A 144,179-nucleotide genomic window follows, 5' to 3' on the forward strand; every position below is an offset into this window, starting at 1 on the left:
TAAAGTTTGGAGTTTTACATTTCAGTCTTCAGTCCATTAGAGCTGATTTTTTTGGTACGATGAGAGATGAGTCTAGTTTCATTCTTCTGCGTATGGATATCCATTCTTCCCAGAACCCAGACTGTCCTTTCCCCAATATGTGTTCCTGGTACCTTTGTCAAAAATCAGTTGGCTGTAGATGCTTGGATTTATTTCTGAGTTCTCTACTCCGTTCCATTGGTCTATGTGTCTATTTGTATGCCAGTACCATGCTGGTTTGGTTATTACAGCTTTGTAGTGTATTTTGCAGTCAGGTGGTCTGAGGCTTCCAGCTTGCTCTTTAGCTCAAGATTGCTTGGCTCTCTGGGGTCTTTTCTATTCCCATATGAATTTTAAGATTTTTTTTTTCTTTTTCTGTGAAAAATGTTATTCGTATTTTGATAGGGATTACATTGAATCTGTAGATTGCTTTTCGTAGCATTTAACTAACTTAAACCTGGACATTTTAACAATATTGATTATTCCAATCCATGAATACAGGATATCTTGCCATTTATTTGTGTCCTATTCAATTTCTTTCATCCTTGTTTTATAGTTTTCATTGTAGGGATCTTTCACCTCCTTGATTAAGTTTATTGCTCGATAGTTTAATTTTCGTAGCTATTGTGAATAGGATTGCTTTCTTGATTTCTTTTTCAGATACTAGTATGCTATTAGCATATAGAAATGCTACTGGTTTTTGTTTGATTTTATATCCTGAGGCTTTACTACATTTATTTATTAGTTCTAAATTTTTTCCACTAAACTTTTTAAAAATAGCATTTCTAATGAATCCATGGTTTCCATGTGAAGGATATGTAAAATTTATCTTTTTTATTCCTTGTTTTTATAAGATTAGATGTTCTCCTCGCCAATTTTTGCTTTTAGGAAAAGTACTATTAAAAAATTATTATATACATACAGATTTCTATGTATTTGAAACTGCTACTTTTGAAATTCAAATGATTCCTAGAAGTTAAATTGTTAAATCAAAAAAGTAGGAGCACTTTTTTAAAAATTAGTTTACATTTTTAAATTGTTTTGAAGGGAAAATGAATTTCTAGCTCTCTACAACCCTAGTTTTAAAATTATTATTATAAAATTTAAATCTAATTACATTAGATTTATTAATTTTAACATTTATTAAATTTAAGAAAATTTAATATTAAAGTTTTAAATATTATTTTACTTTGTTAATTTGAAAGATTCTAATGTGTAAATCTGTATTTCTTAAATTAATGGAATTTAGTATCTTCTCTAGTTTATAAGCTTTTTATGTTTCATGCCTTGCCTGTTATGATTACATGGTAAAGACATTAATTCCTTGCAGCACTACACATGATAAATAACACTGTGTCTTTAAACTGTATTTGTAATGTTTTATGCCATTCAGAAGTTTTAAATGTTTACTTAATCTAATCTGTCCGTTGTCCTTGTGATTTTTTTTCACCCACTGCTTTTAAATTTAATGATTTTGAGTTTAAAAAAATCATCACCTAGACTCAGGGTAAAAACATATTCACTTCAATTTTCTTACCGGTTTCAAAACATGTATTTAACTATCTGAACCTAAGATTTTATTAAGATATGAAGCATGATTCCTGAAGTACCCTTTTTATCCCCTGTTCATTAGTTGGTTTATTTTATAAATATTTAGTTGGTGCCAGGCTCTAGATGGAGCTCTTAGGGTGTCAGTGTACAAAACAATGTTGCCCCAAAGGAACCTACATTCTAGCCGGGGGGGGGGGGGGGGGGGGGGGACAGAGATGCACATACACACCCACGACACCCCCAATTGTTCTGAATGTTTAAATGCTCTCAGTAAAGTAAGAAACAAAATCAGCTACTGTTAGATGAGGGGAGGTGGGCGGGGGCTTTGGGGGGAGAGGAGAAGATACAACACTGTCATGTAGGAGGGTGGCAGGGTCCAGGCACTAAGGACGTGCACTGTGATTTCCTCGCAGCCTGGGGGACCCAGTTGAGCTGAGTGATCGTGCGTGTAAAGCACAAACATTCAGCACGAGCCTGTGTTTTTCTCCAGTCACATTCAGCTGCACAGGTTTAGGTGTGAAGTGGGCGGAGTTGAATTTATTCAGGCGTGTGTTTTTCCCGAGTGGGTACAAGGAAGCCGGACAGGGGCAAGGCAGTGGTGTGTACCCAAGGGAACGGTTAGGATGACGCTCCGTGGAATTAAAGATGGTCACAAAGAGTGTGGCAGGAGCACACAGGGGCGAGGGGTAACGAAGTTAGTAGACATAATCCACTGGTGGAGGGGAAGAATGATCGGAGTAGGAGCACCTGAAGATTTGAGCTGAAAAGACGGGACACTGAGGGGAACAATGATTGGAGTAGGAGCACCTGAAGATTTGAGCTGGAAAGACGGGACATTGAGGGGACCAATGATCGGAGTAGGAGCACCTGAAGATATGAGCAAAAAGACGGGACATTGAGGTTGTCACGCATTGCAATAATTAGTAATGAAAAGACGCCGGTGTGTCCCTGAGGGCGAACGCCTCCTTAAATTTCCTACGTGCCTCATCCCAGTCCCCAGCCCTGCTGTCCACATGAATACTGACATGGTCTAAAATAAGAAGGCAGTATTACTGGATAGGATAACAACAAACTAGGAGATAAACCAGTTGAAATACGAGAAAGAGTGTCCTGGGGAGCAGCAGATGACAGCAAAAAGGAGAGGAAGAAGATGACATTCTGTGACAGCAAACCGGACACTTCAAGGCAGGAGAGAGGGAGATTTGTCTGCAAGCAGCAAAGAGCACGAACTCGGCCTCCAGGCCGGGTGGGACAATCCCGGGGAACAGAGGTACGGACCACAGAGAAGCAGTCATGATGCTAAATGTTCGTGAGACTGGAAACTGGTCCTTGAGCTCCCATACCTCCATCTGTCTCAGCCTGATCTCTTTTTGTCTCAGCAATCTGCTGCCTGCTCTAGATTTCCCAGTTTGGCAAACCAACCGTTCAGTTTCCCTGGCTCTCCACAGTTTCTCTCCACCCCCCCGTAAGATGGCTTAATTTTCTCTCTGGCTGACCACATGTTTTTGAAAATGCTTCTGGTAACTGACCTCTTTGTCTCGACTGAGACCTGGTTTGTGGACCTGCGTCCGCAGTGGGCCCTGTGGGGTGTGAGCAGGAATCGTGGGAGGGACACCCCTCCCTCGTTGCCTAAACATTTATCATCACAAAGCAAGCTAATGGGCTGATTTTAAGAAAATGATCCTGATTTCAATCATAGTAGAAAGTTACATAACTTGATCTTTCTTAACTGCCCATTTGGCTTCGTGGAGATTTATAGTGAGAATTAAAAGTAGCAACAAAATACATTTCTTCATCGGTTTCTCAAAAACAAAAATCACCAAGGATCCTGATTCTCAATGGCTCTCTTTATAGATTCCGGCTAAAATTATACCTCTTCGACCTACAGCCAAAGAAAGCCTTCAAAATCCCATTTGTTGTGAAATAGATATTTGTTGAAAATAAGATTTCAGCATCTGGTTAATGGGCTACTGGTGTTTTTTTAATCACTTTAGACTTTGGAAAGTCTCACATTGTATACCATCAAGGTATACGATATATAGTTCATTGTAATTTTTTTTTTTTTTTTACTATTGGACCCTTAATAAGAAATACATCTTCTCTGTCATGTACATTTCAATGTATAGATTTTTTTTTTTCCAGGATTAGGACCCTGCTCTATTGTTTGTTTGCTTTAGTAAAAATGAGATTTTTTAGAGTAGAATGTCAAGCCACCGCTACTTACCCAACCCACTGGTAACCAATGTTTAATTCCCCTTCAAAACACATTGAATAACGCGGTCACCCACCCAAAACTCTCAGGGCTGTCACCATCTGCAGTCTCGAGCACTCCTGTGCCCACTGATGAAATGGCAGGTTTGCCAAGAGTCGTTTGGGTTTGCTCTCAAAGTTATTTTGTTCAGTTCTACTTATAGTTATTTTAAATTTAAATAAATATTCTGTACACTATTTAAGTACGTATGGAAGAAACAAATAAGAAATAACAATTTATTTCCAGGAAAATCCAATTGAATGGTTTGAAAAGTCTTGATAAAGTGAAAGCAGAAATTGTAGCTGAATTAAGTATGGGTAAAAAAAAAAATCTGTAAAAATTTGAAAATGATTTTTGTTTTCTAAGAGCGTTAAATTTGAACTCTGTTTTACAGAACTCACTAATGGAAATTGTAGATGATGCATTGGGAGTGTAATTTTTTAAAAAAAGACAATGAACAACTAAGTAAAGGCTTGTCCTATATGAGCTTGATGAATAAACGTGACTTTATAGGTTTTAAGTTAGAATAAACTTTTAGAATCTGTGGTATACTTCATGATTACCCATTTAAATCTATTTTAGATTAACAGATCAGCTAAAGTTTCCGATAACATTGGTTAGAATGGCATCTACTGTATGTTCTCCTCGATACTAGAGTCTTCCTTGAAACCCAACTCGAAATGCTGGTTCATCTGTCTCCGAATTCTTTGCTTTTTACCAACATGGTGACATTATTCAATTCTTGCTTAACTTTTCACACCTTAAAACAAGCACGCAATGAACAACAATAAAAACCTTTATTTTTATGTTACCCTATGTTACTCTAGCCAAACCTCAATTTTCCTTTCTTTCAGGGCTAAGTTTCTCAAAAGAACGGACTACGATTTCTTCCCCATCTGTTCTTCAAGTTGCTGCAGCCAAGAGTCTGGCAAATAAATAGGTCTGGCCCAGGTCTGGCCCCGCTGTTGAAAAGTCCGTCCACGACTCTCTCCATTAGACTTTCACACTGGGCTCTCTGCATCCTGTTGTTCTCAGAGTGGTAGTTGAGGCTGTTGGCTGCTGGTTCTCCAGATTGTTTCCTTTCTTTTTCCCCAATCTCTTACAGGCCTGCCCTTCCTACGGTTTACTTTTCACAGGACTCATCAATGGCTCTCTTATACCTCTTTCTTTATTTCATTTTCCTGATTGTAAAAGTAAAATGTGGCCATTATAGAATATTAGAAATTAAACATTATCTTGACACCAACACAACATTTAAAATCATGCATAATCATGTCACCTACCAATGACTGCTGTCATGGTGCTGATATTTTCCCTGAACGTTTATTCCTGATATTATTTAACGGAAATGAAATGATGCTCATATTTAGTTTTGTTTTCTAATTTTTTCACTAAATATTATTTTATAAAGTATCCACTGTTATTAAACCTACTTTGAAGATGAGATCTTTATAGCTGGATAACATTAAATCATATGGATTTGTGATGGTTTATTTAAGCATTCTGCCTCCCTTAATGGTATATAACTTGCTTTCACATATAAATAATTATTTTTCACTCAAAAAAAGAATTTTACTTTTTCGGCCATTGATTCATTCATATTTGTTACCATGTAATTACCAATGTAATTTTCTTCTTTATTTTTCCAATAAAGGTAATAGAGCGGTTATTTCAAGCACACCCTAGAGAATATATTCCTACTTTCCTCACAGACAGTTAGCTACTTGGCTTGGTATAGACTTCGTAAGTCATATTTTTGCCGTATAAAAATTTGATCTATCAGATTATGTTCTGACATGTAGTGTCATGAAGCTGAATTACCCTGTCACCACCTTTTTATTTTTTATAGGTATCTTTTTTTTTTTATTCCTGTATGTTTGCTTATAAGAATTTTTCTTCATCCATAAACCTAACGATTTTTACTAGGCTATGTCTAGGACTGATGGTTAACTTTGGTAGGTAACTTTACCAAGGGCCAACAGTGATAAAGTTACTTTATTAATAAGTAATCAGACATTAGCATTGTTTTCTAAAGTCATAAAACCAAGATTTTCCTAGTGTAGACCTGCTGACCACAAAATAGTAGTAGTATTAAATGCGTAGATGCTGCTAAACATTCTTGAGACTTATTTGGAACCATAAAGCTATAGAGACTTTGGCAAGTATTGAAACACGTACATCATTCAATTTTGGCCCAAGAGCTATTTGCTCAAGGTTATGTTTCCTAGTTATACATTTGTATATAACTTTATGATTCACAAGTGTATTCGGGCACATCATTTAGTATGATCCTTATCACAACTGCGAGAGGCAAGTTTGGTCATTATTTCCCTATTTTATGAACAAGGGAAAAGATCCTTAGAGCAATTCAGCGACTTTCCCAAGTTTATCCAACTACTAAGTCTTAGAGTGAGATTTGCAGCCCAGTCTTTTGGTTACAAAAATTGCTTGTCACACCCACCCTCTTGACTTGTTTTTTTCCATCACTTCTGTGACCATGAGCCTGACAGGCAGCGAAGTAGCCCCTGTGGCCTGCGGTAACACTGGCGTGAGTCTCAACACGAGCTGGTAGGTTTCTTCCTGGATTGACTAAACAGGCTCTTCAATAATTATCTTTTTCAGAAAGCCCATCTAAAACACAAAACTTCCCTGGAAAATTCACACCTTATTTTTCCTTACGGAAAAAGCTTGAGCGTGTATTAGTAAGTATAGAAGAAAAGAATAACAATTATTACGAGAAACATGTGTTGACCAAGGAAAAAAGGGAAGAGGTGCTAACTAAAAGAGAACAGGCTAACGTACTTTATTTCGTTGTAATGCAGAGTATCTCTTCTGCTTGAAGGTACTGCAATATCCTAAATATACTGTAACTCACATGTTTCGAATTGCCACTTGATGTGAAGTGGAGCTTTCATCACTTAAATACAACATATTTTAAAAGTGATAGTCACTATAATATAAAACCCCAAAATACCCATTTTTAGCAGATCTTTATATTAAATATTTTATAGCGGTGCTAAAATTAGAACATTTTCTATATATCTGTAGAATACACATTTTTTAAACTTTCAAGTGTTAAAAAATTAGATCACGTTATATTGTAACAAGCGTGTACATTTTATACCACAAGAAAGTGGATAAACTTCCATTTGATTACTGGAAGGTGCCCATTCTGATTAAGTAGTTTTATAGTAAAAGGTATCTTTATTTTAGGGTACTTGCATTTCTCGCTCTTTCTTTTGCTGGTTCCTTGAGCCCCATTTTCCACAGAGTGTTGCTAAGGAAGCCAGTGACAACTTCACACCCAACGTTACGTTACAGAAAAGGAGCCCTGAACTTGGAGACCCTGAATCCTTTCTGCTGGGCAGATATCATGCACGAACTTTGCTCTGCAGGAAGACACTATGTTCCAAGCATATTTGCTGCACAAAAACCTTTAGACAGTATCTCAGAACAAAGGGTGGCTAGTTCTTCACTCCTAAGAAGTGGAGAATTGTCTGTGAATAATCCTTTGCAACACGGTTAGTGCTTTGTGACAATTACTGAGTATATAAAATAAATGCTGAGCTACATACTCACATTCACATTATTGGGATATGTGACCTTTCCTTTCTACTACAGCTTCAGTATGTTATGAATGGTGATAAGGCCGGTGTTTCCAGATTGAGAACCTATTCTTCAGCTTCTCGGATCACAAAGTAAATAACGATAGGATGTATGAATTCGTTCTGGACATTATTAGAGCAAACTTGTACCTTTGTTTTTATCTTGATCCTGACTGGTAAAAAAGTAGTTCAATGTTTTTAACTGATTAATCGACAAATCAATTTGTCAAGCATATATCTCAGTCAAAATGCAAAAAACAAAAGTCACCAGAAAACATCACTTGGAAGATTTAGTATTATGTTCACCGAATGTATATTTTTAAAAATTTGAAATTCACTTATTCTCATTAATATATGAAAACTTAGATAAAATTATTTTACGCTAACTTATGAAAAACATGGAGAATATTTGTTAAGCAAAATTAAAATTGATATGTATTAAGACATTTGTAACTGATACACATACATACACACATATATTTAAGTAGACATTATTACTGAGAATGTTTACATCTCCCCAAAAGAAAAATCACTCTAGTATTCTACTATAATACCAATGTGGGCCATCAACATGCTTTTTAATATAGACTGTATATATTATGTACATAGTACAGTGTATACATGTACATATGCATGTATAATATATACTATATAATATATGCAGTATTTATAGTATATGGATTACATATGTCAATATTAGACAACTTATTTTTTAATATTATCTTAGTTTCTCACATTTTAGTAAGATGTATAATTATCTAGCATATATTTAATTAAAAATTCCTGCTTTTCATTCTAGTTTTAGAAATCCTTCAATATCCTCCTGCTCCTTTAAAATGAAAACAATTGGGGGTGGCAGGGAGAGCCGGAGACAAAAGAGGCTGGCCAATACTTCTTCAAAAACAAATAGATGCATCCACTATTCAGGAATGAGTCAAACATTCATTATCGCTCAAATAACCGCCAAGCCATTGAAATCCCTCTAATTGCAAGTGCCCTGAATGTGGCTTTTTGCCTTCCTTTGCCGTCTCCTGACTTCTCTGGGTCATTTCATTCACACCTCTCTCTGCAGCCAGCTGGGATTCCCGGTATGGCAGGGCTTGAATGCCGGACACCTGGCCTGACAGTGTTTGCTGCTCCCTTCACCTGCCAGCTCTTTGTTCCTCCCCAAGATTGAACGGGCACCGTGCGTTTTGTCAAGCGTGCACACACGGCAGCTTTTCTTGCATTCGGTCTCAGACGGGTCCTTAAGTCTGGTAAATCCTTTCATTATTTTGCCTTACCCGTATAGCTGTTCCATCTACTGTGTGATCTCTAGAAGCTAAAGAGCCACATGAGAATTATGTCTAGAGAAGTGTGATGCCTCTAGAACACCAGAGGAGAAGGGAGGAAAAGCGTAGCTGAAACAAACAAACAAATGAACAAAACAATCACATAAAAACTCCCTGCTCTTGCTAGAAAAATAGTTATAAATCATCCGGGTTTGCACTCAGATTTAAAAATTCAGAAGATCGGGGACTTGAATACATGTGTAATTGGCACTTAGAGAAAGATCACATAGCTCTTCCACAAAGCAGACCACCCCCCGTACCACCCGAGACTTGATTTCTCATCCTTTGTCTGGTCCCTCCCGGGATTTGTATCCCAGCTTTTCGGCTCCTCCCACACACAAAGCTCCTTCTACATTTCCAAAAATAATTTATGATCTGACGTCCCAGTGATATTGAGTCTATACCTCGACTTCCATCTGTTTCCCACTCTCGAGTTCTATAGACTGCACCACGAAGAACATGGTGCTTGGCTTGGCATTCATTCCTCTTAATTATTCCCAAGTCTTTCCAAACTTTAGCCTTTTTCAAGCTTCTCCTTTCAGTCCATACAGACAACTTTCCTAGTTTGGCGCAACCACAATTATATTCCTCGGAGGAGTCTGTTAGAATGATGTCACTCCAGTGCTCCAGAAAATAAATCCAAAAAAGTATTTGCCATTCTAATTATATATATAAAAAAAAATAAAAAATAATCACAACAGGCCGAGCGCGGTGGCTCTCGCCTGTCATCCTAGCCCTCTGGGAGGCCGAGGCGGGTGGATCGCTCAAGGTCAGGAGTTCGAGACCAGCCTGAGCAAGACCCCGTCTCTACTAAAATTAGAAATAAAAATTATCTAGACAACTAAAAACATATATAGAAAAAATTAGCCGGGCATGGTGGCGCATGCCTGTCGTCTCAGCTATTCGGGAGGCTGAGGCAGGAGGATCGCTTGAGCCCAGGAGTTGGAGGTTGCTGTGCGCAAGGCTGACGCCACGGCACTCTAGCCCGGGTGACAGAGTGAGACTCTGTCTCAAAAAAAAATAAAAATAAAAATAAAAATAAAAAAATAATCACAACAAAAAAATCTTGTAAGTTTTACTGATTAAGAAGAACAAGGAAGCGAAGGAGCTGAAATGTGAAGGAATCTTACGTCAATCCTTCAGTCAAATTAGATACTTCAATAGAGAACTATGAAGAAGCCAGCTTTGGGGATGAGGGAAGGGGAGTGATTGTAAATTTTGTTGAAATCACGTGGATAAGGGTCTTATTAGAGAGGGTTTCAGCACTAATTAGGTGAGACTTAGTTTTTGACAACTCACACTGGAAAAGCCAGTTCCAGGGAAATTTCTGCACAGAGTAAGGACGGGGTCAAGAGAATCGCGACTCAGCCCGGTGACAATGGATAAATTTTAAGGACTGAGTCTCTCCTACTTCCTGCCCTACACACCTGCCACACCTCCTGTTCCATGTCCAATTGCCTGCCAGAAATCCAACCCATTTTCATAGTTGAGCAAGGAATCAGAATTAATTAATCTATTAAGAATAAAGTCTGAAGACTCAGGTCACAAATTTTAAAATGGTAAGAGAAGAGAGAAATTCCAATCTGAGAGTTGAGGAAGAAAGGGAAAAGTTTCCAGATATAATTTCTACATGTACTATTGGACCCGTCTGATAAAACACAGGGGAGGGACTATCGGTGGTGAAGGTGATGTAATTTTGGGGAAAATGTACTGGGGATGATATGAGAAACAAAACTTGCAGCCTTATGTATACCTGTCTGATATATAGAGTAAAGTTACTTGACTTGAGATTTTAAACTAGGAAAGTAAATGAGCCCTTCCAACAGAAATGCATTTTTGTGTGGCCATTTGTAAAGAAGTGGAAGTAAAATGACTGTTGGTTTAAAAGACAAAGATGAGGGAGAAAAGCAGAGTAGACCAGAAGGTCACGGAGCTCCGTAACTGTGGAGAAGCCCATGGCGGGACGGTGGGGGTTTCAGTGAAGGACAAAGGAGACGTAGATGTGTCATATCACTCACCAAGTTCGACTAAGAAAATTCCAGAGAGCAAAACAAAGCGTTGAAACAAGGAATGTAAAGATGTTTTAACTGGTGACCGGAAATGTCTGGGGAGAGGATTGCAGCGGCATGTTTCAATAATCCTTTTGTTGTCTCTGCTCTGATGGACATTTTACCAGTGCCTTGGATGAAACCGCGGATGACAAGTCAATAGATCTGCAGTGAGGACACGGTGGGCAGGAATCCCAATAACCAGGTTATCAATTTCCAGTTCTTCGGCTGGTCTCTTAGTCTTCTCCCAGTCCTGCTCTCAATTCTCCTTTGTGCACTGACTCTTCCTGCTCCTTCCCACGGAGAGATTCCTGACGGTTCTGTTATACCCAGGACGATGTTTCCTGGGCAATATTCATGTCTCAGACGACTCGGTATTAGCTGCCGTGACCCTCCCACCAAAACTGTCCTTGCTGATGTCCTCATGATGGTGACCCAGTTCTCAAATTGGATGGACTCGTCTCAGACCTCATCCTTCTAGCCTCTCATGTAGTGACCTTCTTTGACAAATTCATCCTTGTGACAGTCTCAGTTACCTCCTCTGGGTCCTTCTCTAATCCTTTTAAAACTACTTGCAGTTCCACGTGTCTCCTTACTCTCTGTGGCCTCAGGCCCACATACTCCACGATTCCAACAGACATCTGCTGCCGTCCTCTGACCCCGAGCCTCAGACCAAGTATCTCCTCCCGAATGTTCTGGATGACACTCAACAAAACTAACATGATTTCCTTGTACTCCTAACATAACCTTCGTCCCCAGAAGGCATGGGGAGGAAACAGAACCAGAAAACACGCAGTCATCCGTGCTAGATTATAAATTCCTTCCCAACCTCATGCTCTGTGTTCGGTGATGTGTTGGGAATTAGTTGACTGTGGTTAACCGGCTACAGTATGTATCAACGAGGAAGGCAATTTCATTGCAGGTCCTCATTAAAATGAAGTCCTCATTAAGATATTATCGTTATAAAAAAAAACATTAAAAGGCCCATTTCAAATTCCGAGTGTTCATTTCTCGTTGAATTACTACCTTTACATTGCATTATTCTTGCCTTCATCATGTCAAAAAGTTTACAGACTGACCTATCCTCACTCCATCATTCTTATTCTAAGGATAGAAGATTTGTGTTCTGTAAAGCACATCTTCCTACATTAGGAAATAACTGACTATTTCTGTGTATAAACTTGTAGGCTTAGCCTTTCAATGAAAACAATGCATCTTAATTTTTAAAAAGGTGCTCTTAACATGATATATTTTATTCTTTGCACTGACATTTGGATGATATAAACATACATGCATTATTATTATTATTTGATTATCATTGAGGGGACCATAAAAGTTCATCTACAACTGTGTAAAACTTCCTTTTCCCTCTTAAGTTGCAAGCTTTCTAAAGAAGGAAGAGAAGAAGCTGGTTTGCCAGGTTCCAAACACACATGAAAACCATTGCACCTAAATTTAGCATTTTTAAAAATCTTTTCCATATTCCAATTTGGCTTTGATAAAATCTGAATTCTGAGCTGCACTTTAAAAGTTATTCTTTTTTTTTTTTTATTCTCCGTCTAGGCTTAGGAGCATGGTAACACTCTTCATAAAGCACTTTATATCATTATTTGTGTTAAGTCTAATTCTGCAGAGGAAGTGGGCTGTTAGGTATGTTCGTTGGATTTGGCGTAAGGATTAGAATGGTAGAATGAGGAGGAGAATGATTATTTTATCCCATTCATGAATGACATAAACGAAATAGTCTCTCCTGCGTATCTTTTTGGCTGCTACCATGAGCTTAGAAACTTAGATATGAGATGACCGGGAATAAGTTGTTGACCACAAATGAACAGTGATTCTTATTTCTGCTGTTCCAGTCCTAGCTTTTCCCACTCAAAAATATGCGTGAGTTCAGTTACCTTGGAAGATCTTTCCCCTCGTATCATTTAGCTATTTCTGTGTAACAGCCCTCCTCATCTGCCCTCTCCCCTTCAGAACTCTCAGTGGATGAAAACAATAAGCGTTTGTTATTTCTCAGGATTCTGCAAGTCATCCGAGTGCCTTTTCTAGGCTTAGTTGGGCTCATTCACGCACACACCTGTGGTCACCCGCAGGGACTTCCGGTGATTCAGGCAGGGCTCTCTCGCGTGACTGATTCGCGATAGTAAGCCTTGGTCGCTAATCTTTCATCAGTGCAGCCCAAGCTGTCCGTGTGGTTTCCCTGCCACGTTGTATGGTGGCCATGAGGCAGCCAGAGTCCCTGTGTGGCGGGTAGTTCAGGGCTCTAAGCCCAGGACTCCAAGGCAGAAGCCTCACTGCCTTTCGTGACAGGGCCCTGGAAGTCACACAGCATCAATCCCACCACACTTAATTAGCTGAGGCAATCGCCAGCTCGTTCGGATTCAAGGAGGGGGGAATCGGCCTCCATGTCTTCATGGGAGAATGCCAGGACCACACTGCGGACGATTTTGTGGGGCAGCAGATACTGCTGCATTCATCCTAGAAAAAAATACCATCTGCTATGAGCTACATTTTAGCCACATCCATTCACACGTCTCCTACATGCAGAGGATGCTCACCCTCTTCCCCCCAAAACCTCTGTCAGGACAGCAGCCTGAAGTCCTGTTAGTTCGTATCTAAACCAGGTCTGGGTGTGGCCGAGGCTCTCTGAGTGCAGCTCCTGAAGTTGCTCCAGTTCTGACTCTGAGGACCTGTGAATTTAAAAGCCTCCCTGTCGGGCCTCTAGGGAGCAATGCCCCGAAGAGTCTTAGGAGCCCTGATTTTTAAGAGCAGAGGTTTGGAACACATGGGCTTGATTCCTTACAAAGATTTTCCTCTGTTAGAAAGGGTCTACGGAGTTCCACTGTTAATCTGAGGTCTCAGCAAAGGGTTCTATTATCAGAACCTTGGTTTTATCTTGACCCTATTTCTTAAAAATAGTTATGAGCCCATTCTACTTTTGGATGGGGTGAGGGGGGGAGGGTCGTGGTGGAAACATTATATCATAAGAGAGCAGACAGGTGCTACTGTCTTTGGAAAACACAACGTGCCACAGAGTGATACCAAGAGGCTGTCGACTGCCTAGGTTATCTATGGAATTAACTACTCTACCTTCTTGCAATGTTGTTGACCCACTTTTGGGCAAATATTTATAGAGCGTCTTCTGGGTTCCAAGTACAGACCTAAGCACTAGACATGAAGCAATGGACGAAACAGACGAATGTCCTACTCTGACAGCGCTTTACATCCTCATCGGGGTCAGAGGGAAGAGGCCTCCAGGTAGAAAGTGTCAAGGGTGCAAACTCGTACTGAAAGAGCAGCAGCGGAGCGAGCGAGCTCGTGGCAGCACACGAGCTTGCAGGGGTAACGAGAGGCTGGTCGTGGAGGGAGCTGCGGGCCGTTGTAAGTAATTAGGCTTTTCCTCTAAATGGAGTGAGAAGCAATTAGTGGTTTTTTAGTTTATGAATGAAATACACTCTCAGAGTTTTAGGAGAATTCTGGCTCTTTTGTCGAGGATAGACTAGAAGAGGCAAGGGCAGAGCAAGGAAGCTGGCTGGGAAATTATCGAATTATAGAGATTAAACAGGCCAAGGTGGTAGCAGAGATGTTGACGAGCAGTGGTCTGACTCTGCGTGTGTTTTAACGGTGGGAACAACAGAACCTACTGATGTACTGAATGTGGATTATAAGGGGAAAAAGTCAAGAAGAATGCCAACAGTTTTGGCTTGAACACCTGGATAGATTTTCTAGAAAGATAAATTAGGAAAGGTATGGAGACAGGAGAACAACTAAGTGCCTGAATATGCTGCTGTGGTTTTAAGAGGAACATCCGACTGGCAAATTGAGTCTTTGGGAGAACGAGAATGCCTGTGGGCTTGCTGGTGGCAGTCATAAGCAAATTTTACCCAGTGAAAAATAGGCAACCCCAGGAAAAGCCCTTAAAAACTCCTCAGTCTGTCCAATAAACTAGCTTCTTCCCTTATGCTAAGATCATTGAGTCCAAGATTACTCAGGCAAACGACCTTTAGGCCCCGGTGTGCAAAACGATGTCAAAATAAGGCTATTGAAGTTTTTCTGGAAGCAAAAAATAAACGCAAACCCTCTCGCTTCTTGCTTGGCCTCCTTTCGGGATGGTTTTAGGGTCTGTCTGGTGGTGACTCACGGGGTCCGGGAGTGGCAGCTCAGGGCACACACACTCGCGCTTGCTGGACTTTGGGGATGGGGCCGTTCCCTTTGATCCTCGCTCAGATTCTCTCTTGGCTCGAGGCTCATTTCGAGCCCTTTCTCCTCCGTGAAGAGTTCTCTTACCGCCCCAGCCAACGCTTATTTTTATGACCACCATTTTTTAGTCTCTCGTTTCCTATGTGTTGGGTTTCCCTTCTCAGTTAGATATAAACCCATTTGGGGGAGGCAAGCGTATCTCCTACAGAGAAGGAAGCTAACACATGCTCCGATGCCTTTGAGATTTGATAACACTAGAACCGCACTTTTGGTCAAAAGGCATGGGTTTGAAACAGCTTAAACATCACTGGCTATTAATCAAGCAATGATGAACAATGTACTCAACCTCTCCTAGCCTCAGTCTTCTCGTTTGTACCAACGGTGAAATACGTTCTATTTTCCGGCATTGCCAGGAAGGCTGGACGAAGCGCTTTGCCAATGTTAGACATATTCCACTGAGCATGCGGCTGTGTTGTGTGCCAGACCTGAGTCTCCGTCGTCCTTGGCCACCCGGGGCCATGTCAAGCAGGACTGCCCGGAAGTGAGGCGGGCAGCTGGCCTCTCTCCAACAGTTCCTTGTGAAGAGCCTCCACACAGCTAAAATCTCCACGTAGGTTCTCATCCATTGTATCTTGAATATTTTCAGCTTCCAAAAAGCTACGGTTCTTATGATGTCCAAAAGCTCTCTGGGTGAGCAGAGCATTGTCCTACATGGGGCAATCTGAGACATAAACGCTGAAAGGGACAACTCCTCTTTGGGTGTATTGATTACTCTCAGCTGCCACGCAGGCAGAACTTACTGACCCGCTAACTGGTCCCAAAGTACACTTGCCCTAGACAAAAGCAAAGGTGAAATGCAAGAGTCCCAGCTAACATAGCCATTCATCAACCATTTTTCTCAGGAGTTTCTAATTATGTATTGACACTTTAATATTAACAATACATGAATTGAGCACCTACCAAGTGTTGAGATTCCAAAAATGGTATGAAACCCAGCCACCACTGTTGTGTGGCTTATAATTCATTAAAACACGCACAATTGTTATAGATTTGTACATTTGCTCAAGGTCCTAGTGTGTACCTAACTGTACTAAGGGGAGAGAGGAAAATCCAGAGGCAAAAGAGGACCAACAGAAGAAGAAAAAGCAATTCCCTAGGTCTACGTGTAGAATGTGTTTGCTTCAAGGCTTCCAAGTGATGTTTTGATGAAGTCAGTTAATGAGATCCAATTCTACCAATAAGAACTTTCTTTTCTCAAAATGAGCTGCTGCTCATGCCTCTATAAAAGGATTAATTTTTTTAGGATTACTTTTTTATCTTATATTGTAAGTATTTGTAATCATCACAATCTTTTTTTCTTTTTTTAATCTGATAAATTTAGGGGTACGAGTGGTTTTTGGTCGCATGGATGACTTGCACAGTGGTAATGTCTGGGGTTTTTAGGGCACCCATCACCTGAATAGTGTATATTGCACTAAGGGGTGAATTTTGATATGCACAGAGACATTATTCTCTAATGGCAGAAACAAGCTTACAGTGATATAAGCAGTAGAAAGAACCAGAATGAAAGCACCATGATGGTAAAGACTGTGACAGTTTTGAAATTCCAGGTTCAGGAGAGAGATTGAGACACAGTAGGTCTGCAATAACTATTTCCTGAAAAGACCGATGGGTGGGTGGAGATGGGAATAGATTGAATGAGGGCATTCAAAACTGCAGTTGTTAAATCCAGGGCCAAAAATCTCCATTGGGATATGGCAAATGGAAACTTTTAATTATTATAGTGACAGAACTCTGAATCTTGCTCTCTGGTTCACAATTTCCTCATCTCTTTAAGAAGATAATTAGATATTTAAGGTCATTTCTAGGTCTAAAATAAGGTACTTTGATCGTAGGATGACTTAGTTTCTTGAGTCTTATCTTCAGCCATGATTCGTCTCTGAACCGGTAATTTGGGAATCTATTTTTAACAATAATAACAATATTAATACTAATGTGATTCGTGCATTAATGAGCTACACGTTCAAAATAACATTTCCACAAGGTGAGATTCATTATGTGTGTCTTTATACAGACGAGGAAACTGAAGCTTACGCAGGTAAGTAACTTGCCCAAGGGCACAGAGCTGGGCATGGGCGAGCGGGGACTCCCAGTCACATCTGTCTGACTCTGAGTCCACGCCTGGAAATGTCATCTATCATTCTACGCAGGTGCTTTTATGATAACTGTGCGTGTGTGTGTGTGCGTGTGAAAGGTCTATAACTTAACAAGAGGTAGGAATTTGCTTCCTTAAAGCTATGCTGGTCCCCAGTGCTGTCGGGCTGGACAGAGGTTTAGGATCAGGAAATCCCATCAAGCATGAAACAAGACAAAGAAAAATATCCCACGTCAGTGTGTTCAGGAGCCAGCCACGGGCAAGAGGACAGGTAACAGGGCAGAAGGGACTAGGAGTGTGGGGCAGTGTGGACGGAGGGAGGGTGAAGGCAGCGTGGAATTCTAGACAGAAGCCAGGAATCAGCGCATGTTTTATACCAGAACCGAAAGGGTCAGAACAACAGCAAGGGAGAGATCAGAGCACATCAAAGTGTCCGTCGACCTTAATCACGGAAGCAGGTCCCTCCTCGTGGGATTTTCTGCCACTGCATGTAGCAGAAGCCGATTTCAGACTGCGGGTCCAGGCACAGCACGAAGCAGCAGAATTGCCGGCCCAAGGCTAAGGGGGCAGGGGATCACAGCAGCTGCTGGTGAGCAACTCCGACACCTTAGCAGGCCTTCCGAGCTCCTGAGAGTTTCGCTATCTGCTCAGGCCCTTTTGCAAGGGGACATATCGCAGCTCCCCACCCGCAGGGGTGCAATTACGGCTTGCTGGAGCCCACCACGGCTGATGGGTTTTTCTCTTTTTCCCCTGTCAGGCAATAGTGACTCATAGCAACCACATAGACACGACTCTCCCTCCCTCCTGCCTGTCCACACCCCTCAACACACTGACTCACCGTTAGCACAAATCTACTTTTGCCATTCTACACAGCAAGGTGCTGGTATTTGCAGGACACTGGGCCAGGTGGAGGAGCTGGAAAGATGAAGGAGCTAGGGTTTCCTGGTCTAGAGGAGAGAGAGGTGCCTGAACCAGTAACCATACATAGCTAGCAGGCACGGAGTGCTCATGACAAGGCAGGCTCTATTCTATTCATACTTATTATATTATTAACTCATTTAATCCTCAAAACCCCACCTTAGGAGGTAGGAGTTTTAACCCCACTTTGCAGATGGAAGGGCTTGATCAATCACTCAGGTTCACTCGGCCGATCAGAGTCAGAATCAAAGGACTGAAAAGCCAACACTGTGGCCCCGAGCCTGGTTTCCAAAGCCGATGATGACAAGCTGCTTTCTCATCAACAAAAATTATGGAGCGTAATTATCCCGGCAAGAACTGAGACGTACAGAAGAGGCGAGATGATCGTGTAAAAAGAGTGAAGCTTTGCAGTGAGTAGAGTTAGTGGGGTTGTGTCAACTGTCCTCTGACTCTGAACACTATTCTCAATCTGTCTGGGCCCCGAGTTATTCACGGAGACAACACCACCTACTTCCAGGTGACCCTGTAAGGATAATGAAGACTGTCTAGAACATTCCCACCACAGTGCCTGGCACATTTTAGGTGCCTGATAAATGATGCTTGCAGTTATCACGAAAGCCTTGCACGTCATTGAATTTAGCCCTGAAGGCATAAAATAAGAAAGGTGATGTGTAACCAGCTCAGCAGTTTTCTGGATCCTTCTAAACCAGTTTTTTTTTTTAAGGGAGTGTTTCCTTTTCTTCCTTCTAAATATTTTAAAACACAGTGACACTGCTTTATAACACAGAGATACATTGTTCAACGGCTGGCCGTACTTAGTTACATTTTACCCTCATCTGTATACAGCTCAGGAGCAAAGCAGCTAGGGTTAGGGATGGACCATGAAGAATAAGTGTGCCAGAAATAGCCCCTTTAATGACCTCTTGGAACTGTCACCTCTACTAGTCACCTTACTTTTGACTCTGACATAAAATGTCAAAGCTGCATCGCCCCAAATTGAACCCATTTTTCGATGGTCGGTGAAATCAATTCTACCTGTGCAGAATAATGAGCAGCACATACACACACACACACACACACACGCACACGCACACACACGCACACACACGCACACACACAAGATTCTTGTTCACACTGTTGCACAGACTCGTCTGAAGTTGTTCGATGTCGCTAGTCCCCAGAATGAAAATAAAAGGTGAGCATACCAAAAAATAAATACTTCACCAATAAGCTGTAACTTCTTGAAACGGTTACTAACTAGAACAAGCATACAAGGTTTCTGAAGAATGAAGGAGTGGATAAAGCAGTTGCTATTGTTGTCTTTGGCCGTTAGCTAGAGGGGTAATCCCACTGCGGTGGTTTTGTGGCCTTCCCTACACACCCGTCAGGAGACCTCCACCTGCCCTCGTCCCCAAGGCAGCATTGTCAAGACTCCTTCGGACAAGTCTTGGCTCTTCAGCAGTTATTGCTACAGGAGCTGCTTTCCCCATCACTTTCTTTCTCTCACATGGCCTCCAGAATATTCTACATGATTACATAGTAGACAATCGAATGCAACTGTTTAGTTACCGTGCCATCAGAAATATCATTATCATATTGTTTTAATGAATGTTAGTAAATAATCTTAATCTGGAGTATTCAAAGGCATGCCTTGCACTTTGAATAAATGGAGTTTTACTGTGCTGTTCCTTAGTGAAGAAAGTTACTACTAACCGTCCTATGTGCTTCCTTTGCTTCGGTTTGCAGACAACAAGATTAATTATTTTAATCTTTTCTTAGAAGTTCATCAGGCCGTATCCTTAATCATTTTTATTGCCCATCTCCTCTCAGATATATTTAATCCCATTTTTCTATATTTGGGAACATTGATAAATATAAAATTGCTTTCAGCATTCAAATATTGGTCTCATCAGAATTATATAGAGAAATAGTGTTTTCCTCTTATCGTAAAGGACAGAAGTAACATTATCTAGTCCTCACACCCTATATTAGTTTTTGACTCAGTCACATTTAAAGTTAAAATCTGCTTTAAATGGATGTTTAAATTTTTTATATATATCATTTATTTCTTGCTTTTCCTTTTATTGAGTGATTTTTAAAAAATTATTTATACCCCTTGTATAAGCATGATTTATTAAGTTAAAGGTCAATTTCCCTTACATATACTTCTTCACACTCATTTATCTATCTTGTCATCATGCATGCTAACAGCACCCTCCAATTCTGTATCATCTGCAAATTTCATTAACATATTGCTTACTCTTATTTTCAAGTGATTAATGTAGATATTAAACATGACTATACCTAACATCAATTCCTTCAGGACTAGGTTGGATATTTCTTCAAAATAAAATAGCATTTTCATCATTACTCCTGATTTGTCGTTCTTCTTTCAATTTTATTTTCTAATGGCACGAGAATGCTCAATGCAACTTAATTTTAACTTTTAAGAGTCTATCTCAGATTACTAAAATCAAATGTGTCCCGCCTCCTGCATTTCTCACATTCATTAATGCTAATTCTGTAAAAATTGTGGGCAACCTCATTGACCTGTAAAATTAATTTATAAATCCAAGTTATCTTTGAAACATGACACAGTCATCTTAGGAAGGTTTAAAGGTCTACAAAGTTTTTCTAGGGCTTCATAATATTGCTGATCTTCTTAAACTAAGACTGAGGAGCTCCATTTATAGTTCACATGCAAATGCTAATTGCTAGGCAACTAAGATACACTTGCTTTTTCCTAACATGAGTATGAACACACCTCTATAGAATTCAATTGTTTTTTTATTCCATTCTAATCTTACTTGCCTTCTACTTTGGATGATTTGTGAAGTATTTCTTCTAGTTGATGTAAATTAAGAGGGACATGTGTGTGACTTACAGAGCTTTTTGGTTTGTTTTTTCAAGTTGGCCTCCATTTTTATTGACGACCTTAGAAATAGGCAATGGGTAAATACTTTTTTCTCTCTCTCCTGCAGTCCAGAGATTCAAACCATCTCATCCTTGATCATTTCAAAGAATTTAAACGGAAATGTCTCCTATGGAGCTGCCCACAAGCTTCCAGCACGTAACTAGCATCACAAGATTACGAAGTAATTCCCGTAATAACAAAATATATTTCACTTAACCAAAGCCTCTGGTTTCCTGGGAAGTTTTTACCATCACAGATGAGGAAGTCTGGCACTGTGTAGTTATTTTGCTGTGTCTCATTCCCCTTCTCCCAACAGATGAGGCTAAATAGTCACGCTAATGCTACCTCCAGGGCAATGTGGGCCAACTGGAGTGCAGGTGAGATTGGTCGAGCATCCCTGGAAAGATTCTCCTTCTCAAGAATTCAGAATCTCCTCTCTCTGCTTCCTGACCTCTTCTCACCCCTCCTCACACCTTCACCAAAGCCAGGTGAATAGGCACAAGGCCCACATGGCCCCTGGCAGCAAACCGGCCACTCTGAGGGGAGCTGCCCCAGAAGGAAGCCTGAGTGTGGGGGCACCCAGGAGATGGAAAGAGTCTGTCTTTGGGACCTCACGGAGCCCAAAGAACCACCCGGAACCTCCCTGACGCACAGCGTACCTCTGGCCTTGCTCACTCACAACACCAATATGGAACCTTTTACATCTCTAAATATTCTCTGTGTGTTCTCTAAAAGTATGTGTTCTCTTAGAGTGTTTTACATCTCTCAGCGTCTGTCTGTCTGTCTGTGTGGCAAGGACGTACATGTTGGAAGGAATTATTGGTAGATCCTGAACCGGAATCTAAATTTTTCTTTAAAATACGTTCTAGCCAAACTTTTTCATACGATTGTGTTTGGTCTTATTACGGAAGGTTCTTGGCCAAACCATTTATCTGTTTGCTATTGTACATAAAGCCAACGAGTTGTGTTGTGCAGTCGTATCACTCTGACATCTAAACAAGAAGGCAGGTAGGTGGTTATCGGGCATTCAGGATAAGAATGCTCAGAATGCCACAGGAAGAAAAAAATAAGATTAATCTGAGGAGCAGAATGAATAACAGAAATAACCAAACGGTTTCTGAAATAGTCTAGCTGACCCGGGATGGAATTCTGTCCCGCCTCCGTCAGCCCTGTTACCCTGGAAATTTCCCTAACCTCCCTGGGATTCAGATTTCTCTTAAACAAATTGAGGAGAATAACACTGACTTTGCGATACAGTTGCTATAATGAGCCACACAACGCAGGGCTGCTGCTCGGTGGATGTTTAGTGGACGACGGCCGTTAGTGTCGTATGCATTATTAGTTACCGATGTAACTCCTAAGGTTAGGGAAAGTATGTGCATGCTATATAAAAATGCAGCTTAAAATATGAAACTAAATAAAGTAGAATCATCAATCCTAGCTCACTGGAATATGAAAGAAAAAAAGAAGTGAGATGGTTGCTACTCCTCTGGAAAAAAAAAAAAAAACAAAACTGAAAGGTTTGCTCCCTGCTCTACGGCGGGGACCAGGCAGACAATACAATGACAGAGCAGAAAAGCATCCAGGTTGTGGGCTTGTTTGCCTCCACGTGTCCGTCTCCTCCCTCCCTTGCTGTGCTCTGTGTCACAGGCCTCCCCCACACAGGTGTCCCCCAGGCTCCCGGGTCAGCTGCCCCCAGCAGGGTGGAGCAGGGCGCCGGCAGGGGACGGGGGGGGGGGGAGGGCAGAAGCCCGGCTGGTGGGGGACGCTGTTAGCTCTGCTCCCCCCTCCCCTGGCACCGTCGGACCGGCTGCTGCTCCGGTGGGGTCCAGTCCCCTTCAGGTCACCGCGGCCCTGGGCCCCACAACACTCTCCCCTCCTGGTTCTCTGCAGACGAGTGTCGGCAGTAGCTTCTTGCTGTGTCAGTAACCGGTTTATGTCACCGTGTCCTGTGATTCCCTCCTTCCCTCCGTCGCCTGTGTGACTAGTTCCCTGTATTGCACTACTGATTTCCGTATTCCCGGTTAGGTTCTGACAGATAGAACTGATAAAGTTAGAGACAGGTATAACTGCCAGGATCCCAGGACGTCGAGGGAAGGGGGGGACCCTGATCACCGGGTACCCACCTGTGGCAGTTGGTGCATTGTAGGCACACGGCTACGGTGCGATCACATCCTCCGAATTGTCAAGAAATGCTCAATATTTATATTTTTATGTGATTTTTTTTTTTTAAAACATTGGCAGTTAGCATGTTTAACGATTGCAGGCCCAGATTAAATACTTTGTGCCCCCGTGTATAACGGCTGAAAATGTATAAGGAAGCCTTACGTGAGGAAGACTTGGTAACCACTTTACGAAGCTGTTTGCTTTATGGTATTAGCTGGGTTAATGCTACGTGCTTGTTGGGGCTCAGAAAACAATACACACCCCAAAATGAAGCCCTCAGCAGCAGCCTCAGAAGCAAACGTTTTTCTCTGACCTTCTCCAGCCTCCCTGCCTCTCAGTCCCACTCTCCCCTGAGGCTACTCATAGAAGCTAGAATCCCTCTGCCCCAAGCAGCTCATAGAAATCAGAACCCCTTTTCTCAAAAGCCAGTCATAAAACCTAAAAATATTCCCTGTAGAAGCTGGCCATAAAGAGATCACCTGATCTATTTCGTTTGACTGTGGGTCCCAGGACCCCCATTCCAGAAAGAGTCCCACCCCACACCTGGAAGGAAGGAAGGACGCTGCTCAGAGAGGCCGCGGAGAATCTAGACAGACAAGCCTTGCTGGGTTCCCCTCTCAGTCTGCCGGATCATATCCTTTTTGTCCAATCATCCTTCTATACCCTGTACAGACTCTGTTGAACCTAAGCATAAAAATAGACTATTTCCCCTGGGTCTCTGGGTCTTCGTTTTGAAGGCTCCTGTGTACACACACGAAATAAATGAGTATGCCTTTTCTCCAATTAATCTTTCTTTTGTGAGTTGATTTGTTTCAGTGAAACTTCAGGGGGGCCAAGGGCCTCATCCCCTACTTGCTCTAACAAACTCCCAAATTTTGGTGGCTTAACACAATAGACATTTCTTTCTTATTCATGTAGTAGTTTGGTGCAGTTGCTTCTTTTTGGTCAGAACCCACCTATCTACAAGAACGGGGAGCCTCACATAAGAAGAAATCCAAACTGATAAATATTTTGACTACTGAAACAGTGGTAATAAGGGCAAGTAAGATGTCTTCGATATGGAGATATATTGAATAAAAACAAATGGCCAGGAAAAGGGTGAGGCAGACACCTCCATCTCGTTCTAGCACGGTTTAGCATTATCTTTTCTATCAGACCAACGGGAAATCCGAGGACCAGAAGTCTTTTAAATAACTGGTCCAAAGAATCAAACCCAGTGTGTTCAGTCCGGCATATGCTCTTTTGTAATCCCCTCAAAAATTGTTTTTAGATGAGGTTAATTTTATTATTGCCTTCCATGGGGACAAACAAAACAGAATAGGTAAAATATCTGGGGAAGAGGTGAAGAATATAGTTAGAATTTCTTGTCTCGTATGGTTGGGTCCCTTAGCTGAATTAACCCAGAAAGGAGTCGGGCATTCTCGGTGAACTGTGAAGTGACCTGCCCCAATTGTCACAATTTTCTAGGAGGAGGTGGGGACAGCCTCGACTGACTTGGCGGTTTGCTACTGAACGCTCTGGGTCCTGGAATTAGTCAACCCTGAGAAGGGAGCCCTCCCATGTTCCCAAATGTAAACGTCGTTATTTCCAGAAACACTTTCAAGTGCCTACGTGGTATTGCTCACCAAGGTCAATGCCAAGAATACAAGAAAGAAAAATAGGAACTGCTATTAGTTGAATGTATACTTTCAGCCAAGCGCTTTTACCGACATAATCAAATATCAACTTTACTATGATGCTTCACGGAAAGTGATACTATCCACGAGTTTTGTTTTACTTCCACTTCTTGAAAGCTGAGACTCAGAGGTATCGGTGAAATTTTCCAAGTTCGTTTAGCTGGTTTGAAGGGCATCTCGCTGAAAGCCACAGCTGTGGGACTCTAAAACTTGTGTCCTTTCTCCTGTGACATCCCCACTCTTCCGGGCTTGTGGAAATTGGAAAATGCTTATGACGAAATAAGTTACTTGTTAGCAGGGAGATGAATGACTATAAAGCAATGAAGAAAATGTTTTCGTGGCATAGATATTTTACTGTTTCACTCCCTGTGTTTATACAATAGCTGACTCGATAGTCACAGCTTTACACACAGTTTTCTTTCCTGGTCATGCCCCAAGCCACGTTTTATAATTTGCAGAATGCATGTGTTCAGGAAAACATTTAACAAAATAGTTGTATACCATGGGTGAAGGAAGGATAATGAGATCATCTCTGATACTTGCAGCTAAAGTAAATTTGAAGAAATTATAAACATTTATGTTAATCGCTCTCTTCAAATCTGTAGCAATAGTTAGCAGATAAGTTATCTGTGAACAAAAGACCCAGACAAAAAAACAATGAAAACTGAGCTTTACTTTCTAGTCCTTGAAACTAAAAATTACTATATTTTAGTAATGCATTTTATACCATCGTTACATTCAGCTTTTATTCTCTTTTGAAACGTCTGCTCTATTGGGAGACATTAAGAAAGGAACTCAGTAACTAACACCTATGTAGTTCTTGCCACGTGTAAGGCATTCTTCCTGCTCTTACATGCAGGGCCTCATTTCAAACACCAGCTCTCCCAGGAAGCTAATATGAGCCGTCCCAGTTTACAGAGGAAGTAACTGAGGGGAAAAGAGGCTAAATAACCTGTGTTAGGTCACGCGGATTCTAAGCTGCAGAGCTGCAATTCAAACCGAGGTGCCGGGTGCCATGCCTGGCCCCCTCTGCTTCCTCATCGAAGGCCAAAAGCGCTTACTGTATGCACAGCCCTGTGGGCGCTACGCCGCTCTCCTGAGTGGCTTGGAGTCTGATTGGACAGCCATTACGTGTCACCATTTAAATTGATATCAGTGCTGAATCAGTTTTGAGGAAGTATTGTATAGTAGCCATTGAATCATTACTGTTGACTGAATAAGAAAGATCAGAGAATGGGAAAGTGGACCAATTAATATTTACTGCAGTATATACCAAACACAAAATATATTTTGATTCCTAGAAACTGCATGACAGTCCAGTGAAACAGACAGTGCTGCCATCCTTACTTTATAGACAGAGACTGAGAAACACGCCCACGCCCATGTGGCCAGGAGGTTGTGCTCAAAGTGTGTTCCGCGGACGGGTTGCATTACCACCACCTGAGAGTTTTGTCAGAAATGCACACTATGAGGCCCAACTCCACCTATTGAATCAGATCTCTGGGACCAGAGCCCATATATGTGTATTTCAATCAGCTTTCCAGGTGGTTCCTGTGCACACCTAAGTTTGAGAAATATCTAGTTAAGGGATGAATTTCGCAGTAACTGTGAGGTCTGTGTAATTAACGTCAAACTCTGTATTCTCGCCACCGCACCATGCTGTGACCTGGGCTAGTTGGGAAAGTTCCAGAAAGGAAGTAAAGATAAGAGCTGTTCTTTGAAGAACTGGTAAAATACGGGTCCCGTAGGGAAAACAATGGAGACGTCCCAGGGAGAGCCATTTACCAGACACGTAACGCATGAAGCTGCCGTGTTCGTCTCCCTGTTTGAGTCGTGACTGCCTCCTCTGAAACCCTTGCTTGGGGTTCCTCACCGGACTAAGCAAAGCTGCCCCCTCCGAGATCCAGTCAGCAATTCACGGGGAGGCTTTGCAGGACGTGATCTGCCGATGATTAATACTGATAACTAACTAAGCTGACTGTTTGGACGTGGGCAATGGACTAGGGAGGGGCATTATCAGTGGCCGGTGGCAAGAGCATGATGGAGCAGACATAGAGGAAAAGGCAAATACAATACAAGAAAAACCAAAAGACAAGCTTTTTTTCTAGACCTCTTCTTATCCATTTTCCTGTTTGGTCAGTCCTTGCTTCTATTTATGAGCATTCTCAAACTCCTCCTTTACGGAACCCTACGTGAGACTGTAAGACTTAACCACAATCCTTTACGGAGCGTGATGAAAAAGGCGAAGAGACTTAAAGCAGCAAGACATTTGGAGGGACAGCTACAGGGCTCCACATGAATGGCCAATGGGTCTTTTTGCCGAGAAATACCAGGAGGCAGGGCTGGGGAGAAGGGAGTTCGGCGGAGGGTAAAGAGATTCTCAGGCCGGTGAGCCACTGCCCTGCTTCTTCTCCCTGACACCCACTTCTCCGTGTGGGATTCTCCATCTCCTCCCAGCACCAAGCTATGAACATTAACACCCTCTAGTGCCAACTTTTTTCTGGCAAGTTAATTATCCCTGGTAGCAAAAGCACTTCCTCTGAAGGGGCCAACTTGTCCCGAGAAATTCAAACACACGCTTCTCCTGCTCTTCCGAGATGCCAAGAAGTTGGCTCCTTTGCCCACACAGACCAGCCCTTCCCTAGACTTCAGACTGCTTTGCAAAGCCTGTCTCTGCCCCTGCTTACCTTGGCCATATTCCTTTTCCACATCTTCCCCTCACTGCACCATCATTAAACAGGGCAGTAATGATATTCATGCTAAATATCACCTTTCTGCAAGGTTGTTTAGAGGATGCAATGAGATTATGCGCATAAACACAATTTGGAAGCTGTTAGAGTAGACCTAAATTTTAGTGGTTGTAATAATATTATTTTTATTTACAGTTCCATTAGGGTTGCGAGTTGCACTGGATTTGAATACTTAGTAAAAAAAAAGTTTGGGTTTTAGTCTCTGGCAGTCTTAAGGATTTAGAGCAAGGTAGTGACAGGTTGAAAGCTGGGTTTTACTAATAATCTAATAATGATATAGGGAGTGGAGAGAGGAAATACCAGGATTATAGGATTAATTTAAGCATTTATTACCCAGTACTCAGGTGCTTGGCCAAAAGGCTAAGTAGTGATCGTGGAAGTGGATAGGAAGGGGCTGTTAGATGCCACTTCTAGGCTGCTAAAATCAATAGTTCTTGATGACCAGTTGAATATAAATGGCAACAAAGAAAAATAGTCAGAGGTCACTCTGTGCCTTGGAGTCTCTGACATTGGGAACCTGAATTACCCTGAATTTTGCCCTCATGTCTAAGCTAACCTGGTAGGTTTGCTGCATGAATAGGCAACCTCCCACACGATCTTTAAAATATTCTTTTGTCACTTTGTAACGTGTACTCTAGGGTCTTGGTGTACTTTTTATCACAGCATGGCCCTTGGTTTCAATAATCTGGATCCAAATCTCTTTTCCAGGATGAGGTCCTGATACAATCCTAACACACAGGCGTCTTATTTTGTCCACGGGGTCTGGCTGGAAGAGTGACATCTCTAAGTCAAACTGTGCAGGCACTGTGGGAAAGAGAATAAAAATCAGCTCACCGTCTCCTGTCACGGGTTCCAGTGTTGCACGGCTGCCATTCCCTTCCGTCTTAGCTCACTGAGATTAGTGTTTGACTTGCCCCCAAACACGTAATAACAGCTACAGAGCCCCAACGGTAGTCCAGGCCTCTGAAATAAATTTAACCAAATATTTCAATGGGAAAAACAGAGTGATTTATGTCTTGCAAAGACATAATTACTGTGCTTGCTTGTGTGTGTGTGTGTGAGAGAGAGAGAGAGAGAGAGAGACCATAGTTTATTCAATATAAACATTTTGGCTTCTTTTCTTCTCCACAGAAAGCATGAAGAGTTTCTCTAAGGGCGGTAGTCATCGGTTAATCTTAAAATGATACTATATTTTCTACGAACATTTTTCCTCTCTGAAGTTGTCAGTTTGGTTTCATTCTGCTTTACCTTTCCTTTAGGGAAAGGAAAGTGTTAAAGTGCAATCGAATTAAATGTGGGATTTCATGCTGAGGTCTCTACCTCCGTGAATTTACATTTTGTAAGAATACCCTAAGGGAATTTCAACTTCTTCCCTTAGAAAGTTAGGTGGATCCATTTCAGTCGTACACGTCCAGTTTCTTGCTCTGACATGGCCACGGCTTCAATTTAAGGTCCAGGTTTCTGGTGATAATACACATCTACATTCCTCCAGCGCCGGCCAAGAATGGGACTCTTCAAAGAATCTGACTTGAATTACTAATCTCGAAAAACTTAAACGTCCGAAACCAAACAGGTGGATAAATTCCACTAATGTTTTAATGTATTTAATAATTTCCAAACCAATACATACGTCCAAGATAAAATGACTTTCTACATAAGAAATATTTCAGTTCTGTGCTTAAAAAGAAAAATCGCCACTGAAGGTCAAAAATCAAAGCATGCAGACTATCACAAATAAAAATACTAGTTACCTAAAACATATAGCTGAATTTTTTGTATAATTTAAAATGAATGACAAAAACTAAATGTGCCTGATTTTTACAAAACTGTTACCACTATTAGAGTTTTATATATCGTAAACTAAAAGTTGAGATAGCAAATATTTCTCGGTAATAGTTATGTTCCATCGGTATGTGCATAAATGCTGAGCAGTCACAATTTTTAAAAGATGGGTTTTCTTTATACGCTATTGTTTTCTTATTATTTCAGATGAGATTGACTGGCCGCAATTTATATTCTGTGGATCTGATTATTTGTTGTCTCCATCAAGGTTACAGCATCTTAAATCAAGAGACCATAATGGAAAGGGCAGAGGAAAATTACAAGTCAAAGTATGGTCCCTGAGACCAAGAGGGGAGATGTCACCCTGCTGGAACCTGAGCCGAAGTGGCCCTTATTCTAATCCAGGGAGAAAATGTCCTGTGGGGATCACTGCCTAGAGAGAAGCAGTGATTCACTTAGGGAAACAGCTGGCCCATGGTGACCCTAAAGAGAAGGATCCAGGAGGTCTAGGAGAACAGACACCCTGACATCTGTCTGCTGCCCCCCTCTTCCCAGGGCTCCTATTGGCAAAGCACCACCCGAGCCAGAGAGTCACGGGTCCCACGGACCAGTCCCCATAGGCCAGTCTTCTGGGGGCCGTGAGCAAGTGGGAAAGGGGTGGAGAGTTAAGTTGCACGGCCAAATTAAAAAAAAAAAAAAAAAGATATACTTCACAGTGTGGCCAAAATAAAGTAATTCTACCTACATAATGCCTCATTTAAGAATACTTTGCAAATCACAGTGAAAAAACATCTGCCATCGCCATTGGTTCAGAATGCTTCCTGGAAGAAAAGCAGTGTCGTCTGCCCTGGGAGACTTTGCTGGTGGCCTTCGTGGCAGATCTCTGTACCGCAGGACACTACTCTCACAGTCACCTGAGTATGACGAAGGATTTAGCAGGGTCGGGACCAACGAGGACAAGAGTCAGCAACTACAAGGGGCAGCCTAGCCGGGCAAGTGGCGGCTGCACCAGCAGATACATTGTTTCCAGCTGGGCTACCTTTGCTCCTGTCGCTTTCTGAATACGGCTACTCTGAATCAGTTACACATTGCCACAGCGACGCTGTTTAACAAACCACCCCAAGGCTCGGTGGCTTGGAGCTGCCTGGGCTTGGCCCACTCAGCCCATTTGGCTGAAAGGAAGGCAGGGGAGCTCTGGAGACGGCACAGATACAGAGGGGGCAAGTGGAAAAATACTAATGTCACTTAAGGTCCAGGTGCAGAACACGCACAGTCACTGCGGTCCACGTGGAATTGGACAATGCAGGACACAGGGCTAAGGTCAAAATAAGGGGACAGGAACAAACAGTATGCTTCAGATGAGGTCATGGCAAGGATAGGGATGCCGAAAGGAATGAAAATTGGAAACGAAGTTTCAATCTGTTCCCATCTATACTCCTGCCACAGTTACTCATTTGCAAGCCTTTCCCCCATGCAAAACCAAAGGAAACCAACATGAACAAAAAACACTCGCCCTCATCCTAAAACCTTTCAAAGCCTCCTGTCACATGAATTAGGCTCAAAGGTCCAATATCTTATAATTTATATCAGTCCAGATGAGGCACATTTGATCTGGAAACCCATAAACTCAAGTAGCAAGTCACGTCACCCAAACACAACACGCGCTGCCTGGGACAGAGAAAGAATGACGGCGACAATCGCTCGCTGGAAGAGCTGGAGAGGAAGGGAGGGACGCAGGCAGGCAGTGGGCATTGGCTGGTAGCAATTCTGACATCTCATTTGGAAAATGTTGCCAGATCCCGTTCTTCTAGGGCTGGGGAATGGTCCTTGATAAAGTCCCAGTTCTGCTCCCAGGAAATGGTTTCCAGGCTTGCTCCACACTTTCGGGTGTCTTTTGGTCCTACGGATCCTCCTCAGCCATTTCTGAAAAGGACTTTGTGTAAAATGTTCTTTAGAGAAGCTGAGCAATTTCCTCAGATTGTTTCCCACTTGGAGACATCTGAGACGTCTTCCCACATTCCCAGCGGGTCCAGTCCCTTTTAGCCCTGGCTCCTAGGACATTTGGCCAATCAAATTCCTCAAAAATATTGTGTGCCTTCTATGTATCTTTTTTGCAAAGATGCGAATCAACCTAAGTGCCCATCGGTTCATGAGTGGGTCATGAAAAGGTGGTAAATACATACACATACCCTCAGCCGTGAAAAGGAATACAATAATGTCTTTTGCAACAACTTGGATGGAACTGGAGACCATTATCCTAAGTGAAGTATCTCAGGGATGGAAAACCAAACACCACGTGTTCTCACTAATAATTGGGAGCTAATCGATGGGCAGAAAGAGATGTAAAGGTCACTGGGAATCAAGAAGGGGGGAGGGGTAGGAAGGGAGGGGCAAAAACCTACCTATTGGGTATAATGAACACTATTCGGGTGGACGGCACAATAAAGCCCTGACTTAAGCACTATAAAAGGTGTGCATGTAACAAAAACACTTTGACCCCCTTAATATTTTGAAACAAAGAAAGAGACAGAGAGAGAGAGAGGAAGGAAGGAAAGAAGGAAGGAAGGAAGGAAGGAAGGAAGGAAGGAAGGAAGGAAGGAAGGAAGGAAGGAAGGAAGGAAGGAGGGAGGGAGGGAGGGAGGGAGGGAAGGAAGGAAGGAGGGAAGGAAGGAAGGAAATAGAATAGCTCCTTTCTCTCTGGTTTGTTTTGATTGTGATTTTAGACTTTTCAAATTAACTTCCAAAATTTTATTCATTTACTTATGTAATCATTCATTTAGAAGATATTTATTGAATACCTACCATACAGGAGGTACTGGGCTAGATATCAGAAAATGAAAGATTCATTTGACCACCTAGACTTCAGGAAGAGAGCATTAAAACCTTTCCTGATTTATACTACAGTTATCACACTTTTACATACTGGCATTTGTTGTATTAGAACAAATCTGTCATTTGATACTTCCTCTTTCTTTGCGACATCTGGTTTCTATATGCAATTTTCATAAATTCATGCGCAGATTCTTTGTTATGCTCACTGCAGATGTTTCCACGTGGATCAAGACTTAGCCACCAAATATTGAGTTATCAGCAAATTATTTATATAAAGAACATTTTCAAAATTACGGGACCAATTCAGACCTCTTTTTCTCAATATATCTCAAGCACTTTGATTTGTTATCAGGTACTAATAATTTTTTTATTTTCTGTTCAAGCAAAATGTGGCAGTCAGCTTTTATAAAATGATTATGAACAGTTTGTGCAGGCAAAGAGGCATCTGTGACTATTTTATATTATTTTCACCTCTTTAATCATTTTTTTCACCTTCTATTATATGCATAAATATTAAACCAAGTGACTGCTATATACCACCGACTTCACAAATGCTGATTAACATTGCCCTCCTTGTTTTAATAGCTTTCTGGGAATTTTCCTAGGTCCATATTAAGGATGAACTAGATCTGTATGTACATGATTTCTTCTCACTGTTCATTCTGTAATACTAGCACACAAATTTCCAGTCCCCCCATCAAAGTTATAAACACAAAAATACAAATAGTTGTACAAGGTTTATAACAACAAAAACAAACAAGAAAACAGTCTCCAAATTTCCTAAAAGCAACTTTTTTCAATTATTTTAACTATCTGGGGGGGGTGTTTTCTCCCATATGCCTATATACGTTCAGAAATCTCATGATTTTTCAGTTTTAGATATTATCTGCGGACTTGTTACACTGGAAGATGACAGTTTATCTCTTTTATATGGCCTCTAACTCTTCTTTATCTGCACATACACACACACACACACACACATTTCCCCCATCAACCTATCACATACTAGTTTTTGGTTAGATTAGTATTCAATTTTGACATTATGAAAACTAAATAAATAGCATGAAAGCTCAGTCGTATAATGATGACATTTCCTGTCTTATTGTTGTTTTTGTTTTGTGGGGGTTGTTTTATTTTGTTTTGGGGCAGTGATCATTTTTCTTTCTCCAGTTACTACTCTCCTGTTAAAGACTCCTGGTTTCTTGGGCCCCAGATTGATTTATGTCCTTCTGTTGCAAACACAGATTCCAGTAATTCCCTGAGGCAGAGTAAACGGGAGGCAAACTCCTCCAGACCTAGAGATTTCAACTGGGCTACAGGAATTCTGTGTATTCCCTCAGAGTGAGTTCACTCAGGATTTGGAAGGCATTTCTGTATTTTTGTAGTTCCCAGGGCTAGTTTTGAGAAGTCTGATGCTGTTTGGATTCCCACTTCTTTTAATGAGACCTATTTTTTGTTTTTAGACAAAAAGATTGTTTTCATGAAATTTTAAAATCATCTGTTGGGGCCAGGGTCATGCTGTGCCCCTTTTTAATCGTGCCTTTTAACCTGAAAACTCTCTCCTTAAATTCTGAAAAATGTTTGTAAATAATTTATTTGATCATTTTCTATCCTTCGTTCTCTTCTTTCTATTTTCTCTTTTAAAATCTCCTATTTTTTTATTTTTTTAAATGTTAACCTCCTACAGTGATCTCCTAATTTTATCTTTCTGTTTTCTATTTTTTTCTCACTTTGGGGAGGATTTCCTCAATCTTGTAATTTAATCCCTTAGATGAATGCTTTTTCCTGCCTGTATTTTCAAAAGCATATTTCAGTTATTTTTCCTACAGTCTCCTCTTTTTATTTCAAGGTTGCGACAGATTCTCTATTTATCTGAAGCTACTATAAAATCTTAAATTTTTTTTCTTCTGCTCCCTGCATTTTTTAATGTTTCTACAAAGTTCTTTAACCGTTGGTTCATTTTTGCTCCGCTTTCCATGTCCTGGCTGTTTTTTTTTCTTCCCTATCTCTGGGGTCCTTGGATATCTATTCATATTTAAATGTGTGGGTGCTCCGTGTCCATGGGCTGGGCTTGTTTACTGGCTCTTTGCAGTGTAAGGTTTCAGGCTGCTCCATTTTATGAGAGGACCTGAAAATCTCATACCTCTGGGACATTCTCTACCAAAAGGGATGCTCTCCTCTTCTACCTGGACCTGGTTACCACGGTTCTCAGGCTCAAGTAGGAAAGGGAGCCAGGAGTCTCACCACTCAGAATGCAGATTTTTCGCTTACTCCCAGTTTTCAGCATAGCATAGTCCCTTCAGCTGTATGTTTCTTCATTAGAGATTAAACCTTTGATTTTCAATCAGTCTAGGGGATATTATCATGTGGTTTGGCTTCTAGGGAGGGAAATGTAAAATGTGTTATAACCCTTGTATCAGAAACACTGCCCACATCGGAGCAAGGTCTTTTTGAGCAGAATTACAACCGACTCAGCCTACCAACTGTGAAAATAATCTTCAGGAACAGTTCAGCATGGCCCACCTGCAAGTTCTCACACCACAATACGCTAGAAAGTTACTACATTAACGTAAAATAGTATTAGCAATACAGGACTCTACAGTGCAGTTGAGATCAAGTTACGAAAATGCCAAATTCTTCCAAAATTATCTTAAATAATTAGTACGATTTCCTTCTAATTCTGTTTCCGTGATCTCTGTGGATGCACAAAGATCTATGCACTCAATCCCTATAACTCCATTTGTTTCAGATCTTCACACTTGCTTTTTTGCTGCTGAGTCCTTTGATGTTCCTTCTAGATATTATTTTTCCTTAATCTTCTCAGCAACGCCAACTCTTCCCCTCTCTCATTATTTCCATCTCAACGAGGAAGTGCTTATTTGCTCTCTTTTGTTACCATACTTACTAGTACGCTTAAAACAGAAAAATCTACCAGGACTCTTAGAAACTGAGGGCAAAAATGCCTCTCAGCTTCAAGACACGATGACATTTAACCCAGGTTCTCTGCAGCATCCTTTCCTGGTGAGGCTAGGTATGTTTTGTAATCACCTAACTTGCTATTCCTTAGAGAAATAGAACAGAGAAAGTTGGAGAGAAAGGACTCTAAGGGATGGTCTAGTCCGACATCCCATTAAGTGGAGAAATAAATTTCTTAGAAGGTCTTCAAGCAGAGGGGTGGGTCTAACCTTCACCCACCCCTCTGCCTGAAGTCTCTACCGTTAGGTTAGATTCCTGATCCGGCTAAAGGTCCAGAGCACGTGAGGCAGATCACTGCCGACATACGCCATGGTTTCTGGTATTCTTTCAGCCCATCTCAAGTGTTCCTTAAGAAATAAAGAGTTCAAGTCCTGCACAGAGATACATAACTCACGAATATGTTCAAGAGGACTGACTGGGGAAGAAAACAGGAAGAGCAATCTCTCTCTCTCTCTCTCACACACACACAGAGATGCACACACATACACACCTGCTTTTGGCAGTTAAAAATTATGCCTTGATGCTTCTCTGTAGCTCCCAGTTGCCATGAGAGTGTAAAAGAAGACAGATGATCTCTAAGGTAACCAGGGGCCCAAGTCAAATAAGGTCTTAAGAGATTAAAGTGAATACTTTTAAATTAAAATGAAACGGTGTCCAGGATGGGCCCTGGGGTCCAGGTGCTCCACACTCTGAGCATCGGCCTTAACCCAACAAGCTGTCTGTAAAGCGTCACAGTTCAGAGCTTCCAGCCGACTCTCGCTTGCTTCTGCCTGCTGGAGCTTTTGCCTGCAATCGTGTAAGTGAATGTTTGACGTCTCAGAGAAATCGAGATCGAAATGACCCAGGGACGTCTGCTTAGACCCGGGCTGGTGGCCATCGGTCCTGGTGCCAGACCCCTCAGGGATGGCAGGGTTTGTGGCGGTTTCCCTTTGGCAGCGTGCCTGCTTGTGACGCAGGGTACAAATATAAATAACTTATTATTCGCTGCATTTATTTTCTCCTTTCTCTTTCTCATGCCCTTCACAGGTTCTCTCCTTTTCAATCTCCCCTCTGTCCACTGCCCCGTCTCTTAAGGCAGAAGCAGCAGCCGTGGGAAGAAAAGCACGTGATTTAAAATCAGAACACCTGTGATCCTCAACTCCATCACTTAACACCTAGGAAAATCGGGACAGTCATCCACACTTAGGAGCCCAACTCTGACTCTAGAGCGGAGATCACCCCCACACTATTCTAGGGGTTGGGTTGGAGATCAAACGTAATCATATTCATCTTGTACTAAGCAGATGTCAGATATGAATAGTCTTTGGAGAATCTGAAGGGAACAAGGATTCATAAGCATGTATGAATGGCAAATTTGCCAACCTGAGCTCATTCAGGAACATAAACATGTCTACGTTTAAGATAAATTTATTAGCATAATTTTTAGGTTGGATTCTCTTCTTCTCATTTTATAGATACAATTTGGGACATGTCTGATCCGATGGTATTAAATACTAACCAAATCTTGTTGGTGATGTAACTATGATAGCAAAGAGCATGAAAAAGAATTTTAATTACCAATTTTTTTCTTTAAGTTATCAAGAAGATATTAATTATACTATGTACCATTTTCTCAAGTGCTTACTATATTCCGAGCTGTACTGTAGGTGATTTATGATTATTATCTCATTAAATCATTAAACTAGCTCTACGAGGTATTACGTCCACTTTGCTAATAAAGAAATGGAAGGAAAGCAACAGAGCCAGGATTAGAACACAAGCATCAGGCCCCAGAGCCTGGATTCATAATAAATGGACAAGGATTCCTCTCCATTTGACTATGCACTGGGTACTGCGCACAGTTAATCAGAGAAAGTTGGAGAGAAAAGACTCTAAGAGCTGATCTGGCCCGACCTCCCATCAAGTGGAGAAATAAAGACCCCCTACAATATCCCTGAAAGGCCGTCCCTCAGCCTTTGCTGAGCTGGCGTGTTTGAAATCTAGCTGCGATTCTAGCTGGTCAGTCTGAGCAAGCTCCGGGTAGCGTCAGAACAAGGTGTAAGAGGTTTCCTGGCAACTGCAACAGTAACCTTGGCTTAACAGCCCCGTCCTCAAATTGTCTTTCCCTCAATTCCCTGATACGGGTCTTTCCTTCCTTTTGCAAATATCCTCCTCTTGCTTTACACAAGATAAAAGACAAATTAAAGCTTGTTTCTTAAGGTCAGAAATCAGTTACCTTTAGCAATTGGCATTCTGTTATCTTATTGTTCCGTTAAATGTCTACCCCTCCGTTTCTTAAACGGACGACGGTAGGATGCTTTTGGAAGGTAAATTTAAATCATGGTCTTTTCTATCTGCTCATCATTTTGGAAAATGGAAGCATCGGCTTTTGATAAAAACTGATTTTGTAAAACGAGGGGTCAAGGGTCCCTATTCTAAGTTCAACCCTCAGCGAGAGCAGCAGGAACCCACCTCACTGGCTGCTCCAAAGCGGCCGACGGTTGGTGACAATGAACTCAAGCATCAAGGACAAGAGGGGCAGCTTATGCCTGATGCTGTTTTTCTCACAGGTAAAGTGAGAAATCAAATCCGCTCCTCTGCCTGCAGTACTGTCCTCTCTGAACATGACATTAACTTCCACACAAGAGCCTGGTGGTAGAGGGGTGATTAGCCGGATGGGCCTTAGGAGATTGGCGGGTGGAGGGGGCTGGGTCTGCAGCTCTATCAGCAGCAGCAGCAGCAGCAGCAGCAGCAGATGAAAAGCTCCTGGAGGTGGGGGCAGGGGAGAGCCCAGACTGTAAACATCGCTTGCCTGTTGCCTAGAAGCAGTGGCAGCAAACAATCCAAAGCCTGCTCCGAGATTTTCAGAATTTCCTTTCTACCCAGGGCTCTGTTTCCTTTTAAAACATGCGGCCATTTTATAAGGTCACCAGCACACACACACACGACGTGGGCGTGTGTCTTCATAATTTCCCAGACACGCGTGTAATGGCTTACGTCAAGCGGCCAGTTATTGTTTCACAGAACCTTGTTCATGTTCGCACATTAATCCTGGGGCTTTTATACACCTTTTAATGACTGCTCTGTCTTAGGCGCTCATATGTGTAGGCATCGACAGGAATGAAAAAGGATGCTGCTTTGTTTACGGGGCAGATTTGATAATTCTTGAACGACAGGTTTCTGAGATAAGCTAGAGTGAAGGATAGGAGTTATGTATTGTAAATTGGTGGAAAAGCTGGTAATAGTAATGTTAAAGGCTGTCTTGGCAGAAATGAACTATGAAATCTCTCTCTCTCTCTCTCTCACACACACATACACACACACACACACACACACACACACACGCGTGTGCGAACGCAGCAAGGAAAGGGCAGGGTGTTAATAGTGGTAGATTTTAATTACCTGGCCATAGGACAGGATTACATCAAGTGGAGGAAGTGAGGATGGATCTGGTGCAGAGGAGATTTCTAATTTAATGTGCAAATCACCCAAAAAGGGAGGAAAGAATGCCAGGTTGAGAATTAAATAATATTTAGGACTCAAAGGAAAGAGAGACTGTAGGAAGCAGTGATTAACTCTCATTAAGCGTATGATTTAATCCCAAATAAAAGCTAGACGTGTTTAGAGACAACACGGAAATTTAGGAAGACGGAAAACAAAATATAGCCTGTAATTGTGAATTCGGAAAAAGACAAGCCACTGAAGTAAGGCCAGGGTAAAGAGCAGGAGAGTGGGTTTTTTAAAACCACACCATCACCCAGAATGCCAGTCCCACTAATAAATGGTAAATTTGTTTAGCATTTTACAAGATCAAAGTGGAAAAGGAAAGCTTCTAGAATGATGCAGCAAAGAAAAGGCTCCCCACCCCCCTTTCTTTTTTGGGATCCAGAATTTTTAAAGGAATAGAAAATCAAATCCTCTATACTTGAAAGGGAACTCTAAAAAGGACCCAGGGGAGAAAAAGAGGCAAAGAAATTACCAAATTGGAGGGCAAACTTCTTTCGTGACATTAAAAGCACACAAGCCAGCCAGGCACCCACGGGGCCACCAAGGGGACGAGTGGGAAGCCGGTGACAGATGAGGCTGCCGGAGCTGAGAGCCTGGATGAATTCCCTGCCTGCGTATTTACCAAAGAAGCTGAAGGTCACGTCCCGGAAACCGGGATACATTTTCTTGAGGGGAAAAGTGGAATGTTAAAAGGATTTTATGATCACACAAGAGCAGATAGTTGAGCAATTAGAACTATTAAAAGTTGACAGGCCACAAGACCCAGATTAAGCACGTCACAGACATCTGAAAGGAGTGCGGAGGAAACAGGAAATGCCTTCAGCAGCTTTTCTTGACAGCTTGCTCGAAAGGAGGCTGAAGAGTCAGGGCTGGCAGCTCTTCTAGGATTAGGTATTTGCAAGAAACACCTTGGAATCTTCAGAAATCCAGACACCAATAATCGGAGCCGTGGTTGAGAAGCAGATAGTGCTGTTCCTCGTTTTGCATTTTATAGAGACACAAAATCTGGTGAAATGTTAACATTGGCCTGATAACTCAGAAATAATTGACATTTTCACTGAAATTGAGCATTGATAAACTATCTGACATAGGTGAAACCAGAAGTCACCGGCTTCTAAATTTCCTAAGTTATTTATAACAGAGATTTCAGAAATTACTGTCCTCGTTGCTACTTTTATCATCATTATTATTATCAAGTTGCGATTATTAAACGCACAGTGGGTGCAACACCGTAGCGAGGGAGGGGGCTGGTGGAGGAGTTGCCCTGTCCCCTCTCAGGGTCTGGATTTCACTCTGATTCATCTCAGGCCTTTTCATCGTTGTCTCGCCAACCATCATGTCGCCATATTATTTTAAAAACGCTTGAAGTTCTGACTCGGGGGGGGGGGGCGGGAGGGCGGGGATGGGTGTATACCTACATGATGAGTGCGATGTGCACTGTCTGGGGAATGGACACGCTTGAAGCTCAGACTCGGGGGGGGATGGGGGGGCATGGGCAATATATATAACCTGAACTTTTGTACCCCCATAATAAGCTGAAATAAAAAAAATAATAAAAAATAAAAATAAAATATTATTTCATTCTTAAAAAAAAAAAAAAAGAAAAGAAATAAAAATGCTTCCCTTGGTGAGGATCTGCTTAGGATAAGCAACTGCTCCATGTGCCAGCTGCCAGCTATGTTTCTACGAACCAAAAAAGGTAACGTAGTCGCAAAACTGTCCAGTTAAAATCTGGAAGACAAAGGGCATTGCTTAATGTTCAATTAATCACTTAAAAACTGCATTTTCTTTTCTTCCTGCCACGCTTTCCTCCCTCCCTTCCTTCCTTCTTGCAAATGCTCATTGAATTTCCCAGACCAGACTAAGAGTTGACTGTAAGAATGTGCACACGTTATCACTGCCCTCAAGCGGTCCCCCATCTAGTGGCAATAGTGTGACAGCGGCTAGACCAGCGGGAAGCCCGGGGTGTCCTGCCGAAGGGAGGACAAACAGCACAACCGTGCTCGGGGGGAGGGGGGTGGGGTCTGGAAGGAAACAGACGTTAACCAAGCGAAGGAGAAGCGAGGACGGGTATTTCAGACATAAAGAGTTCATGCCAAGGCTCAGAGGTGAGACAAGGCCGGGAACCTCAAAGTGACACGACCAGATTATTGCTCTCACTTGTATTTTCCTATTTCTTTTCTACCAAACCCTACCGCACTACCTGTATTTATCATTGAATTTAATTTCTGATATGTTCTTAAAAATAAAAGAGAAAGGTGTGCGTTTTTGTTTAAACTTTTAATGAATGACCTGGAGCGGTATAATTCAAAAGTGAAATTTCTGTTGCTTAGAAAAAAATAAAATGAAATAAATAAGGGTGGGGAAGAGAGGTGGCTACCGGGACATAATTGGATATATTCATTAGGCTCTGTGGGCCCAGATGTAATTCATGCAAGAAAGTGGGAAATCATACAGCTACGGCGAGTTGTAATCATAAGGAATAAAAGAGAGAGCACAGTAGGTCACATGAACCAGAGCACTCCCGAGGGGTGGGGGGTGTCATTATGTGAAGGTCACCATGAAAACAATACTTTCTAATTTTTCTTATCAAGACATCTCATTAGAAACCACTGAGATCATTCTTGTAGAGGTCCTGAAAATCACGCTGATCAGCTCTTATTCTAAAGCCATGTTGAGATTCGGGACTTGAACACACATCCGTCGTTCCTCCTCCTCTGCCTACTGCAAAGTCCCGTCCAAGAAGCGGGGTTTGCACAGAGCAGCTTTAACTTCACCCGAATCCCTAACGGGAGTCACTGCGCTAACTCACGCTCCTCAGTTTCAGTGAGCATCACCAAGCAGGACTCCCGGGAAATGAGAAGCTTTTCTTTAATATCCCTTCCCGAATCTCTCCGTATTTTTCCCTCCTTTACATTTTTGCTTAGTATTTCTCTAGAGTCCCTCCTACAGTGTATCAAACCCTGCTATTTGGAGAAAGACCTCGAATAATCATTTACACACGGCATATGGTATGAAAAATCTACCTGGGTTATTGCCTATCGTGCCATCACTAATTATAGAAGAAAAACAATCTTTATCCTAAAAGAGAGAAATTTTAGAAACAAGCTGACCAGATAAGGGAGATTTGCCTAAAAGGAGGCAGGAACAAGGCAGGCTATGCTATGGGATCTATCCATGGCTCTGATTAAATATGTTATCAGAAACATCAAACATCTGTACGTTATTGACCATGATGCTGGAGTACGGTCTGGGGCCAGTGTTTAGTTCCTGGATCATAGAACGTCCACGTTTGTTAATTACAATACATAAAAGTGATTTATTTCATCTAAAGGAGCTATCACCTACGTTATTTCTCTACTCACTTGTGTAATTGCAAAGCCAGAAGTGGGTTAAACCAAAAAGATACTGAATTTTATGAAATGATATTTATTGAATGACGAGTTGACCACTTGCAAATAAAAATAAAGTCTATGTGTTGCTTTAATTCTCAAAGAGGCGGAGGAATATAAATATCAACGGATCGATACGCGTATGTGATTAGGAACACAGAGCTGATTTCAGCACATCCGAGCTATCAACCAAGAACTGCCTCTGACCCGCTTTCCGACCTTTGACAAACTGATTAAAATTCATCTCTCCTAGCTTGCCACACTTCCAAAAAGAGAAATAAAAAGAATCCCTCTCTCCCGGAACCATTGCTGAAATGTAAGAGATGAGCCTTGAAAATAACTTTGGGATAAGTACCGCACGGACAGTATTACTTTAAAGCAGTGACGTATATAAATCATTATGAAACAAATGAAAATTTCTGGAAACAATACAGGAACCCCCCACTGCCCACGGTTTCACTTTCCAGTTCAGCTACCCATGGGCAACACCATGGTCCGAAACTAAGTGAGTGCAGTAAAGATATTTTGAGAGAGATCAAAGTCACATAACCTTATGGCATATGGATGTGTGTGAAAAAACGCAGCACACGGGGTTCCATACTGTCTGGGGTTTCCGGATCTCCACTGGAGACCTTGGAACATCCCCACATCCTCTACAGATGGGGGTGACCGCTGTACTTTAATAAATTAATAAAGAGTCTTTCCTGGAAGGAATGGAAACTTAAATTCAAACTACTAGTGTGAAAATATCTGAGATATGGACACATATCTTGGCATGGTTTCTGAAAGGAAAATTTCCATGAGGAGGGAAAATGTTTCACTTATTGTCAACATCTCTCTCTTTTACCTCATCCTTGTTTACAACCCTGGCTATGACTGCTTCCGATACGACACAGTCCAGAATGATGTCTCAGTATTTACATGTTGGTTTCTTTAAAATGTGGTTTTGAAGCACAAGCTTTGGTCATCCCAATACCTATTTCTGATTTAATACACACGTCCTTTCTACAGATAGCTACTGGATACGTTTTTCTCTGATCTTATCAAGGAATAATAATTTATTTTTGGATCTTGAGTGATATTTGTACATTACAAAAAAGAAGTGATTTGTTCAAAGACTAAATAGAATTAAATCAAATATACCTTATAAATATTTCAAAAGTATTTTCCAAAACCTTTTTATTTGGAGATGCATATGTTTAAAGCAATTATAAATTCTTCATAATTTTAAGCAGCTATTTACATACATATATATATATAGAGAGAGAGAGAGAGAGAGAAATCATGTCCAACCTACATCTCTGAATGTCAATGGTGTTTATGAAAATTCTTATACAATTAACAGATATTTCTGAGAATTCACAGGAAAATAATTCATCCATACTCTTAAAAAATAGCAAGGGATGGTCTAAGAGAGATAGTCTCAAACGTTCAGAATTGAGGTTAAATCCACTAATGTGGATAAAAGTTGATTTTAAAGTCTATTTACACACACACACACCCCCCCCACACACAAAGGTCATTTGAGTTGTGTGCTATACTATTTTAAACATGATTTTAATTTGTAAGTGATATTGTTGTAGGACAAGCTTTGGAACTAACCAAAGCATATGCTGCTAATGTAGTCTAGTTAAATACATCTTGAACATGCACTCAGGCAACTGGGTTCAGGTAAAATACCCACGGATACTCCGCAAGGCTCTGCAGCACTAACTTTGTAAACTCTACATCTAAACAGTTACATCAAATTTTTCAGACTATGTAATTCTTTTACATTCTTCGATAGTGTCCAAAGTTCTTAACAATATACTTTCAGGTGGGATGTTAAATTTTTACATTTTCCCAGTCTTAGAAAGACCCCAGTGTAAGGAAGGTCAAGGAAGAAGCTAACGTAGTGTCCTAGTTCCTTCACACTGCTGTGCCAAAGTACCATAATCTGGGGAGTTCCTAAACTACAGAAATGTATTTCTCACAGCTGTGAAGACTGGCAAGGACAAAATCGCATTGCCGAGAGACGTGGCATCTGGCGAGGACTCTTCCTGGTTCATGCAGCTGCACCTTCCTGCTTCCTGCTCTGTGGACGTGTCTTCCAGCTGCGTCCCCACATGGCAGAAGGGGCGAAAGAGCTTATCTCAGGCCTTGTTTATAAGGACACCCCACTAATCCCACTCACGAGGGTTCTGTGCTCGTAACCGAATCACCCCCCAAAGGCCCCAGGTTCTATAGTAATACCATCAGCCTCAATGTTAGAATTTCAACACATGAATTTTTGGGGGACACAGGTAGCAGGTAAGCTGCATGTCAGGGGACCCCTCTTTGTGGTCTCTGTCCGTGTCTCTACTGTACTGAACGGATCGGAGCTCTCTTAGATTGTCTGGACCTACAAGAAGGGCAGCATAATGCACAATCTTGAAATCGAGGTAGAGGATGCCGTTACATAAGATTTATTCATATGAGAAGACATTTACAATGTACTGTAAACCCACACATACCCTTACAACTGTACATGGAGCTCATTTTGATAACGAATGATAGTCATTACGATAATGTATTTTAGTTTATGTTTTGTGTGAGCAATAATTAAAACATTTATCACATTTAGGAAGACATAGGTGAAGGAGCTCTGGAGTCTCAAACACACGGAGCATCAACCCCCCTGTCAACATTTGGACTAAATGTCTAAGAGTCAACAGGGTCCCACAAGTACCAGGTGCAGCTCGCCCGGGTGCCGGGGCTGACCGGGAGCGCTGGCCCCTGTCCCACCCGCTCCAGCCTCTGGAGAAGCTTCCCTGGACTCCCCGAGTCTGAGTTAGGCAGTGAGACGTTTTTCTTACAAAGAGTTTTCATAAATTCATAATTGAGGGCACGCAAACAAGGCATTGAAGTTGCTTTTTGACCTGTCGATTTTTTCAGCCATACGGTACAAGTTATCTGAGGGCAGAGACTGTGCTCCCCACTCCTCCCCAGCACCCAGCACCGTCTTGGCAACACAGTAACCACTTAAAGATACAAGAGGAAAGAAAAAAAGAGGAGAGGAAAGAAGGGAATGGGAGGGGGAGGCGGGGGAGAGAAAGGAGAGAGGAAAGAAAGAAAAAGGTTACTTTTAGTTTTTGCCTCCCAGAAGAGAGTCCTGAAAGAGTAACACAGTCACTGTAACATCATCGAAACTCGTTTTCCATCAAAATCTGCATTTGGTGTGAAATCGCATGTCAGTATATTCTCTTCCCTCTCATCACCGTAACAGGCTATTTAAAAACACCAACTCATCATAAAACCGATTTGAGGCAAAATGGAACCGATAGACTAAGGTAGATTCGCTGAAATTCTATTCTTTTTCTCCTGGTTTTCATTCACGTTGTTCATTTTAGAAAAAGGCTCTGATTCATTAAAAAAAAAAAAAGCCACTTGCAAGAGACAAATAGAGAGCATTTAGCTCATCTGCTTTTTAAAATTAAGAACAAGAAAGTTTAAATAATCATTCATTTAAAATACTTGCTTGTACTTCATGTTTCTGGATAGGAATGGGAGAAGACAAGTCTAGATCTGGTAAATCGTGGGGTAAAAAAAAAAAAAAGATGAAAAACAGAAAAATAGATTTCAAAGGGGACAATATAAAGGAAACAAGAAATAGAAGAAGCCGTAGAGTAATATTTCTTCATAGCCCTTCAGCTATTTTAATCCTAAAGCCTAAATGCCCCGCTCTGGGCATGAAGAGAAGAAAGGTCCACTTGATTCTGAAGTTTTCTGTAATTCGAAGGAACAGGACGGGAGTGATATCCCTCCGGAGTTTGGTGAAATCTAATGAAAATAAGGATATGATGATCAAACCAGCAATTGGCCATCTTTGCCTAAAGGAATAGATCAGATGTTAATCCATACATAAAGTAACATGCCTCATCGTTCTTAATTTAAGTAGAAAAATATTAGATAAGGCTTTTCTGGGCTACCTTTTTAAAAAAAAAAAAAAAATACATACTTTCAAAACTTAGAGAGTTCCAAGAAGGAGGGTAGCAAAAGCAACTGGATAAACAAACAAATAAAGCAAGCAAAAACCACGGAAGAACCAGGCAACTCAGCAATTTCAATTGTCCACGTGAATCATTACAAGGGATTTATCTGAGGGACAACTAGATCGCTAGTGCAGTTTTTGTACATTCATTGCTGCTATACAGACAGACTTCGTTCTCCTCCCGTACTCGCTTCTCTGGTTGGGCCTGGCCAACACAAGGCTCTCGCCAAACGTTAGGGACAGAACAAACACGAGACTGAATCAATAATCTGGTTGTTTGTCGTCAGGGCCAGGGCTGGGGCTGGATGCCCAGTTTACATGCGAAGCTGATTCCCCTGGAACCAGTCAGACAGAGGCTGTGTCCTGCAGGAGGAGGGACAGGCCCTGCTGCTGGGGGGCTGCAGAGCCACCGGTCCCACTCGGGCCTGTGGCAACAGGTGCCGAGTGCAGGGCGAGAGGCACAGATGGCCGTCTGGCTGCATCTCGGGATCCCGCTGCCACCACGGCCCATTGTCACATTTATTGCTGACAGTGTAATTAACCGGCTGACTCCTTGTTTTTAAATTGCTCGGCCTCCGTGGACAGCTGTGCTGGGGGTTGTACTAATCATGCCGGTGACAGGAGCGGGCCCACCGGGGCAGCGGGTGCCCGTGTGGGGTCATCCCTTGGCCGCTGTACAGAAACCCACGCTCCACTCTCTCTCCCTGGGGTCTTTTAACCGGCTTCCTCGCTCCCAGAAAATACGCAGCATTTTTTTTTCTGACTGCTGCATTTTTTTTTTTTTCTGAAATACAATGGGAAAAATCATTTCTTTTTTTTTAGTTTCCTTTTCCAGTTGAGAATTTCTTAACTACAGACTGAAATAGCACCTGTAATACTCATTGTGGAAAAGGATCGCAGTAGCCCCATGAGATGTTACCCAAATCACCAAATTGAAAAGAATGCCAGAGGTCACAGAGAGGCATCACAGAAATGGCTTAACTCACCTCTGTGTCTGGCCATCAAGCATATATTTTTATTTCTCATACTGTGGAGAGTGATCTTTATTTTTTCTGCAGTATGACGAGCATTAGCTACTAATGATGGTGGAGTATTTTATATCAAAGGATGCTAAAGAGATTGTTGCAGTGACAAGGACTCATCACTTAGTAACAGAAGACTGGCGCATGCCGCAGGTAACACCCTTCCCGGTGGTCTCTTGCCCTCTTTCCTCCCCTGTAAAATGCGAGTCGCCGGGCTTCCCTGCCTCACTTGAGCACCCTCAGGAAACTCACGTCACATCTCTGTCCCTCAGGATTTAATCTATAAAATCGGGGGACTGGACATGATGAAACTCTAAAATTCTGTGACTACCTGGATATTGAGGCAAATAAAATTTCTAATATATTTTAATATATTTAATAAAAGTACGTGAATGCACAAGTGGCATGCATTAGCTAAACATGCAAGTAATTCTTGACTTGTCTGCATCGTCACACCTATCAGTGCCCGTGATATGACAGTTCGCTTGTGAAAACGTCCTTTACCTTTTCCTTTCTCTGCTCTGCTAATTCTCCACGCTGTATTCCGAGGCCGACCAACACACTGCAACGAAATCGGGTTAACCGTGGGATCTTCCGCCCTGACACTGCATTGACTTCCGTGATAAACCTCTGCACTGGGCCGGCCAGCACCGTGTTTACAGACGGAGCCCGGCAGCCAAGGTCTTGTTTCTTTTAGAAGCTTTTGAATTCCAGAAGGAATCTTATCTGGAAGGCTAGAATCATGCATCTGCCCTGCCTTTCAATTCCGTACTTCAGATTAGCTGCTCCTCGTCCTCCACATTCTTCAGGCCTTCTAAGAAACTTCCTTTCCGATTCAGTTGGTAAATGCCTGCTCTGGCTGTTATTCTATAATGAATTCAGGTCTTTTCTCCAATTTTTCCTGTGCTGTCCTTGTTACTCGGAGTCAGGATTCTGAGCTCTGACCTCCCTCCTTGTCCTGCTGCCTGAGGAGAGTTGAAGGCAGACCACTAAGACCCCAAATATTCTGGATTTTGAAGACCCAACTTTGGCTAGGATGAGGCCAGGATTGGCGTGAAAATAAATACTCAATTTTTTTTTTTTTTACTTACACTCTTCTGAACATGAACCATTTCTGTCCAGGTGCGGGGGATGGCTAAGGGACACGGCAATAGGTGAGCTTCCAGACCCTGACCAAGTTCTCTGCATTCCTGAGTGTTCTGAAGAATACATGTTGAGGGATTAGATTTCATATCTGCAAACTGAGTCAATGCCGCTTGGCTTCATGGGAACCACAGGCAGAAGCTGACTGTGAAAGGAGAAGGCAGGGGAGGAGCTGCCGCTCCACAAGGGCCTCCATTCCTGAACGAGCCTCCTCGTCCTCTTTGTGCCAAAGAAACACACCGAGAAGTGTGAGACTAGGGCTCCAAGGGACGTTGAAGACCCCGTTCCTGGAGACATGATCTAAAATGAAAGGGTTGTCTTCGATGGTCAGGACAGAAAACTTACCCCGAGATTCGCCTCAGCTTAGCAAGTGAGGAGACCTGCAGAAACCGTTTGCCCAGGACGCCTTCCCATCCAGACCCACCGAACCGGATCAGTCAGTGACAGACCACAGTGGCAATAATGAAACAGTCGTTAGACTAACTCCCATCGTTTGCCAGGAGGTGGCCTACACCAGGAACTGTGGTAAGTACTCGATACACCAGGAACTGTGGTAAGTACTCGATACACCAGGAACTGTGGTAAGTACTCGATACACCAGGAACTGTGGTAAGTACTTGATGCACAAGATCTCATCGTGGGATCGGGTATGCTCTGAGCTACGTGTTATTATTCCTATTTTGTCGCCAGGAAAGAGGCGGCTCTGGTTGACTAAATAACATGCCCAAAGTCACACATCTACCGCATTTACCAGAATTATAACCCAAATCGGCCTGACTCTAAAAGCTCTGAGCCACTCAGCCCTGTTGCAGCACAGCTGTGCCAGGGGACAGCAGTGGAGGATGGGGACAGGGACACGATGGGAGCCACTGGAGCCCAGGTGTGCAGAGGTTCCTGCTGCCAGGCAGGCTCTGCTCCTGCCCTTACAGACTCACGTCAGTACGTCCAGTGCACTGTCTTGAATTTGTAGTTGGGGAACTAAAAAAAAGAAAAAATTGGATTTCTAAATACCAGCTGTTTCATTTTACTAGCTTGCCTTACACAAGTTACTAAGTATCTCTCATCCTAATTTTTTTCCTAAAAATGGGAATAAAACTGCTCCTTACTACGTGAGTTTTAAAAAGGATAATAAAAGCAAAAGACTTTGGAATCATCATTTGCACGTTGTAGGGATGCAGAAAAATTTGCTGCCTTCCTGGGCCCTTCTCTTTAACATGTCAACCTTGTCCAATGTTTCATGGCCTCTTCGGAGCAGAGACTGTACAGTATCCATCTTTATGCCTCCAGACAAAATCCTTCGCACATAGTAATAGGAATAGTAATGCAGCACTATTTACAATAACCAAGATATGGAATCCACCAAAGTGTCCAATAACAGATGAATGGATACAGAAATTGTGGTATATACACACAAGGGAACATTATTCATTTAGAAAAAAGAATGGAATCCTGTCGTTTGTGAGAACGTGGATGAACCTGGAGGATCTTATGTTAAGTGGAATAAGCCAGACACAGAAAGAAAAATTCTGCATGATCACACTCATATGTGGATTCTAAAAAAAAAAAAAGTTGGTATCATAGAGAGTAGGACAGTGGTTGTCAGAAACTGGGAAGGGAAGGAGGGAGAGGAGGGGAGGAGGATGAGGAGAGGTTGATCAACAAGTATGAAGTTTCAGTTAAACAGGAGGAATAAATCTGGATCTTCTATTGCACAGTAGGGTGAGTATGGCTAGCAGTAAAATATTGTATATCACAATATAATTTGAAGGGAGGCTTTTCAATGTTCTCACCACAAAGAAATGATAAATGCATGAAGGAATGTATACGCTAGCTACCCTGATTAGATCACTGGACAACACAGATATGGAAATGTCAATTAAAAAATAATTTATCAAAGAATTTAAAATAAACTTTTAAAAAGCGATAATAGCAACAGTGTGTTGGGTGATCATAGCACATAAACAAGTGAAATGGATGACAGCAATGTTGTTACAAGAAATGCATCTTAAATAAAAGCACCCGTATAAATTAAAAGTGAAGGGATGAAGAATGATACGTCATGCCAACGCTAACCAAAATAAAGTCGAAGTAGCTGAATTTATTTCAGACGAGAGCAGACCTCATAACAGGGAAAACTGTCAGGGACAAGGAGAAGCACTACAAAATGATAGGTCAATTCTCCATGAAGACATAGCGATCTTTAACACGTATGCACCTTTCCACAGAGCATCAGAATACGTGAAGGAAAACTGTTAGAACTGCAAGGAAAATAGACAAATCCACTCTTGCAGGTGAAGACCACAACACCACTCTTTCAGTAATTGATAGATTCAGCAGGCAGAAAATCAATAAATATGTAGTTTTCTGAACAGTGCAATCAATCTATTTGCTCTAATTGACATTTATAGAATAATTCCTCCAATAAGAGCAGAATATACATTTTTCTCAAGCCCTCCATGGAACATTCACCAAGATATACCACGTTCTTAGCCATGAAATATAGTTAACAAATTAAAAAAAAAATCATGCAAAATATTTTCTCAAACGACAGTGAGATGAAAATAGAGATCAATAACGAGAAAATTCTCAAGTATCTGGTGATTAAGTAAACACACTTCTAAATAACACATGGGTCAAAGAAGAAGTCTCAGAAGGGATAAAAAATATTTTGAACTAAGTAAAGTTAAAAATACAACTTAGCAGAACTTGTGGAATGCAGTGAAAACAGTGCTTAAAAGGAAACTTATAGCACTAAGTGCATGTATCAGAAAAAATTAAAATCTAAAATTAATAATATAAGCTTCCACTTTAGGAAACTAGCAAAATAAAAGAAATTTAGCCTAAGGCAAGTGAAAGAAAAAAAAAACAATAAAAATTAAAACATACATTATTTAAATTTATAAATGGAAACAACAGAATCAATGAACTCCATATCTGATTCTTTGAAAATATTAATAAAACTGACAAAACTCTAGCCAGGGTAAGAGAAAAAGAAAGAACATGAAAAGTATTATCAGAAATAAAGGAGAGTTTATTGCTACTGATCCTATGGACAATAAAAGGATAAAAAAGGAAGATTGCAAACAATTCTATGCCCAAAAATTTCCTTGAAAGACACAAATTACCAAACCCCACACAAATAGAAACAATGTAAATATTTCTATGTCTATTAAAGATATTCAATAAATAAGTAACAACCTTTCAAAATGGGATAGACCAGTTCCAATGATTTCACTGGTGAATTCTACTAAACATTTAAGAAAGAAATTATGGTAATTCTTTACAATATTTTCAATGAAACAGAAGGAGTATGAATATTCACTAAATCATTCATTCTATGAGGCCAATATTACTCTAATTCCAAAAATAGATAAAAACATCACAAGAAAGGAAAACTACACATCAAAATCTCTCTTACGAACTTAGATGTAAACATCCTCAAAAAAATTAGCAAATTGAATCCACTGATGTAAAAAAGAACTATATACCACAAACGTCTTAGTCTGTTTTGTGCTGTTAGAACAGAACATCACAGACTGGGCACTTTATGATAAACAGAAATTTATTGGCTCACAGTTCTGGAGGCTGGAAGGTCCGATATCCAGGTGCCGGCACTTAGTGGGGGCTTTCTTCCTTCTCGCTACATCATTCTATGACACAGGTGGGGGGGGGGAGAGAGAGAGAGAGAGAGAGAGAGCCCATTACTAAAAGCTCTTTTATTAAGACATAAAACATCCCATGAGGGTGACACCTCATGGCCTCATCACCTTTTTTTTTTTTTTTTTTTGAGACAGAGTCTCGCTCTGTCACCAGGGCTAGAGTGCCGTGGCGTCAGCCTAGCTCACAGCAACCTCCAACTCCTGGGCCAAGCAATCCTCCTGCCTCAGCCTCCCGAGTAGCTGGGACTACAGGCATGCGCCACCATGCCCGGCTAATTTTTTCTATATGTATTTTTACTTGGCCGGATAATGTGTTTCTATTTTTTAGTAGAGACGGGGGTCTCGCTCTTGCTCAGGCTGGTCTCGAACTCTTGACCTCGAGCGATCCACCCACCTCGGCCTCCCAGAGGGCTAGGATTACAGGCGTGAGCCACCGCGCCCGGCCCTCATCACCTTTTAAAGGCCTGACTTCCAATACTGCTATGTTAGTGATTAAATGTCAACATGAGTTTTGGAGGAGAGAAACATTCAAACGATAGCGACAACTAAGTGGGATTTATTCAAGGTATGCAAGGCCAGTTTAGTATTCAAAAACAACCCACCTTATCAACGGGCTTAAGAAAAAAGTCATACGATCGTGTTAACTGTCACAGAGAAGCATTTGACAAAAAACTTCCAGTAAACTGGGTGTAGGGGGAACTTCCCTAATTTGATAAAGAATATCTACAGAAAACAGGGAAACTAAGAGATGAATACAACATTGGATGATACCAAATTGTGACAGGGATTTATAGAAGTGCGGAAGAATATCCAAACCAGACAAGCTGACGTTGGCAGACAGATGACAAAGGAAGGATGTCTGGGGACTGCGATGGCCAAGCTGAGTTTTAACAGATGAGCAGGAATTAGTCAAATTAGAATAGGAGGAAAGGTCGTTCTAAGGAGCTACCGCAGAGGCGAAGTGATATAAGAGAATATGTTGCATTTGAGGAAAGACAAGTAGTTCAACAAGGCCGCCTGCTTGCATTTTGAATGATTGATGATTAGATTTTTTTTAAGTGTAATGTTTTATTAATACATCCAAAATTTTATGTGTCCATTTGTGGAGTTAAAACTGTATATGCTCTTATCGACCCATTATCAATAAGAGAGAGAACTGATAGCACATACATGATTTATCAGACCAACTGAATTCCATTGTGGACAGGAAGGAGAATGTTTTTAAGATTTACTTTTGCATTTTGCCTGGTAACCACAACCCTAATTACCTGAGATACCCTGGGAGGCAAGGTAAGGAATATTTATATTGCACTTTGGGAAAGCCGGCAATTAGCTCCTAGTGTGTCTTCCAAAGTGATAATACATGCAACTTTTAATTCTGTCCTCCAGAAAAGTGACGTGGTAGGGAGAGAGGGTCGATGAGCAGACCTACGAACAACTTGTTTCTGACATTTCCTTGTTCTGTGATTCTGTATGTAATGCATGTTCATCAAAAATAAAAAAGTAATTTCATCTTGCTACAGTTTGAATGATTTTAGGTGCAAAAACGATAGTCTACAGCCCATTTTATCATACGAATTCCAGGATTATGTAAAACCCACTCAAATAATAGGAAACATCTTTTGAAACACCATTCCGCTGGAGTAATTCTCACCTGTTTTTCAAACCACCCAGATCCTCACCAACATTTTATTAAGTCCATCTAACTAAGGCTCTTTATAGACACCTACATTTTTAGACCCTTTTGCTCAGGACCTTGTTTTTTTTTAACTCAAAATTACATGAGACTAAATAGTTCCACAGCATGAAATAAGGGATATGCACAGTTTATCAGGATTGATAAGAATTCTGGCTGGATTTTTTAAAACTACAGACAGTATTTAGAGTGATTCTGGTATTAACTTCTAGGTCACCCACAACAGAGAACTGGTACCTCAAAACTAGTTTTACCTGAATATTCACATTCTAAGTCTACATACAGGTGTGTGCCACGCCGATCTGTAGTGAATGGAGCCTAATTTCAACCTCTCTGCCAGAAAAACTTCAAACCAACAGTCTTTCCATAGTTCTTCTACAGTTGTCTAGTTTTATGCCAAGACCCACGAGATGCCGAAACTTAAGGTGTGTTTTCTTTCAATATGCTCTGCAGAATGCCAACCGTACCTGCTTATTTCCTGGGAATGACATCCCTTGTGCATTCTGTGATCTATGCTAGGGTGTTGTGTGTGTTCACGCAGAGCACCTGAAATTTTGGCAGAGAGAAAGTACCGGATTGGCAACATAGTCCCTGAAAATAGCTTCTCGCTATGAAAAATGTTGGAGTGTACGATGCTTCTTATGTAACACTACCAAAGGCACTAATTTCACTACCGTCTTTTAGTCCAAACCCTACCACATAATAGTTCAAGGCGTTAATGTTTAAACTTTTTGTGCCCACAGGAAACAGAATTCACTATACGTGTACAAACTCTGTATTTACTGACTCAAGACAATGCAGTTAAATCAGTCAAATGCCATATCTCACAAGAAAATTATACAAAACAATAATAATTTGTCGTTTGTCTTCTCAAATGAGAAGAAAAAACAGATAAGTCATTAATTAATATGCCTTTTATATAGTTTTACTTGAGCAACTTTGAGAAAAATGAGTGTGCATAAAGTATACATTAAGTATACATTGTATACATTGTATACATTAGTACACATTGGATTTTTTAAAATTCTATTAACAGATCTGTAACCAATATTATCCTTGTCCTGAGCTACATTTGGACTCAAAATCTCTTTCCTAGATGATCACGCTCTCTCGGATGTTATGCAGAGACGATGGTATTTTTATAAGTTTATGGGCAGAGAAAAGAAGGTGTTTGCTCTATTTTGTTTCAACGAAAAGAAAGGAAAGAATACCTTTTCACACTTCAAATCCCTTCAGCTTAGGGATTTGTAATATTTACTTTTATTACCCTTATCAGTAGATCCAATTGTTTTTCTGTTTAAACCCTTTATCTTGTCCACTTTTGCCTTTCTGATTCTGTCTTTAGTTATTTCATTCAAGTGTTTAAGAATTACTCTGTCACTCTGTCTTAGCGAACTTTGTGCCACAACGTCAAAAGCAACTGTCTCTAGCTGGACAATGTCAAGTGTATACAATGTTACTTAGAACCAACTCTTAAGGGTAATCACATTAAAGTCCTCTGAAAAAGCGTAAATGTACTAATGCTTTGGCCATACGTCCTCTGTTTTGCTATGACTCTGTTTTCTGGGGGGACACATGTTTCGTACAGCTTATGCATGTGTCCCTTATGTGTCCCTTATGCATGGACACAAACCAGGATGAAGTGATTGTGTCTGAAATGCAGTACCAGGTGCAAGGAACCGTATCAATGGAGGGAAAGGACGACAGTATCTGTCCTCATGCAGCTTATGTTCCGGTGAGAGAGAGACACATTAAGAAAGCATTTAGAAAGTGATCATGTGGATAACTGGAGTAGTAATTAGAAATCTCGATGAGCGGGATGAATGAAGTAAACAGTGGGAGGCAAGCATTGCAGGCCAGGATGAGTGGTGCAAAGATTCCGTGGTGGGAAACGGCTTCTCGTGGGACTGTAAGAAACGGGGCTGGAGGAGAGACTATTCAACACCTTGCAGACTATGGTAAAGCCTCAGAATTTTATTCCAGGAGATAGAAGAAGGCATTGAAGGATTTTCAGCAGGAATGTTTCAAGATGTAATTAAATTTGTGAAAGGTAACTATGTTATGGCAACTATGTTACCATAACAGAAAACCATAGGCTTGGTGGATTAAACCACCGAAAGGTATTTTCTCACAGTCTAGAGGCTGGAAGTCTGGGGTCAGGGTGCCAGCGTGGTCGGGGGCTGGCGAGGGCTCTTTGACAGGTTGCAGACAGGCACCTGCTGTGGCACATGGCACAGAGAGAAGGTGGAGAGAGAGAGAGAGAGAGAGAGAGAGAGAGAGAGAGAGAAAAGCACATTAAAAAAGCACTCATCTTGTCGTGACATCCCTACCCTCATGACCTCACTTAATTCTCACCATCTCCCGAAGGCTCCACCTCCAAATACCATCACACTGGGAGTTGGAGTTTCAAATACGCATTCGTGGCGGGGCGGGTGTGGGGAGCACACACAATCGGTCCTTACCGATGGCCTCGGTTGCTATGTGGACGGAGGCGAGGGTGGCAGGGAGGAGACCGGAGAGAGGGCCACCCTGTGACCCGAGAGGAATGATGGCAAAGAATGTTATAAAGCGCAGCCATTTATTCAAGAATCTAAGACTACATAGTTCAAGGTATTTCAAAAATCACCGTGGGCATCTGGGAATTATGTCCGTGGGCTGCTTGTGCAGGTAAAAGGCGGACGTGGGAGGAAAAGCCGAGAGCAGGACAGCCTTTCCCTGCAGTCCCGGCCAAGGCGGCTCGTCAGTGAGAGCGACCGCATGAAATGGATGGGAGTAAGCGTGTTGAGTGGCTTCAAACCAAGCCTCTGTGCGAGGAAGAGTTTCTGGATTCCTCTCTCACCCCCACCTAAGACGTTAGCTCCAGGACAGAGATCTCAGGCAAACGAACAGACCAGGCTGGGACGGAAAGAAGACCAGGATGCCACGTCAGATGCACAGGTGGCTTCAGCCCGGAAGGGTGCTGCCGTCCCTCATCTTTTCCTACCCACCTCCCTGCCACTTGCTCTGTATCTGTGGTCGCTGCCCTGTCCCCGCCCGGCTCACTGCTTCAACATCCCTGGACCCCAGCGATTTGCAAAGCACCGTTGTCTTTCCGTGGAATTCCCACCTGGGTCTTCTCTTTTGTCTTTCCTTCGGTTTGAATGTAGACGCTTGTTTCAACGGTTAAATCAGGTGGTGATTCAATTGGAGGTGACGAGGAGAGGGGGAAAAAATCACAAGTTGCTGCATTTCTGCAAAGTCTTCTGACGATAGCTTTCCCAACGCGAAAGGATTGTCCGTTTCGACTGCGTGTGCTACGACGTGTACAGAAGGGCGATGTCACAGAAACGATGTGACAGTGTGATGTTGAACAATATGCACTGTTTCCAGTCCCTGAGAGATAATTATGCCTGTGCACACCACGGCCGCTGTGGACAGTTATGCGTGATGAGGATGAAGCAGTAAGTGATCTGGCATCTGCTGTCTGCCCCCACGCCCCGGCAACATGGCCTCGTTAGTTCCAGGAGGCCCTATTAAAAGGTGGCAAATGCTCTGCGACCTTGTTTTCTCACCCGTTAACCACAGAGCCCTGACCACAAGATGGTCTTTTTCATTTAGGATTACACGATGCCACTCCGACTTCCCCAAGCAGCGCACAGAGTGTAGTAAGAAAGAAACCACTGGCTTTGCCCAAATGAGGCTTAGCTGTCTCCAGCCCCAGTGATACTCCTGCTTGTCACTAGGGAGTTAGGATCTAGCTGAGGAACAAAACATGCACTGACGTGAAATAACCACTGAACAATTTCGGGCAATGTAAATATAATCACTTTGTCCACTGAATTAGACAATTGAGAAGGACATCCCAGGTGAACTCTTATTCTTACTAACCTAGGCATACTCTGCTTCTCAAGTTTTAACATTTCAAAGACTAATTCACCCTTAGGTCAAGTCTCCATTTTTCCCCCTTGGGGAAAGTCTATGAAGATGCTAGTAAAGCCCTCAGGACAGTTGTGGACCTGAACTCCAGAGCTCACTGAGCTGCTCTTCCAGAAACATCCCTGATTAACCATGGATACGTGGACATACACTCAGCAGGCTTAGAGAGCAAAGCTTTGAAATCAGACACGATCGTTGCCAACAAATCCATTTTGGCAACTTAACTCCTAACAGAACTTCCCCAAAAGACAGAGGATGCAGACAGAGATGTAAACGAAGGTACAGCTATAGATACATAGATATGCACTAGATGTATATGTAGTGACTATTACACACAAAGCTCTGAAGCTCTATCAGTGAAGAGGTGCACTTCCTGCTCATTCTAGTGAGGAGAAACAGTCATAAAATAATTATCAATTAATTATATGATTATGACATGTAGGTGCTTTGAAAACTTGCAATGAGGTTTGACCTAGTCTTAGGAACCTGATGAGCTGTTAGGATTTAGATGAGCTTGTCATCATGCACTTAGAAGTGTTCTGGCCTCCCTGCCAGGTGAGGGTCCTCTGGACGCTACAGTGGCCACGTCAGAGTTCCGGTCGTCTTCCGTGGAGCGTCCATGCTCCACCACCTGAAAACGGCGTGAGACCAGTCCTAGGCGGGAAGACCACAGGACCAGGCTCCTCGTACCTTGTGCCACTGGTTTACCTGACTCAACAGGACCAGCCCTGCCCTCGCAGGTTATCCATCCCTACCTAGCTCTATGCGTGCCCTTAAATCTGACCCAGTCTCCCTCCCCACCGCGCCATGCTAAATTCCTGCTCTGTGGCTGCTGAAACTCAGTCTGTTATCAGCTCACCCCTGTGGCTTCCATTTTTTCCCTGAGCGTCTTGGTTATCTCTGGGCTCTCACTGAAATTCGACCCTCCCCCAGGTCACAGCCTCCCCTGAAGCCTTCTGTTTTCTCTCTCACACCCCATGTCTTCCCGGGTCTTGCTCCTCACCGCTGACTCCCGTGTGCCCCTTGGTACACGCACACTCACACACACACACACATGCACACGCACACACACAGGGGAGGTGGGGAGAGAAAGAGAAATCCCACCTCTCAGATGACGCCACAAGCTAACAGCAACGAACATTTACACAGGTTGAGCGTCCCTTATCTGAAATGCATGGGACTAAAAGTGTTGCAGAGTTCACATTTTCTTTTTCCAGAGTTTGGGATGTTTATAAACACAAGATGCATACCAGTTGAGAGTCTCTGATTTGAACATCCAATACCCCAGATGCTCCAACGAGCATTTTCTTTGAACATGCTGCTGTTCAAAAGTTTCGGAGCAGTTCAGAGTTCAGATTTTCAGATTCAGGGATGCTCAAGTGACATAACGATCATTCTGATCTGGATTAACCCCCACAACGCTATGAGTTACACAGATCCCTGAATCACTTGAGGGACCGGGATGCTAAGTAAGGTGTTCTCAGTCAAACAGAGTATGTCAGAGCTGGGATTTGAACCCGGGCAGTCTGGCTCCAGAGCCCGTTCTCTCAGTGACTGGACCATGTCACCTCCCACATTCAGTGAAGACACTAAAAAACGGAAGTCAATCACGGTCCCATCCTGGGGAAAGTGTCAGAGAGGTTGACGAGACACCTTGGTTACCCAGGGTGGAAACCTTGGTATCTGTGTTTATTCTTTCCCTCTTTGACCTCTCATCTCCTCCGCAGAGCTGGGCCTTAGTGAGCCTGGGCATGTCCTTAGGAACCTTACACGAAGCTTATAATCTACTTAGGGAGACAGCGCATGTACATTGTTTGTCATAGTTTACACCATTGCAGGAAACAGATTTATTCCAAACTGAAAAATCTCTCGTGCATTCCCTACGTTCAGTGAATTATCAAACTCCTCTCCTTTATTTTTCAAAACGTCTTTCGCACCATTTTTCATCTTGTCACCAATCTGTTAGCGACCCAGGTCCTGACATCCTCACTCACACAGGGATTCCCACAGCGGCTTCCTGCGAGCCCCTTGCTCCTCAGTCCAGGCTATAGTTCCCGGCCCAGACGCACTCCCCCAAGCACTGCTTACAACTACTCCCTGCTCGAAACAGCCGGGTCCCCCCGATGCGAACCTGCGCCACCTCAATTACTTTGCTTGACTTTTAAGACATGTGGGAACCTGGGTACACCTTCGTGCCCATCCTTATTTTCCAGGAAGCCCGAACTGCTTTGTCTAATACGGTCAGTCTCGTCGCGGCCGTAAGAAAATCGGTTCCTTCTGCATCTTTTCAACTGTCCTTTCCCTCGTCTAAGCAGCATCCGTCATCCCTTCTGCTCTTTCGATTTCGGCCTGAGCTCCACTCTCTCCGTATCAGCTCTAGGCTGTCTCCTCCAACCCCTCCTTCACGCTGCTGCGGTTCCTCACGGCACAAACACACACACGAGCACGTGCACGACTTTCCAAACACTCACTCATTTCACCTGGATCCTCTCGATCATTAACTCCCGGGAAGCAGGAGCCACATTTTACACAGATTCCCTGGCACCTGCAGGGCAACGAGTAGGCAGAAATTCACTAACTCCCCAGGATGTTCTTGAGCCCTCTTGTTGCTACTTATGTTTTCCAAAAAAAAAAATAAATATATAAATCAGTTACTATAAAAAGATATTTACCTATTGTGTGATATAATTTCAGCATATTACATACGACGTCTGTGATAGCAAACAGATTTACAGCCTCTACGTAAAAGATCTTTTTGGAACCCTCAAAAGAATTGAATAAGCACTTAAAATTATATTTTTATTTTTTTCTCCTCCCTCTTTTTTTTTTTTTCCTCTATTGAAAATCTTGGAGATATCCTGAATTTAGTCCTGAGACCGGAAGCTAAGGAAGGTGCTGGGTGGTCCCCGAATAACAGAGACTGTGGGGCAGCGAACACTTACGATTCACTTTGCATCTTAGACGAAGCAAAGCAGGTAAGGTTTTCTCTTCCACAGACCCTCGCACTGGCCTGGGAATATAAATGCTCGATAAATTCCTGTTAAGTGACGGAATTTTTGATAATTCACTCAATAGAAGATTCCCTTTCTGAAACACGCACATCGTATCTTCAGGAATTAGAGCTGAGTGGTATTTCCCAAGGCAATCCCTCATGCTCACTTTGAGCAGGGATGTGATTAATGGGAAGTTGCTATTCTCATTTCCCATTTTTAGATTTTACTATTATCTTGAGAAGGAGCGGGCCCGGGGCCTTACTTCCATACTTCCAGTAATTTCCTTCGGGTGGCAGAAATTTTTAGAGCTTTGGGAAACCATTTATTCTAACCCGTTCACTCTTCAGAGGGGGATTCAGGCCCACGGAAAGCATCGATCGGGTGGTCTAGGAAGCCGAGGCAGAAATGAAGCCCTCTTTAGCCAGCAGCTAGGCTACCTTACCCACATTTAAATAACGGAGGATGGCAAAATACCATCGCATCCCGGGGCTGAATAGGACTTACAGATGGTTCATTATTCTTTGCTTTAACACTTCCAGTAATTGGCAAACAGCTCTTTCTACAATGGAATGCCTCTAAAAAAAATTAGAAATGTTCTTAAAAGAGTATTTCTCAGTGTCTTATGTTGCATCAAAATTGGCCTTACCACGTCTCTGTGGCAACAGGCCTGGCCTTGAATGCTCAAACAATAGCGACAGTTCGCTCTCTCTTCTGGGGGACAGATGTTCCTAAATAATTTAAGTTTTTTGTCTTCCTGAGTTCCTCTAAACTTCCTCCTCATGGCCGTGGCTTTCCTGTGTTTTGTTTTGACCAATAATCTTATGAGAATTTTGTCTTGGGATCTATCAGAATGCTTTCAGTTACAAAGGTGACAAAACAAACAAACAAACAAACAAACTCAAATTGGCTTAATGAATAACCAAACACTCCAGCCTCGGGGCAACTGAGGCCTGCAGGGCCCTGGTTGCCTCCTTTCCCTGTGGTTTGCTCTTCTCCGCCCTTCTCTGTGTTGACTTCCTCCCCCGCCTGGCTCCCCTGATGGCTGCTGGCCGCCGGCCCGCAGTAATTAGTGCTGCAGGAGGCCCCATTCAGCAGCAGAGCCAGGTTGCTTCCCACTAACTGCCAGGGAGAAGAAAATACCGAGATTTACATCAATTGGCCACCCCTGAACCAATCCCTAGAACCAGGGGAATGCCACGCACTGATAAGCTTCGGCCTGGATTAATTAAACCAATTACGATGCAAAGGAAGATGGAATTCTCCTGACTGGCTGTAGCTGAGCGTGGCCTACGGCTGAAGCTGGGGTGAGGTCCGTTTCCCTCAAACCTCACAGCCTAGAGCTGGTGTCAACAGGGCAGGGGGGACGATGTCGCGGAAATAACCACATCTCCCAGCTGCCCAACATCGATAACTGTGTAATACTCAGGATGGGTCTGACTGGTGCTCAAGTTCAGTGAAATATCAGGGGTCAGTCTTACTGCCACTTCCTTCATTCTGGAATTGTTCCTCTGTTAATGCCGTCTTGCCTTGAATTCACCTTCTTTTTTTTTTTGTTTTTTAAGCATTTACTGTTTGGGTTAGCAAAAGTACCTACAGTGGGTTTTTTTTGTTTTGTTTTGTTTTTTGCTTTGAGATGAACTTTTAAACCTCCTCCCAAGTGCATTCTTACGTAAGCGACTGTAAAAGCCAAAACTGTATGTTTATTTCTGTAGCTAATTCTCAATATCCTGGATTTTACGCATTGTTCTGTCTACTACAACATTTTCTAATTCTGTTGCAATCAGCCAATATATCACCTTACCCTTTCCAGACTGATGTCTTTGCACCACGACCGAATTTTTAAACAGGGCCAAGATGAGGCAAAAGACAAAGCCCTGAAACATGCTGCGAGAAACCTCCCTGCAAGGTAACATCACATTAATTATGTGCGGTTGTTCAACCAGCTACACCCCTGCCTGGCTCTGGGTCATCTGGTCATGTTTCTACCCTTGTGCACAAGGACGTGTGAGTGATTTCGTCAAAACCCTTCCCTAAACACAAACACTGCAACCTCCCAACCCTCTGAAATCTCCCAGGCTCCTCCACCTGCAGAAAATGAAATAAGGCTAATTTGTCAGGAACGCTTTCAGTGCACTCAGACTGGATCCTAGAGGCAGTCTCATTATTTTCTAAGCAATCTCGATTTTTTTTTGTTAAAGTAATCCCTTGTAGAATGCTAGGAGAGATCAACATTGCTGGTCTAACAGTTTCCAGAATCTACCTTTCAACCCTTTGAGAGAAGTGGGGTGATATTTGCTTAGATCGCATCTCCTGGCAGCCCCCTCCTTTCTGGAGATTTCCGTAGATTACTGCCAGTCATTCTGTGAGTCCTTTCAACACCTAGGAATGTAATTTGTCCACGGCCGCAAACGTGAATTCGTTTAAACCGTCTGGGTGGCTTCTTACCACCTAGTCTTCTTATTTTTTCTGGGACTTCAATTCACTCCTAATGGTGTTTTTCTATCCATTTTGTTTTGACGGTAAGTTGTCTATAGTGGCAAGGACAGACGCAACATAGGAGTGGATTGATTCTGCCTCCTGCCTGTGTGTGTGAGGCCTCCCGTCACCTTCTCTGGGTGGTGAGCTAACCCTGTATGTTCATAATTACGGGTCCTGTTCTCCACCTTTTAATCTAACTTTTATTCACCCATCAGTTCTTAGAGACACTTTCCCTAAGAAGCTTCCATTCCTCCTCAAACCTAAATTAGGCACCCTCCTACGTCTTAGGATACCCCGTGACAGCCGTTTGGTGGAATTTAGTACGTTATGGTGTAAAAGCCTATTAGTGTGCCTGCATTCTTCTTCTGACTGTAAGTGGTTACAGGGTAAGGACCTTTTTTTTTTTCTTTTCTGCAGAGATTTTTCATAGTGCTTGGCACCAAATGGGTGCGTAATCAACATTAGTAATTATTAACCTGTAAAGATCCTTTTTGTTAACTTTAGCATTTTCCCCCCAGTTGTTATATTTTCTCTCAGAATTTCTTCTACTGCTACATCACTGAAACAGTTTCCTTGGCGGTCAAAAGCAAACCTGGAGTAACAATTTCTTAATAATTTTTCCTAATAAAAAGCTTCCTTGTTGGACCTCTGAGGTGTTCATTTTTAAAGAAGCTTAAAATGTTTCTTATGAAAAAGGAAAGAAACTTCTAATATACGTATTTACATAATCAGAAAACCATGCTTGTCATAAATTCTTTTTTGAGGTGCACGGATTATATTCCCACAAATGGAAATGTGAAAATAAAAGCTAGGTGACCTTTTTTTTTTTTTTTTTTGCAAAGACAAAATAAAACAAATTTCCTGGTTTAGGATTTTTTAAAATACATTTCAGTCATTAAGACAACCTTAATATTCTGAAAGCTTGAAAAAAGTTTTTTTTTTATCAAATGCACTCAGTAAATTTTACAGTCTAGTTTTTCTGTTTTACCAGTGGTATTTCCTACTGATACACTTTTCTTACAACAATAAATCTCTTTAACTTATTCAATTTGTCATCTGTTCAGTAGTTTATGAAATTTTAAAGCTAATGGTATAACAAACTCAAATAATGATATTTCATATTTTAAGTGTGTCCTGGGATGAATAAGTCATGAAGACACAGTTAGCTGTTACTAAAAGGATAGGGTCTTACGAAGTTTATCCACATATAAAGAGACGGAACGCTCCTGATTTCATCTGATTTTAAAATTTAAGTCGATTTAACCCAGCTTCGTTCTAAGCAAGCGATCAACAGAAAAGACTTATCACTCCGTTTTTTCCTCTGTTCAGCACTGGCTATGCAGTGATAGATAGTCCCGATCTATGGCCACAGATCACATGCCTTGTGGCCCCAGCAGTATTTCAGACTGTCTTGGGTTACGCTGACAAACTGGCCCGACCACAGCTTCCAACTGAACTTCCCAGTCAAAGGTCATTTACAAGCAACTGCAACTGGCTGAGACCCAGAAGTATCCCAGAAGTTATCAGTTTTAGGGTTTACAGAGAAAAACTCTTGCTGATTTGCACCATTGAAACTTACAGTACAAATAAATCTGTAGCTGTTCTTTTGCCCAGTATAATGGCAGATTCTAAGAAACAGGACTTAATCATGTTACCTTTAATTTTTTTAAGAAAAGTATTATTAATATATTTATAACTCAATTTTTATATCGCCACCAAAAGAGAAAATAATATCTGCAACATAATACAACAATATAAATACCAACAATAGAACACTAACAACACCTAAAATTTTATATTTTATATTAGATGTCATAGTAAATATTTACTGTCATATTTATTATCTACTCTGAGTAGGATGAGGAAGATCTAACTCCTAGTGGTAAGACAACCATGAATTATCTGTATAATTTAGGGCAAATAAACTCTCTAGGTTTCGATTTTTTCAATTTTTTCTATATAAAAGAAAGGCTCTTAAAAAATTGTGAGCTACGAGTCTATGTGAGAAAGCTCTTAGAACATAACCACAGTAGAAACTTATATACCTAGTATGGTAGTATATGAAAACTACTCAATAATGAATTAGGGAATGAACAGTAGAATAAAGGAAAAAGGCAGGCACACACTCTGTTTGCTTTGTGCTAAAAGAGTATGTTTGGCGCAATACCTGACTTCCGTAACAACAACCACTATATATACTCAGATCTGAAAATGGGGAGCTACATTTACAGATTAATTAATGATAAATATGCACAGAGAAATTAGGAGCTTAGCGAGACACTCAGTCTGCAAATCATTTTCTTTTAACTAATAGGGCACTTGTTGAAATTTCCGCAAGCACAGTTCTTTGAGTTCTCGTTGAAAATAATTTGGTTCATTTTCCAATTTATTTTTCTCACAAGTCAAAGCAGATGTGCCGTGCTAAGGAAATCAGACTCAACGAACTAAAGAAATACAATATATAGGACAGACTATTTGAGTAATCACCCATTCTTAAAAGAAGAGAGCTTTTCTAAATAGAAATCAGACCAATAAGTCTTTCAACAAAGCATTTTATTTATCATTATTAAAATTATAAACATGCATGAAAACTATAGGTAGCCAAAGACTGTCCACAGTTACTAATATGTTTTGACAGGACTATAATTTTGCTATTCTTCAATAATAGTCAGGGCTAGTCATAAAGTACAAACCGCGAGTTGCCCATTTTATGTGCTGTACAAAGAAAAATAGAAACAAAAACAATCTAATTGAATCGGTATAAAGAACATATCAAGGGTATTTAGTCCTTAGAAATGGGCTAGTTCTCAAAAATGCTTCTTAAAAACTTAAAGCAAATTTTATCCATGTGAATGAAGAATTAATACATACGGTGAATTTTAATGTTTAGTAGATATTCATGATTATGTGTCTACTGTATTGACTTGCATATACCCTTATGAATGCAGATAAAAACATGTACTTTGTTTCTTCTGATAAATAATGCTGATTATACCATTACTGGTATTTTTAAATGTCTATTTCACTTTCATATTGAACATCAATATAATTTTTCTTTTTCTATCTCTAAAACAATATATACAAGTGAAACAACTTAGAATATATTTACAATATGGATACAGGTTTTTTCATCACTGTGAATTCTAATTTTTGCATCAGGGTCTCTTAGAATGAAAAAATTCCTGATTTATGTGAAAGTTCAAAGATGGAAATACTCTTTTATCAAATGCTTCTTTTTTCACCCTCTCTCCCTCTGAAGTAATCAGAAAGCTTATCACTTGTCAGAATAAACACATAACGGTAGGAGAGGATAGCACTGAAAAATGGTATACATTTTTTTTTTTTCCTGGACTAAACAACTTTAAGGACATACTTAAATTCTGGGCCATTATTCAGTTCACCTTGGTATTGACTTTTTTTCATATAAAAGGACTGGCTTGATAGTTGCAAAATTATGTAAAAACATTAAACACTGCCACTATTACTAATAGCTAACATTCAAAGACTTAGCATAGGTCAGGCACCATGTTAAGTACTATACATATTGCTTATTATTTTCTCAGCCAAACACACTATAGGGGGCCAGGGGCCAATGCTGTATACAATTTATATATAAAAGTATTTTAAAATACTTAGAAATTCACACAATCAGAGGGACTTCAGGATCATACTTCAAACTACTATGCAATAGTGGTATTATGTTGTAGATAAAATTATGTTGTAGATACAATATTTAAATTTAAATAAACATTCACTTAAGGAAATAAGTCACACTGAAGGTGTTTTTGGCCATGAAGAATTTGATGGTGAGACCTAGAATCACAGAATCTTAGAATACAGTGGGCTACAGATGCATCCAGGTCTAATAATAAATTTTTACTGACTCTTACCATGGGCCTGACGTTGTCCTAGGCATTGGGGATACAGAAGTGATTAAAATAAAGTCCTGATCTCATGAATCTAAAATGGATGTTTCCAAAGAATAATAAGGGCTGTGGGGGAAAGAAAGTGAGATTCAGGCAACAAGAGCACATTCCTTTACCACGATAGCAGGGAGAGGTGTTCTCTTAGAAGGAGGCATTTGGGGAGATGCTGAATGACGAGACAGGGTACCGTGGGGGCCTGAGGGGGCCGAGTGCTCCATCAGCAGCAACAGCAAATGCTCGTGTCTTAAGTTGGGAAGAAGTTTAGCCTTTTTCTGAAATAAAAAGATGGGCCGTGTGGCTGGAACACATGGAGCAACAGGGAAAAACACAAACACAGGGTAGGTGGAGTAGACCATTTAGGGCCTTATAGGCAGTGGAAAGGAATTTTGATTTCATAATTCTGTACCAAGTAAGGGCATGATGCTAGAATTGGTGTAGACAGTGAAGACACATGATTTAGGTTTTAAAAATCTCTCTCTGGCTGCTCTTTGCAGGATAATTGGAGAGGCACAAAGAGTGGAAGTAGGGATGGAAACGAAGATTCCGTGAGTGAGGATGGTGTCTTGGATTGGAGTTTACATGCAGGGAACCGGAAAGGTCAGAATAGGCTTTAGGAGTCAACGGGATTGGCTTCCTTATACTGACTTGCAATAGTCTTCCCATCATCTTTACTCACTGACCTGGGCTGGTCCTCTGAGAAAATGCAGAATGGATCTGAAGCCCTCCAGGTGTTGAAAAGCAGGACATGGGACCTCTCTTACATACCCCTGTTTCCAGGTTAAAGAGTGCTATTTCCCTCCGACCGTCTTCTGATATTTTCCTAACACTCCTGAGTATCCTGGATACCTTTCACTGATTACCCCCTTTTTTTGTCAATGTCTCTTTTTAAAAGTGGTGCCCAAGGGCCAGGCGTGGTAGCTCACACCTGTCATCCCAGCACTTTGAGAGGTCAAGGTGAGCGGATCGCTCGAGGCCAGGAGTTCGAGACCAGCCTAAGCAACATGGTGAGACCCTGTCTCTACAAATAATAAGGAAAATTAGCTGGGCGTGGTGGCGCATGCCTGTAGTCCCAGCTACTTGGGAGGCTGAGGCAGGAGGATGGCCAGAACTCAGGATTTGGAGGCTACAGTGAGCTATGCTTGCAGCCTACCTGACAAAGCAAGACCCTGTCTCAAAAAGGAAGGAAGGAAGGAAGGAAAGGAGGGAGGGAGGGAACATGAATTGCATGCTTAGCCAAAAAAGGGGGTGGGAAGATATAGTTTGAAGGGTCAGAACTAGGATTATCACCTGTCTATTGTTCCAGAATATCTGTGAATGTGATTTCCTTAGGTAAAGGGAAGCAGAGCAGGGGAGAGGATGGTTTTCTTGGCAGATGACCGTCTTAAGAAAAGGTGCTAAACTGATAATTAAATAAAAATTGTGCTAACAAGACCTGCTAAGATTGGGGATGGGGTGAGGAGAGCAAATGGCAAAGAAGGACAGAAGAGAGAGAGAGAGCAAAGCAGGGTTAATAATGAGAGGGGACTCTGAGGTTTTCTGTTCAAGGAACGGGGTGAGTTAAGTGGAAAATTCAGGTGGGCAGAAAACAATTATCTCAAGTTGAAAACAATGGTAAACATGATTTTTGGAGTAAAGTTCTCTGGGCTCTTTAAGGACCTTAATTGGTTTGATTGCTGGTTTTGCATCAGTCACAAACAATACTTCGTGAACCAAATTTTAATCAATCACTATAAAAGAGATGTCTTAAGTATGTTTTAGCTAATTTGTTTCCTTATCAGTTATTTCTGTTCCACGGTTCCGCAGGACATACAATAAGTCTATTAACTCCGCGGCAGTGTAAGGATGTGAGAATCTGTGGCATATTAAAACTGTCTCCTAAATGCCAGATCTGATTTTCCATCTTCGTTATATTTCACTTTTATTACTCCATGCAGAATATTGCCCTGTTCTGTCAATGAGCATCTGAAATTAGGGGAAGACCACGAGATGGTGGAGAGGGACATTTTGAGAGGAAATCAACCTAATCCCTAACAACAAATGTGCCATATTCAATGAATGAAAATATCTCATTCCATTTATTCTCCTCCTTCAGGAAAAGGGACATAATACACACAGTAACTCTTCTCAATAATGAAAGAGAAGGGAAATAAAAATAAAAGTATAATAGTTAATATTTAGCACTCATCTTTCTTATAATTTGTGCTGAAAATGTTGAATTGTGGTAGAAATAAACAGGAGGGACCCAAACAGGGATTCCAAAATAGTGCTTTTTGAGATGAAATAATTTTTCAATGTTCATAATCTCTTCTCCAGGGAGAACTACAAAACACTGATGATTTTGTGATATAACAGATTTGAAATGTTGTCTGTTGGCAACGATGAATTATGGTTGTTTCTAAAGTATCTGGTTAGCACATAGTAAGCTTTTTAATAGATGCTAGCCTTTATAAATTATTCCTTTTTATTTAAATGTTCTTCAGAAAGCTGTAAAAATAAAATGCATTAATTTCTATAAAATTGTTATGAGTCTCCAGCACTCTGGGAGGCTGAGGCAGGCAGATTGTTTGAGCTCAGGAATTTGAGACCTGCCTGAGCAAGAGCAAGACCCTGTCTCTACTTAAAAAAAAAAAAAGAAAGAAATTAGCTAGATGACTAAAAATATAGAGAAAAAATTAGCTGGGCATGGTGGCGCATGCCTGTAGTCCCAGCTACTGGGGAGGCTGAGGCAGAAGGACTGCTTGAACCCAAGACTCTGAAGTTGCTGTGAGCTACGCTGACGCCACGGCACCCTAGCCTGGGCAACAGAGCCAGACTCTAACTGAAAAAAAAAAAAAAAATTCTTATGGGTCTTAGCATAAAAATGAGATTTTGTTGTTGTTTTGGTTTTTGTTAAAGCTATATTTCTTTTGGTTCCTGTTTCGTAGTTCTCCCTGTAGAGGTCTTTCACCTCTTTGGTTAAATACATTCCCAGTTATTTTATATTCTTTGTGAAAGGTAGTGAGTCTTCGATTTGATTCTCAGTTTGACCGTTAATTGGTGTGTAGGAAAGATACTGATTGGTATACGTTGATTTTGTAACCTGAAACTTTGCTGAATTTATTTTTCAATGCCAGGGCTCTCTTAGCAGAATCTTCGGGGTTTTCTAGATGTAAGGTCATATTGTCAGCAGAGAGTGATAGTTTGACTTCTTCTTTCCCCATTTCAATATGTTGATTTCCTTTTCTTGCCCGATTGCTCTGGCTAGAACTTCCAACACTGTGATGAACAGAAGTGGGGACAGTGGGCAACCTTGCCTGGTCCCAGTTCTAAGTGGGAATGTTTTCAGTTTTTCCCCATTCAGTCTGATGTTGGCTGTGGGTTTGTTGTAGATGGCTTTTATAATATTGAGGTGTGTTCAATCTATGCCTATTTTGTTAAGAGGTCTTATCATAATAAAAGGGTGTTGAATTTTGTCAAATGCATTTTTTGCATCTATTGAGATGATCACATAATCTTTGTTTTTGCTCCTCTTTATGTGTTGAATCACATTTATAGATTTGCATATGTTGAACCATCCTTGCATCTCTGGGATGAAGCCCACTTTTTTGTGGTGGCTTATTTTTTTTGATGTGCAGCTGAGTTTGGTTTGCTAGAATATTATTGAGAATTTTTGCATCTATGTTCATAAGGGATATTGGTCTGTAGTTTTCTTTTTTTGTTGCATCCTTTCCTGGCTTTGGCATCGAGGTAATACTGGCTTCATAGTATGAGTTTGGGGGTATTCCTTCTTGATGTTATGAAATTATCTCTGCAGTATAGCTACCAGTTCTTCTTTGTAGGTCTGGTAAATTTCAGCAGTGAAACCATCTGGTCCAGGAATAAATTTTTTGTCAGGGGATTTTTTATTGTTGCTTCAATTTCATTACTTGATATTGGCCTGTTCAAGAGTTCTAATTCTTCCTGATTGAGCCTAGGGAGGTTGTGTGTTTCCAAGAATTTGTCCATTTCCTCAACATTTTCAAGTTTACGTACATAGAGATTTTTACAGTATTCAGAAATAAAATTTTGCATTTCAGTGGTATCTGTTGTAATATCTCCTTTTTCATTCCTGATTGAGCTTATTAGGGTCCTTTCTTTTCTGTTTCTGGTTTGTCTCATGAGAGGCCTGTCAATTCTGTTTATCTTTTCCTTCCCACCTGGCCTCTCAATCAAGACTTGGGTGTGCTTGGCTTCACTTACAGGCCTATCCCCAGGTTCCCCGAGGATCAATCCCTGAGCACGCCCGGGAGAGGAGGGCTGATCCTGAGTTGCCTATGGAGTGTTCTAGCAGGTTTGGCGTACCGCTTGGGTTACCTCTGACCTGCTGTCTTCACCTCTTCCCAACACCGTATAGTGAGTTAGGTCCACCAGCTTAATCCATGTTCTTAAGGGAGATTCAGGCTTCAAATAAATGAGCAGGTGGAAAGAGCCTTCTGTGAAGAGAGTGAGGGTGTGGGAAGCTTTGTTTATTATGACACAGAGGTCCCCGAGGAAGGAAAGAAAATGGTTGGAAGGGAGTAAAGAAGTGGGAGAATGAATCTGGGAAGAGTGTGCACAAGAGGAACAGGCATCGGAGACTTCGATATGGACTTTGGTTAAGAACAAGAGAATGTGAGACACACAGCATTTTGTGTCCCTAAGGCTCTAGAGGCAGCTCTGGAAGAATGCTGTATTGATGCCCCTGCAGGCTGAAGCTCCTGAGATGCTGTGTGCTTGTTGATTCTGGCAGAATCGAGCCTTTGGCCAAAGTTCCCACAGAACACTGTTAGGAAGTTACTAAGAACTTTCTGAAGTCTTTCTGGCAAAAAGTAGCAAATCACAGAGCTCCAGCAACTATTGGAATCAACGGAGCCCTGATTTGATCACCTCTGCTCAGGTGATGGTTTCATCGGTTTCTGGAAAGTTTTCCTGGCATTAATCTCTGGCGAGGGTGGATTCTGGCCGTAATTGATGGATTGTTCCAGCACTTAACAGTTGTGAGGCCTAGTTTGAAATATTTAAACTTTCTTAGATTTCTTTTTTCCTCCTTCATCTAAAAAAATTGTGAAAATCATGGACATAGAGTGTGGAACAATAATCACTGGAGACTGGGAAGGCTGGGAGGGTGGGAGAGGGTGAAGGATGAGAAATACCTCAACGGGCGCCATGTGTAATATTCTAGTGATGGGTAGAGACTTTACTGTACAATATATCCATCAATGAAACCGTACTTGTACCCCTTTAAAAATTGATACAAATTTTCTAAATTACAAAAATGCTATGAAGTTCCTGAGAAGACTACTGATAAAATGTCGAAAAATGCCCAGCATGATAGACATCGTCCACACAGCAGGCAGTTCATAAATTTTGACTCATCATCATTACCACTTATTGCAGATCATTGCAGTCACACAAGTTATGATCAAACCCAAGGGCTTTAAAAATCCCCAGTTCTTTAACACATGACAACAACTGCCTCTTAGCCGGAGTCCACCGGATCGGCGGTTTCACTCGCTTGACTGCATCCTGCTGACCAGCTCCAGTTCACACTTCAAAGTTGCCTCGTGTTGTCCACATTGACACTGCCGCCAGGGGACACGGGCGGGGAGGACGGTGGGACGGCCGGCAGGCTTTGGGGGCTGCCCTTTATGTACTTTAGCTCCTTTGTGCTGCGTTCTGCCTCCCTCTCTTTTATCCTGCTCTTGATTCATTCACGTGTCAGACATCTACTGAGTGCCAGAGTGCTCGGTTGGACTCGAGGGGTACAAAGTTGACAGAGGCACAGTCGTCCCCTGAAGAATATCACACTCCGGTGGGAGAAGCAGATGTGAGCAGATAACCACCGTGCGATTCGGTAAGTGCTAATGGAACGTTTCCATGGTACTGTGGGGAGCAACTAACGCTCCTGGGGAAGACGGAGGAGGTTTCACGGAGGTATCTGAGCAACTTTTAGAAGATGATTAAGGGGATCAGCAGTCCATGAGGTGGAGGTGTGGCTGGGAAAGGACAGAATGAAAAAAAAAAAAGAGAGAGAGAGAGAGCTACTGAAGACCGAAGGGTTGGGCAGAGAGTGGGTGAATTCCAGCAGAGAAACACATGGGCATCGGCTTAGCTGCAGGATCTTAAGGGGAGGCTTAGAGAATAAAAGAAAATAATGACATTCAGGGAAAAATAAAATAATATTTCTCAAAGGTATTTTGCTTGAATTAGAAGGAAAACAGATTTCCACAAATGCCTGACTGCACAAGGCAAGAACATGTAATGCTGTCTATAAGTCCTACTGAAAAGATGGAATCTCTGAAATTCATGTCATACTTTTTATAGGGATACAGCAGTGAACAGAAATTATCAGGGCCTTTTTAGGCATCAACTAGGGAAGAAAGTTTATCAAGTTAAATACTTTCTCTTATTCTTTCTCTGCCTCCTTGTGGTGCAGCGAGTAGACTTCACTGCACTTTCCTCTCTTACGAGGGTGTCATTGTAATGAGAGGAAAGGGTGACAACTGCGGCAACCCAGGGTCTCCAGGTACATCTCCAAAGCCTTTACATCCCTTCTACTTTGGGGGGAAAGAAACAGAAATAGCAAAGCCGTTCACCACCTCTTTTGCCTCATCAGAAAAGAAACATTACAGCGAAGGAAGCCCAACCCAATGAGAGCGACCAGCAGAAACATAACCTGCTAATTTTCACGTTAATTCACCATCACAAGACTCGCGGATTACGCAGGAGTTGCTGGGAGAAGTTTCCCTCAAGGGTTATTAGGCAGGAACCTCCAAACTCCAGGCCCAGAAATGTAATCACACTATGGAATAAAATAGTGGAAAAATGTCTTAGGAGAGTTAAGGAGCAGGAAGAATATGTTAACTGTGATGAAAAATGACCAAAAAAAATTTTTTTTTACTACTATTTCGGGTTCCTTCCTTATCCCTACATTCTCCCTGCCCTTCCCCGCCCCCCCTGCCCCCAGTTCTTACAACTTGTACAGTTCCCGTGGGTTTGTATTATCTTCTTATTTCTGAAAGAATAAGAAGAAGGTGGACTTTTCCCTAAGCCCAAAACCTCTCCAGGGCTCCTTGGTAGGTTGATATTATATTTCAGACAAGGGAAATAAGAGAGAAACGGCAGGATACATTTTGTATGATTTTTCCGTAAATATTTCCAAGCCAAACACCCTCATTCTTAGCTACTGCTTAGGGCTGTCTTGTATGGGCAGGGTTAGTTTGGATTGTTTCATCTTGGAAAACTGTTGTCAGTAACTCTACTAAATGTTAGATTGTGTCTATTTTCCAGATATGGTGTAGACCACGCATACGCCATGTCTTCCTGTCTTTTGGGGTTTTATTTTGTCATTTATGTTGAGACCCTATTTGGATTCTAAGTCATTAGTACAGGAACATGTTCTAAGGATCACTTAATGAACAAAACCACTCATTTTTATGAGGAGATTGGAACTAAAGGAGGTTGAATCAGGTGGTAACCTTGACTTGGTACCTAATTTCGAGGAAGGGTAAAGGGAGTAATTTTAATGTTGTGTGAGCTACAAGAGTTTCAGTGCCTTTAAGGAGAGGGGAGAGGAACATTTTAATCACTGTGAAGCGACCCCTGATCACAGAACAAATATTTTCTTACTATGTGATAAATGACACTGAACCCTTTTTCATCTCCATCAGCCCCCACCACGTGGCACCATTTTGCATGCAGACCACTCGGGCTGAGGAGCATTAAATTTAATTTGTGCGAAAGTTGAAGGTGGAAAAGCGTGAAATTAACTCGATGCATTTTTATAGCATTTTCTGTCTCCCAGCTACTCGGAGACTTTCCGCTCCAGAACGAGGTGATTGGCCGTGTCTGGATCTCCCCATCCCCGGAACTCCCCTCTGCTCTCTGCTCAGAGAGACCCGAGGTCTGTTCTTCCCCAGCCAGCAGCCAAGCCAGCTGAAGAAAACGCTGATTTATTTGGCTCGGTATTTACTTCGGCTGAGCTTCAGCCTGCGCTCAAGGTTGGCTCTTCTCGGTGATTCATCTCTTCAGGAGTATGCGTGTGTGAAACGGCGAGAGATGAGTCAACTCATTCAAGAAATCGTTCAGCATGGTCCAAATGGTTTGCAAAGATACTGAGAGAAAGCTTCACCTTTTGTAAGGCTACCCAGTGAGTAGCAACTTTGCAGCCATCGGTTGCTAGTGGAACACCCATAAACTTGCAACGTTATTACAGACACACCTCAATCTCTGGGGATATTGCAATCCCACACGGTATCCATCAAGGAAGCACTTCGACACCGTTTTAAAAACCCGTAGAACAAGAGCTGATTGAGGGTAATTTTGCTTAAGACAGAAGCAGACGAAAATGACACTGTGGGTTGCCGACTACAGGTTTCATTTAGCGACCAGCTGTTAAGTGTCGTAAGAAATGCCTGAACCAGGAAGTATAAGCACTTCTCTCATTATTAAAAATCTAGGCGGACATGGTTATCGATTCTGCTCATCTTCTGATATGATCGTTCAAATAGCATCATTCAAATAACACGGGTGCACAGAGATCTTGGAGTTTCGTCAGGATAGGTTTGCAAAGGGATGTATTTGCAACACTGAAGAAACATGATAAACACAAAAATGAGACGTGCGAACGTCACAGACTGAGAATTTAACATTTTTCCATTTTGTCCACCATTATTTGAAAGGTAATGGCCGATGCATATTTTGTGCGCGTTTACAGAAATAACTATGTGTTTTTTAAAGGTGCCTATTTGGAATTTCTTCTGCCCGTGAGCATGTGTCTTTTCCAGCACGGGCCAGTTTTTCTTTAAAGAAACTCTCCTACCACACTAAATCATCTCTTTTTCAAGAGAAAATATAGTGTTTCTCACCACAAATAGGGCTTGGACCCCACTCGCCAATACCCAACACAAACCAGACCGTCGGCGACAGTGGATTCCGTCTGCCGTACAGGGACGTTTGCACCGTGCTGGGCTCGCTCGGGGGGTGCAGGCTTCAATGCGGCATCGTGCATTCGTATCGCATCGAGGTAAACACGTAAGTGCACACAAGGTTCATGCCTATATTCTACCAGACGTATAAATAAAGGCCTTCCTGTTTCTGAAAGGAATAACTAAATGATTCGGGCTCATGGCAGGGGCTTGTGGGGAAAGTTCAAAGGAACCAATAATAAACCCACGATTTAAGAAAGTAGGATCAGTGCCTTTCCATTAATATCGAAAATATAAAAACGTCAAAGAAACGGAGAGAAAAAGTGGAAATGAGAGAACATGTAAGTGCTTGTATGTTAGATGATCCTAAAAATACAGAGTAAACCATTAACTTCTTTGAGAAAAATAAAGTTTATGATTGTCATGTGTGTCTGAACATTAAGAAGCTATTTGGGCTGGGTCCCGTGGTAAAACCCGGAATTAGTAGTCTTCCTTTTCATTGTTTACAAACATTAAAGTAATCTAAATTTCAGCATGTCACCTTCAGGTGACAATAACAAGGAGAATGGGATGTCGCCAGAACCGCTTCCTTATTATCTTAGCTGACTTGAAGGTAACTATGTTGAGCAAAATATATCTAATTTGTAATAATGCCATGGAGCTAAATTTTCCATTAGTACTCTCCTACGTGATAGAGTATTTTCCTCAAATACCTTCACCTTTTTTTCCTAATTGAATTTCTCACTTTCGAAGCCAGAATTTCTTTTATCAATACTGTTATTAGCATTTGCATTCCTATTTTTAACTCCCATTTCAAAGCCTGCCTTGAAAACATTTTGTTGAAAGCAGTTATTTGCCACGTTTAGAGCGTTACAGTTTGGCAAAATTGGAAAAAATACCTCTGCTGCATTAGTAACATAAGAACAAAAATGCATTTTATCAGTTTGAGTATGTAAACACTCAGGGAGCAGAAAATCAAATAATAGAACGGAGAGGAGACAGAGTCTAATGGACTCAGCAGAGAATTAGGAGCCAAAAATATCTCCGCTCTAACCTTGGCTGCGAGACAGGGTTCTATGTCCTTGGGTCTGTTCTTTTCTTTGCGTGGAAAAGAAGAATATGAAAAAAAAAAAAAAAGTAGCTCATTGTGGTAGAAATGGGGGATGGTGGCTGGAGGCATCACAGACATTTCAGTATAATTTAAAACAAGATTTTCACCTTTTAGCTACGACTCTGTTCTGTTTCTACCAATTTCTGTCACAAACTTGACACTGTCCCTGATCCTGCCGCTGTAATTCCAATTGTTTTGTCTCTGTATCCTTTGAACTTGAGTGCTTTCCTGGGCACAAATAAGTCACTTGCAAGCCCTAAGTCAAACGACCTTACCCTGCATTATTGTCACCGCAACAGTGGGCAGTTATATATTCTTTAAAAAGACAGCTAGTTCCAGAACCCGCAGACGTGCCTTGTGGTGCCCGGTCTCCCTGAGGGTCTGCCCAGGTGGAATACGCTGCATTTCGCACCATCACCATCCGCGACGTCTGGACACGAAGCGGAACACCTGGCACCTCACCGGCGACTCGTGCAAACTTGCTGTTTCCATTAGTCAGAGACCATGTGTGGGGAGGGACCATTACACGTCACCTCGTGGGGAAAAAAAAAAAAATGATCTCCTTCCAAAACACAACTGGAAGGCAAATACCGTGCGCTGCTCATGTCTAATCCCGGCATCTAAAAAAGCGTTTGATTGAAAGAGAGGGCCAAGGGAGTGTGTGTTAAATTGAGCTGAGTACGATGAGGTCTCTCTGCGTAACTGTGCAAGGAATGCTAGTTCCCTGGGCACCCGCGAGCGGAAAGCCAACGGTGAGAGAGGAGGCTGTGCTTCCCTTAGCTGTGGCTGGGCTGCTCTCAGCCCCCGTCCCCCGTCCTGACCACCGCACGCGGCAGGGGCCGGGCCCCTGCTGCAGGGGGAAGCCTCCTCCAGGTGCCGTGTGCAGGTGTCCCTGACAGGCTGCTGGGGCTGCCGCCTGCTCCGCTATCCCCTCCACTCCTTCCAGGGGCCTCACATTGGCAGTGTCTTTTCCTCCCTCTCTACAACACGGAGCTTCTCAGAACGTTTCTGCACAGCAGTGGAGAACGTCCCCCAACTGTGCCCATCTTGCCCTGCCTCACAGGTTAACGCCACCAAGCCTTCGCTGCCCTCCCCCGTGCTAAAGGGACACATCGCTGCCGTGACCCGAGTCCTCCTGCGGCCACTCGGACCCTCGCGGCTGGGCAGGCCAACGACAGAATTTCAGGAAATCACTTACAGACACGGCCCTGAAAGTATCCTTTTATTTGGGTTTTTGCATAGAGACACCACCGTGTCTTTGGAAGATAAAGTATGTATCTCTTTCCAAATTAAATTCTTTTTAAAATTCATGAGGTTCTCGGGGTTCTATATATAAACTGGAACTATTAGAGAATAGACTTTTTTTTTCCCCAGAATATTTCTTTGTTGGACCTCTTTCCTTGCCCATCTCACTCGAATGAGACAAAGGCAAAATGTTGAGTCTCCCAGAGGGCTTGGTTTTACCAAACGGGCAAGTGGAAACCCCACGTCAAGCCTCCTCTCCAGACAGAAAGGGGAGTACAGTGAATGTGACTTTTTAACAGGAAGTATTATAAATCCATTTGGGGGGCTAACCAGCAATGAAAATGTGGGGGTTCTTGTAACAGGTCCGGGCAATTATGTGTTAGAGGCTAGAAGAACCCTGGGGCTAGAAGAACCCAGGGACCCTGATCTATTTATCTGGAGATGTTTCCCCATGTGGCTATACCGCTAGGTGTTCACTTAGGTGGTAGTAAGTTGCGGGTGGAGGGAACAAGGACAGACACGAGCTCTAAGCTTAGAGGGGAACAGAGGAAAAGAGACAGCATTTCACGTTGAAAAATCGTGATATCATGGACTCCGGCCATAAATTCTCTTCGGAAGAGCTTCGACATTTCCCCTTTCTCTTCACACGCTGATAAGTGAATTCCTCTCTTACTTTCAGACCAGGACCTGAGCAAAGACAGGGCCATGTAAGAGAGAAACAAACGGAAGGCACGAGTCCTAGGCATTTCGCCGAGTCTGGGACAAATGACTGAGCGACCCGGCGTTCTGAACGCGAGCATAGGGGGTGCGTGAGGTGTGAGTCCAGCTAGGAACATATTAACGTAAAGAAATAAACGTGTGTAACAGCAGCCAAGAGTGAAACCTAGCATGTTCACAAACTGGTAAGCACAGATGGACCCAAAGAGAGAGCTGGAGCCCACAGGAAGCAGAAATTTGAAACCACTGCTTCAACGCCATCTACAACATTCAAAACACACGGTCACATAAAACTAGAGATCCGGCAGAAACTAGCAAAGGATGCTGATCCTGGTACGACGGGCCGCTGAAACACTGCCCAAAGTTTCCAGGATCTTGTTACAGGAAAAAAATATATCAAAGGCTCGAAAGGTGCAGAAACGGCAACAAAATGATAAATGTTATCAATGTTTGTAACTGTGCAGAAAGCGTAGAAAATTAGGGTTTTTTTGTTCATTAGAAAGGAAGAGCCTAGAAGAGGTAATTATTGAGGTGTCTGAAAGCCGGATGAGAACTGAGAAGGGAGAGGCGGGAAATGGCTCACAGCAGACGAGAATCCGAGCAGAGAGGAACAAAGGGCCATGCGTTAAAGGGAGTTCAGAGGCAACGTGTTTGCGGAGTAATCACTGTGGTCTGCAGAGGAGGCCACTGGTATCAGATGGGCAATGCCCAGACCCCGAGTGCATTTTTACAGCTGAGTCGGATGAGGACTTTCTGTTTTTTGTTGTTTTTGTTGGGTTTGGGTTTGGGTTTGGGTTGGGTGGGGGAGGGTGGGATGCTCTCTGAGGCACAGAACCTGGCCGAGGGATCGATCCATCAGGACGACGGGGCTGCCTTCCTTCCTGAGACGCCCTGAGACGCGAGCTGCTCTTCCTCATTAACTTAACACCCTGATCTGGCAGAGCCGCATCCTGGAATCCTGAAAACATCAGCTTCCATCGAAACTATTCGTTTCTTATGTGCTTCCCTTGGCTTAGCCGGCTTGGTGGCAAGTTTGCAATATTATAAATGTGCATATGATCTGCCGCCGTCTGACGTCTGATCCTGACTTAGTTGCCTGGAGGAAAAAGCACAGGCCAGGTAGGATGTGCGGCTGGGCTGAGCTCCAGGTTTGGAATTCAGGTGCCGTCTGGATGGATACCGACTGCTCGTCCTGACTGGTCAGTCCCATAACATCTGCGACCTTTCTCCAATCACCTGACTGGATCCTGTCTTCCGAGGGGAGGGGAGAGATTCCAAAAGCAACTCACACAAATGACAACTTTGCGGTAATCTGGCCTACTGTTCTTGAGGTATCTTGACACCCAAATGTCTCCCAGTTCAGGGACAAGCTGGCACTTGTTCTTCTCTGTGAGGATGCACGCCCGTGGGGTACACTCTCCCCCAAACAGTGAAGGTATAAATATCCACAAGACAGCCCCACCGCAGCGGGTGCATGTCCCAGGCCAGCGGTGGGTGGTCTCCCAGAGACACCTTCCTTCTCCCCTCAGACTAACTCGACCTACCTGCATCCACAAGGCATTCATCTGTTAAACAATCTCCTCTCTTCTAAAATGTCAATCTCTTTTCCCTTCAGCCTATAAATGTTCTCAAATATATCCCTCCAAAAAGTCTGCCCCTATAGTTACAACTATATCCCATTCCTTTAAAAAGAAAATTCTCTCTGGGGAAAAAAATAAAAATAAAAAGTACAAACTCACGGGCTCTGTTTCTTCAAAGTCCCCAGCACCCACCCGTTCACTCCTCAGCCTCTGCTTCCAGATTTAGCGTAAACAACCCTTTGTGACGTACCTTCCTTAATCCCATCCTTTCCATCCAACACCGGTCAGGGTTAGGCACGCTCTGAGCTACACTCTCAAAGCACTTTGTGGAAGTCTCTACGACCGTTTATATCACGTGTGATCTCTGCGTGGTCTGCAAGACTGTCTTCCCGTTAGATTCTGAGCTCCGTTAGGGCAGAAATGGTGTCTTATCATTTTTGGCCTCCCCTGCTGGAATAACTGGCGCACAATAGAGTGTCAATAAATGTTTACTGAAATCAAGAAAGTTCTGTTCAGTCTCCTCATTGTGGGGGGGCTGCTGATGGTCGGGAAAGAAAGCCTTGAGCGAGGGTCTCAATGTTTGCATCCCCCCTTAAATTCGTATGTTGAAACCTAATCCCCAAGGTGAAGACACCTGGATGTGGGGTGTTTGGGGGGTGATTAGGTGATGACAGCAGGGCCCTCATGAATGGGATTACTGCTGCCCTTGTAAGAGAGGCCTGAGAGAGACCCTTTCCCCTTCTATCAAAGAGGACATGGCAAGAAAGCACCGTCTACACACCAGGAAGCCGGCTGTCACTAGACACCAGATCTGCTGGCACCCTGATCTTGGACTTCCCAGCCTCCAGAACTGTGAGAAATAATTTTTGTCATTGTCTTCAAGCTACCGAATCAGTGGTGTTCGGTTATTGCAGCCCGAATGGACTAAGACACCAGGTTATTGCTTCTACTATGAAAAGCCAAGAAGAAGGTGGGATTGGACAACTTTCTTTAAGAGTTAGGAAAATCGCCATGAATTAAGCCACTAGAAAAAGTTTTTAATCCACACTCCCCTCCCCCCTCCCCCCGAGAAAAGTGCAAAGAATTCAAGTTTTTGAGCAAATGCTTACTAACCGACCCCAGAAGGTATTTTAGAGGTGTCTAGATCTGAATTTTCTTAGAGAAGTTTAATAGTAGCAACACATGTGGTATATGGAGCATTTTTCCTAAGTGTTTCCATCTTTATCTTGGCATATATTTTCGCAAATCTAGCCAGCAGATATGAGAATATACTGAGATTTCATTTAGCAGATGAAGAAACCAAAGGCTCAAGATGTTAGGCAATTTTCTCAGAATTATACAATGTGTCAACAACTGATTGGTATCCAGTCTCCTAAATCCTGGCCGTGCGTTCTAGCAAGCTAAACATGTCTTCTTCCTAAAGGATTCTCCTTTCTCATTTCATTTCTTTTCTTTATTAATGCACACATTCGTTCATTATGCAAAGATTTTACTGAGAGCTATTATGAAATAGAAAAGAATAATCAATTTGCAGTGAGGAGGCCTGAACTTGAGTTCCTCTTAGACGTAACGCCACAGAACATACTGGAAAGAGGACCTGGCATTGCAAGACCTGGACTCAATCCCAGCTCTCCCTCTTGCTGGCTAAGTGATCTTGGGCAAATCACTTCACTTCTCTGAACTTCAATCCCCTTTTCCACAAAATGGAAATAACAATACTAACGCAATTTATCTCATAGGCTCTGGTGAGATGGAGCCCGTGAAACTACTCTGTAAAGCAGAAAAGCTATAGAGCGATACCGAAAACCTTTACTGAGTGTTTACCACGCGCAAGGTGGTGCTCTAAGTATTTTACAGACACAGGCTCATTTTAATCCTAACAATGATTCTGTGAGGTAGACACTATTATTATTCACCTTACAGATGAGAAATTCAAGGAATGAGGGATTCAGGTAACACCTCTGAAATGACACGAGTAAGAAATGAACTTAGGACTTAACCCAGACAGAGCAATGCCCAAGCCCACGTCCAAACCACGGAGCCAGGCTGCCTCCCAGGAGAACACACTGAGCATTTTCATGTTCTAGGGTCTTAAGGTGAATTAACTCAATCACTCCATCCCCTCCACAACCCTCTAAGTTTGTCCAGTGGCGACTAACAAAAATACTAAGTCCTATGCTTGTTCCTCTAGTCTGAACACAGCAGCCAGACTCAGCCATCGTCGCTCAAAACCCAGTCCTGCCTCCCATGTCATTCAAAGCAGAATCTAACATCTCTGCCACGGCCTAGCAGGCCCTACCCAGCCCAACCCCCTGGCCTGCACCTGGCTCCTCTCTTCAACTCACGCTCCTTGCTGTTTCTGAAAAATGTCGGAAACAGGTTTCTGCTCAGAGAATAACGCATCAGAGTTCCCTTCTTTCAGTATTCAGTGTAAAATGAGGACTCCTTCCCCACCCCCACCCACAGCCCCTGTCTCTCTCTTCCTCTGGCCTTTTTTCTGTACGGCACTCACCGTCACTAGCATGTTCCGATGCCGCCTCCCATGTTCTGTCTGTACCTGTTTATTATCTGTTTCCCTTCCCGCACCACACATACACACACACACACACACACACACACACACACACACTGGCTACTGAAAACCAGAATCTCTCAGTTTTGTTTTCTGCTGTTACCCCAAATACTTAGAATAGTGTCTGACATGAAGCAAAAGCCTTAAATCTGGCAAATTGTATCAAAAATTGATTCTGTGCCCTCACAGGGTTTAAAATCTGGTACAAAGGCAAAGGAACCTTACTAAGGATTCCTCAGAAATAGTGACAGTGAAAAATCTTGAGTTGGTACGTTTCTGACTCTTTATTTAGAACCTTTCAGGGACCCCAGATACAGTCTTCTGTTGTAAAACAAGTTCAAATAAATATGACCAAATCGATATGTAAATATATAACTATATTAGGTCATTAAATATGACATGTCTGATTTCAAATCCAAAGTTTAATTTATTATATTTCAAACAAGAAGCAGTACAGTTAGTCAAAGTATGAGCCTAACCTATGGACACAGTTTTGCCATCTTAGCGGTAGCTTGTTTATGTCAGCAGCAAAGAAGCCTGCAGAGCGAGTGGTGATGAAATCACAAAAGGCGTTTCCACAGCTTGCTGAGAATTGAATATTTTTCCTTGCAAGAAGTGGTCCACAGCCTGGAAGAAGTGGGAGTCAGTTGGTGCAAGGTCTGGTGAATACGGTGGATGACAGAGAGTTTCCAAGTCCAGCCTACACTGTAGTTTGAGCAGAGTTGTTTGTGCCATGTGTGGTTGAGTGTTGTCTTGCAAGAGGATTGGCCTGTCTCTGTCGACCCATCTCAGCTGCTTAATCACAAGCGTCCTCATCATTTCATCCAACTGGTTGCAGTAGACATTGCTGTAATCGGCTCACCAGGTTTCCTGAAGCTGCAGTGGATAATACCAGTGCTGGACCACCAAACAGACACCATTAGCTTTTTTTGATGAATATTTGGTTTTGGACTGTGTTTTGGCACTGCATCTTTATCCAACCATTGTGCCGAACACTTGTGATTGTCAGAAAGAATCCACTTTTTATCACCTTTATATCGTGACAGCAAAGAAAGGCAAGCTTCGAGATTTCTCTTCTGATGCTCATTTAATCCATGCAGAGCCCATCGATCCAGCTTCTTTACGCTGCCCATTTGTTTCAAATGGTCCAGTATTGTTGGGATAGTAACATCAAACCTTGCTGCTAATTCACACATAAGTCGAGATGGATTCGCTTCCACTACAGCTTTCAGCTCATCATTGTCTACTTTGGTCTCAGGTCACCCACATGGCTCATTTTCAAGATTCAAATCACCAGAACAGACCTTTTCAAACCATCGAGGTACTGTGCGTTCATTAGCCACGTCCTTCCCAAACACTTGGTTGATATTTTAAGCTGTCTGTGCTGCATTGGTCCCGTGATGGAACTCATACTCAAAAATAACTCGAATTTTTGACTTTTCCATGATTTCACAAAAATTGCTCTAAAAAATATTTAAAGGATAATCACAAGCCAAACCATGTGTTTGAAAGAATAAGGATGTACCTTCACCATAAAAATAAAACAAGAAGTGTCAAAGTGAAATGTCAGAGATATCAACCGTCAAACTGAGTACTTAAGGAAATCGGACATCTCATACTTAATGGCTCTCTCCCTCAGAAGTGCCTACCTTTGCTTCCAGCCAGATAACGGCTAACTTTGTTCTCAGTGGCTAACAAAGGATTAAAATCCACCTGACTCAAGCCAGTTGTGGACCAAGAAATTAGAGCTGAGGCCTGTGTAGGATGTGATCCTTTTTATCTCTGATCTACGTTATGGGAAGCTTTTGTAGAATTCACAGTTGCGGTGCAGTTGTACTACAAAAATACCTTATATATCACTTCTAATCCACCAGAACTTAGGTTCTGCGTAACCTATCATTATTCCCTTTGTTTTTCTCTAAGAACATCCATCTACGTGTCTATTTGATAGCACTGTGTCCAGGGGAAGCAGGGAAGCAGGTCTCTCGGCAAGGAAAGGCCAGGCAGAGCTCAGCGTGGGGAGGTCTCGTGAGAGGCAGTGTCCACAGAGGGATCAGGACTGTGTGTAGACAAAAGGTGGAGACGCCAAGATTTGCGCTGGTCCTAGTTAAAAATTTACCAGGATCCAGTGTATCTGACAACCCTGAAATGCAATATGGTGGCGCTATCTCCACTTCGTGGAAGAATTGCTCAGAAACCAGGGAACTGGAGCATGAATCTCCACCGTTCCCTGGTTAGGTCGGATACTTCAATCACGTTCCTTTCTAGGAGGCGTTAGGAGCCAGGGAAAAAAAGCGTGGGCTTTAGAATCAGACAAATTTGATTTTAAATTTCAGATCTACTGGGCATTATCTGTGTGATTTTGAGCCTTAACCTTCCTGAGCCTGTTCCTACCCATCTGAAATTGCATTTGTAATACCTACTCCCCAGCACTTTTGTGAGGATGCAATTAAATTATGTAGTAAAACACCCAAATGGCTTTGAGATCTGAAAGTCTGTCACCTTCTTTATTGCCTTCCTCTCCCCTAATAGAAAAAAAAAAATACTTTCAGCTAATTCTTAATAAAGGATGCAACTATGAAAATATCATTTTTTATCACTTGTTGTTTGAAGTCAAAATTTCACTTCTGTTTCTCCGGAAATGTCCAGGGATTTGGGGATCCGGGAACTTAAATAAAAAGGGCTAAGTGTCAAATAATAGGGTTAGGGATTAATGAAAACTCCCGCATTTACCTTCTGTACCTTGAGTAAAGCATTTAACACCCAGCAGACGGCACATACCCTTACAGCACCATCCCTCAAATTTGGTAAGAAAAGAACTGCTCAAATCTTTAGCTTGTAGGAGGGGATATAAGATAAAATGCAAGAAGAACTTTGGTATAAAGAGGAGCCGAAAACACGATTTGCCCCTAGGGAATGTCAGCTCTCCTCTGTCTGACTCTTTTTACTCACACACACACAAAAAAAAATACTGAGAAATTTCAAAGTCACTGGGTTAAAAGAAAACTTTAAAACAGCCAAGGTGCCTACAAAGCAATCCCTATTCTGCCCTGAGTTATGCAGAGAGCAGCTTGGATCTTCCCATTTCTGATACAGTGTCAGAGCCAAGCCAGTCCCAGGACGATCATGAATCTTGCATGAAGGCTAAGCGCGGCTCCAGCCTGCCGCCGTTTGAGGGGTGGGAGGTGGAACCCCAAATTTAGCCCTGTGTCCTGCTCTCGTCTCAAGGAGGCAGGAGACTCTGAACGAGCGTTTCGGGTTGCCCGTTTGATGATCCCAGCACCCAGCAGGGAAACCCACACCGGGAGCTAGCAAAAATAGAAACTCTGACTCCAAGAGGAAAAAATAAAACTGATGCAATTCCACGAGGAAGGGGAACAGCAACGGCAATAACAGCACAAACGAGGAAGCTGTCTGAAATAAATATTTTCTTAAAACCATGCCGTGGCCTTTTAGAGCTAAGTATCGGTAAGACGGTTGGCTTTTTGTTGGATGGATTTCATTTAAAATGTGTCTAAAGATACCAAAATAATTTTAGGCTCCACTGTTTTAAAAATTCATTTTAAGTTATGACATGTACCCTACAAATATGTACGATTATGTACCCATAATAATTAAAAAATTAAAAAAGTAAAAAAGTAAATTCTCTATTTCAATATTTATCTTTCCACATTGTTTACCTGTTGAAATGTGAGGGCTTGATCTGTAAGAACATAATTTTCCCACAAGCATTCAGAAGCACTAGAGATAGCACAGAGGTGTCCTGAGTATGAATCTAGCACGTGACAAATGTTAATTCATCCCGCAAGATTTCTAAAAAGCTTACTGTATTTCTACGTTTCAGATGTATCTTTGCAATTTCTATATTCATAAAGGACAAAGTTAGGATTAGGGATTACACTGGGAAAGTATAAGAAATGAACAGTGATTATAATATTTTACTATTATATAGTCTCTTACAGCTCATTCAAATCATTTTTAACACATAGTGTATTTTCTTATTTCTACACAACCCCATGAAGAAAAATTCCCTTTTGTAATATATAAGAGATGAGGAAACTGAGACTCAGAGAATGGAAAGGTCCTTTGCCAAGGCAATAGAGCTAGAAGACAGTCAAGCTAGGACCAGATGTCAATCCGTCTGGCTCTGTCAGTTGTCACTAGGTCAGGGGACAATGAGATGGGCCTAGCACTCAGGCTAATTTTTTTTTTTTTTGAAGCTATTTATGTCCCAGACCCATGAATCTCTTGTCTGAGCATTTTCCTTTCTTGCTTTATACTATAAAAGTAATGCACTTTTCAAATTTATGATTTTATGATTCAGGGACGATAGTAAAAATCTTTACTGGAAAGGGAATTTGATAAGATTGTTTTCAAATCACTATGTAAACATCTTCCAACTTGTGATTTGTTTTAGTTTTATCAGACTTTTATATTTTAATAAGAACTATTTTAGGCAATATTTAAAAATATACATTTGGTATATTTCTGCACAGAAGGTGGTTAAGTTTCTGTTTTTGAAAATTATGTCTGTGTCCAGGAAGAAAACTTCTAATTTCTCCCAATGCCACCATTTACTATTCTAGAAAACACTCACAATCTTTCATTCATTCCAAATAAGCAGAAAAATAAAACACAAGACATTCCATTGTTCAGTTTGTGTCATTTGGAGAAGGGGCATCTGCTTATGAAAAATAGTCTTTGTGCTTTAGAAGTCAAAATTATATACCTGAAGACGATTTTTTCAGAATTTATAAATTTGTTTCATATTTATCAGAAGATTACTAACATACAGAAAAGCAAAATCAGGTATTACATAGCTGGAAAACCAAGTATTTTATGAAGGATTTAGAAAATATACCGTCTGCAGGATCTGGGTCTGCCATTTTGTTTTCCATGTAGGCAGTGAATCTGAAGAAGTGACGTCCCCTTCCGCTGTTTAATTGGGCAGGTGGTGGAGAGGGACCTACAGCTGACCTCCATCTCTTGCACCCTAGATTAACGGAAGGTGATTTGTACCAACACTAATCTCCCCTCTCCTGACCTCTCCTTTCTAGGGAAGAGATGAGGTCAGGGGTGGCAAGCCAGAGCTCCGCTGCTGCTACCAAGAGGAAAACTCTACGAGAAATGAGGAAGAAAACAGAGCATCTCTAGAATGCTACATTGGAGGAGCTATTCGAAATACAGTACATGGTAAGGATCAGAATTCAAAATACGAAAGCAGTATCCTCCAGACTGCCACACAAGAACTTTCTAATAAACACCACACTGGCTTTCTTGGTATTTGGTGAACTCCCCAGGTCTTCGCCCACTGTTTCCGTGCCTGCTGTGAGTCAAACACTGTGCCCGGGGCTGGCCACATACAAATAAAGACGGCTCATTTTCTTTCTTCGGGAAGCCTACAGCCCATAACGCAACACTGTGGGGTAAGTGCTGTGCTAGGGATTGGAGGTAGGAAACGTTCTTAATCCAGCCTCAGGGGAGAGGGAAGATTTGTAACTGACTACTAGCTCCATAAAACAAAGGCTGTGTCTCCATCATTTCTACAACCCCAGTGCCAAGCTCTGTACCTGATGCCTAACAGATTCCCAACGAAGTTTGTAACAACTGAGTTGAGTCTTCTAGAAAGAGCAGGAATTAGAAAGGTGAGGAGATCAGAAAATGGCTTTGCAGGCATACCCAAGAGTAGGTGGGGGCTGCAGAGAGAGGAAGGTGAGTTTTGGAATTGCGAGAGAGGATTTCGATATAGCGGAAATGCTGAGTGCCCATGGAAAATCATGAGCAATGGGGCTGGAAAAATACATAGGAGCACATCTTGAAGATTTTGTAGACCATGCTGAGAAATATAGATATATATTTTATAGATACATATCAAAGTTCTTACTTTTGCAGGTTGGATAAACCAATAATTACAGTACAACGCATGCACAGGTTACCGTTATCCGAGTACAGAGGAGAGGCAACATAATCAAACTGCCAAGGGCTCATAACATGTGATCCTTCACAGGAATCTAACCCTGTATTTTTCTTAAGAGCAATAATTCCATATTATCTAATTTCTTTCCAGTAACTTTATATAACATAATTACTGTGAATAATGAGAATGGACTGTGTTATCATTTTCCATTCTTATGCTTTTAAACTACCTGTAACATTATATTCAATTTGCGTTTCTTGTTGACTCTTGCTTTTTAAACAAATGCCTAGGGTTTTCAAGGTGGTTTAAGTTGGCTACTGACGTTTTTCTTCTATAATGACTATATTTTCTAATTCCCCATTATCAATTAAAATTAAATTATATTTCATCATTTGAAATGTTTTCTTGTAGCTTTAGAAATCTTAGAAAGCATAGCTAATCAAAAAGAAAAAAATAAAAATCACTGACAATACATAAAAAAAAAAAACACAGAAAAATGTGATCCTTGAGCTTTGGATGAGCAAAGTGAAAAGAAATCACGTTCTAGTAAAAGCAAAATGCATCTCTGAAGACAGCACAATGTTTAAATAGTCCAATATGCTTGCAGCCGAACGTGACGAAACTAGAGGAATGAAAGTGACCAGACTATGACGGTCCTCATGCCAAACAAAATCGTTGAACTTCACCCTGAAAAGAATGGGGAACATGGGAAGATTTTAAGCAGAAGAATTACATGTGCACACTTCTGTTTTCAAAAGGTGTGAATATTACGTGGCTAAGATAACCAGTGAAAACAGTTCTCAAAAGGGCAGTAAGTACAACTCTAGGAAGCATTTTGGAAATTCTGCTAAATTTTTGTTGTAACAAGGATAAGAAGGCATTATAAGCACTTAGTAGGCAGGGCTCCAGGGAGCCTAAAAAGCTTGCGATACCTTTAGTCCTGAATAAAGAAGATTTTCCTTGTATCCAACACTACGTTCTAATGTTCCAATGGACATTCAAATATGTGAACAACCTCTTCTTAATGATCTGAATTGGAATCTAACACTATTTTACATATTTAAACAGTTTTTTTTTTTACTGTTTCAGTGTATACTGAAGTGTTGCATGAATGTAGGTGCCATATAAATAAAGATAAAATCTTGGCCGGGCGCGGTGGCTCACGCCTGTAATCCTAGCTCTGGGAGGCCGAGGCGGGTGGATCGCTCGAGGTCAGGAGTTCGAGACCAGCCTGAGCAAGAGTGAGACCCCGTCTCTACTAAAAATAGAAAGAAATTATCTGGCCAACTAAAAATATATATACAAAAAAAAAAATTAGCCGGGCATGGTGGCTCATGCCTGTAGTCCCAGCTACTCGGGAGGCTGAGGCAGTAGGATCGCTTAAGCCCAGGAGTCTGAGGTTGCTGTGAGCTAGGCTGATGCCACGGCACTCACTCTAGCCCGGGCAAGAAAGTGAGACTCTGTCTCAAAAAAAAAAAAAAAAAAAAAAAAAGATAAAATCTTATGTTGTTTTGAGACTTTATCAAGAGTTGTTCATCATTTCATTAGAAAAAAAAAATGGCATCAAGGAGATTGCTTAGTACCAATACACCACACCTATGACACTCAGCCGTTGTAGCTGTTGTATTCACTGTGCTTCCATAGGCAGAAGTTTCCAGAATTGCCTGAGACATCTGTTCTTCCCCAACAGCCTTCGCTATGACCCAGGCCTGGTTCCAGCCACAAGCAGGGGTGGAGAACCTTCAGGCTTGGGGCCACATGTGGCGTTCTGGATCCTTAAGCAAGGCCTTTTGAATGAATCCAAATTTCACAGAACAAATCCTGTTATTAAAAGGGGCACGTCAGAGAAGGATGATGCTTCTCTCGCCTCCTTTGGCGCTTAAAAAAGAACAATCTTGAAATCAGAGGGTCGCAGGTTCCCCACCCCTGGGAAGGATCTTAAACAGAGATCTAGAAGTTCGCGTGAGTCAGCATGCCAGACGGTTTGAGTTGGGAAGAAAAAAATGGATTTTCACATTGGTTTTCAAACTGGAGGGTTCGTCAGCATGAGAATCACTCGGGCAGTTGAATTACAAAGGCGAATCCTTAGGTTCTACCCTCTGAGACTCTGGTGCAGCAGGTGTGGGGTGAGTCAGGGGTCTGGACTGTAGACCAGGGGACGAGGTTGCAGACGTTGAGATGCTGGGACATCCCTGGAGAACCACAACGCTGTCTGGAGTCTCCTCGAAACTTAACACTCTGTGATTCTGCGAGGACCACAGTGATGGGAGTGAGAAGCCCCCCTGACCAGGACCACAGAAACCATGAGCACCCCAGTCCTGGCCTCGGTGCCAACGTAAGGGAACAGGCAAGTCACACGTGTGCACATGAACACACACATGCATGTGCTCTCGGCAACTGACAAAACCACCACATTTTTGTTATGTGCACAAAGTACCATTTTTAGTGCTTGTAGATGTCGATAAAAGAGCAAATGGTCCAAAGTGACTCAGAATGTATAACGTACGTCATAGCGGGTGTGTAAGAAATAAAGTTTTGCCAAACTGCACTGGAATCTACTCCACGACCAGAGCAGTGCATTTTCGCCATGCCTGTCACAGATTTCATGGGCCCTGAGAAATCCAGCCATTTTTAGAAATCCCATGAAATTTACCTTTTCACTCGAATCCACATGAAATCAAGATTTTTCCCTACGAGTCCCCATAAAATTGCCACATTTCCTCAGAAGACCCCATGAAATTATAAAGAATATTGCAGATTCTTTGCTCCTAGCCCTCGTTGCACATCTTAAAGAGACAGGTTAGAGATTGCAGAATTATTTCATTTTTTCTGATGCTATTTACCTAAAATCACAATCAAAATCAATGGGAGCAGTTATTAAACAGATAATTTCCAAATGAAATAGGACTTGAACCTACTGTGCATAGCCTGAAAAGATTAAGGGATAATCTCTCCAGATGAAAAATGAGTAATATTACAGAAATCTGATACATATGAAGTTGCCCCAATTTTTCCCTTAAATAAAATTGCCACTATGATTTGTTTTCTAATTTCTCTTAAAAAATGAAGAGAATTTATTTAAACATTGATGTTACAAAAATTTCAGGAAAGACATCTGAAGTCAGGATGTTAAAAGTAAAGAGACAATTCCAGTTGTTTTCACATTCACAGACTATGTAATAATCAAGTAAAAATAAAATTTTCCCCAAAACAAAAAGTTACATTCTCATACTTGAGTTTGCAATGGGAAACAATGTCTTCTAAGTTCTACTTCATAGGATGTTGTGAGAATAAAATAAGATAATGAATGTGCAAATGCAAACTGTAAAGTTCTTTAAAAATATAGGATGGTGATGTGGTGCAGTTTTCCGATTTAACGAGAAAAAATTGATTATTACAACAAATGAAAATATAGATATTTCTGCTAACAGCAGCACATGCATTCCAATTAATATAAAATGAATACTCAGCCTTTTCTCCTCACAAAGAAAAATTGGATGTGAAAAAAATAAAAAAGGGCATCACGGCTAAACAAAGAAAAATTGCAATAGATAGATGGCTTTAAATTATGACTATTCCTTGTGAAAATGAAAGGAACACACATATTTTATATTCCTATAGTAATCGTAAAATCTCACCCTCCTGGTTTTTCCCGTATCTTGATTCCCTCGGGATTGCTAAGCAAAACAAGCTCTCAGTTCGAGTCGGTAAGGCCACACCTAACAGATCATTTCCTGAGTGTGAGCCAGGCTTCCACTCAAAGGAGGAAGTTTCGCTGCAGACGTAGCATGCTGAATGGTAATTGACCTACAGAAATCCTAAGCTGCTTTCTCCTTTGCCTTCGCATTTTGAATCATGTGAATGTTTACTCTTTTATTAGATTCATCATCCATAGTCACAAAATCCAGAAAGGTGCTGGGGATATCTACACAAATCAGCATCGTAAGGAGAGTTGCCTCAAGCTACCGGCCAGAAATTTTAGCAATATGTATAACTAGTATTTAACTATAAATAGACAGATGCAACTAGAAAAAAAAAATAAAAAAGAGTAACTTTTCTTGCTCTGATATTTGGAATTCTGGTTCTGATCCAGATGGGTGGTATTGTGCTGTCCTGGTACAAACACTGGTGTAGAAAGAAAAGTGCCTCTCCTGGCTGTCGACCAGCACTGACTGGTTCCCCTCCAGGTTAATCAACCTGCAGCTGAGCTGACTCTCCGTGCGATAACCTTTCGGACTCTCCGACAACACACAGCAGATAGGACCCGGGGCTGAAAGGCAGAGGAACGGGCTTCTAATCCTAATTATGCTATTTAATACTCCTGTGGCCTTGTGCACCTCAGTTAACCTCTTTGAGCTTCATTTTCCTTATCTGCAAAATGGGGACAATAATCCCTTGTGTGACAACTTTTCAGAGTTTTAATAAAGCTCGTAGCATGTTTTCAACTGAAAAGTGCTGTGCACCTGTCTAGGCTTTTCTTGGAAGTAAATTCGGTGAGCAGAGGACCCCTGGGAGTACCCTTCCGAATCCAGAGCCAAGGGGTGACGCTCAAGCACTTTCCAGGCTCACAATGTTTGGACTCAACAGACGAAGCACAGACACCGGTCAGCAAACCCTTCTTTATGCCTCACAGTTTTGATCTGGAAACAACCAGGAGAATAAAGTTGAAACTATTTCTTATAAGAGGTTTTGAACACTGAGCGCCTAAACTAAACAAATGAGCACCTTTAGTAAAATCTCAATAATCCAGAGCTTCTGACCTGTGGATAGAGTAGTTTAGTCCTTGGCTCTATTGGGTGAGCCTAGGTGGTAAGTTGTATTATTTTCCTCATGTTATTGATTAGGAAACAAAGATGCACAGACTGCTTAGGACCCCCCAGTTAGGAGGAGATGGGGAAGGGTCTTCACTCTAAGTGGTCTTAGCTACCAAGATGTAAGGTCCCACGAGACCCTTGTCTCTGTTTCCATTGATATTTAACAGTAGATTGTAAGAAGTTTTGTTAACAAAGAGAGTTGTCAGTACCTTTTTTAATTAACAAAGAGACAATCTGAGGGTAGAAACTGCAACTTAGGACTGTTTAAGGGAAAATTACATAAAAGTAATGTAAAAATGCAGGAAAAATGCAGTTTTACTATTTTTTTACTTTTATTTTTAAAAATAAAAATAAGCCAATAGGGCTAGAAATTACCATAACAAGGAATTTTTGTTGTAAAGTCAGAAGTGAAATTGCTACTCTGTATCTTTTCCATATTACCTTGCTTAGAAAAAAACAAATAAACAAAGAATCAAAAAAAAAAAAAAATGCAGCCTGTCCTGTCGGCTCCCACGTAGAAACTACGCTCAAAGCACCAAGCAGATGAGGAGGAGAAGCAGCAAGATGGCAGACCAGAGACACCAGCTGCCAGAGCATCTCAGTAAAAATGAGAAGTTTTAGATGAAACAGAAAAAACAAACAAACAGACAAACATAGATCGGATGTGGGTATGAGGCAAGGGTGCCAGAACCTTCAGGAGACTCCATGGGAAGAAGGTGTGGAGCAGAACAGGAAGGAGCAAGGTATACACAGAGATCAAGCCCTGAGAGGACTGGAGTCCAGTGAGAAGGGTAGGTGGAGTGGTTTGTGTCTCCCACCCTTGCATCTCCAACTTTCAGTGGGTTCCCAAGCGCTGGAGAGACTTTCTGTCCACACAAGCCCAGAGGCTGATGCTGCCAGCGAGCTGGGAGCTTCTTGTGGACAGGAGCACTTCCCATTCCACAGACTTCAGCCAGGATGGCGGGTGCCATATTGCTTCCCTCCCCACCGTGCACCTCTGTGCCCCCAGAGGGCTTCAACTTCTCAGGGTTCATTTTGCTTGTTCCCACACAGACATTTCCCGAGGAAGGAAACAACACTCTTTACCAAAGGATACCAACTAACACCAAAATATCAAAATGATGGATGAAGAATTCCAAATTTGGATGTAAGGAAGCTCAATGAAATACAAGAAAAAGATGGAAAACCAACACAAAGAAACCACAAAAACAATACAGGAATGAATGAAAAATTCACTAAAGAAACAAAATTATCTTTAAAAAATCAAATAGAACTTACAGAAATGAAAAATTCATTCAAGGAAATACAAAACACAGTGGAAAGTTTTAAGAATAGAATACACCAGGCAGAAGAAAGAATCTCAGAACTTGAAGACAATACCTTCAAATTAAACAAGTCAGTTAAAGATAAAGAACAAGAAATAAAAGAAATGAACAAAGCTTATAAGAAAGATGGAATTATGTAAGAGGCCAAACATAAGAATCATAGACATCCCTGAGGGCGAAGAAGAAAATACACAAGGGTTAGAAAACAACTTGAGGGAATAATTGAGGAAAATGTCCCTGGTCTTTCTAGAAATTTAGCTATCCAGGTACAAGAAGCTCAACAAACACATGGGAGATTCATCATGAAGAGGCAATCACGATGACTGACACATAGTCATCAGACTGGCCAAAGTTAACACAGAGGAGGAACTCCTGCAAGCCGTAAGGCAAAGACATCAGGTAACTCAAAAAGGAAAACCCATTAGGCTAACTGAAGACTTCTCAACTGAGTTCTTATAAGCCAGAAGGGATCAGGGCCCCAGACTCGGTCTTTTTAAACAGAATAGTCGACAGCCCGGAATTCTGTATCCTGTAAAACTACGCTCCTTATATGAGGGAGAGATAAAGACTTTTTCAGATAAGCAAACACTGAGGGAATTTGTTAAGACCAGGGTGCCCCTGCAGGAAGTGCTCAGATCTGCATTACATATTGATCATCACAATGGACACCCACCAGGGTAAAATCACCCAAAAGCTAAACCTCAGAGCCCCTATAAAATAATAGCTCAAGAGGTAAAACAAAGCAATGACTTTCTACACAACAAGATGAACAGAGATGCGTCCCACCTATCAATTCTCTCAATGAATGTGAATGGCTTGAATTCCCCACTCAGGAGACACAGGCTGGCTAAATGGATTAAAAAAATACAAGCCAAGCATCTATTATCTCCAGGAAACACATCTAACCCACAAGGACTCATTCAGATTCAAGGTGAAGGGATAGAAAAAATATTCCATGCAAATGGAAATCAAAAGAAAGTGGGTATAGGCATTCTCATAACAGATAACATAGACTTCAAATCAGCAAAAGTAAAGAAAGACACAGAGGGTCATTATATAATGGTAAAGGGAGCAATTCAACAAAAAGGTATAACAATCCTAAATATTTATGCACCTAACACAGGTGCACCCAAAGTCACATAGTAACCTCCTAAACCTAAACAAAGTGATACATGACAGCATCATAATATGGGGCTTTCAACACCCCACTGAGAGAACTGGACAGAACCTCCAAGCAGAAAATAAACACACACTCAACTTCAACTGGACTCTAGAGCAAATGGACCTAACACACATTTACAGCACGTTCTACCCCCAAACTACTGAACATACATTCTTCTTATCAGCACATGAAACATTCTCTAAGATTGATCATATCTTAGGCCACAAAACATGTCTCAACAAATTAAAAAAAATAGCAATTATACCATGTATCTTCTCAAACCACAGTGAAATAATGTTAGAAATCAACTCCAACAGAAATATTCAATTCTACACAAAATTATGGAAATTAAACAACCTACTGCTGAATGATAGGTCAAAGAGAAAATTAAGATAGAAATTAAAAGATTCCTCAAACTAAATGACAAAGAGGACATAAGTTATCAAAATCTATTGGATCAGCAAAAGCAGTCCTAATGGGAAAATTCATAACTTTAAATGCCCACATCAAAAAGACAGAAAAATCACAAATCAACAATCTAACAAATTGTCTCAAGTAACTAGAAAAGGAAGAGCAAACCAAACCCAAACACAGCAGAAGAAAAAAAAATAATAACTAAAGTCAGAGTAGAACTAAATGAAATTGAAAACAAAAAATAATACAGAAGATAAATGAAACAGAAAGTTGAGTCTTTGAAAAGATAAACAAAATTAAAAGACATCTCGCTAGATTAACCAGAAACAGAAAAGAAAGGCTCCAAATAAGGTCAATATGAAATGAGGGAGATGTTATAATTGATATCACAGAAATACAAAATATCATCTGTGAATGCTATAAAAATCTCTACGCAGATAAACTCAAAAACATTGAGAAAATGGACAAACTCCTGGAAACACACAATCTCTCAAGCCTCAATCACAAAGAAATAGAACTCCCAAACAGACCAATAATGAGCAATGAAATTGAAGCAGCAATAAAAAAAATCTTCCAAGAAACAAAAAGTCTAAGAACAGATGGTTTCACAGCTGAATTTTATGAGACCTACAAAGAAAAATAGGTACCCCTACTGCAGAAATTATTTCATAATATGAAGAAGGAAGGAATCTTCCCCAACTTTTTCTACAAAGCCAGTAACACCTTGATACCAAAGTCAGGAAAAGACACAACAAAACAAGAAAACTACAGACCAATATCCCTTATTAATATAGACGCCAAAATTCTCAATAAAATTCTAGCAAACCAAATTCAGCAGCACATTAAAAAATGATTCATCATGACCAAGTGGGCTTCATCCCAGGGATGCCAGGATGGGTCAACATACATAAATCTATAAATGTGATTTAGCACATAAACAGAAGAAAAAAAAAGATCATATGATCATCTCAGTAGACACAGAAAAAGCATTCAACCATATTCAGCACCCTTGTATGATAAAAACTCTTTACAAAATAGGCATAGATGGAATATATTTCCAAATTATAAAAGCCATATACAACACACCCTGTTGTTTCCACATCTATGCCATTGTGAACTGTGCTGTAATATACATTCTAGTGCAAATGTGTTTTTGGTAAAATGACTTTTTTTCCTTTGGGCAGATACCTAGTAGAGGGATTGCTGAATCAAACGGTAGGTCTACATTTAGTTCTTTGAGGAATCTCCATACTGTTTTCTATAGAGTTGTACTAGGCTGCAGCCCACCAGCAGTGTGTACATATTCCTCTCTCTGCACATCCACGCCAGCATCTATTGTTTTTGGACTTTTTGATAAAAGCCATTCTGACTAGGGTTATGTGATGTATCATTGTGGTTACGATCTGCATTTCCCTTATGATTAGTGATGAGCATTTTTTCATGTTTATTGGCCATTAATCTATCTTCTTTTGAAATGCTTCTGTTCATGTCTTTTGCTCACTTTTTAACGGGGTTGTTCCTGAGTGGATTAATAAAATGTGGTATACATATACCATGGAGTACTACTCAGCCACAAAAAAATGAATTAATACCTTTTGTAACAACCTAGATTGAAGTGGAGACCATTCTCCTAAGTGAAGTATATCACAAGCATGGACGAACACCACATGTACTCACTGCTAACCTGGACTACCCAAACAGCACTCGCGCGCTCAGCAAGAAGTAAAACTCAACAGAAATCAGACAGGTGGAGGGATGGGTGAAATCCCACCTAACAGGTACCATGTACACACTCTGGGTGATGGGCACACTTATAACTTTCTCTCAAGCAGTACAAAAGCAATCCATGTAACCAAAACATTTGTCCCCTGTAATATTCTGAAAAAGAATCAAGCAGATGAAATGTTGTGTGGACCAAGCAGGTAACTGGGCCGTGGAAACACCATTTGACCTTTTGCAAGGGACACTTTGTGACTCTCCCAAGCTACAGCACTTCTTCTATCTGACTTGAGACATTTAAATGAAGTGACTGCTTGACTGAGGTACTCCAAAGTCTGAAGTCCAACAACTTCAGTATTCACTTTTCCCAATTTTTACTGAGTGTTTCGAAGGAGCATAATTATGGTGCAAATAATGCCTAATTTATCTGAAGTGGGAGAGGATTTCCTATTTGGGATTTTTTAAATATTCAATAACAGGAAAAGAGTTGGTTCATATGCTTCTACTAAATAACTATATTTTGTACTTTTCCTTTACATCATCAATATCCTGGGATTTTCTTCATTATACAAACACATTTGTTAATTTGTCGACTCACTAATTGGACAGCTATTTCATGAACCCCTACTCTGTACTGGGCACTAAGCCAGGTTCTAAAAATTCAGATTTGACCACAGCTCTCCCCCCCTCCTGGCCTCGGGGTCCTTTCAAGGCCATGAGGTGGAGATCAGCCATCAGGCCATTGCAGTAGGCTGTGGAATTAGAAGGTCGCATGGTGCTGTACCGGTCACCTCAGGATCGGATTAGCGAGGTTTGGTGCCTTTCCTGGTGAGAACAGGGCGTTAAGCAGCAGGGAAGCTCCCCACCCCACCCCACTCAGATTATTGGCCAGCCTGGGCTGCAGAGAAGAGAGGGTTACATTGGATGGAAAGCTGTGATTTTAAGTTCGACTGGACTGATCTTTATTTCAGTACCTGAAAGCGACTGGGCAGCTTTGGGCTTTGCCTGAGATGTTAACGGATGGGAAAAGCATGTTGAAAGGTGGTCCTGCGAGAAATAATAAAAGTATATCTTCCTTGTAACTCCTGTGAAGTTTGGCCTGTTCAAAACGCTAGTGTTTGTTATAAACAAGGTATAGAGTAAGCAAGAATGCAGCAAGAGCACTTAGAAGGGACAACTAACATAAAGTTGAAATGTCACAGAAGTCTCAGAAATGCTGGTCGTTGTAAGCAGACTATCACCCCGGTTAACCTCTCTGAGCCTCTGTTTCACTTTTGTCAAGTTACTTGCCAAAGTCATGGAGTCACGTGTATTTTTGGTCTTGACTTTAGATCACCGATTTTAAAAATAGCAAAGGCCTTGCTTTCCATAATGTGTCGTCTAGTCCGTTATTTTTTTTTATCTTTTACATAAGTGAATTTCGCTTTGGACAATGGTGACTTCATTCCTGTCCCTGCCTGACTCACCTGACAGCATCGCGAGGACAGAAGGGTTTGTCATGGAGTGGTACAGAGAAACCCAACTGTCCACCGGAAGCGCGGAGTTCAAAAACCCTGGCAGTTGGGTTACTCGTGTGGTCAGAGAGGGAAAGGAGGGTGAGCAGAACTAAAGAACACACACAGGACGCTCGCAGGGACAGCAGGGTGGGGATTCCAGCCCGTGAGGGGAGGGACGTTAATCTTGGCCTCACCTCCCACACACCTGTCCTCTGCCTACCGGGCAGGTGCCTTGACAGACAGCTCCAGGGGCAGTAACAGAGAACTCAGGTGTTTCCTCTTTTTCTTTTTTTTTTTTTTTTTTTCAGTTTTCTTACTGCCTGATTTTTATCAACGCTTTTTGATTTCCACCTTGTCTACCCTGCCTGTGAGAAATGAAATACAAACCCTCCCTAACTAGAGTGAGGTAGGAGAATAAATTCTCAAGCCAAAGGCAGCCGTTTTATTTGGGAAGCTTTTAGCACGCCTTGGTCTGGCGATGCTTGTTACTTTCCTATCATTAGGAGATTTCAAAACCTGGTTCTTGCTCATCTGTATGGCCCATGTAGATGCCGTGCTTATTATGAACCATGAACTATTTTCTTCAACTAACCAAACAGTATTTCTTTGCAGTTTAGAGTTGATCATTTTCATCTCATCGCAAAATCTGGCCCAAGTTGTACACTGAATGTTCAAAAGTGACTTTATGCGATAATTATTTAAATTGGTAAGAAAGATTTTTTTAAGTGAGAGTAATAAAATTATCTAGTTTCAAAAAGTGAAACTTTTCCTACCAATAAAATGCTGTTAAGTTTTTGGGCATCTCCTGTACGTACATTATTGTTTGTAATTTATGAAAATGATATCATTTAGCATTTGGGTATACGGACTAGTAGTAATAATTCTTCATCGTAACAGATGATTGAAATTTAATATAAATTAGGTTACACCAACATATGGTCTCTTTCTCTGAAATTGTTAAAATGCAATAGTATAATTTAAATGTAAAACATGAATAATATATAAATACTTGACATGTGATTTAAAGAAAAGATGTGTAAGGTACAAACAAGGTACTTTTTTGTAAGACAGTTATCAGATTTATTAAATGAAAATGGGCTCTAGTTTTAAAGTGTGCACACTTATAGCTATACAAAACCTTGTTACACTTTTGCTCTTGGGGATTTTTTCTAGTGTGCTTTGCTTCACTTGGGGGAAAGAAACCATAGTGACTCTCAAATCTGTTTAGGAATTCAAACAAACCAATTCAATTGACTCCAGTTACGTTTAATTACTTAGTCAATGCATATTAAGAGAAAACGGCTTCCATAACAATGATCACCTATCCTCAACGTCCTGTTGCTATTTCAGTTTTGGGGGAAAAGAAACCATAAGCCTCACTTTAGGTATGGAATTGCAGTTTGGAGATTAGTTTTGAGTTTCCTAAAAAGTGCCTGCTCCTCCCACCAAATAAAATGGAAATATATGTTCACACACAGACGTATACATGAAAGTTCATAGAAGCATTATTCATAAGTAAAAAAACACTGGAAACAATTCAAATGTCTACCAAGAGGCGAATGGTGAAACAAAATATGATAAATTCAGGTGATGAAATACTAATCCACAATAGAAATGGAATGACACTTGCAATCATTGACACTTGCAACAATATGAAACTTCGGAAACATTACACTAACTGAAAGAAACCACACAAAAAAGACTACACATGGCATGATTACATTTATATGAAAATTTCTATAAAAGGCAAAACTATAGCGACAGAGAACAGATCAACGTTTGCCTGGGACTCGTGCTAGGAGCGAGGATTGGCTGAAATGGGCAGGAGGGAACTTTCTGGAGTGATGAAAATGTTCTAAAACTGGATTGTGTTTTTGACTGAACAGCTCTAAATCTAATAAAATGCCATCAAGATGCACACTTAAAAATCGGTGAATTTTATAGCAAATTATGTATCCATAAAGGTTTCAAAAAAAAAAAATCTAGGTTTGTTCTGTTCTCCTTCTGCTAATACTTCATCTATTTCTCTGCTTTTTATTCATGATCAGAGGAGAACATTTTCCATTCTGTGATCTTCTTCTACTAAAAACTCACCCAAATATAGCAGCTCTTTATATCTCCCTGCTGTCTGCCTGGCTTGTTCATTCACTCCGTCATTCAATTATTCCACGAAACTATATCGGGCATCTACCGAGCACCGAGCCCTGGGCTAGGTGCTGAAAATGCGAGATGAATAAGTCATCTCCTAATGCTCTGCTCTTCTCTTCGTTACGAACTCTGTCTTCGGTTTGTAGGCGCACTCACCCCACCTTTTCTACCTCTACTCACCACCCTGTTGAGGTCAGCGATTTTGCACGTTGGTTCGGGGCTTTGCACACAGTACTACCTTGAGGTGTCAATCTTTTATACTTTAATGGATGCATCTTTAAAACACTTAGCCAGCTCAAAATTAAGTATTCAGTTAAAATATTTATTCATCGGTTTCTTCCAAAAAAAAAAAAAAACACTCCAGACAACACTAATGGTTTGGGACAAAAGACTCTTACTCAACGATATCAATTCAACTACTGGCGATGGCTAAGGCAGCTGTGGATTCATGTGAAGGTTCCTCTCCATTCTCAAGGACGGACTTCTGAGCCTTCCTGGGAGATGTCCCTAAATCCAAAACTGGCTTGTGGATCTGGATCCATTTTCCAAACTAAACGTGATAGACTTAATAGTTTCCAGAAACTATTTTTGACTTAATTATGTGTTCTAGATTTACCCACTCTTCCTACACAACTTTTCATCTTGTAACTCCCTGACTCCAGAAATGAAGCTGAACATTGGTAGGAAAGATGAATGAAGCCTGGAGTTTGTCCTCCAAGGCTTACAGTGTGAGAGAGAGTCAAGACAGACAGGAGCAAAACCGTGACGGCATCTACAGCAACTGGAAGCTATAGATAGGTGATCATACACATCCAGCTTGTTCTGAAGGTGATGTTGGGCTGATCTGCAAAAACTAAGCAAGGATATGATAGGTACACAAAGAGTAAGGTGGTAGTAAGGCATCCAGGCAAAGAGAACAACAGATGCAAAAGTCATGTTCAGGGGAATTGTAAACAACAAACAGTTGCAATTCATGGTGCAACTGAAGTAGCTACACAAAACTGAACATTGGCTTCCTTAAGGGTCGTGTTGTGAAAGAAGACATTGTAGTTTATATGACAGATGACAGTCATCCATGAAGGGACTTAGGTGGGCAAGTAACATGCAAAACACGGGATTGATGCCCGTATGGGGGATGGGGGATGAGTAGATGTGAACTTTCTAGGTGGTGAAGAAGATAAAGACTCCTGGGATGATTTCTTCATTTCCCCAGCTTTTCTAGAACTGATCGTAATCTAGTAGATAACCTGTTGCTGCTTCCCTGGTAAAGTCCGTACCTATTTTCGTTGGATAATACCCAGGAAACCCGGTTAAAGGATCGGCATGCCAGCTTTCAGAGTCTGGATCAGCAATCCAAGTCTGGTTCTGCTATGCATATTTTTATTGCTTTAATTTTTTATTTCATTTATGCTTAACAGAGATATTACTGTCTCTGTCTCCTATGATTTTATTTTCTGGAGAAATCATTTAGTGACCAGCCCTGCTATAAGCACAAACACAATGATTATATCAATGTTGTCTCTCTTCCTCGTTTCATCCATTTTTTTCAGTGCCTGCTTTTAATACAAAAATTGGACATTCATAAAATTTAAAGTTTTTATAATTTAAAATATATCTTTAAAAAAAATTTTTTTTTATGCAGACCCACGGTGAAGGCTGCCTCCTCCCCATCAATCTCAGCTTTCTGAAGAATGAGGAAGTCTACGGACAAAAGAATGTAGACACCGAAAAATGTCACATGATCAGAAAAAGTCCTTGACACAGTACATTTTCTGACGTGTAAACATTAGGCTTTGCCTGGCACAGTTTTAATGCTTGTCCTTCCCTTTTATTCACTGGTAAAATCGGAGACTATGTTGATTTGAGAAATAATCCATCATTCCAAAAGAATTCTCTTGGAGTCACTTCTGGTAAATTTTTTGCCCTGAAACTGCTCCTCTCATTTCTCAGTATTATTCTCTTGTATTGCGCATTTCGGCTCCTGACAGGGCACACGCATTGTAAAACTATTGCCTGGCACGCTGATGTTCTCACTTCACAGGTGAACAGGCCTCTGACCCTGACCTCGAACCTGGTCAGAGGCGTGGATGCTGAGTGGTGGAAGAATTCTCAGTCACTGATCAATGACTCTAAAGCAAAAGTCTTATATACATCAATCTCACATAGGCTAAAAAAAAAAAAAAAAAAACTGTAAAATTTGGTGTCATCTGTGAAAACTGTCTATTTGGTTTGAATTTGTATGGAAATGTTTTAAATTCAAGTTCTAGAACGATGTTTTGCTTCTATCAGCTTTAAAGCATCTGAAGGTATGGGCCCTGGGAAAGATTTCCATTAATAGAAAGACTTCAGTCTTCGTTGCTGTGACCAAACACTTCATTTAAAAACAGTTCTGACATGTTATGTTCAAAATATGTCTAAATTTAGGAAGAAAAAGTTTAGTCCTCCAAAGAACTCAGATTTAAAGCTAGGAGTAGGGTGAATCAAACAAGGCTTCCTAAAAGCACACAGGAAATATAATATTGGAATTGTATTTCTAAGAAATACTAATTAGTAGTCACTACAAGGATAAAAGAAGTGAGAGAGGTGGGGTGAGGTGGCTCACGCCTATAATCCCAGCACTCTGGGAGGCCGAGGCAAGAGGATCGCTTGAGGCCAGGAGTTTGAGATCAGCCTGAGCAAGAGCGAGACCCCATCTCTATAGAAAAATTAGCCGGAGATAGTGGTGTGCACCTGTAGTCTCAGCTACTTGAGAGACTGAGGCAGGATGATCACTTGAGCCCAGGAGTTTGAGGTTGCTGTGAGCTATGATGATGCCAGGGCACTCTAGCCTGAGAGAGAGAGCAAGACTCTGTCTCAAAAAAAAAAAAAAAAAGTGACAGAATGGTAGAAAAAAGAAGACTAATACTAGGAAAATATCCACTCATCAGCAATAACGTTATGAAGACAGGCGTTTTTAAATGAAGGTAAGTTATTAAGGGCTCTTTGCTAACTAGGGGACAAGGAACAGAAGGATGATACTTTGTTTATTTATTTCTATTCTGAGAAGGAAAGGGAAAAGATAGGAATGTAAGGTGGTTTACAGCAGCACAATTCACAATTGCAAAGATGTGGAAACAACCCAAGTGCCCATCCATATGTGAGTGGATCAATAAAATGTGGTACATGTACACCATTAAGTTCCACTCAGCCATAAAAAAACAATGGTGATCTGGCACCTCTTGTATTATCCTGGATAGAGCTGGAGCCCATTCTACTAAGTGAAGTATCCCAAGAATGGAAAAACAAGCACCACATGTACTCACCATCAAATTGGTATTAACTGATCAACACCTAAGTGCACATGTAGGAATAACATTCATCGGGTGTCGGGCAGACGGGAGGGAGGAGGAGGGGTGGGCATATCCACACCTAACGGGTGCGGTGTGAACCGTCCGGGGGATGGACACGCTTGAAGCTCTGACTCGGGTGGGGTGAGGGCAACATACGTAACCTAAACATCTGTGCCCCCATAATGTGCTGAAATTAAAAATAAATAAATAAATAAAATCTTAAAATGAGAAAAGACCATAAGGTGATTTGGAAACACCAGCAGGTACATAGAAGCCCTGCGATGGGTCACCTTTCACAAGTACTAAATAGACAGGGAGACCCAAGTAAGAGGTCAGCGTCTTTTTTCTAGTAAGGAGCTGAAAAGAATAACAAGGTGATGCCTGAGGCCAAGCTGCAGGAGCCCCGTGCTGCGTCTCCCAGGAGGAGAAGAAAGGGGAGAAAATGAGAATGTACCTCATCGGGTCTCCTTCCACTCTTCCTTCCCACATTTTGAGCTTCAGGCAGAAATTCCAAAGTTAAATGACACTCCATATCTTTGGAAAGCCCTAGAGAATATCCTGGTACTTCAATGCCCTATTCAACAACGTATTTTAAGTCCATCCTCTGGAGATCTCTCTCTCTCTCTCTCTTTTTTTTTTTTTTTTTTTTTCTGATTGAAACACAGTTTCAACAGTGCAGTACAAATTGATAAAGAAAAAATTTTGCTTTCCAGAAATTTGTTTTGAGGAAAGTTATCCTGGAATGCTTTAAATATATAAACTAACAGATATTTGCATTTAAGTCCCGAAGTTTGAGATGAGGAAAAGGAGCACTGTGAAGTAGAATGCATCACCCTCTAACTGATAACAAACCTGCTTAGGCTGAAGAGGGGATAAAACTGAAAATACAGTGTTTCCAACCACAAACCTGACTGAGCGCTAACAGAATAACCCCCTTCTCATCTTGAACTTCTAGGAAGATGAACCCAGATGCGTGACAATCTCTCCTTTGTCACACTGAGGCTCTCAAACGTCGCGAGATGTGCAGTCACTTCCAGGAGGAGACGGAGGCTCCCTGGCACAGCTTAAAGACGAAAGGAGGCAACCGCTAGTTTTTGATTGTGCTAACCTGTGCGTAATTATGTAATTACCCACTAAAATTTAGTCGGAGCGTCGCATATCTAAATCATTAACTTTAACAATTGACAAGCTGCTTTGATTAGTATTTTCACAGTGTAGGGTAACACGCTTTTGTCAGGTTTCATGTGATTAGTGATGACTGGGAATTTGTTTATGCAAAATGTTTTCACTGCGAGGAAAAGACGGGGTGTGAGGGTGGAGAGGGGGGGTCCTATGCCTCTCTCAGCAAACGCCCTCTTGGTTCAACTCAGGAAACGCCAGTGATAAGAAAGTACATACGGGGAACACATTATCCCTCCCCAAACGCACACAGCGTTAGTGTCAGGCTGGAAGAGTATCCAGAGAATTCAGCTTAGGAGAACCGGACTCTCCCTGGCGAATTAGACTAACAGGGACATCAGTGTCCGTGGCATTAACTCCGATTGTCACACGCACCCCCCGACGTGGCCGGTCAGCCCTCCTAACAGCATTGATCAGCACCGCTGCTCCTCTAAGGAAAAGGCCCATCAATATATTTGTTATTTATTTTCTAGCAGAAACACAGCCGCTGCAGGTATTTTTTGAGAAAATTTTCTGACCCGCCCCATTTGCTGTCAGTCCCAGGCGCTGCTGACTGCAGACCCACGTTCCTATTAGGCGAACATCTCTGAGCGCAGCTAGCTATTGGAATAGAAAATCCTTTAATTTCTTGGCTACGACGGCGCTGTGCGATGCCAAATTTCAACTCTCGATGGGAGACAGAAAAGTCCTGAGGACACGAAGCATTTCTTGTCTCCTCGGGTAAATTGGCTGGGCTCATTTGTTTGAAGTAAGCAATTACAAAAAGTGGCTTAGGGAAATTTTAAAGTAAAATTAAAAACAAAAATACTCTACTGGCTACTATGCATTGTGTCGCCTCTCCCTTTTGAGGAAATGTGTTTGGGGTGGAGACGGGAGTCATCAGAAGGGGTTATTAACACAGGTGACACATCCCAACGTGGGATGTAAAAAATTGCGTGTGATCTGCCACTGAGGTCAGAAGGTGAGAACAACCTTCCAGAAGGATTTTCAGAGCAAAATGGACCCTTAGCTCTTACTATTCTTTTCTTTCCCTCTGCATTTTTATGATGTTATATTCCAGTGAAAATGCTTGGAAAGGTATAGTTTCATAGCATGACAGTCATTTATTAAGAGAAATAATATTTTAAGTGTTGTCTGTCTTTCAAGAGGACCGGGAGAGGCTGTACCACGTGAGGGATTTTTTTTCCTTATCAGATTAGGAATGTCAGACTCCACAATCATAAAGTATTGATCTTTCACAATAAGACTCTCCCACACAATCACACATGCCCCAGTCTCCGCACCACAAGCATAATTATACTGTTTTTAAACCTTCATGATCCTGCACACACGCGGCCAGACCGCTCTCACATTGGGCCTTTAATCCTGTCTTTCCATGTCTCTGAACATAATTTAAATGTAAAGCTTTTTTTTTTTACAATTTCAAATCACCACCCAGCCTTATAATTTTTCTTCTGCTCTGCTATGTGAATTCTACCTTTCTTGACCATGAGTCTCTAATAATAGTTCTCATCAATAGTTCTCTCACAGTTCGTGCCTTTCTGAAAATTTGGAGAAGAAATCAATCCTTACTCTTACTTCTCTTCTTTGGTGACATTATAAGTGATCTACTCCGTTATGCAAAAAGGAATGCTATTTAATACTTCGCCATATTCTTTTGCTTTCTAAATAAAAACGATCATGCATTTTTATTATTAATTAGTTTCTCCTTCTTTCCATGCCCTACATGTATATGAATATTTGCAGCAAATTTGGGGGCAGCGATATGCACTTCCTCTGTCAGGAGATCACTACCCTATAATGCCAAAGGCCACAAATAAAAAGGAATCACAAGTCACCTGAGTATGAGAGGTAAAATGCATTAAGGAGTCCTCTCGCTTGGACATATCCTAGCTCAGGCATATTATACTCTATGAGGCCATTTTGCAGCCTGAAGACTAACACATTTTTATTCAATCCCTCAGTTGAAACTCGGGTACGAGATGATGCTCCAGGGAGGAGGGTCAGGAATGGGATACAGCGGGGTTGTGAGATGGGGGAAATGAAGGATGTGGAGAGGAATGAAGGGAGGCTCGACAGAGAAGAGGGAAAACGGGGTAAACTCCGGGATGGTGTAAAAGGAGGACAGCCTCTGCAGTCGTTACTTGGTAACGATAAGCCATTGGGTATATTTTAACACATCTGCTTTGGACATCACAAGGACAGTGTTAAGAACAAAAGAAAGCAGAACTCTAAACCAAGCGTTCTTGGTGGCGGAGCGCTGTCCTGTGCGTGGTGAGGCATTTAGTCGCACCTGCAGCTCCTGCCTACCAGATGCCAGTAGCCTTTCGTGCAGCTGTGATAACCTAAAAAGTCTCCAGCCGCTGCCAAATGTCCCCTGGATGGCAAAACTGCTTTCAGTTGAGAACCACTTTTCTAAAAATTGTCTTACAAATGTCTCGCTTTACCCTTGACCTCATATTCACCCCTAATACCACCTGCCGTGTGACTTTCAGGGCACAAGGAAGGGTCTCTAGAGTTTAAACGCTCCCTATCCACCACCCAGCAGTAATGGCTAAGTGGTGTTTCATCAACACTCGGTAGAGGAAGTTGATGACCTAACCCTGCTACGGATTTATAAAGACCCAGGCCAGCCCTGTTCTCCACAATAGAATCTAGACTGTAAACAAGCCAGACAAGCCTGAGCGTACTGTCCGCTCGTCACACCTTTGGAAACTCTTGCTGAAGGCACGAGGAACTCTACGTCTACGGGACCGTTCCTTTCTACATCCGACACTCTGTGGACAAAAATCTCAAGAATGGTTGAGGCTGGATCCCAGGAGAGAGAAGCCAGTCTTTGGAGTCATTCTCTTAGAGCCGGCCAGTTTTCCTCACTGAACAACAGAGTAGTCTTGTTTCTGGATGAAAATAACATTATTTCTATTTTAGTAAATTCAAAGGTCCACAGTAAGCCATCCTCACCACGATCCCCTTATATTTTTACATTTCTAAAAAAGATGACCATATTTTTCAACCATTCTTGAAATTTTTGTTGTGTAAGAATAATATGCGCCTAATAGAATTTTTATTTTGAGTTTTATAGGGCAGTAGATTTGTTTTCAAATTTGAAGAGTCTATTACTATATAGCTTATAGAAACAATTATTATACATTTCACACAATTTCACATTTCTAAGGACATCCTGGCCTTTCTCTTTCTGATCTCATAAGCTTTTCTAAATTTCTTAGGAAATGAAAGACTCTAAAAAATCATAAAAGTTTCTGTTATTTCCTAAACAGCATGCAAAGCTGTTGCATAATCTCAGAAAAGATAGACAGGACAGACCTTACAAATATATTTAAATCTCTGAAATGTAGACAAGAATATGTAAATCGAAAGTAAATTTATTTTAGTGAACTGGCAAGAAGGGAAAAAATATAGGGCCATATGTTACCATCAGTTTTGCTATGCATATTTGGGGTGGGGGGGGAAGCTTCTTAAGCCAGACAATTTCAGGCCATAAAATGTCTTCCATAGGTAACCACACGCCGGCAAGAGCAGCGGGCAAGTGCTGAAAGTTAGAAATGAGGACGATGCTTTTATTGGTGGCTGAGCAGAGAACTTGGTGCAAGAGGAGTGAAGATGAGGGTGTGACAATTTTTACTTATTTTACTTTAAGTGAAAATGGTAAGGAAACTCTGTGCTTGAAGCAGAAGTTCTTTGTTTCACCTTCCTCCCTCCCGCTGGTCTCCCTCCGCCACAGGGGTGCAATGTTGAAAATATCTACCACATAAAGGACGTATATTTCAGCTCACCTGCATGTTCCAGACACCAGCGTCATTCCTTCCCCCATATCTGCTTCAGTAAAAACTGTCACAGCCCATGGGAAGTCAGTCTGAGTCCTGGCCATGGGCATAAATAATTGTGCGAATTTTAATATAAATAATAAACTGCATGAAAGCAGGACGTTCTAACTACAATCCGCAGAGCCGTGAACGACGCCAGCGTTTGATAAGTACTCAATAATTTTTACATGAATGGCTAGATGAGTAAACAATAATTGTATTGTTAATGGCTCTAGGAGCTTTACATATTTTAAATGAATACTTACTTTTCTTCGCGTGTGTGTGAGTATATGTGTGTGTGTGAGAGTGTGTGTGTGTGTGTGTGTGTGTGTGTGAGTATATGTGTGTGTGAGTATATGTGTGTGTGTGTGTGTGATTAGATTTGGAAACTGCAGATCTCCACGAAAGATGAAAGATTTCTGAATAATGACTTGGTTGTAGGTGTGTGTCCTCCTTTGCCATTTATAAAGCTTCTTCCCGTGGCTTGTAATAAAGGAATTCAGAAGACAGAATTCCAGCGATTTCAGAAGACCGAATTCTATTTTCCAAGTGAGACCACGGGCAGAAAACCGACTGGCTCTCGAAACTTCTACTTCTTAATCCATGAAGTGACAAGAGCACACCTCTCATGAGGTTCCTGTGAGGATTAAACGGTCCGAGGCATGGAGAACTGCTTGGCGGACCGTAAAGGACTAGAGACTCACAAGCAGCATCACTGAAGTCTGCAGGTAGATCAGATCATTTGCAGATTAGCAATGACATGACCTTTTGGACTCTGAGAGGTTGGAAGTTTCGAGTCCCAAATGCAGGTCACCGAGGGTCCTGGGTCCGAGTCTCATCTTAGCCCTGATTGCTGTGAGACTGACCGGAATTCAGGAGCCTTTTCGCACCTGAGTGTCCTCCTCACCGGGGTCGTGGGCCCCTCCCGCGTTCCCTGATGTTCTGATGGTTTATGATTCTAACGACAAAAAAGGTTAGTGAGGCACCCAGAACACAACACAAAAATGCAAGACCAGATTTGGGGAAATTTTTAGAAAAAAGAAGGGACTATAGTTAGTTCCTTCCTGTGCCCAATTTACAGCCTTTTCGCCCATCTGACACTGCAGGCCTCAGTTTCCCTCGGCTGCAATCCACTGTGCAAGGTGGGGTTCCTCGGGGAACCCGGCAGACACACACACACACACACACACACACACGCACAGCTTGAAGTGCAAGAAGCCACAAGCCCCAGGGGCAGAGGTGCATCCACAGAGGAAAAGATCCAGCGGACAAGACTCTCTCCTTCTTCCCCTCACGTGCACAGTCCCGGCAGCTCTACGGGCCTTTCCAGGAGTCCTGGGGGGTCAAGCCCAGTTTCCCACAGTGGTGACCAACTTGATAACGGATCTTTCGTTGACTTTTCTCCTTCCCCACCGCCTGCTTCCTGACCCACCGCCCTGGCCCCTTGAAGCCACTTCCCCAGACAAACCACCTGCGCGCAAGCCCGGGCTGGAAGCCGCGTTTTGTTGCTGGGTCACAAACGAAGAGACACGTCGCCCTGGGCAGCAGGGCACTGGGGTGGGATTTGGGACCCGGATGGCTCACCAGCCACACGGAGATGAAGACCCCGGCGCTGTGGTGGCAGGTGAGGTGCCGGTAAGTCCTGGCATCCTCTGACACAGGGGTCGAGGCCACCACTAGGATTTGCTTGGAACACTCAGAAAGTCGTAAGAAGCGTTTTCCATTAATGAAGAGTCCTCTGTCACCTGCACGTCCAGGGCAGCTCACGCTGCAACGTAGGCCCTTGGTTTCAAAGTGAGGGTGAGTCACAGAAGGGACACAATGCCTGGGTCACACAACTTACCAGGGTCAGAGACCTGATAGAAAAATCAATGGCATCTCGAGACCCGAGCTGGGGATGTTTTGTAACGTGATTTTAAACTAGTTGCATGGGAGAAAATCTATTGACCTCAAAGGATTCATGTTTCAGGATTTAGCGTTTTAGTACAGAAAACTAGAACCTAGACCTAGAACCGGTCTCAGGATGCTGCTCGGATGGTACCTTGAAGCTTAGTCTGCGATGAATAACATAGAGATACCAGACGTGCCTCACCAGGGGGTTGAGGAAGGAGTGAGAAGCCTCAGCAAGAAGAAATATTAGGATGGATTTTTTTTTTTTTATGTGAGACCAGAGAATCTAACACTTACAAGCTGCCGCCTCATGGAAATTCTGCATCAGGTCTGGAGCAAGCCGGACATCCGCAATCCCTAAGCAAACCTTCTGAGATAGAAGATGAGTTGTTGTGTGTAGTATCCTTACTGCTGAACAGCGGCACAACGTATAGTAATCCTCTCTGGATTTTAGAAATCCAAAGTGTGTGTTGCACTTACGAATACTCAAATTGTTTCTGGCGACGCAGAGAGTTGCCGGTTTTGTGTGGGTTTCAGAGCAAGAGAAGGGACCGCAGCCGTCCCTAACCCCACTGCAAGCTGCCCGACACATGGGCCACAGGACACAGCAGACTCAGTGGCTTTAGGGCATGTGTGGTGGCTCTGATGCGGAGTGGGATGCCTGAGACTCACGACTCAGACGACTATTCTCACTTACAAAATCAGTTCCTGGCTTGCTGCAGACGCTCAGTGAGGAAGAACACACTAGCCACAGGGCGGAGGGGGATATGCCACCAAAGCTACCTGCCACAAGCTGAGTATCGTCCCAACTACTGAGTCGCAAGTTTGGGTGAACAGGCCGTGACTCACTGCATGATGAGCCGTTTGCAAGCAGGACCAGAGGGGACGAGGGAATTCTATGAACATGTGGCCCAGAATCCCGTTTCTCTGACCTCTGCTGCACCGATCTGTTGCCCAGGCTAGAGTGCCGTGGCGTCAGCCTCGCTCACAGCAACCTCAGACTCCTGGGCTCAAGCGATCCTCCTGCCTCAGCCTCCCGAGGAGCTGGGACTACAGGCATGCGCCACCACGCCCGGCTAATTTTTTCTATATATATTTTTAGCTGTTCATATAATTTCTTTCTATTTTTAGTAGAGACGGGGTCTCGCTCCTGCGCAGACTGGTCTCAAACTCCTGACCTCGAGCGATCCTCCCGCCTCGGCCTCCCAGAGTGCTAGGGAGTATCTTAATATGCTGGTACTAGTCAAATACGGACCACGGAGAGAGAGGAGAAGGGGAGGCCTCTGCAGTTGTTTTCTGCTCTGATACTCTACGGCCGTGTGACCGAGCAGGTGTTTGGAACCACCTGTAGCATCACCCTGAACAGAGGGTTACATTTATGAATCTCCAGCGAGGAACAGGCACTGGACTTGTGTCGGGCCCCTCCCGTGGTCCATCTTTTATTCCAGCTATTGCTGCAATAATCACAACACAAGATCCTGACTCCACCTTTGCTCGCTACTCCAGACGGCACTTGCTTTGTGCTCTGGAGATTTTGGACGCGGCAGCAAGGGACACTTTGGGGAACCGCCAGGCATTCACACAAGAACCACCTGGAAGTGAACCATCAGCAATCCTTGGGGTAACTCCTTAAGAATCTTGGAAAAAAGAAAAGACAACCGTAGATTCGCCAGTTGTCAACTGGAGTCTCGCCGAGTGAGTCAGAAGGCTCCCAAGGCGGTATTTAAAGAGGCCCACTAGGTATGAACGCAAACACAGCTTGGAAGTGCCAGAAATCACACCCATGAAATCACTTCCCGAAACAAACTACCTGCGTGCAATCCCTGGTCCGAGGTTCGAGGACAGGCGCAAGAGACAAGAGCAGGAAGCACAGCTTCGTACCTGGAGGTCTGGCTCTGGTACTCAGGAACTCACGAACGGATAGATTCAACACACACAAAAATGGCCCTCGACGCAAAAGATCATCCCCTCTTGCTGATCTCTTGCACCTTAGCCAAGCAATTCTGCAGAAGAAATGGAACCCCAGAAGGACAGACCGTGCTTAGAAAGGAAGTTCAGGTGTAAGGTTCTGCTTCACCGTTTTCTCCACTGTGATTCAGCCATTAGTAATGTCATTTAACAAAATATAATTATTGGTAATAGCTATCGTTTATAGAGTGCTCTTTCCACGCTGGGAACCGTATCAGGCAGTGTGCGTGCGTGCGTGCGTGCGTGCGTGTGTGTGTGTGTGTGTGTGTGTGTGTTTAATCACTCCTAACCTTTACGGCCATCCTCTAAGCCAAGTGTCGTCACCTCTCTGTCACAGGTGGGAAAAGTAAGCATCAGAATATTCAACGTGACAAAGTGCACGTAGTAAACGACAGAGCTGGATTTGTGAATAAATCACTATACCGTACAGCTGCCTTGTGAGATATTTCTGTGAAATTAGACACTGAACTAAAGGATGAGAAGCACAGGTACAGGAATGGGAGAAAATTTGCTGTCCTTTTCACTAAAGGATCTAACTCAACTGGGACCGCCAAAAATTACCTTTTAATAGGGGGCCAGGGAGTCATTAATCATTCATTCACCTATTCAAAAACTGTGTGCAAAGCACTGTTCTATATGTTGGAGATAAGACAAAAACTAAGACAAGACACACGAAGCTAGCAGACAGCACTTTCTCTAACTAAAATGTGAATGCCACAAGGGTAACATTTTATCCCCAGCACCCAGAATTTGCCAGGCCTGAGAAGGTTGATCTTTCAGGAGCTAAATCTTGCAGGCAAAGGTTTGGCCTTCTGCTGTATTTTACTGTATCTGCACGTACACATTTGATTTTGTGGGAGGAGGAGACTATCTCGTGACAAAGTTGAGCTAAATGCCTCCCAGAGACTCTGTTTCATGGCATCAGGTCTTATTCTTATAATTCATTCAGAATGCGCCTCTGTGGATGTTGGTTTTCTTGTCTTTTGCCTGTTCACACTCCTTGTAAATTCTAAATATTCACTTTTTGTGGGTTTTTTACACTGTAAATTATCTTCTTTCATTTGTCACCCCAGAGTTAATTTTGTCCTTTTATCCTTCTGAGCAGAAATCCTGACCTGTGATGCAGTTAAATCTCCGTTTACGGATTAACATGCCCTTAGTTCTGAAGCCCCTCCCATCCTCAGAGCTGCAGTTGTTTCTCACGTCCTTTATTCTTTTGGTTTTAAAGTTTTTCTGTTCACATTTAGAGGGGCCCTTCTCCACTCAGTCGAGACTTGTTCCAGTTATAAACCAAATTCCAGAATATACCAGATCCGTTTCTGATCTTTCATTTTAGTTCCAGTGGGATTTTGTACCAGAACTCTGTGTTGGTAGTGTATGTTAATGTAATTTAATTTTATATTTTTAATTGACAAATAAGAACTGTACATATACACGGGGTACATACTGGAGGCTGTGGCAAGGCTTTGCGGACAGGGACAGGGCACAGGCCAGTCCTGAGGCCCCAGCGGTGGTGGCTTTGGATAGTTTGGTCCTACGACCTCCAGACAACTTTTGATCAAATCAGGGTAATTAGCATATCCAGCACCTCAAACATTTATCATTTCTTTGTGTGAAGAACATTCAGTATCATTCTTCTAGCGATTTGAAACTATGTATGATTGTTGACTATAGTCATCCTATAGTTGTATAGGACACGACCTTATTCCTCCTATCTAGCTGTAAATTGCATCCTTTGACAAATTTCTCCCTCCCTCCCCCTTCCCCCTTCCTTTCCCAGTTTCTAGTATCCTCTGTTCTACTTTTTACTTTTATGAGATCAACTTTTTTTAGCTTCCACATATGAGTGAGAACATGTGGTGTTTAACATTCTGCAAAGAACAAATTTTAGTTTTATCTATTTGCTCTATTTCTTCTTTTCCTTCATTATGATTTATATATATATATATATATATGTATATATGTATACCTCCCCTATCTCCTATGAGTTTATGTTGCTCTTTTCCTAGGTTTACTTATTTCTTTATCAGTTTTTAACATTTTTCTGTTGTGTTTGACTTAAATTCTCTTTGGCCTGATATTAAAATTGTTATTCCATCATTCTTTTAGTTCATTTTATTCTGTAGCTTTTTAAAAATTTCTTCGTAACTTTCTGTTCAAGAGTATTTTTCTGGATTATAGTTTTTTTAATTAATCTCAGTATTTTTTGATTTATAAATTACTTTATTGCAAATACTGTTACATTAAAATTATATTATTATGTAATGATTTAATGATGTTTATTAATATTTGTCATATATCATTTCTTTTTCATTCTTATATTGGAAATATTGTTTCTTATTGATTATAAAATTATATGTTCTAATTTTATTCCTCTACTGGTTATTCCTACATTAACTCATTTTTATGTTTATTTTATATTTTTGTCAATTTATTAAGCTAATTATATATTATCTATAACTTCTCTCAATCCACAGCTATATTTCTTCAAACAGTTTTTCCATTCTTTTCCTTTTCTTCCTCCTTGTCCTTCTGTTGTGTTTTGGGATTTCCTCCCTTTAACTTTCTTTTAATTTCTACTTCCAAATTATCTCTTAACTGTTTCATACTTTTTTTCATCTCTTCCTATTTTCTTCGATGACAGCTGCTTGACTTTCATTTTGCAATTTATTTCTAAGTTATACCCATTGATCCTGTCATTAAGCCCATTCATTTAGTTCTTCAGCTCAGCAATTGAATTTGGGCTCCAACGCTACTCTGATGTAACTCACCTATTCTGGCTGACACGCACTGTTGACGCCTTGATTGCTTTGAAGTGATGATGGGAAAAGGAAATTCCTCAAATAAACATGAGGGAGAGAATAAAAGATCCATCTGTAAAGCACCCCCCCAGCCTGTCATAATCTACGACAGCCCACCTCCTCCGAGACTCTAGACTGCCTTTTAACCCCGCACTTGGATGAAGCCACATTATGTTTTCAGGGGTTTCTTTATGGTTTTTCTGTTAATTTAAGAATCCTTATCTTCTTCTACCATTGTGGCATCTCCCATGTTGGAACTGAAGAGGAAGCCAGCAGCCTGCATTACTTAGTCATTTTATTAAGAAGATATTCTAATTTTCAAATTAAAAATAAAATCCAATGACGTACTATCTGTATGATCACAAGTTATCTATTTACTTCACTGTGTTCAACTGTAAATTAAGGGGCTGTTGCAAAAATTATATTATACACGATAAGTACCTGGAGTTGTGTCTGATACATATAGTCATGCTCAATAAATAATAGCTATTATTTATGTTAACCAATATACTCACGTTAAAATTATTATGTAATAAATATATTCAGTTGACCTATAAGGCATAAAGATACTTCCTAGTTTCTGGGAAATAGAGAGATCTGCCCCCAAACTGCCTACTTCTCACCATAATTCTGCCATTTCCTCCATAAGAGGTAGAAACTCAAAGAGAACAGTGGTCTATTAAATGCCTTCAGACTTTCTTCAACCTAGAAACTTCTCCATACGTCAGAGAATAAAGTCACATAAACCATGTAAGTCCTGAAAGAAAAAGGAAGGGAAATGAACCCAATAATGCCTTTGAATTTTAGAATTAATTTCTTATAGAACCAAGAACTTGGGATTGAGAAACATCCATAGTTTTGACTTTTTAAAAATTTTCTGCAGTTATTTTCTCGTCATTTGTTACTTGAAGGTTTTTTTTTTTTTCTGCTTTGTTAAATCTTAAAGAAAATAGTGCCATCATTTCAGCTGACATGTAAACAAGACAGCAATAAATCTCCAAGAGCCAGGCATGGTGGAAGTGGTTTATCAAGGTGAGGAACCCCCAAAAGAAAGGTCAATTTCAGGGCAGAGAACGGGGATGTGGGGTCCAGCTGCATGTCTTGTGTGGGGTCACACAGAGACTTCTCCAGACAGATCTGAAGTTCTGGAGACTTCTGTGAGTTTACATAAAGGCCAACCTCTTAAAACAGCGTCATAGTCGGGCATCTACCCCGACTGCCGTTTCTAACTGCCAGGACCAAATACGAGTCCCACTTCCAATACACACCCAGAAATGCGAGGCTCTGTGGTGACGACACCGTGCCCCCAAAGAGCACCTAATTTTGTGCAAAGATCCTCTCTGATCCTCACCTGGTCACTTGTGCTTGACTACTGACATTAGATCGGCTTACGCCAGTGATGCCAACAACACAGAAGAAATTTAAAACTTAAGTCATCTCAGGCAATCTTCCACAATTATCACCGGTTCCTTCACGCGGCTGCTGGCTCTGTCCCTGTGCCTGGACCTCAGAGGAAGCTCCTGCCTCAGGACCTTTTCACTTCCTCCTACGGACGCCCTCATCTCTGTACCCGCATTTCCTATTCAGCTTAAACTTCATAATCATCATTTAAACCCTTCTTTTTATCAACATTTGCAAGTCTCTTTCTCCATTTCTCCTTCCAGGAGAGTAGCAGCTAAGGAGACCTTGGGCTCCGACAGATCCAAACTCTTCATCGTTTCCAGTTCTGTGCACGGACTGCTGAGGACCACGGATACGTCACACATTTGTGCGAGCAGCTGTTATCACAAACCTGAGGCTTCACTCTCTGTTCAGTGTTCAGTGCTGCCCGACCACCACTGACAATCAGAGCTCTTCAACCCTGGTTACATGTTAAAATCCTGAGAAGCTTTTTAAAAATCCTAAAACCTGAGCCTCACCCAAGACCAATAAAATGAGACCCTTTTGTGGTGACATACAGGCACCGCTAACTTTTGAAGCCCTCCCAGAGGATTCTCATGGGAACCCAGGGTTCAGGGAAGTGTCTGGTAGCACATAATTATCACCTACGTCTGGGTCTCAACCTCAGAGATTATGCTTATTTTGCCTGAGGTGCAGATGAGGTTACCGACAGCTCTCTAGGTGGCTGCAAAGCTCAGCCCAAGGTAAGACCCTCTGGGTAGCACTACCGCTGTTCAGGCCTCCCGCCTGTCCCCTCAATTCACTGTAGAGGCCACTGCCTTGTCTTCAGAGAAAACAGAATTTATCAAAAAGGATTTTGGGGGGACTTTTTGATAAAAGCCATTCTCACTCGGGTTAGGTGATATCTCCTTGCGGCTTTGATTTGCATGTCCCTGATGATTAGTGACACTGGGCATTTTTTCATATGTTTATTGGCCATGAGTCTATCTTCTTTTGAGAAGCTTCTGTTCATGTCTTTTGCCCACTTTTTAACGGGGTTTTTTATAATTTTTTTCTTGCTGATTTGCTTGAGTTCTTTGTAGATTCTGGCTATAAGCCCTTTATCAGATGTATAGCATGAGGACATTTTCTCCCACTCTGTAGGTTGTCTATTTGCTCTGTTGGTTATTTCCTTGGCTGGGCAGAAGGCTTTTAATTTAATCAAGTCCCATTGATTTATTTTCGTTGTTGCTGTGATTGCCCTAGGGGTCTTGTTCATAAATTTCTTGCCTAGGCTGATATCTAGAACAATTTTTCCCACATTTTCTTCTAGAATTGTTATGGTTTTCATGTCTTAGATTTCAGTCTGTGATCCATCTTGAATTAATTTTAGTGACTCGTGAGAGATATGGATCTTGTTTTGGTCTTCTACGTGTGGCTATCCAATTTTCCCAGCACCATAATATTGAATAGAGATTCTTTTCCCCAGTGTATATTGCTGTCTGCTTTGTCAAAGATCAGATGTCAATATGTGGATGGTTTTATATCCGGGTTCTGGGTTCTGTTACATTGGTCTATGTCTCTATTTTTTGTGCCAGTACCATGCTGTTTTGGTTACTATAGGATTCCAGCATAGCTTTACGTCTGGTAAGTGATGCCTCCAGGTTTGTTCATTTTGCTTAAGTTACTTTGGTTATTAGAGCGCTTTTCTGGTTTGAAATGAAGCACAGAATTATTTTTTCTAGCTCTTCAAAAAATGATGTTGGTATTTTGATTGAGATTGCACTGAATATGTTAATCACTTTGGGTAGTATGGACATTTTAACAATGTGGATTCTGCCAATCTATGAGTATGATGTGTTTTCCCATTTGTTCACATCACCTGCAATTTGCTTCCTCAGTGATTCCTAGTTCTCCTTGTAGAGGTCTTTCACCTCCTTGGTTAAGTATATGCCTAGTTATTTTCTCTTCTTTGTCACTATTGTGAAAGGTATTGAGTTTTGTTTTGTTCCTCAGCTAGACTGTTGCCGGTGTATAGGAATGCTACTGATTTGTGTACATTGATTTTGTAACCTGAGACTTTGTAAATTTATTTATCAATTCCAGCAGTCTCTTTTCAGCATCTTTGGGGATTTCTAGATATAAGATCATATCATCAGCAAAGAGTGATAGTTTGACCTCCTGGATATGGAGAGAAAGGAACACTTATACACTGTTCGTGGGACTGTAAACTAGTGCAAGGTCTATGAAAAATAGTATGGAGATTCCTCAAAGAACTAAAAGAAGACATATCATTTGATCCAGCAATCCCACTACTCGGTATGTACCCAAAGGAAAAAAAAGTTATTTTATAAAAAAGATACTTGCACTAGAATGTTTATTGCAGCACAATTCACAATTGCAAAGATGTGGAATCAACCCAAGTGGATGAATAAAATGTGATATATGCACACCATGGAGTACTACTCAGCCATAAAAAATGAATTAATACCTTTTGCAACAATCTGGATGGAACTAGAAACCATTCTCCTAAGTGAAATATCTAAAAAATGGAAACAAATACCACACGTACTCACTATTAAACTGGAACTAACCAGTCAGCTCTCATGTGCACAGATGGAAGTAAAACTCAATGCGAATCATGCAGGAGAGAGGAGAGGAGGGGTGAAATCATACCTAACTGGTACAATGCACGCTATCTGGGTGATGGGCACCTTATAACTTCGATTCAAGCAGTACAAAAGCAATCCGTGTAACCAAAATATTTGTACCCCCATGATATTCTGAAATAAAAATAAATAAAAATTAAATTTTTTTTTAAGAAAGGATTCTTTTATACTCCCTTTCTGCCACCAAATTTATGGACAGACCTCCTCCCTTGTATAGTTAGTCTCTTCACTTGCTTCCTGGCACTGTCCCTTCCCACGTTCTCTGTGACGTCACTCTGTTAATTGTTCTGTCCTTTCTCTGTGTCTGCTTCCACAGGTACTTAGCATGCTCTACTTTCATTCTTTCTAAAGGAGACCCTTCCTCCTCCCCACACCTGTTTCCAGCTACCGTCCTGCCTTTGCTGCCTGTTCAGAACCAAGTATCTTGAAGCTATCGTGCACCGTGGCTGTCTCCTCTTCCTCACTCAGTTCTCAGTCTTTTACACATCATCTGTTTATTCCCAACAACTCTAAAAAACCAGTGATCTCATTGTCACCGAGTCCTGAGTGCACTTCTCAACCTTTGCCTTCATGAAACTCTCAGCTGACTTGCTGATTCCACCCAAACTTTCTGACATCTTTCCTCTCTCCTGGGGGTTTATAACTCCAGACTTTTGCTTTCGTCGAAGGCTCTGCTTTCTCTGTTCTCCTTTTACACGCTGGTGTCCCTCAGGCTTCTGCCATCGGTACTTTCTACTTGTCATGTCAAGTGTCCATGGTCTCCCATGGCTTCAATTTCAAATCACGTGCTAATCTCTCCTCTCTGGGTATGAAAACCACACACACAGTGTGTGAAGAATTATAACTCATTTTAATTTCTATCTCAGAGATGCTATTCTGTAGACTGACAGAAGAAACGTTTAGTCCTCCTAGAGACAACCCCAAGTAATGCTGAAGTTCTGGGGTCACAGGCAGTGCTAAGGCACTGGGGTTGCAATGGGGAGCTAAGTAGAACATCCAATACCAAGAACCTTACAGATTTCTGAAAAGATCTCCCCCAGCTTAGCCTATACTGTATGTTCAAGGTCCCCTGCTTTAGGACATGGATAATCTATTGCCTTCCTATTTGCGGAGTACAAATTCCCCGTAGGACCACCTCTCTCTGGCGCTCGCTCTCTCTGTTCTCTGGCCCACCTGTCTCTCTGCCACCTTCGATTGCATTTCTCACCTGGACGACTTCTCTTCATCATACTCTTCTAGGAAATGTTCCTGACCCCCACTGAGTGTGTCTGCAAATTAAATCACTAAAACTAATTCTAATACAATTAGGAAAATGCTCCCAAGAATAAACTTTGACTCTAAATTTAATAAAAACCATACAATAAAATTAGTTGGTAATATACAGAAAGACCTTATCGTAGTGATAAACACATAGAGAGCACTTAACTATTCATATTTCATTTAAAAATAACTTCTGAACCATATTAAATGTAAATGATGGAAACAAATATTAAAATATGAATGCCAAGTAATGGGATTGTTATTTACTGTTTGTCAAAAGAATTTCATGCCTAATGACAGTTTAAATGGATAAAAGAAAAATCCAAACAGAAGACTCAACTCATTCAGCTTCTATCAGTGTTTTGGGATGGAAAAAAACATTAGCAAGAAACTCAGAGGATTTTGTGTGACCATATGTAAAGAATTTAGAAATTCTGAGCCTAGTTTTTTCCTGAGTAAAATAAGAAACCAGGCTTGTTTACTTTGAAGGTCCTTTCCAACTCTAAAATTATTTGATGCTAGAAAAATAATTGCAAATAGTCACCATCCAGCTTAAGACAGAGGGTTACCCAGAACACCACAACTCTGCCCTGTGCCCCCGAGACTGCATTTCCCTCCCTTTCTCACAGAGGTAGCCACAGTTCTCAATTTTTTCCTGAATGAATGCATGCATTTCCAAGCAACATACTGCTTGCTTTTGTCTTCAAACCTTCAAAAATTATATCAAGCTCTGTAAAACTTCTGACTTAGTTTTTTGCTTATGCTATGAGATTCATACATTTGGGTGTGGACTAATGATAGGATTTTAACATCTATGTTCACGAATGAGGTAACTGTACTTCTCTAGACTAGTCCTTGTCTGGTTTGGGCACTAAAGTTTATATCAGGTACTGCTGTCCATCCTATCTGTGGGTTCAACCAACCAGGAATCAAAAACATCTGAAAACATTAAAAACTACATCAGTACTGAACATGTATACACTTTTTCTTGTCATTATTTCCTAAATACAATATAACAATTATTTACATAGCATTTACATTGTATTCAGTATTATAAATAATCTAGAGAGAGATTTAAAGTATATAGGAGAATATACCTGTGTTATGTGCAAATACTAAGCCATTTTATGTCAGGGCCTTCAGCATCCAAAAATTTTGGTATCTGCAGGAGTTCCTGGAACCAATACCCACGGATACCGAGGGACAACTATATATATATATTTTTTATATAGTATTATATATTTTATGTTATATTTATAATTATGTATATATGCTTATATATTATAAAATGAGGTAGAAAGTGTTTTGTCATTTTATGTTTTCTAGAAGAATTTTTATGTGTTTACAATTATTGTATCCCTAAATGTTTGGTAGAATTTACCTGAAAATCAGTTTTCTGGGTGAGAAGATTTTAAAATACTGATTTAATTTCTACACTAGTTTGATTCATTTGATATTCTCATTTTTCTTGAGTCACTTTTACGGTTATATTTTTCTAGTAATTTTATCCATTTAACTAAGCTTATATATTTATTATCATTCACATTCTTCATCTTATTTTTTTAGAAATGCTTCCAACTACAAAATGAGATGGCAATGTCTTTCTTCAGGTGCCTCTAATCTTTATTTCCTTGGGGATTTTCCTCAAGTGGTTTCATTCTATAAAAAGCACCTATACCTTTCAAGGAGAGGGGAAAACTCCCACTAAAATACTATTCAATCCGCGAGGCCAATGACCTCGACCTCTCTCGCTCTTCTTCTTATTGTGTCTGGGAAGGAAGGTGGTGGCTTTTTCCAACAATAGACTGATTGATGCTGCTTTTGTTCTGAGGTTTACGCCTCAGTCAATTCAGAAATAACAGTAAAATTTAGATTAGGTATCCAACGGTCGTCTCAACTGTTACAAGGGTCTTGTAATTAATTTAGCCGTGTTACCAGTTTCGAGCCTTTCCAATTCATCAAAGCACAAATTTGTTCTTTCTAAAAGAATGTTCTTCATATATATCTTTGATGCAAAACTTTCAGTTTCTCTACAGTGCACCTAGAATAAAGTCCAAATTTCTCAGTATGCAATTCTGATCTTTCACAAACCAGTCCCGATGTGCCCCGTGTACCGTCCCAAACCCTGATGGTTCTACTTTTCCCAGCTACCCACAACCTGGCGCCTCCCACAGGCGTGTTTTTCTAAAGCTGTGTGCTTTCCTCAGACGGCCGTGGCTCTTTTCTCTTCCACAAAACCCACCTATTGAAAATGTTCCTGCCTTTCAAAAACAGGCCCCAATTCTCCCTGCAACATGAATGTCCACGATCCCTGTAAGAATTAATCAGTATATCATATGAATCATCCTCTTAGCCATCAGCTTGTGTCCCTTCCATCCCTGCTTCCAACTAATATGTGCTAAACAAACGAATAAACATTTTCTTCCAATGGATTCTGAGATCCTTGAGGCAGGAATCATATCATATTCATCTTTCATTCCTCACAAAGAACAAAACAACGGGATCTACACAGTAAATATTGAATATAATGCTCAATGAATTAGACTGAAAACTAGAAGTGGTGAACAGAGAAGAGAAAGTCACTCACATTATAAACATTAATAATTGATCATTTTGCCTCTATGTACATTTTTAGGTAAAAATAGTGCTCAGGGCCTTCTGGAAAAAAAATTAAGGTTATGGGAACATTCCTGATGGCACTTTGGGGATAATTCCTGCATGCTCAGAGGAGTCTCCCGTTTCCTAGGGACACTACGGACACGGCCATAACCTCAGGGTGCATGATCTTCTCTCCCAGAAGCCAGAGCGGGAAACTCAGGGAAACTTTCCGCCATTTGCATTTCTCCCTTCTGACTGGATGAGAGTCTGGATTGGGGTGAAAACTGAGGAGGAGGTGGGTGAAAAGTGCAAACTAGTTCTGCCTTTCAATCACATCTCTGACCTTTCAAATTTGGAAATATGCTTTCTTCCCACCCCCAGAATGACTTCAGTTTTGGCTGATTTCAGTTGGACTTATTTGCATTAAATTTATTGAATGTCTCACATAAGACTCTGTTGCAATCTGGGTTTCTGTCCACAAATTGAGGATCAAGAAATTTATGTATTATAATACAAAATGTTAGCTAACGAATCTCAGAGACTCCCCCTCCCACCTTCTGTAATTACGGTTTATCGAGGTGGAATGAGCTTAACTGACATAATAGCACCAAAATGAACAAAATGTAATTGAATATCCACTCTAAACCCCAATAATCTTGTTAAAGAAGTAGTTCCCTTGGAGTATCTTCAGACCCCATAGGACAGTAAAACTAGAATTAATACAAACAAGGAGAAAGTTTAATGAAAACAAATCCAGTAAAAAAAAAAAATTGGTGCTATGATTTGAATTTTTGTGTCCCTTCCAAAATTCATATGTTGAAACTTAATCACCGAGGTGATGCTACTAGAAGGTGGGGCTTTTGGAAGATGATTAAGTCAGGAGAGCTTTGCCGCCACGAATGGGATTAATGACTTATAAAGAGGCTTCACCCAACATTCACCCGTTTTGCCCTTTCGTTTTCCTTCACGTGAGCACACAGGAACAAGGTGCCATCTTGAGGCAGAGAGATCAGCCCTCACCAGACGAAAACCTGCCAACACCTTGATCTTGGACTTCCCAAACTCCAGACTGTGAGAAATAAATGCCTGCTCTCTACAAATTACCCAGTCTCGGGTATTTTAACAGTACAAATGGACTCAGACATTAGGTAACACGAGCAAAACAAAAGTGCCTCGGAGAGTAGTGACATGAAGAAAAAAAATAAGCTATCTTTGCAAACAAATAAAAAAGTAGAAGTGATGACTATTTTTCTGATCTTCTAGTATAAGTAATAAGACAAAGGTGTTAAGACAGGGTTACAGCTGATTCTAAATGCCATTAGCTACGATTACTGTTTTGAGTGTAGTAAGAAGAAACTGCTTTGATTCATCAATTGTTTGCTTATTTAGAGACAAGAATATATAGAATCTATGAGAGGTGGGAATGGCAGTCACTGTGTAAATGTGGGCAACTAAGTTTTCAAGGAGTTAGCAAGGCTGTTTCCCAGGAAACCAGACTGCAGGGGTGCGCGACAGAGGGTCCGCGGGGGCGGGGAGGTGAGGCTGAGGACGAGGAGGAGACTGATGAGGCCCTACCGAGGAACGTGAAAAGGTGAGGGGGGGGGCACAGGAAAAGGGGGCGCAAAGGGTAGAGGGAACAGAGGTCTGAAGTGGTTCTTCAAGTTTTTTCACTCTGCATTTTCCATTTCCTCATGAAGGGGAGAGGAGCCGTGCATACCAGGTAAGTAAGAATCCGTGCTGGTAAAATCTGGGGCTTACAGCAAAGACCCAGAGCCTTTGAAAATACCTTTTGTGATTGGGGGAGAGCCTCTTCCACGTGAGTTATCTTTCAGACATTAAGAAACTACTTTAATACAAAGTGAGGGAAAGTTGTTAGTAAAAGTAAGACAGACGTGCTGTTTCCTTGACTGATACGGGACCTAGACTGGGTGTCCACACACGCTGAAGTAAAGAAAGCGAAGACAAGAAGAAGAAAGGTGAGGGAGAGCGTGAGCCCTGGGATAGGGTGAAATTCCCAGGTAGCATCAAAGCAGGCTGACCATCCAGATCAGCTCACGGGTGCGGCTTGGAGCTCCACGACAGAGATGCAGGCTCTGGAGGTGCCACGTTGCCAGCAGACGTGCACAGAAATGTGCTCACTGCCTTTGCAAGAACCTCCAGATCACATCGCCAGAGCTGTCCACAGCCTCCTAGGCACAATCCTCTTGTTGCTCCTGATATCTGAGGGAACCACGGATGCTCATACATGTTCCTTGTTTACTGAAACTGAACTTCTGATACGATGAATACTGATAAGGTTAGCCCACTCACACATTTGTTGAAAAGTGTCTATGTATATATTTTAAATATATATACATACATTTTATACATAAACAGACAAATTCGCTAGTATCTCACAGGAATAAGTCATATCTACTGCTGTCAGTACCTACGCCCCATCATTATGCACAAACGGTCTCACGCATTACTAAGATAAAACAGGAAAGACGGCTCTGGCTAGCCTATGGAAGGTGAATGGCCAATAAAAACCACCTGCGTAATTCTCTCTCTCTCAGTTCTACCATCAGTGGTCTATACGACAATGTCCAGGTCAATCTTGGAAGACATACATCAAAAATGATAAAGGTGTCTGAAATTTCTGTGCCCATATAATTCCCCACTTCCATCCGACATCACCCCTCACCCCTTGTCATCAATAGGATTTCAGAAAAGCTAAAAATAAATGCCAATTGTTTTTATGCACTGAGGTATGGGGGTTTACTTATTATAGCAGCCAATCATAGCTAATACGATGGCAGAAACTTAAAGAATGTTTTCTTCTTTTCTGCCAGCCATACTCTTTCCTCTGCTAATATTGCTCTTATGTGGGTGACAAAGTTCACTGCTTCTGAGAGTTACTGGCAACAGAATTTTTAGTAAAATTTATCTCTCACACCAGGATGATATAGGGATTACTGCAATATTTTTATAAATCTTTCAGGAGTCCTTAGAGCAAACCCTTTATACATAAACCAAAATAATGACACTAATTTTATTATATACCATGATTTTAACAAATAATACTGTATAATGTAAATATAAAAACAGTTTGAAGAAACCATTGTTTCTCTGAAGTAAACACTATGAATATATCAGAATAATTTCACAGAACGAATTAAGAAAGCACTTGGTCCAATCTACCAATTTTGTTCTCTTCCCTTTTCATAGTTTTGAAGCTAAAATGCTTAGAAGAGACTAAATGATTATCTCTAGTAACAAAGAAAATGAATCCTTTTCTTTTTTTTTTAATCCAACCAGCTTTGCTTCTTATAAAAGCAGCCGAGAATTTCTGGCTCTGATTAGCACCTTCTGTCCATCCATTAAAAGTAGGTAAATTCCTGCTCTGACCTTCTCTTCTAGGTCTAAAATTGTTTCCCTTCACTGGAATATATTCTCCTGGGCCGGTGGACCCCCATGCTCAGGATTACTATTTTCATCACGATGCCATGGCTACCATCACGAGACATGTATCACGGTAAATTCTATATTCTAAACAGCTCTGAAAAGCACAAAATGTATTGTTTACACCATCAAAGCAACTTTTTCCTTTGAGGCCTTTGTTCCTGCTGGTCTCTCTGTCCCAAAGCCTTTATCCCAGGGGTGGTGAGTCTGTGGCCCTTAAGTGTGGCCTTCTGGCTGAATCCAAATTTTACAGAACAAATCCTTTTATCTTTATTAACAGATTTTTGTTCATCTTTTATATTTTTATTTTATTTTGAAAATGAACGTATTTAAAATACCAAGGAATAAACTAAGTTTCAATGAAATAATCCTCCCAGATTGACCAGCACAACTAGAACATTGGTAAACCGTAAGGGCTAAGCTGATACCTGCTCATGATTTAGTGCTAACTCCCCCTCCCTGACTGGCACCACTAGGCTGGCTGGCGAGAGTTTACAGGGCTTCGAGTACACCAGTCTGATATCAGCTTTTGACAATGGTGTGTTGTGTGTCTTGAACAGCTGCACAGCTCGACAGTATTTTTTAATTCTGTCTGCTTAGCAGCCCATCATGTCAAAGAAGACCAAGAGAATGCTGAAGGAAGAAAACAGATTTTTTAAATGAGGATTGGGAATTGCAATATTATCTCATTTCTGCTAAAGATAAGATGATTTGCTTGCTTGCTGATACTGTAACATCAACATTAAAGAAATTCAATGCTCATCAGCATTATAACATTCATAAGTACCACGAATGGTTTAACTTAGAGGGAGAGGCGCAAGAGGTATTGCAGAAAATAAAAGATGAAAAGCAAAAGCAAAGACAATTCTTTCAAGCATCAGTGAGACATGGAAATAATGCCACTGAAGCAACTTATGACGTAGCTTATGTACTCGGGGAAAATGGGAAGCCATTCAGTGACGTAGAAATTGCGAAAGAATGCATGTCAAAGTTGTAGGATGCTTAGACCCCGATAACATTTACAAGTACAAACAACAGCCTCTTTCAAGGAAAACCATAACTGACCAGCAGCATGAATTAGCCTTCAGCTTAACAGAACAACGTTGTGCAATACAACAGGAAAATATACATTATTCAATCACTTTGGATGCATCAACTGACTCAGCACAGGTTTTACATTTCATTTGGGTCATAACAGAAGATTTTCTTTGCTACGGAGAGTCACTTACTTCAGGCAATCTTGAGAACAGAACATGGGAATTAGATATCTTCAACAACTTTCGAGACAAATGTCGTGAAGTTGGACTGAATTTGGTAAATTTAGCGAGTGTATGAACATACAGTGCACCTTCCATGACAGGAAAACATGAAGGGTTTATTGCACAGATAAAGAAAAGTATTAACAGATCCAGATGGTCTCATTTCTTTTCATTGTATCCTGCATCAGCAAAATCTATGTGCTAAAGCTATTATTTTAAGTGACACTTTGCAACAAGTTGTAAGTATTGTTAACTACATCAGTACAAATGCAACACGGCATTGTCAGTTTTGTAACATGGTAAAGTTGAACAATGAGGTATTCACTGTGGATTTGCCATATCATCCTAAAGTGTGTTGGCTATCGCAGGGTGTTAGCCAAAATTTTACCTCTGTGAAAACAGATAGCTATTAATAAATTTTATGAAGAACAGAATCAGCAATGTGAATTATTGAAATAAGATTTCTATAGGAATGCAGCATTTCTGTGCGATATCATGTCAAATCAAAATGACTTGAATATTTCTTTGCAAGTTAAAACTAAGTCTATATATGATATGTGGCAAAAAAAATCCAAGCATTTTGAAAAAAGCTATCTTTTTTTTTTTTCAAAAAGAAGTATTTTTTTCAAAATACTTCTTCTTCAAAAGGAAATTTCAGATGAACATTTTCCCCAGTTAGCAAAGGCCATTGATGAGCAGGATGATATATGTGAATGATCTGAAGAATACGTAGCTGTTAATTGGAGAATACAATGAGAGGTTCACTGACTTTGAGAATCAAATTAGCATTTCGGCCTCACCTAGTTGGTATCTCCAAGGCACCTAAAGAACTACAGATGGAATTGATTGAGCTCTCAGTAGATGACATTTTAGAGTCATTGTTTGATGCTAAGAAAGATCTAACTGAAATACGGAAAAATGCAGAATACCCATGCCTTCATCAACGTGCCCGAAAAATGCTTTCTTGCTTTTCAACCACTTATTGCTGTGAATCTACATTCTCCTATCTAACCCAGATCAAGATGCCCTTCAGGTCACAAGTGACTGACACCCATCCAGAGGGTCAGCTGAAACTGCGGACCTCCATCCTGCAACCAGATATTCACATGCTTTCCAACAAAAAGCAGACACAACAAAGTTATTAAAAGGCTAGTTAACTTTAAAATTAACAAAACGTTTCATTTTTTTTTTGTAATTATTAAGTGCATAGTAGTTAGATTTTTACAAGATAACGTATATTTTTACGTATATCTAATTTAAGTTTCTTGAATGTGGCCCTATTTGATTACAGCTAAATTAATGCAGCTTCCAGCATGAAAAGTTTCCCCACCCCTGATTTATTCCTTTCTGTCCATCAAAAGGTTCCTTGTATCTCCGGGTGCCATTCCTGAGCTCTGTAAACCCTGTATCTGCTGGATTTCATTTCTCTTTGTGCTCTCTTCACAAAGCCTTCCTACGGCGACCCGTATTCCCATTTGTGTCACGGGAAGAGCCATATGCACATACCTGCCACAGTCGTGTGTGAACACAACGTCCACGTGAATGACGCCCAGTCGGGACGACCGTGGACAGCCACACTGGCTGTGTGACGCTTCTGTCCAGGAGGCACAAACACATAGACCATGACGTAGACCGGAGTAGTGTCATGTACAACAGTATCTAGTGGCTGCCACATACCATCTTCTTTAGTTCTTTGATGTTCTGAGTTTCAGTGCCCGTCACTCATTCCATGGATGTAATTGGAATTCTTTTTCTCTGCCAGGTATAAATGCTATACCTCTAAAAACATCCCCAGTAATCCACTCTTGGACTGCAATTTCTGTTGTTGTTTTTTCTAGTTTCCTCATTCCCACTAAGCCTGTTCTTAAATCTCTCAAGACTTTTATTCTCCTCTCCCCTTCAATTCTAGCCCTTCTGATTAGCCCCCCTCCAGGCCTTGCTTTCTTTCCTACCCAGCCTGGACTCCTGATTCACTTCCTTTGGGGACATCATTCCGGGTGCTTCCCACCGACCCCCTGGTTCTCTGTGTCTTTACATCACGGACTCCACAACCTACTAAACCTGGATCAAGTCTCTCTTGCTACAGCCAGTTTGGTTCATTCCATTCGACATTCGTTCTATTGACTGATAAAAACCAGGCACACACAGGCAATTTCTGCTGTGTTCGGGTGAACATCCAGCAGGAAGGTAAGCACAGGGCACTCATGACTGTCACAGAAAAGAGCAACCCCAGCGAGCTAGAAATTCATCAAAGACGCCGAGCTCAGGCGGGGAAAGCCCAGCGCTATGCAGACTGGTGTCCCTGCTCTGGCCTCCTCTGTGCTCTCGCTGCACTCGGCGATCTTGTACTTGTTCACGCATAATTCTTGTCCCCGTTCCCCTCCTCATTACTCCAAACAAATCCACTCTCCTCCAAATCAACCCCAGCCAGATCCCCGCTCGGCAGGCAGCGTGACTTCCGACTCCACAGAGAAAATAGGGGTCATCACCCATACCTTCCCTCAATTCATCACTCTGAACCCGGTAAATTAATCTATTTTTGCACCGTGCTGTCTCATTTTCAGTTTCCTAGAAAACCTCGTCCTTCCTCGTATCCAAGACTAAATGCTCGGATCACGCCTCCCTCTCAACCTCTCCGGACTCCTTCGGAGACCCTGCCTCCTTAACAGTCATCTCATTTTGTCACACGACAATCTGTCCTTCTCCATCAGCCTCTTCCCTTCTGCATAAGAAGTCTATTTTCTGGCCCACATCTTAAGCCGTGGTGACCAGTCTCGCTCACGCTCTGGTCCCAGACAGCTTGTTGTCAGCTCAGCACCACGACCCCTCCTGCCTAAGCCTGCAAAATCCATCCCCCAGAACCCCTGTCTTTAGAGGGCTCTGGGTTAGAACTTTTCTGTGTGAGAGACCCAGGTGAGAATTAGGCCGAAGGGGAGCAGAATTCACATTTCCTGGAAGCAGCTGACGTAGGAGAGAGATGAGAGTCACCGTGGCTTTCTGAGCAGCTCTGATCAACCTTCTGCTCCTGCTGACTGGCCCAGGTGCCGTGAGCAGCCCACGGAGGACCGAGACACAGAACAGCTTCTGGCGAGCTTTTGAAAACAATCCCCTTGCATTTATCAGATTGAGAAGTTCAGGTTCAGTTTCTCTGACTTGTGGGCAACGGTCCCCTTATCCTCAGTGGCAACTTCCACTCCTTGGATCTTCCAACAAGTTCTGCAAACCTTTAATTTTCTAGTAAATCCTCTATGCACAGAGCACACAGAACGGTGTATTGAGGAAATATAACCAACACGCCCTGAATCTGTTCTGGCAAATATCACCAACAATCTCCAAATTTCTCTAACCCAGTCCATGCCGTCCCTTTTGATCTCTCTGATACTGTTGCCAGTGTTGATAACTGCTTTCTGGAAATTTCTTATCCTTATGGAACTTTGAGACTAGGAGAAGAGATATTTACAGATGTAATAATGTTATATATATGATGTGTTGTAAAATGAGCAATCTTCTATAAATGTGGAGAATAAAACAGAACTGGATCTATCTTGCAAAATTATTATAAAGCATTTCCTCTGAATTATAGCTCCACAAATTCCTTGATCATTTTTGAGCTCTCCTGGGGCCTCCAAGCAGTGCATGGGGAAGCTTGGACAGTATTAACATATCTGATGATTTTATTTCTTTCTCCTTTTTTATTTTATCCTCTAAGATGTAACTTGACTTTTTCCACAAACGAATGCTCTTAATTTTCTATCCTGCATGTCTATGTTTCTGACTGAGGCCATAAGTAAGGAACAACGGGAAAAAAGTGAGCAAAAAAAAAGAAAAATTGTATATGAGCAAAAAAAAAAAAAAAAAAAAAAAACCACGTATGAAATTCTCTGCCTAGAGTGTATAGGCTCAAAAGGTGAGATTTATTGAAACAAATACCTGATCTGAACCCAGCAAAGATCTTGATGTTTTCCACTATTAAATTACAGTACTTTAGAGAATAACATCAATTGTATACAGCTGTACAGAATAGGTATTCAAAACTACTAAATTAAAAGCAATTAAATCAAAAATGTGTGTGTGTGTATATATATATATATATGAAAAAATTATCTCATTAGATTACATACTTTATCAAATCAAAGGCAAGATCCTCAACTACCCCATAATGTAATATGTTAATAGGTCAAACAGTAACAATTAACTTAGTGTGTGAGACTCGCTCTTCTGTAATATTTTGACTACAGTGATTTTCCACACGCTGTCAGCATGGGTAGAAAATTTCCATAATTTTGTAAAAACTAGGTCAACATCATATAGTTACACTCTACATAATCCAACCCATTCTGTCGATAGCTTAACTCTAGCAGAAATGCGAATTCCATAATACTGTGAAATCAAACACAAATTTCTAAAATAGAAGCAATGAGAAAATCTCCTATACCTCTCAACTTAAATTCAGATGTGGAAAATTTGTGTGTGGTACAATAGATTTAAATAAAAATGCTACAGATTAAATAAACAAGAATTTGGGTATGATAGTCATTTTAGTTGATTACATCATAGCCTGAATTTAGAAAGTCTATGATGTTTCCATGGAAACTGTTTTTTGCTTAAATGTAGTTGTAGATATCCTTTAAGTACAAATTAAATTAATTGAAGGCAGAGCTACAATGTTAGAAACACTTAGAAGCCTAAAGAACAGTTTATTTCACTTACCTAAAAGAATTAAGAAGAGGAGAAAAGGAAAGGACATATAAATTGGTGCCCTAAAATGAATAATACATACAGAATATTTTCCAACTCCACTGTACACACTTTGAAATCCCATTTAGAACAGCATGAACTCCAAATACTCACCCATGCAACTTCAACATGAAGTTTGCATTCTAGTGGGAACAGAGTCATGAACTAGCCAATGTCTATTTTTAGTTTTTAAAGCTCAAGTGGAAGAATGACGATTGCTTGGGGTTGCCGGGCATCTAGTAGACACTTATTAAGTATTTGTTGCCTAAATGAATAAATGGAGGAAACACCTAGAGTGCACCAATGCTAGTGTGACAATGTTGGCATTCAGTGAGGCTAATAAATACTATTCTATTTCCTTCCCCCGCCCCCCAAACTAGTTAAAAAATAAGAAAAAGTAAATGGAAGACAATATAGGTGTTGCCTTTAACACTGAACAGTACGATAAGGGAGAATGGGACTCACAGCAAGCGGCAGCAACCAGGAACCCCGCAGCAAGCAGGTTCCTAACTGTGGACCCGGATTTTAACAGGCACCCACCTGGGCACAGGCAGCACTAACCCCTTCCCACACGGGATCCTGCATTTGTAAACCTTAACACACAGAGAAGCCAAGCAGTGCTGACCCAAAGAGAAAGACAGGAAGAGGTGCTTAGCTAGCAAAGTCAACTTGTTCTTCCAGAATTTATCAGTCACATAACCCACTCAAAAGCATGTGACGACAGGGAGACAGGCCACAGTTGTTACGTGAAAGGAAATACCCTCCACGCGGAAAGAATCGTCAGGATTGTGGGAAAGAAACCATCTTCTCCGCACCAATTATGGAAAGACTTATGTTATCTCGTAATCAACCGAGCATGGGACAGGGTCAATGTCCCCTTATGAAACTGAAGAGGTTAAATCAGAGCACTTTCAATCATTCATTCATTTGACAAGAATTTATTCTTACCTGCCAGGTCTAGAAATTCTTGCAGATGTTAGGGTTATCAGGATAAAGAAGGTAGACGTGATGTCCATGCTCACAACGTTTATAACCTACGAGGCAAACGTAAATCAAAATGAGCAATTTCAATTCAGAATATAAGGAGAGAGGAGGAGCAGAGTGCTCTGCAAGCTCGTAGGTGAAATATTTAACCTTGTGAAACTGAAGAAATCTACCCCAAGGACTCAACTTGGAAGCAGCCGGCCAAAGCATTGCGAAGACAGAGAAACAAAGAGAGTGTTTCTCAGGCAAAGGGGCCATAAGCTCATGGGCCTCGAGCTGAGTGAGGGTGTGGTATAGTCAGCAAACCAAAAACAGGTCGGGAAGGCTAGAATCTTGTGTACTGATGAGAGAAGATAGAGATTCTGTTAAAGAAGTAAACAGGACAGAGGAATGGCCCAGGCTCGTATTTTAGGAAAATCACTTTGGCATCAGAGAGGAGAAAGAAACTCACAATAAAGTTAGGGACACTACTGGTAGCGTTTAAGTAAAAATAATTGTGGTATTTTAAGTGAAAGAAATCAGTGTCCTATTGGATAAGAGAATTAAACATAAAAACGGATAGAAGAACAACAGCATTTAAGAAATATTTTGTAGGTAGAAAAACCAAGAAATGATGATCTTGGGAGATAGGCAATGAGGATGAAAGAAGGGAAAATTAATACATTTTTGCCTTGAATAGCTAAGTAGATGCCAGTGTCATTCAACAAGATAGGAGCCCAGGTGAAGGTGGTTTGGAAATGGGATGATAAAATGACAAGTACACGTTTGGTACTTTTTAAATTCAGCTCTCTCTAGAATATCCAAATGGAAATGTCCAGAAAGCATGTGATTAAATGGGAGTGTAGCAAAATGAGTTGGATTGGAAAGAAAGGTTGGGGATCAACGGCATATCAATGACCCCTGAAGTCACAACCATTTTTAAGTGAATTAAACTTGGTTGTGTGCAATCAGCAGACAGCACTACTATTTGACCACTGTTTTCTCCAAACACACTGTAAAATTTTTCTTCTTTTTTTGCAACATCCAACATTTTTGCTACGGCCTGTGAACTTTCAATCACTTTCACCTACGTAAGGAACCACATTTCTTTAAGTTACATGTATAAACTCTACATATACGGAAATTTTTCTCTAATACCTTAAGTGTTACTGTGTTACAGACACGAATCCAACTCAAACAATCTATACTTCTTGTGCTCAATGAAAATGAGGGAGAAAGAGAGACCATTGAAAAACTAGTGAAATCTGTCATAAAAGAATTTTGTCCCTGATGTTAGAAAAAGAAGGAATGACTTAGCATATTCTTTAAATAATTATAGAAAGAAACCTTAAAATCACGCAGAGAAAAACAGCACCAATATCTTGATTTGCTTCTATCATTTAGACATAAATCTTCAAATGACAATAACTTTAAAAAATAACAAATTACTTTGTTGCAAAGGGAAAAATGAATAACCATCCAAAAACACTTGAAATGAGGTTCAGATGTTTAAATATCAGGATGTTTTCACAGACATTAAATTCACAGTTCTGGAAATTAAGGTAGAACATTCATTCGAGCAAGTATTCTAAGCAAAGCTTGAGAACACCAACAGGAAAAGAGAAAAAAATGCACCACGTGAAATATCTCCAGCTGTTATCACGCTTGTTCCACACTGACGGGATGTCCACTGTGTATTCGGTGTTAAACTTCACACATCCAAAGCAGCTCTTCATTCCCCAAATTTCCATTTTGCTATGTATATGAACATGTAAGTACGACACCTAGGTACGCTGACTTTTTACAACCTAATGCTATATTTTAGTCTTATTTCCAGCTTTATTTTTTTTGATAGACCGACAATACCTAAAGAACTGCAATCTTAATTTTGCCCATTGGATTTTCTGATTTTTATTTTCTTCAGAATGCTGAACAAGCACTTGTATGATGTTTTTTTTTTTTTTTTTTTTTTTTAAGACAGAGTCTGGCTTGTCGTCGTTTCCTCATGCCTAGAGTGACACTCTGTATTTCTGGTACAAATGCCATAAAGGTGATACCAGGGATGCGCTGACAAGTGGCTGCTCCCGGGGCTGGGACAGGGAAAATACAAGCTAAGCCTGGACCATCTGGCGCTGTAGGAAAGTAAGAAAATGCTCAAAAACCAGGTGGGAGCTTTATGAAAGAACACAGGAGACGGTCGGACCGATGACCTCATGCCAGAATGGTCCTAATGACCAGAGTTGAGTCGATTGGAGCAACAAATAATAATGGCATTGGATTTTAACCTATAAAGTATTCATAAATCTATCCTGATATAAATACTTGAGTAAATAAACAAACGGGAGAAGGAATGGCTCATGCTATAAAATTCCACTTAATGAATCAGAAGAGAGAAATAAAGAATCAACATTAGGCAAACACTATATAATTGCACCAAACAATTGTTGTAAACAAGATAAACTGATAGATGTTAAAATTAGTGGGCAAAATGTGAGGAGGAATAGAATGTGCTACTCTCTCAAAGTACCCCTCCTAGAGACTATTAACTACTGTGTGAAAAAATAACTACATTACAGAAATTTGACACACACTAACTTAATCATGTAATCAAGGTAAATAACACTTGTAATAGACGTGAGCTGCTTGATGTAATGCATGGAAAAGGACACGATACTGTAATTTATTTCAATGGATAGCATATTCATGAAATTTATAATTTCTTTAAAAATTGCTAAATTTTTAAAATGTAAATCAATACAGTGAAAGTCTACACTTCTATTAATGGCTTTATATATAGATTATTTCCAAAATGTATAAATGTGTCTAGAATAAGTTTCCAAGTGAATTGCTAGATCAAAATGTGTAAGTAATTTGTTATGTTAATATTTATAACCAGCTGGGCATGGTGGCTCATGCCTGTAATCCCAGCACTTTGGGAGGATGAGGCGGGAGGATTGCTTGATGCCAGGGGTTCAAGATCAGGCTGGGCAACATAGCAAGACCCTGTCTCTACAAAAAAAATGTTGAAAATTAGCTGGGCATGGTGGTGCATACCTGCAGTCCTACCTACTCAGGAGGCTGAGGCAGGAGGATCACTCAAACCCAGGAGGTAGAGGCTGGAGTGAGCTATGATTGCACCACTGCACTCCAACCTGGGCAACAGAGTGAGACTTTGTCTCAAAAGAAAAAAAAATTATAACCAAGTTGCCGTTCATACACGTTACACCAATTTACATTCAACACATGCATGTAACAAGGTTTCAACAGCAGAATATGTTACGGAGCATTTGAAATTTTACAAAATTAATGAGTCATAATGTTTGAGTTCAGTTTGAATTTATATGTCTTCATGTTTATGAGCCACTCATACTCCTTATCTGTAAATAGTTTGTTCATATCCATTGTCCATTTTCTAACAGAGTAATTGATCTTTTTGCTTTTTATCAATTTCTGAGAGTTCTTTATATACTAGGAAGATGAGTCTTTTGTCTGTAACATGACGTGTAGATATTTTACCACATAGAAAATCAGTTAAATAGCACACATTCACAAATAGTGTATCTTGATGAGCAGCATTGTATAAATACATTTTGAATAGACTATGTATATATTTGCTTTAGCAATACAAAATATAAATGTTTCATACCTGAACTGCAATCTAAACTCTCTTAGACATTGGCCTTTGAAAAGTCACAGGCCAAAAATACTACTGAATTAGATATATTCTAGGAAGATCAAACAAAATTACCTACATAAGTACTAAAACGTATAATGAAGATAGTCAAAGTCAGAATAGCCGTAGTTGGAAAACCACTCCTAAGTCACAGCAATGATGACCTACTAAGAGAACCTCCTTCCCCAAATGTGGACATTCTATCTGCATATGTACATCAGTAGTGACCACAAGACTACAATAAAATACTAGAGTCTTTAGCAAACTGTAGAGTGTATTAGTTTTATTTCATGAATATCGCATTTTAATACCTCAAGAAGTCAAAGTAACTATTATTTAAAAGAGAAGGCTTATGAAAGTATATGCTATTTGAATGTAAGAACTGAAGGGCAAGCCTGCATTTTGAGGACAAGACCTAAGGGAAGGGCCTCCTCTTGCACTTGCCGCTGCTTGGAGTTCAGGCTTGGAGAAAGGGGGGGATGGGAGATGAGTCTGGGAGACAGACAGGTGCCAGATCACGAAATGCTCTATAGTCACGCAGAGGGGTTTGAACTTTATCTTAGAGGCAAAGAGAGCTGTTGAAGGACAGCATTTTAAGCAGAAGGGACATGTGCTGAACAGGGTGGGGGTAGAAGACCTTTCATAGCTGCCTCAGGCAGGATGTAAGAGGGTTTGAACACACATGAGGTACAGAGACTGGTCAGAGGCTCTGGGAGAATCTGGGAGGGAGGTGACCAGAGCGGGAACCAGGGCTCTGTGGGTGGGAGTGGAACGCAGGAAAGAGAAGGGAGGCATGTTATGGAGGCAGAACTGAAAGCCGTTCATCGCAGACAAGACAGGAGAATGTCAAAGGTGAGAAACTGGGTGGATGTTGGTAACCAAGATGAAGGTCTACCACGCCGTGTGACATTAAATTTGCCCGTGGGCATCCGGGTGGACACCACTTCCAGTCGATCTGGGCCGCAGGGTCAGGAGCCCGGCCTGGCTGAGCAATGGGACCAGCACGTCACCTACACGGAGGATAAACTGATCCAACTCCTCTTTCCAGACACCTGACAGCAAAGGGATATCAGGAGACAGGGCAACAACTCTTGGGAATCCAGAGAATCAAACTTGGTTTCGAGGAGAGTGATTTAGAAAGGAGGATGAGGAGATACCACCTCATTTGTAGCTCTCATCGGTTCGGAGATAAAGCATTTTGCATGTAGTTGCCATTCAAATATTTAAACGCTTCTACACCAATTAATTTTCCTCTTTAACCACTAAAACTACTTGTTCTTTATGCTCTCTCATAGTGTATTTGTTGTATCTCTGTCATCACTCTTTTCACAGTCTTTAAATGGAATTATTTATTTTCAGCTCTACCACCAGAAGATAAGGTAGTATAGGATCACAATTATATTTTATTTATCTTTATATATTCCCATTCTACCTCCACATTATACGAAATATAAACATACGAATACCACACACACAAGTATAGTATTTAGCATACAGATCAATAAATGCGTGCTGATTTTTTCTTTTTAATGGCACAAGAACAGATGTGAAAAAGATATATTCTGTAGCAAGGAGGGGAATATGTGGGCTTGACAAGGCAAACAGGACTCCCAAGGAAAAGTATTGATGTATGAGGGTAAAAAGAGGGTTGGCGAGGATGTTAGCTTTGGTAATTTTTGAGTGGGTTATTAAAGTCTTTAAAAGAAAAATATTAAAGAAGTATTTTTAAGCTGGAAAAGGAGGTAATAAAACATATATCCAAAACACAGAAATTATTATGCAGTTGCTAACAGAGTTACTGCTTGACAAATATTTGTTGGATTGATAAATTACCCAGATAATTATATTACAGTTTTGGAGTGTGGATAACTCTACCGTGTGAAGAGAAATCAGAACTCTGCTAGTTCAGCATCTGTGACCACTGGGGTCCCATTTACCAACTGCTCAGTTGTATCTGAAAGACAGACTGACCCAGCAAATTACCCTAATTTATCCAACAGGTGCAAAAATGAATCCAAAGTTTTAAGTCCTCTCGAGCATTTTTGACAGTTACCAACAGAATGCAACAGGTCCCCTAAAAATGAAGTATTAGTCTCTAAAACAAACAAAAAAATAAACCATCCTAAGTTTCCAAAACTTAATGATCTTAATAAGTTGACATAACAAAAGAGATTTTTTTAATTTGGCATGTCTATACTCAATGACACTCCACAGGAATAACGCTCCCGTCTATCCATTACAAAAATATGTGTGCACTTTACACGCACAATCCCGCACCACACAACGACATCTCAGTCGATGATGAGCTGCGTATACAACCGTCCCTTGAGATTATGATGGAGCGGAAAGATCCCTATGGCCTGGTGACGTGTCAGACATCATAACATCGCAGCACAACCCACTACTCGCATGGTGGTGGTGGTGCTGGTGCACACAGACCCACTCTGCTGCCAGTCGTGTAAAAGCACAGCACATACGATCATGTGCAGTACATAATACTTGATAACGACAATAACTGTGTTACTAGTTTATGCATTTACTGTACTCTGCTCTTTGTCATTATTTTAGAGTGCACTTCTACCTGTGTGAAAGAAAGTGAACTGCAAAACAGCCTCAGGGCAGGTTCTTCAGGAGGTATCCCAGAAGGCAGCGTTGTCATCACAGGAAGTGACAGCCCCCTGAGTGTCACTGTCCCTGAAGACCTTCCAGTGGGACGAGGGGTGGGGGAGAACAGTCATACTGACACCCTGACCTTGTGTAGACCAAGGCTAATGTGTGTGTGTAGGTCTTAGCTTTTAAGAAAAAACATTTAAAAAGTAAAGAAGACATTAAAAATAGAAAATGCTTATAAAATAAGGACATAAAGAAAGAAAATATTTTGTGTGTTTTAAGCCAAATGTTATTACAAAAAAACGTCAAAAAGTGAAAAAGATTAAAAAGTTTATAAAATAGAAAAGTAACCATAAGCTAAGGTTAATTTATTATTGAAGAGCAAATTGTTTAATATAAATTTAGGATACCCTGAGTGCCCAGTGTTTACAAAGTCTACAGTGGTGCTGGGTACCGTCCTGGGCCTTCTCGCTCGCCCGCCGCCCGCCCGCCGAGAAAACCTTCCAGGCCTGCAGGCTCCACTCATGGTAAGCACCCTGTCTAGACATCCCATTTTTTATCTTTTATACTGTATTTTTACTGTACCTTTTCTATGTTTCGATATGTTTAGAAAAATGTAGGCTGGACGTGGTGGCTCACAGCTGTAAGGCCAGCACTTAGATATGTTTAGATATGCAAACACTTACCATGCCGTTGTGTTGTAAGTTCCTACGGTGTTCACTACGGGAACATGTACAAATAATACAAAAGTGATTATAGAGCTCTAACCAAAAAGCAAGGTAGGACTTTCAGTTTGGGCTACAGCTGACGAGGCAAAACTTACATATGAGACACTAGGATCTCTAGATACCACTTTTTAAATTATTGATTTAATTTTAACTTTAAAGTTTGCAAAGTGCACTAACAAACAACAGTGGGTGTGAATGTGGTCATAATAGCCTAAAATAGGTGTTTTTGATTTATAACGTTTACTTAAAAGAACTAGTTTTCAAACTCTTTGAAAGCACCTGTTCATAGGCAAATAACATGATTTATTGATGTCCCAAATCAGATTTCCACCTCAAAATTAGAACTAGCATCAGTTACTTTGTGTCTTGAAAGTGATAAAGCATCAAATATTTCAAAGATAATTGCTGAGATTAGCTGCTTCCATCTCTTCCAACAGAGGGTCGTTAGATTTTAGGAATGCCACCTTAGAAGTTTTGCTTTATATCTCTTAGTCAGTAAGGAGCTATATAGATCAGGCCTTCATCAAATAAGATTTCACAGGATTTTATATCAAACATACTACTTTTAAGAGCTAACATTTTTTTAAAAATTGAATATGAAACGAGATTAGAGATTTTACAGAAAAATAAGTTATTATTATCTTTCCTACAACCATAAAATCTCTGAGTTTATTTAATTTGATGTCAGGTTGTCCTGGAATGACCGCTGCATCAACTGGATGAGGAACCACTGATACAAAGCAGAAATCTGAATACTGATTTCTTACGGTAATCCTGGCACAACGTCACTGAAGAGCCGTCCGCATCACCGTAAGCCAGTAAGAAACGGGCTGTTCTCTGAGCCCTGCTCGCACATCTCGAATGAGGATTCTTAGGTCAAACACTGACTGTCATTTCCTCCTCCCTCAGTTTTTCCTTCGTTACTAAATGTAATAAAAAGAATTTAATGGATATCTTCTGTAGCCCTCTAAAGCCATGGTCTCCAAACTTTTTATATTACATACCCATATAAATGAGAAGTTTTGAGCTTGCATCTTCAGTATATGTTTTATAAAACTATAAATTATATATTCTAACAATTTATCAAATATTAATACGATACATTGCTTTTCTTCCAGTTTTTGATAAATAACAAGAGTTCTAATTTTTTTTTTCTCTCTTTTCTCAAGAATTCTCTTCCACACATTCTAGAGAGAAAACACTATCCTTCGGAGAGAATTGTAACAGAGAACCTGAAGGACAGATTCTAGTCCATGAAACCTGGTCCGTAACTGCAGGAAACACACAACCTATTTGGAACTCACAAAGAAAGGCATAAAATAGCATACAGTCAAAAGTAAAAGATCAAATTGTTTCTTAAGACTCACAGTGTTACAGAAGTTTAAGGATGTCCAAGGAGTTTGAAAAAGTGCTCACAGGTGAGATAAGAGGCAAACTGAGACTTGAATGGGAACACGTAGAATAAAGGGAGGACACATTTAAGCAGATTTCACTGAACGGAAAGTTTCTGCATGTGTCATTGCGCCGTGCACACTGGAGAGGAACACGGGTTACGGAGACAACTGGGAAGGAGAGGCCACACACTCTCGGGCCCAACCTGGTGATCCAAAAGGGTAAATGGGCCAGGTACCGTGTTTCGTGCCTGTAATCCTAGTACTTTGGGAGGCCGAGGCGGGAAAATCACTTGAGGCCAGGAGTTCAAGACAAGCTTGAGCAATATAGCAAGACTCCTCCTCTACCAGGGGAAAAAAAAAAAAAAAACAACAGAAAAATTACCCAGGCATTTGTCATGCACCTGTAGTCCTAGCTATTCAGGAGGCTGAGGCAGGAG

The sequence above is a fragment of the Lemur catta genome, chromosome 26 (genome assembly GCF_020740605.2).
Source record: "Lemur catta isolate mLemCat1 chromosome 26, mLemCat1.pri, whole genome shotgun sequence".
In the NCBI taxonomy this organism is placed as follows: Eukaryota; Metazoa; Chordata; class Mammalia; order Primates; family Lemuridae; genus Lemur; species Lemur catta.